The following is a 144,179-nucleotide window of genomic DNA, read 5'->3' as shown; positions in this document are numbered from 1 at the left end:
GTACTGTCTCTTTAAAAAAAACTTCGACCCCCTAGTTCGCCATCTAAAAGCTACCGAAGTCAATGTTAGCCTATGGGGAAGGTCCCCATAGGCTTGGCTAACTTTTTTTGATCTAAGGATATTCCTTCGATCATTGGATTAAAATCCTTCAAATCGTTCGATTCGAAGGATTTTATCGTTCGATCAAAGGAATTATCCTTCGATCGTTCGATCGAACTATCTGCGCTAAATCCTTCGACTTCGATATTCGAAGTCGAAGGATTTTAATTCCTAGTCGAATATCGAGGGTTAATTAAACCTCGATATTCGACCCATAGTGAATCGGCCCCTAAATCAAATGCTATTTATTATTTTAGAGTACCACAGAATCGGTTATTATGGCTTTGTTCTTAATACACTTTTTTTATCGTAGCTCATTGAAGTGCATTTAGAAAGCACCTAGTACTATGTATGTTGTTTAACCTTTGTGGTTTAACTGGTCATATATGCAATTTAACAAATTATTTCTTGTGCAGGCAATGGGTTATTTTGCTGAAGATAACGTTGGCGTGCTAGGATACTCAGATGCTTATCTTAAAATTCTGCAGGCAAACAGCTCTGTAGTTAGAGAGAGATTGGAAGCCATAAAAAGTAATATATTATAACACCATAAAAAGGCAGAATAACTGCCACATGGTCGTAAAGCCTAATGTAATTGACATAGAAGTCATTATCACTCCTTCAGCAATGGTAACATTCTATTTCAAACTATAGGACATGACAAACACAAATTTAAATTTAGCCCCAAGCAAAGTGCATTAGTGTGACTAGATTTAGTCTTTACTGGGTTTAGCAGTTTTGATGAACACAATGGAATATGGATTTATCATGAATAGCTTTCATATGAGCTTTACAATTAAAAAGGGCAGTTCTATTATCTAGAAATGTTTAAACCATAAGCAACTATTAAAAACTGAATATGCTAACATAGATTCAGGTGCCCATTTACTTAGCTTGAGTGGAGAAATAGAATAAAAAAAACTTTGAATTTCGAATGTTTTTTTTGGCTACTTCGACCATTGAGTTGGCTACTTCGACCTTCGACTTCGAATCGAACAATTCGAACTAAAAATCGTTCGACCATTCGATAGTCGAAGTACTGTCTCTTTAAAAAAAACTTCGACCCCCTAGTTCGCCACCTAAAACCTACTGAAGTCAATGTTAGCCTATGGGGAAGGTCCCCATAGGCTTTGCTATCTTTTTTTGGTCGAAGACCAATGTAGTGTTCTGTTACCTTTGTCATGTCAAAATTGTTAAGTCTTAATACAAATGTTGGTGTACAGACAAAAAATGAACATACCTTGTCATGGTGGTGTTGTTCAGGACCATTACTTGGCCCAATTTATAGCTCAAAGAATAAGAAAAAGAACTGTCTGTTTATATACATTTAATTTAATAATATTAGCAAGGCTAATGCGTGAAAGAAATGTTTGCTTATTTCCAATATACAGATAAACCTACAAAAGGTTTAAATCACACTAGCTATGTCCTTATTGCTTTAGGGAAGACATGATCTAAGGAAGATTTAAAGACTCAAAAAACAATGTGGATAAGACCTAGAAATTAGTGTTGTAGTTTGGTCACCATAACTGACACACTCAGTCTGCTTACAATTTAGGGGTAGGATGATTTTAAAAGAGCTTATTCTGCATGCCTTGATATTAAAAGGACACATTCTAACATGGCCTTAGCAGCATTTGAGCAGGGTTTAAAATGGTATTCAGAGACTGACAGTCAGAGACTGAATTGTAGGCTGTAGAGTTTCTACTCTATGTAAGGAAAATGCATCTGCCTATTTTGGTAGGGTTTAAAGGTTGGAAATAAAATGTTATGTGCCCTTTTTTTCTACAAATAGGTATTTTCCCTATAAACATAAGCTGAAAGCTCCACCTTTTAATCTAATGTCACATAGGTTGATGAGCACTGATGTTTTCTTCTTGATGGTACACCCCTCTCTACCAATATTCTGTATAGGAATATATGGGCAATGGGCTGCTCAAATACTCAAGAGAGTATTTCTGACACAAGGTCTGCCTGTCACTGTCACATGTGCTTCAGACACCAACTTTCCCATAAATTACTATGAGAAGGATTGAGTTTGACCACCAATGTTTACCACCTGTTGGTAGCCGTGGTTTTAAAGCTCTATGTCTCATTATCCTAAAGAACAAAATAAAAGTAAGTATTACATTTTTAACATTGTAAACATTCTTTTACATGTCTGTTATGTTTAGTACTTGAAATATTAGCGTTAACTTTTAATGCTAAAACTTCAATGATCTTTATAGTCTCCTTTTCCCATTTATTCTTCTTGAGCTTAAAAATGATAAGTGATTTCCCTTTGTTTAAATGTTGCCTTTATTTTAACTGCCTGTCATGAATATCTGTATGTCTAAGCTTCTGCATATCACAGTAGAATGTTGGCATGCTATAAATTAGAGATACTAAATAAGCCAGTAGGCTTTTAGTTACCAGCACAGTTCCTTTTTGTAAGATAGAACTAACAATGATAATATGCATATAAGCCAGACCACAGTTGTCCATGCAGACAAATGGAATATTTTTCGATTTTATTACATTAATCAAAGAAAACCTAACTCTTTGGTAAGCAGTTTTGCTGAAACAGTTCTGTAAATGAGAGTAATTCATAATCAGTAAACAAAAATGATTAGGAATTTTATATCTGACATCCAAAATCACAGTGAGGCAAATGAAAGACATGTTTGATTCATTTTTACTCTACAGTAAACTACAGTAAAATTACTTTCATATTAGGATTAAAATACACAATATTCAAAAGTATGAAACTGCTTGACTATTTCAAAATTCTTTGGAATCCACATTTTGTTCCTCAACTGAGGTTTTTTATTGAAGGATTTTAGGAAGCACAGACTTCTTGAGGATCTAGAGGCAGCTCATATGTGTAACTATCATCTCCCTGCTGGTTATAGGGAGGCACCAAAGGTGCTTCAATGATAAGAAGGCCTTCAGGAGACAGCGAGGCAAAAACAGTCAGTGCATCCACTTCTGGAGGCAACCTAAAAATAAGACGATAATACACATTAGAATATTTTTATTGGAACCCCAAAAAATGGCAATTATGTTTTTTTTAAATATCCTGCACAAAAAAATATTTGTTTAAAATGTTAGTTAAGTATGTGACCTCAATTTGCCCAAAAATGCTAAATCTAGATTCATAGTGTCTTTGTTTTCTGTTCAGTTGTGTGTAGCTGACTTACTAATCCTCCATGCAGCGTATCTTTATTTTAGGGATAAATACATGATGAAAACATCATAGTTTACAACACAAATATTGCATTTCTATACATTTTTAAATCGTGTAAATGCATTTTTGTAAGCACAGCATGCATATCTATTTTATTGTACAGTACTCTGAGTGTCTGTCAAAAGTATAAAAATGAAGTATGCTGCATTTAAAAAATGCAATTGATGATCAGTAGTAGACAGCCTGAAAAGAAATATAAGATATTTAAAATAAAAATAACAGTAACATGTAACCCTCACAGTTGATTTAGCATTTAGCAGCTGCAGGTTGGAAATAGGCAGAATAAGGATGGTAATAATTCATAGCAAATAAACGATAAAACATTAATTAAGAACACCAACCAAAATGTTGTTTACAATAAGTCAATAACAAACTAGTAGTAAACAGGCTCTTTAAGTAACTGCTAAATAGCCATTTAGCATGTGGAAAGTATGTGACCAGTTTTAAAGGAGTGGCAAAGTGGCAACTATATGGGCTTTAAAATATTTTCTTTAAAATCTATGACAAACAGACCATGTTATATCACATTTATGATAAACAATAATTACCATTTTTCTTTATTTATTTGGGTAAAAAAAGTAATTTGCTAAACAGACTAGGCCAACCCAGAAAAGAGACATTGGATGAAATGCAACTTCAGAAAAACAGTTTGCTACTGTGATCAGTTGCTGTACCTTTGGGTTGGTATACCAAGTCCAATGCATGCTTTCTTGTAACTTCTAACCTAAATTTTTCTTTAGCGTTTCTTTGCATTTAAATAATTTAGCTGAACTACCTTTGCTAAATAATGTAACTTTACTAAATTATATTTCGGTTAAATCATGTGTGAATATTATCATTCAAGGAGTGAGCTTGAGTCTTACAAGCAAACAAGACAGAGAGTAATCACAACAAACATTATGATGTGTCTTGTGTATCTTATACATGCTTCAAACAAAGCATTGGAGCAGAAAGTAAATATAATGGTACATGTCAAGGAAGAATTAATGGGGATATGTTTACTATTTTATATTTGATTGATTATTTGCATTATAGTGCACACTGGCTCAGTGCTATACATATGTTCTTTATCTAGAAAAATCACACTTTATTGATAGCTACAACACTCAGATGTTGGTATAATAACCCCAGTATTCAGCATAACATTATAGTTCAGTTGTCACATGCTACATGTTACAAGAACATTTAAATTGATATATTTTGACTCTGAAATATAACATACAATTTTCAGGTACAATCTTTGAGATATGATCCCATATTTGTCCCAGCAACATCTATATTGTCATCTGATTCATGGTATTTTTTTGAATTTTAATTTTCTGATGGATCTCTATTGTAAACTTTTATGACACCTACTTGGCATGCACATAAACTGTCAGTAACCTAGCAGATTTTGATAGTAATATATAGCAATGCAATGACATCTAATATCAACACAGCTATGTTGTAGTTAAGTTCACTGTAAAAATGATTTCTAGCAAAATCTAGCAAAGATCTATTCAAATAACGGCATGAGTAACCTAGCTTTCTCTAGAAATACTCGTTATTTTCCTATTTCATTGTATTTAATGGATTGGTTGGCAGTTGTTAAAGAGCAGATTTTGACTTCATTAAAATATATTCCTATTAATTTATTAATAACAATAATTTGTGCCAACATAATGAGCAACTCTTAAAACAGAAGGTTATACTGTATATATGAAGCATACATATTGCATACAAATACTGACATATACAGGAGACTTTAAAGAGCGGCCTGCTGAGCCTGCTCATTAACTCTTACAGTCAAAGGATTGTTAAGGACTAAATTTTGATCACGTATACCAGAATATTGTCTTGGTTTTGGGCCCTCCTTTCCCGAGTAGCAGAATGCTTTATGTTGTCACACAGGAATGAATGAAACTACTTTTATAATCTAGTTTGCCATTCGCTTATCCAATTAAATAGCTTGGATTTAGTTCATTCTCTGCTGTGGACTGTCATACGATTTCGTCTTTAATTACGTTACCATTCTTGGCTTTACCTGCTTGGGGATTTATTATGAATTCATAACCTGACCATATTTTTAACATATACATTTTGGTTAAAAAATTCTTCTCTACTGATTTTAGAAAAGCAAAACCAAACAAATGTAAAATATACCATACATGTGCAATATCTGCATTAACATTTGCCCATTGACTTTTTCTCATACAGTGCACACATACCCAAAAAACCTATATAACATATTTGTAGCATTTTTTCTAACCTTGTTTTCTTGCCCTGTAGAAGGCAAGTTCTATAGAGCTTAATACACTTTCTAGAATATGACAAGATACTTATTGTGTCATCTGCTTATGTGACTTAGTCATTTAAGTTGACAAAACTTGACAACATATTTACATTTAAAATTGTGAAATTTAAATTACAATGCAATTCACAAATATTAAAGTTCACATCTTTGTTTGCCCTTGTTCAAAACGTGAACCAGATTTTCTATATAGACAGTCTTGTTAAAAGGCTATCTGGAAGTCTGCCTAACAAGGCAGACAGTGTGCGAGCATATAATTTAATGGACTTAGCTTTTCCACCATTGTTCTCTTATATGCAATAGGTTAAGATAAACATGAGTGGTGGAAAGCAAGTTTTATGTCACTTAAATATAACCTTTTCATACTGCCCAATGCAAAATATTATTTTTGAGAATGTGATGTTTGCAGCAATACATTTCTTCCAGCACTTAATATGAAAAGATTTTTCTATAGCCAACACTGTTTGCATTTGCATCAGTTCAAGGTCCTTTAGAGGAGGGAAACAATTATTCTAATAAATATGTTGGTAGAAGCTGTTTTCCTGCTGTGTACTTGAGCTACGGAGCAGTTCTCTCCCTCTTCTAATTCCATCAAACATATTTCTTCCCACATGAAATTCCACCTTACTCATAAAGCATTTCAGTCTCCTGGAATAATGACTTCAACTCCCTTTATTGTAATGTCTATTCTGCAAATCTCCAAGTACATGTTTGGAAAGATTCAAAAGAAGTTATGTATACATTGATTCACAAAAGAATCCTTAGGAGGCCAAGGATATTTTAAATAAATAGACACAATTTCTTTAGAGTTCTGTGGTAGACAATTCAAAAGAGCTAGATAGTTACTTTAATACAATTTATGCAGAAAAGCTAGTAGGGACTATAGAAGAGGTTTAAACGAAGATCATTGGGTCATTTCATTAAAACACCCATAGAGAAAACAGCAAGTTTATATTATATTTAATGCCAAGAACAGATGTACGTATGAACATGGTTGTATTGTTGAATGTTCATGTTCACAAAAGAATATATTTTGTATTCATTAAGATAGTACTAGTTAAACTACAAAATTTTAAATTGTGTGCATACAATAGGCTTAACAATAATTTACTGTGTTTTTCTAGTTGAAGTACTTTTACTGGGATGTGAGCACCTACTAGATCTATATAGTAATTTAATAAAGAGGTCAAGGTAACCAATGGAAATCAAACTTTGTTCCTGTTATTACAAAGAGAAAAGAGACAATAGTTAGGGGGTTATTTACTAATCCTTGATTTTTTCTAGTCCAGATTTTTGGACAAAAACTAGAATATTTCATGGAAAAAAAGATTTAAGAATTTAGATTTATTATACCCCGAAGCTGCTAAAAGTCTAAATCCAAAAAGCTACCATCTCAAACCTGCCAAGGTCTTGTAGAAGTCAATGGTATATGTCCCTTTTACAATTTAATATATCGTTATCTGTGCTGGGTTTCATTAAATAATCGGAAAAATGTGGGGGTTTTCAGGTCATAACCCCCAAAAAAACTATCAAATCTGGAAAATTCATACAATTCAAGTTTTCCCGCTCTGACTTTTTCCTAGTTATTTTATTGATAAATAAGATAACATTGTGGATGGGAGTTTTATTGAGCTTAAACGGATGAGATAAATTTGAGTTTTAGTAAATAACCCCTTAGTCACAGTGAAATTTCAATATGTAGTTTGGAGAGGACATTGACAGTAAATGGTTTAGCATGTCTCATACAATTTATTAAGCACGTCTAACTTTCTAGCAAAAGCCTCCATCTATGGGAGCTTTGTAATATACAGTATCTGCGTTTCCCCAAAACCTGCTGTTTTCCTAAAACAGGCTGATTGTATTACATGTATGCTGCATGTGTTCAGCTTCCATGCAATTCTGCATGCCCTTCAAGAGCCTGACTGTTGTGCATGTGGGTTCAACATAATTAGCATTAAATGGCCTGGCCCTCTAAACTGATTTATACATAGCAGTGTACACAACAGATGCACCCTATGTTGCATAAAGGAACTTCTAAGGTATTTAAATCACTTTTATCTGTGTTTTTACAGCTGCTCTTGTGAGTGATGTCCTATTTGCTGTTGTAACTAGAAGTTTGAACAGATGGATTGAAATTGTGTAGTTAACTACTTCAGTGCTAATTCCAATGTCTATGTATTTTCATGTACAGGTCTGTCTTATATCCTTATATGGATTGATGACACATATTAACAGGATATGTGCAGGAATTATTCAATGATAATTGAGCATGTCTTAGGGTAGGACGTTTTCGTTGCGATCCGAGTCACATGCGACGGAAATAAGGTAAGAAATAGAAATGTCGGATGAAGTTGCAGCATTGATCAGACATGACTGTCAGATGCAGACGCTGCACACTGCATCTGCATCCGACAGTCGTGTCGCGACGGATCAATGGTGCAACTTCATCTGACATTTCTATCTCTTAGGGTAGGACTATATGAACATTTTCGTTGCGATGCGACAAAACGCCTACCAAAAGTCGCAGGCGATGGAAATAAGGTAACAGATAGAAATGTCGGATGAAGTCGCAGCATTGATCTGACGTGACATGACTCTTTTGTCGTAGCGCGTCGGATTGTGACAAAAACGTCCATGTAGTCCTACCCTTATAGTTTTTCTTGATTACATAAAATCAATGCAAGGAAATATGAACCTCATTGTTTAATCATTATTATGTAACCCTAACTATGACCTGAGTGATTTTAATAGATAGTTTTGTAGCCAAAGAGGTTCCATTGGCTTGGATACCTTGTAGAGACCTTCTAAGCCACTGAGGCTCATCAGCAGTAACTGGCAGAGAGTTTGAAATTGACAGTTATAGCCACATAAAAAAATAGAGGGTGACAGGAGACTTGCTGGTCCAAAATTGTTATAGAGGTAAGCCAACTAGAATCCAGCCATTTTAAATAAATACAAATGTCTTTATTCTGTGTAATATATTTGCAAAGGTTCTTCAGTTTTATCCTGAGGCCAATGTAAACCAGTGGAAACCAATAAATTCTGAGCATTACTGAGCATTTTTCTAATTATTTTCAACTAAAGAACAGATCAACAAGATATATCTATTAAAATGCCTTTGATATTCACATGGAGAAATTTGTAGCCCAAGGAGACATTTCTGTCACATTCTTTCAGATACAGAGATGCAACTGCACACTACTTTAATGGCATTGCCTACTTCTAGCACTTTCACCTTTTTTTGTATAAAATAGATCAAGCACCAATCAATAGCTTGCTCAAAATAAATTGTTGTCATTCCTCTTTTCACAAGAGCATTTTCTGTTTTCCTATTAACATGCTCAAATTGCTAATTTTGGTACATCTGTCTTACACTTTCCATTGTACAGTTCAGTTAACATTTGTTAGGTGTTGGCAACAAATGTGACTGGGGCATATCAGGCTGAAGAGTCTCAAGAGATGTAAATCCTGGAATATGTAGGGAATCCTTTGAACTGTCATCCATCAACATCACCTTGGTGACATTGTATGTGGCTATTTGCCAAATCATAAATGCAGTTGATAAAACCTCACTGTTACAAATACCAGTGATTTGTTAAATTATATATTTTTTGGAAATGTATGGCACATTGAAGATACTGTAGGAAATATAAAAATGCCTCTTTAATATTTACTGAAAAATAGTGTGAGTTCTTGGTCTTTCTCAGGACCATTTTCTTAAAATTTGCATTAGAATTTCATGCTACTAGACTGCAGTTTTTGGATATAAATCTACAAACAGAAATAATTCCCTTCAGGACACAAATTTTCACCACTCTGAACTCTTTAAAGGCTTACCTAAATCAGTTCACCAGGGTTAAGCACGTTCAGTTTTTACTTATTTTATACATATAGTAGAAAACATATACTTTTGGAATATAATATGGAAATTAACTAATTGCTATTAGATTGTCTGTCTCACCTCCTATGATGCTCTCCAAGAAAGAGAGTTCTGAGATGAGCTGGCTCCTTGTGCCGTAGCATTTCATACAGCTCCTAGCACTAATTCATAGGAACAACAGCACTGATCTAAGTGAGTTCTGCTTAAGCCAGTTTACTCAACGGAATGGTATCAGAACAGGATTTATTTTCTGTCTGGATCAAATGGTGCACTCTGCTCAGTCTGTGGTAATGGTCAAGTTAAAGGCCATGAGATGGTTTACTGTAAAAAAGTTTAGCATTCTATCCTTCCTGGGTGCCTTGGGCTAATGACACATGGGTCGTTTTGTTCATTTTGACTTCTGTTAGTATTCCAATACACAGGGCCAAAGTATCCAATATTACACTATGTTGTCTCTTATTAAAACTGCCTGAGCAAGTGGGAAAATTGTCCTGGATAGACCCATGTGCCGTTACCCATACAGAAAATGTTTTATTATTCGCATGAGCCTCTACCACAGAACTCGCCCAAGCATTTACTGTACATATACCTATACATTTTGCTTTGAAGACTATTTACCCAGGAATTGTGTTAATGAATTACCTCTCTACTATGAATCTGGCAGATAGCATATGTACATAGCAATATCATTATTATTATCATCATAGTTATAAAGCAATTTATTATTGCCTTGCTCTGAATTCATTTTCTGTTTTCCTTAAGACTAATGATTCTTCTAGCAATAAATACAATACATATTTGGCATATTTAACAGTAATCTGTATGGTTGCTGACCTCATCCCCCCAATAAATGATTAACGTGGATGCCTATTTATCAACAGTATCATTTTTGTGGTTTTAGTGGTTATTGTAACCACACAACTAAACTCACTTTCTCTAAAACCCGTGAATGGCATGGAATTTATTGAAATTATCTGAATAAAAAAGTACGAACAGAAAATTATGCTGAATGACCTGAAAAAAATAAGAATACCTCTAAAAATTAGAGTCCAATAGGATAGAGCATTTTAAAAAAAATAGGAAAACCACAAATTGTTAGAGATTCGTGAAATTTTTTTAAATTCGATTGCTAGTAAATGGGTCCCTTAGAGGAAGGAGCAATCACATAAAGTCACCAAAAGGGGAGACCCAATTTAAAAAAGTTAACTTCTTTAACATAGGACTGTACCATTATATGTTTTATTTTTCTGCATCTATTCTGGTTAAAGCATGCAGTAACACTAAAGTAATTAATGGATAATAGAAACTGTAATAATGTCTGGTTTTGAAAACAGTGCGATAGACGCCATCATTATCAGGAGAATTTGCAGTACATTGCAGGGGCGTTAAATTATAATGTAAATTATACTACTACAGTACTTCTGTGTTTAAAGAACTTGGCGATCTGTTTGGCTTTTATATCCTTCTAAACTTCATGTTTAATGCTGAATGTTTGGAATTGAGGCTGTCAGTGAGCTTTGAGATGAAACCAGAATATTGTGATGTCAGACAGGTTTCTTGGCGCAATGCCACATCTCCACCATGAAGACAGTTTTACAGCCATATAAGGACAAGAACTTTCTGAGAATCTTCTGAGAATCTTCCAAAGTGCATAACGAAGCACAATCACAAAGAACAGGCTGTATTCAGACATCTTTTGTACTACATTTCTTTATTTGCCTTTGAGGACAAAATGTTACATGCTGAAAGTGCATATATAAACTATTTTTTTCAAGTATTTTCTTGTTTTGAAAAGGTTTTTACTCTATGGTTCTGTGAAAAAAACTGTAAATGATACAGCTTATACCTGCAATTGTTGTTGACTGTCTGTTAAGTATTCCTATATTATAGGGGTCCCCAACCTTTTTTTATCCATGAGCCACATTCAAATATTCAAATGTAAAACAAAAAGTTAGAGAGCAACACAAGCATGCAAAAAGTTCCTTCAAAATATGGACTGTGATTGGCTATTGGTAGTTTTTATGTGGCTTGCAGCCTACAGGAGTCTCTATTTGGCAGTACACATGGGTTGTATGTCACTAAAGCTTGCCTTCAAGCCAGGAATTAAAAAACAAGAACCAAGAAGCACCTGCTTCGAGGCCACTGGGAGCAACATCCAGTGGGTTCGAGAGCAACATGTTGTCTAAATTGTAATTATCCAGAATTATGAAGTTAATCAAGTATTGTACCTGCCAAGGCAAATATCAAAGGGGCACATTTACCTGCATGCAAATTTTCAGTTCAAAAGTGTCCGCCAGACTTTGTTCAATTAAGTCAGCTGTTATTTCATGACAAATATGCATGTTCATTAAAATGTGCAATTATGTCTCGGCAAGAGAACGTTGGCGTACTTTTGTCAGCAATGATTCGTTTCATAACAAAATTTCATAACAAATTTTCTCTAGAGTTACTTCCTTTCTAGCAAAACTTCATTAAATTACTGTACTTACGCTTACGTCAATTAAAATTCAGTGGGTATATGAGGTCATATATATATGTTTTTGTTAGTGATGTTGGGGAAATTGCTGGAAGTGGCCACTTTTTATTAAAAATGTCCAAGGAAGCAAAATGAAGACAGAGATCCTCTATTGTCCTAGGCCATGAGCCCACCATGAGCCCACCCTACAAAAGTGTAAATAAGTTATGTGTAACAGTTACCACTTGTAAACATAATCCCACTTTAAATATGAAAAAAACGCCAGCAGTATGACTTTTGCTTATAACTTTTTTGAATACAGGATATGATGTCACTGACATGAATGTAGTGATGTGCGGGCTGGCCCGACCAGTGGGTTTGGGGCGGCTACAGAAAATAATCTTCAGGTGGGTTCAGGTTGAGCACTCCCTTGCTCTCTCCCGGAATGGGAGGCAATGCTATGGCGAATTGTCTTTTTAGAGCAAATTCATCAGAAAAACACAATTCACTCTTTAGTAAATGTGCCCCAAAGAGTCAACTGATTCATAAAGAAAAATATGGCTTTGTTTTTAAATTACTATACATGAACCAAAAGTTGAGAACTTGACCAAATACCAAATTCGGCCTAATTCAGAACTGAATCTGAACCCTAATTTGCATATGGAAATTAGAACAATCCCAAAAATAAAAAAAATTCAATATTCAAAAATAAAATTGGGATTCAGTGCATTAATATCAATCACAGGATTTAGGGAGGTGTGAGTTGGGCACTCAGAGTATCAGCTTTGAGCCCTGAGGGAATGTATCCTTATATTAAAGTGCTAACTACAAAGAGTTTATCTACACTTCTGGTTATAAATAAGCACCTTTCAAGCAAAATCCAAGTGATCTGTACATGTAAGACACCCTCCTTAATTTTTAAATGTACCTTCTATCCCCATTGGCCTATAAAGACATGAGTAGAGTCTTACTGGCCAGAGATAGGCTGTGCAAAATAAAAAATGTTTCTAATATAGTTAGTGTAATGTAATGGAGTGATTTGATGTATAACATGTCAGTCAGAACACTACTTCCTGCTTTTCAGCTCTCTTGGTTTACACTGACTGGTTACCCTGGCTACCAGGCAGTAACCAATCAGAGACTTGAGGGGGGGCCACATGGGTCATATCTGTTGCTTTTGAATCTGAGCTGAATGCTGAGGATCAATTACAAACTCACTGAACAGAAATGTACCATGTGGCCCCCCTTCAAGTCGCTGACTAACTCAGAGTTATAGAGCTGAAAAGCATGAAGTTGGATTCTGGCTGTTTTATTAGACATCTGTTCACTCCAGCCTTTATACATTACATTTTTGGCTAACTAACTATATTAGAAACATTTTTTATATTGCACAGCCTATCTATTTACACAGTTTTTAGTTTCACACTGAACTGTTCCTTTAAACCACAGGTTTAGTTGAGGGGGTGTTGCTAGAGATGGAAGTATTAACTACAAATAGAGATGCATGAGAGTACTTAGTGCACCAAGTAAAGTCACCCATATGATCCAATCAGAAACTAGTTCTATCAGATATAAAAGGTTGACAGTGAAAGTAAAGGTCTAAATATAATCTGTGGGTAAGTACACTGGTGCAGAAAAGCACATACTGTATGTTAGATAAGAGTTAATGGGTGTTAATTTGAAACACTATTGTGACAGCAATAGTAAAACATTGTTACAAACTAATGAGCATATAGGGACATTTCACATAAGGGACAAAGTAGGGATAAACGTGGCAGCAAGAGTACTGTATGAGGACAGAATTTACAAGGGTAAAATACAAAATTCTCCAACCTTTAGTGTCAAAGCTTGTATAGTAAGCTAAGTGAGGAGGTGTCTTTAAATAAACCAACTTTCAAACCCCTATGCCACACACACACAAAGGCTGGATGATTGGTATCTGGCATTGCTCATAACTCACATACTTTAGAAGTCCCTGGAACCAAGAGGTCAACAACCCCCCTTCCCACACACACATACTCACACACACACATACTCACACACACACCAGCTGTGATCACAGATACTCACTGAATTTTTTTGGTGAAGTTTTTAGAGACAATTCCTCCTTCCTTCTGTTGCTCTTCATGGTTACCTGCAATGACAGAGAAACATAGCTTACTGTAGCTACAGTATAACTTATACATGAGTAAGAATTTGTTTTTGACATTTTTAATGTTACTCAGACGTTGATTTACTTTAAGTTTTGTACATTTTCATTATCAAAAAAAGGTTCATGTTCTAATATTGTGGAACTTGCAAATTAGTAATGGCTTAAATTGACATAATGCCAAATGATTTTTCAAATAGAAGGACACATTTTTTTCCTCCCAGTAGCTATTCTGGATAGACACATACAAAGGTAGAAAACTAGCCAAATGAGACACTGATCTAATCTTTCAATAGTGGCTTGAATAGTTAGATCAGATGGGGGAGCATTTTCACTGTTTGGTCAATAATATTATACAATAAGAACCAATACAGCCGTACGCCAAATGATTGTTCATGCATATCCTATTTGGGTTTGATCACACAAGCAGATGATGGTCATCTCTGAATCTTTCTTCAAATCATCTATGTAGATTTCTTGATGTAAAACAGAGTGGGCTACACAGTCGACACTTTTTAGTGTTATTAGTTTGGCTGGGCAAATTGATCTTAAATAAGCAACTGACCTGTGAAATGATCAGTTACATTGCTACAAGGAAGTGTACCCTTAATATGTTTAGGATTGGCTGCGTACACACAATACACATGCTTATACAGAGAGGGGTTAACCTATTTTGACTGTTTTAGAGATCATCAAAACATTTCTTTAGCAGGCCTGCACACAGTCATATACATCATTATTGATCGGAAATGTGTAATGACAATACGATAGGCACCCCCTACAGTGTTGCTGTAGGGACACTAAGTGCTACAATGTCATATATACTCTTGTGCATTCTGCAGACCTGTGGATTAGTGCATATGTACAATAAGAAAGAATATACTGATTTTACTAAATGCACATACACATGTCTAGCTTTGTGCAAGAGAGCCTTAGGAAATGATGGCAACATGGCAAAAGTAGTTCAAAAGACCTCTAGATGGGGGGGGGGTCACCATAGTGGAACATTAACCTTTTCTTTATTTACTATGCAGAAGACTTTACAGAAGACAGAAATCTCTCTGCATTGTGTAAGTTGTCTGCCAAGGCCCTGCTGTGAAAATGCAGCTTCCCTTAGCATATCTTTCATATAGTTGTATAAAGTGATCTGACACTGAACCAGGTCGTTTACGCTGTGTGCATCATAATTTATTCAGATCATTAGATCAATGTTGGATCACCTAATACAGATTTACGGATTTACAGAAGGAAACACATGGATACCCTACACAATTAAAATAATTTTTAGGTTGTGTTTTCTACCTGAAAAGCTCTTATATATCATTATGAAAGCAGATTAAGCATTGAAGCTAATTTTGCCTTTTTGCATAATAATCGGTCTAATTTACTAGAGTACATTGTGCATAGTGCAATTTTTAATTCGCTTAATTCCAGCACCATTGCTGTTTGGCATAATTGTGTCTAATGCATTATATTTAAAATGCATGGAATTGTGATTGAACGCTAGCAGCATACAATTGCACCGAAAATATTTGGTGTCAATACTTCATCATAGGAAGTGCTTGACTTCTAAATGACGCCTGCACATGATGCTTTAGGAACAAATATTCTGCATCTATTGCCAGTCTGGTTTTGGAACCCATGGACCAACTGCCACCTTCGAAGTGTCGGTAGTTCCAGGGCTCTCAGCTCCAGAGTTCATCTGAACAGACTCGTGAGGTGCCTTGGAATTGATTCACACAAAGACAGTGCATATCCTAGTGAGACTGCAACTGAGGTTGCATTTCATAAATGAGGACTAGTGATAACTTAGCCATGTAGATGTGTACAGTCTTCGTGTTCTATAGATGATATTTAATTTCACTTCAACAACAGAAGCAGTATGGCAGATTTCACATCACTAGAGAAATATTCAGATAGGCTCTCTATAATAATAATGTCTACTTAAGAAGTGGATATATTTCTTTCTCCCAAGAATGTCTCAACATTATTGCTTAGAAGGTACAATAACCATGAACCATAAGCTAATGGAAGAGAGTGATATTCCTATCTGTGTATCTGTGACTTACTGACTATGAAGTACATTAGGAAACTCAGATATAATGTAAAAGCATAAACCTACAGATTGTATTATTTCTCTTTGCTCAATAAATTGAGGCCATTCGTTCCCAAACGCTCAAGAGTACATAGTAACTTGTATTTCCGCTGTATTAGATATGCTTTACAGATCTGATTAAAGCCGAGAGAGCTTGATCTAGGTTTCTTAATGAGTAAAAATCTGCCGATCATTCTATCAGTTTTTTTTTGGTAATTCATTTTGAAAGCAGCGTGACAGCATAACATACATCCTGTTTACTGTTTACATTCATTTACTTTTGTACAATCATTCATTAGCACATATTTATTCTGCACACTTAAATTACACTGTAGGGCAAAATGAGATATCCATAGTCTTCGGTGGTGCACTTGCAGGAAGTCTTGAAGTCTTGTATTAAAAGTCTACAACTGCTAATATTTCAGAAACCACTACAAACAGAAAATGTTATGCCCACAGGAAAGACCACCAAGATGGCTAGACAGCCGTCAGCTTGATATAAGGTTTGGTGCATCCTTTCCTCAGATTTCTTGCCGCAGAGAACTTTATTTGTAATGTTCTTCTTTTACCTTTTTGCTATCCTTTACCTTTACTGACATTAAACATAGACTTCACAGGTTTTCTCCAGCCACTTTGTGATATAATCTAGTTTATTAAAGTTCTCAGTTTTTTTACACCATGTCCTATTTTCGCCCCTTAACAGGTGTTCCTTCTTATACATGGAGCCCAATTGCAAAGCTGCCACTAAAAATCTCAAGTTGTCACTTTGGGCAGCTGGCACAAAGATATTCTTTAGCACTTTATTCACACCGAAATTAAGCTACACACTGTATGAAAGTACATTAGCAATGCATTTCAAAGTGCGAAAAGCAGATTAAGTAGTTGCAAAGCTTTCAGTGAAAACTGGTACGTTTGCTGTGAGATGTGAGATGATGAGAGCTACAGATGTGGGGTCAAATAAATTCCAGGAATTCGAGACCCCCAAACCAAGGGGGGGGGGCAGCATTACATAATTTAAGGATGTCTAACATGTAATGTGACGTGCATTCCATAGACTTCCGGGCAGTGGTAGATTTAAAAGAACAGCTTTATTTCACAAGCACATTTCCTGACGCGTTTCATGTGAGACCACATGTAATCATAGGCATAAATACAAAGCACAAATCAGTTTAAAAAGTGTTCAAGGACCACTGTCACTACTGATGTGTTTAATGTGAAAAGTGCTTGTGAAATAAAGCTGATCTACCGCTGCCTTGGAGTCCGTGGAGTGTGCATCACATTTTTGTGGATTGGCTCCCCTTGCTGTGGGTTTCAGGGTGTTGCATTCGGACCACCGAACTGAAGCAGTGAATGACCTGCAATAATTTGATGTACGGAATGTTAGTTTCAAGCGAGAGGTTCGGGGCATGAGCACCTGTTAATGGGGTGAATACATTAAAGTAATAGAGGTGCAAATTAATTAGTCGCATGAGAGTGAATATAACTGATTGAGAAACAGCATCTGGGTTTGAGAATCTCCGAATTTTTGTTTAGCATTGAATGTCTAACGTAACCTCCAGCCATTGTTTACAGATAAGCTAAACCAAAATAAATTAATTAATGTGAGTGCTTTTGTAATTTACATAATTTTCTATTTGTAGTGGTTTTAACAGTTTTAGACTTCTAATACCAGGTTTTCAGCTGTCTTTAAAGGTCTGTTTGTCACTGAGCGTAATTGTCTATGTCTTTGACACCCGAATCCCTCTTTTTTTTGGTTGTCGGAGGAAACCCAGCACAGATCACAATATCTTCAAATTGTAAAAGGGACAACTGCTATTGACTTCTACATGACCTCGGCAGGTTTGAGATGGCGGATTTTTCAGATTCAGACTTTTAGCAGCTTCAGGGTATAATAAGTTTTTTTCCTTAGATCTTTTGCCCAAAAAACCTTAACCAGAAAAAAATTAGGTTTAATAAATAACCCCCTATAAGAATGAAGTCAGGTGATGTGTGTGTTTTTTTTGGTCACTGTCCATTTTTTTCCACATCATGATAAATAGGTATTTTCCTGTATAGTCAGTTAACCCTAGGGTTGCTTCAGAGAGAGTTTCAAAAAAGCGTAGTTTTAGCAGTCTAAAATGTTTAATATCAGTACAATGTTAATATCAATTAAATTTGGGACTAGATCCCATTTAACTCTGTGACCCCCACCTTTGAAAGCTTTTAGCTATTGGTGGGATGCTGGACGTTTTACTTCAACCATTGATGTGCTGTGATGCTGGGACCCAGGTCAAATGCCATTGTATTAATCAGTGCAACATATCAATTAGTGTAACATATATTCCCAGGCCAACAATATTAAATAATATACAATAATATACACTAAGGGGCAAATTTATCGGTCGAATCAAGAGTTAATTAACCCTCGATATTCGACCTTAATAGTCAAAAGATTTTTAGTTTGAATCGTTCGATTCGAAGTCGTAAAAACTTGGTGCTGTGACTTAACTACTTAAGTAGCATAGCGAGTTGGAGTTGACAACTTTGTACACGCACCTGTTAATCGAGAGTCTAAGGTTTGGGTGAGTGCTGACCAACTGTTCTATATTGTTATGTCAGAAATAAATGATTAATGACCTGTGTGTACCATATGCACAGTGATTCCCATGGATTGTTCTTAGAAAATTCCTAGCATTTCGAAAGGTTGCAGTTTGGAAGGGTGCCACCATTCCAGAAATAAATTAGAGGCCATACTATCTATGTTTTCTAGCTTCCCTATTAATAGTACTGTCTAGGTGACAACCTTAGCTGTTCCCCTATAAAAAATAAATTCTGGCCTTCTATCCCAATATCTCAGAGCAGTTCCTGTAACTGCTGCCAACACTGTATTTGAGCTGCCATGTTTGAGCAATGACATTTGTTTTACCCCTGAAAAGTATGCAGTGGAATGTGACAAGCAGGAGATTAATGTTGTTCCCAGTGTTGGGCTGCAATCAAGGACATGTACATTTATTTAAAAATAATGAAAAGCACTACTGAAGGTTTTAAGCCAAAGATGATTTCATATACTCTAGGTTTCATACACAGGGGAAGACAAGGTGCAAAGTCCAAATGGATAGGCACTATGGCCATGTTTATTGCCCACAATGAATTATTTCCCTGTCTTTGTCAGGCTTTTGAATGTGCCTGTCTGGGAAATTTGTGTTATGGGTGCAAGTTGCACCAACCATGCAAGGAGCAGCATATGGATGGAATGTAGGAAATTTCTACCATTCTGTTGCCAATGGCAATTAACAGATAAGAAGGCTGTACAACTCACTGCTACAACAATTGTCTACAAGACTGGTTACAATTAATCTTCCAATTTCCAATTTTAAACACCACATTTCCCAACTAGAATTGCCTTACAAACAGTTTCACTAGCAGGCAAGTATACTGTATATACAGTATGTAAGTAACTTTGATCAGCCATGAGGAATGTGTCAGGACAAATATCACCATACTTGTGTCATTTATTCTTCACTTTTGTCCTTTCTTTGGATACTGGCTTCTCTCTCCAAAATTTATTTTCATGTTGTTTGGTTTTATTTCAGTTTCACTTTTATCTTTTACGTCTTTCTGTTTTTTTAAACTCATATCTACTATTCATTCCCTACCCCTCTTTCTGTTATTTTTATCTCTCCTTTTTTCCTTAATTTCTTCTGCTTTCTCTTTCTCTGTCCATCTCTCAAAGGTTCTTCTCCCATCTTCACCAGGAAGGTGACAGGATATTTCAGGATGTTTAAAACTTGACCGATCACCTTCTGACTCATCTGACATGATGATCTTAGCACTAAGCCCAAAGTGCAGGCACAGGGGAAAAGGTCACTGTTTTGCCCAATTTCTACTTATGCTGCTGGTTCTTTATACTTGTTCTCTTGCCCCACAAATTGGCAACATCTGCCTTTACTCAAAACAAGGTCAAAGAACACTTGACCAAAAGAGTCAGTCCCTTTACTGTAGATTGAGAGCTATACATAACAGGTACACTTACCCCAAACTTTATCCTAATTGATCTTCAACCAGCCCCCTTGTCCTCTGCCTACAAAGCAACTCCACAGTTTGAGAACTACTGCACTAGCATGCTCTATGAATACTGCTCCATGTATGCGTTGCTGCAACTCTCCTCCAACATGGGAGTTTAAGATGTCTGGGTGGATGACAAAGACTTCATGACGCCTATGTCACACAAAAGTTGGAACACAGAAATCCACTAGCCTGAAGCCATATTGACTTTAATCCCCAGTGTAACATTTTGCACTGTGCTAGGCTTGGGGGGAGGATTATGCAAAGCACAGCCAACAACATTAACTTTTGGCGCCCACGTGATAATTTCAAGATCTCTGTCAGAAAACTTTTCTTTCCCAATAAATTATGTCAGAGTCTGTAGATGAACTACAATTCCCAAAAAATTCCTAGCAACCTTGGACTGCTGAAGATCTACCTATTGCACATAAACCCTGATTTAGTTAGCAAAGATTGTCTGTATAGGAAGAGTAATATCTGTTTACTGTGGCCAGATTTTCTTACTAGTATTTACATTTTTTGATAATAGGTTATATTTATCAGTTCAGGAATATTTAAATAAACCTGAAGTCTTTTTGTCAGACAATTCTGCTGAAGGCACACAAAACCCTATAGTTGTGCTTGACATCAGTACATCAGCTTATCTGTCCCACCTCCTGTTCCAAATTGCTCTATTGCTGATAGGCTCAATTTCAGGGTCCCCACTGTGGGCTTCGTCAATAGGTAGGTGCAACAGACTTGCGCCTAAAGAATCACATGCACATTTTAACACCTAGTACCAATCCTTTTGTTTTGCAGTCACAATTATGCTGAATTGTAGGGGAAATGCTGCATTGTGGGTATAAATGCACCCTGTACTTGCATTTGTAATTCAACCATAAAGCATTTATAAAACGCTTCATGCTTAAGTAAAGGATCTGTGAAACAAAGGATATGACTATCACTGTTATATACTTAATATATTTTGGAGTAACTATATACTGTATATAATTACTAACCTGAAACTTCTACAAAGCCATCCTTCGTTTTAACTGTCAGTTCCTCTGGCATGAAAGTTTGCACATTTACGCAGACCTTCCACGGTTGGCTGACATTTGCTACAGTGTTACGAGGTTCCGGATTACCCGTGTAACTAAAATTATATACGGGAGGGGAGATGCCCGACGTTCTCACCAAGCCCGATCTCAAAGGGCCTGACCAGGAGGAAGTCAGTCTGGGCCTTACCCAGTCGGGCCAGTTCATGGTTAAATCATCTGAAAAAGGTGGAATGCCAAAATCATCATCAAGAAGACGAGATGACAGTCCTTGTTCCCGAAAAGGATCACGACTTCCCCTGTGTCTGTTAGATGGGTAATGGCAGGTGAAGGGCAACTGACTGTCAGACATTATTTGTATTTAGCTGTGACTGGAAAATGTCAACCAGATTATGATAACTGTAATTTCCGTACAGGCAGAACAATCTTCAGGCAGTGCAGTCTCTTGCTGTGTGCTTCAATAGATAAAAAAATGTAACCAAAAAAAAAAAGAGAAGCTGTGGAATAAAATCAGTTAAAAGGAATCTAAAATCTTCCTGGATCTGAGCAGACTCATTGAAAAGAGGAGAAGTGTCTTGATCCTTTGAGTCGTGTGGCTGGCAAAGGGTATATTAAACATCGGTGCCATCAGCCGAGAAAGTTCTGTAAACTTCTGTGCTGCGTTGAATGGCTCCTATTTATATCTGCCTGTTAATATTTGCTGTCTGTAGCTTGTCAGCTGGGTATTTGGAGCCTATGAAACACCCTTCAAGAATCTGCTTTTGTAACAGCTGATGACTCCCAGAAGAGACTGGACCTATTACTAAGGGTATCCAATTTTAGACTGCCTTCTCCTGCTGGCCCCTCCTTGATTCCACTGCCGTCTTCCATTCCTCCCCCTCTTCTCTTCTAGGCTAAGAAGCAGGGCTGTGTCTGGACATAGTATGAGTCGACATTTGTATTTAGAAAATAACAGGCTGTGTCATTTTATTCTTGTAAAGAAATTAAACTCTAATAAGACAAGGTCACCCCTTCCGTGGGTCAAATTTAATTATTCAGTTTCAGTATAATTATGGCTTTCATCTTTTTCATCAAGAATTAAATAGTTTTGTTACAAATTACAGTATATATATATATATATATATATATATATATATATATATATATATATATATATATATATATATATATATATATATATACACTCCACATAACCTGTATTTGTTTAATAAATTGCTAATTTAAGTGTACATTCACATTTGTAATGCCTAATTCATTGTGCATTTATTGTACAAGCTGTATTATATGTACTCAATTTTATGTTTTACTTGGACCTTTCTAGGTAAAATCAGCCTATACTTCACATTTCATTTTAAAGGGATTCACCATAAGTAAACTTTTAATATATTATAGATTGTCCTATTTCTAGAAAGTTTGCAGTTCATTATTTTTTTTAATTGTGTTTGAATTATTTGCCTTTCTCTTTTACTTATTTCCAGCTTTCAAATGGGGGTCGCTGACCCTGGCAGATAAAGAACTATTGCTCTGTGAGCTTACAGTTTTATAAGTATTGTTACTTTTTTATACAGTACTTACCAACAGTCCCATTTTTGACAGCTCAACCCGCAGTCCCGGGTTCGTTACTGAAATGGCCTGACTTTCACTTTGGTCTTCTGCAATGAACTGCCAGAAAAAGATACAACGATTCTCACTTAATTGGCTTTTGGCAGAGAGCCTAGAATAGATACTTATATAAGCAAAGAAGCAATTGTAACAATTTAAGATATGCAGGTGTCTTGGGGAAACTGTGATTTGCAGATTAAAGGGCAATTCACCTTCATTTGTGAAACTGTAATAACACATAAAAACCACATATGTTCAAACTTTCATAACCTGACAAATTTTGTAAAATGGACATGGTAATTAGAGGGTGTGGCCACAACAGGGGAGTCCCTCTTACTATTTCAAAAAATGTTGGGAGGTATGCTTTTTATTCCATATCAATTCAGCCCCCCACCCCATTCAAATTCTGGTCTCTCATTCAAACCACTGCCTGGTTGCTAAGATAAACAAGACCCTCATAACCAGAAATTCAAAACTGGATAGATGCTGGACAAAGCTAAATAACTGAAAACCACAGAAAATGGAAACCAATTGCAAATTGTCTCAGAATATCACTCTCTTCTTCATACTAAAAATTAAATTAAGTCAAACAACCCCTTTAAACACAAGCCTTGTTTTGATTCATGCTGGACAGGTATTTAGTTTGCCCCTTTAAAAGGGAAGTAAATCCTTAAAGGGGTTGTTCACCTTTGCGTTAACTTTTAGTATGTTGTAAAGAATAATATTCTGAGACAATTTGCAATTAATTTTCATTTTTTATTTTTTGTTATTATTTTTTAGTTATTTAGCTTTTTATTCAGCAACTCTCCATTTTGCAATGTCAGCAATCTAGTTGCTAGGATCCATATTACCTGATCAACTATGCATTGATTTGAAAAAGAGACTGGAATATGAATAGGAGAGGACCTTACTAGAAAAATGAGAAATACAAATTACCAATAACAATAAGGGGCAGATTTATCAAAGGTCGAGGTAAATTTCATGCTATTTTTTGTGAACTTCACTTTGAAAAAAAGTCGAAAATTCGAATATCGAAATTTATCATGTACTGTCTCTTTAAAAATTCGCCTTCAACCATTCGCCATCTAAAACCTGCCAAATTACAGTTCTAGCCTATGGGGGACCTCCTAGAACCTATTTGGAGTCAATTGGTGGACTTTTTTTGGGGGAAAACTTCTAATGAAATTTGGCCAAATACGGACCTATTCGACCAAAAAAAAAAACTTTGACTTAATTTTGGTTGGTCTTTATGAATTAGAATTTCCAAGTTTTTTCAATTTGAAATTTGACCCTTGATAAATATGCCCCTAAATGTGTAGCCTTACAGAGCATTTGCTTTTTAGATGGGGGTCAGCGACACCCGTTTGAAAGCTGGAAAGAGTCAGAAGAAAAAGGCAAATAATTATAAAACTATTAAAACAAAAATAATGAAAACCAATGGAAAAGTTGCTTAGAATTGGCCATTCTATTACATACTCAAAGTTTACTTAAAGGTGAACCACCCATTCAAGCAATCTTGGAAAATGAATATGGTAATAGCAAAGGTACAGCACTATAAAAGAGGCTTCATTGGTTGACCGCAGGTGCACATGCAATATTTTGTCACTTTAGATACAGTATGTGGCCAAAATTATGTAAGCACCTGCCTGACTAACATCTTATTCTAAATTATCTAAATTAAGTTCATCTTTTTTGCTGCTAGAAGTCTTTTTTTTAATTGTCTGATTTTTATTGAATTTTAACAAAAAGTTAAAGTGAGAGAAGGGGAAGGAAAGAGATAGATGGAGGAAGTTGGCTGGAAATAGTGTCCAGTAGTTGGTATAAGTAGCTGGTAATCCAGGCCATGGGGTGCATATGTTATTAAATTTAATTAGGCATCCTCTGGCTAGGTAGGTAAACTTGTACAATTCCAGTTGCAAGTTGACTAGAGCAATCTATCGGTTGAGAGTTGCTGGTGATGAGCCCATCCAATGTAGGGTGACGGTCTTTTTGCCATAGAACAGAAGTAATCTCGTTAGATGTCTGTATACACTCTGGGCACCAGGGAGTTGAGTAGGCCCAATTGGCAAGTAGCCGGGTTGAGTACTTGAGGAAGTGCCAACATGGTGACCATAAAATTTAAAATCTGTTTCCAGAATGTGTACAGCAGATCAGTAAATAGAATGAATCCAGCACAAAAAATCTGCTCAAGGGTTATTACCCGTGTTTAATGCCAAGCCAAACAGGTTACAGGTGACCTGACGAAGGGGTAAGCCCCCGAAACGTTGTAACCTGTTTGGCTTGGCATTAAACATGGATAATAACCCTTGAGCAGATTTCGTGTGCTGGATTAATTCTATTTACGTACCATTTATTGGAGGTGCCGTCCTCCTATGTTCCATGCACCGTGAACGTTGAAAGAGGGACCAGGTGTGCATCTGCATTTCGTTGGCTACAGCAGATCAGTCCCATATCAAGTGCAAGAAGTTAGCAGTCTTTACCTGGTAATTGTTTGGGCCATTTTTCAAGTAGAAACTATTTGGATACTTATTGGATGGGATATGCTTCCAGTCATGCGTAAGATGTTGGGGATCAGGCCTGGCTCTCAGTCAGTGTTCCAATTTATCCCACTAATTTTCACTTGGAGTGATGTCAGGGCCCTTTGCAGACCAGTAAAGTTCTTCCATTTCCCTTTTAGCAAACCAATTCTATATGGACCTCACTTTGTGCATAGGTAAATTATTGTGGTAAGATAGGAAAGGTATTCCCTACCGGTTGCCACAAAGTAAGAAACATTCATGAGTCACGAAACGGCATTGTATCATGGCACCTGTGTCATCATTCATAGTTGTGGCTTAAATAGCCGATTATGATAATCAGAAAAATAATTACATACCTTTGTCAGTGAAGTGTATATGTAGAGGCAATAGTAGCTGTATCATATATAGAGAGTCAAAATACATAGGGGCAAATTTACTAAAGGGTGAAGTGACTAACGCTGGCGAAAATGCGCCAGCGTGACGTCATTTCGGTACTTCGCCAATTTACGAAGGGCGCAGGTGTAACTTCGCTAGCGAAAGAGACTGACGTTGTCACTCATTCGCACTCAATTGCGCTCTGGCGAAGGGACGTAACTGCGCAAATTCACTAAGATGCGGATTTTACTGAACGTTACCTCTTGCGTCAGACTTGCCTTCGCCACCTCAGACCAGGCGAAGTGCAATAGAGTAGATAGGACTCTAAGTCCCAAAAAACGCTGGCGTCTTTTCCTTTTTTTCAGGGGGATAGGCTGCAAAAGAGTGTAATTTTTTTTTGAGGTAACCGGCTTCCCCCCTACATTTCCTAACATATGGCACATAAACTATACAGTGGGCTCATGTGTAGGGCATTATAACAACTCTATTTTCTTCAAGGTTTCCCAGGCCCAACAACAGGTTCCATACGAGGGGCTATGCATTGCATGGTTGCCGTTCTATTGTTCGAATTGTTTGGACAGAATACCCAGAACAGGAGGGAGTGGAGATCCTTTTCACTTTCTTAATCACTAAGGCACCATACACTAGCAGATATGGCGCATATACATATAATATTATATAACATGCCCAATAACTGAACTGCCATACATATAATGAAAATATATCATAGGTACATGAAAGGCCATCTTTAATCAGAGATATACACATAAGACAGACCTACAAGGTACAGCCTAAGCAAACCAATACTCTTTGGATAAGATCCCTATCTACTTTTAGCAAATAAACCACTCCCTTATCTAAGTAGTATCCTTTGAGCAGCTCATTATCAGAGGCTTATCAGTGGACTGGTAATTAGCTGGTAATGGGCTCCTCTGAAGTTCTGTTGGACCAGAAGTGACAGGAAGTAAAATTAAACTGACTTCATATGCTTGTTTAGAAATAGCAAAAACCATATATATTTCTTAAAACAAGGGGAGTATACTGTTCCTTTAATAAAGAGCCTATGTAGAGCCTATTGTAATCATTTCCCTCTTTGAACCACATTTCAAGAGAAAGGGAGCACCCAACATGTAAATTTTAGGGCTCCACACATGAATCAGTGGTCACCTTCTTTTGCCCACTGAAGGTCAATTACTGAGTATTAATACTCTTGTTAATGTTCCTACAAAGGCCTGTCAATTAGACATTTTGCAGTCTTGTTCTGATGCAATTCGGGCATTAGGGCTGGCATAAGTAGAATATATGGGGCAGATTTACTATATCGCCAGAAATACCATCTGCAGGGACATCGCCAATTTACTAAAAGACATAGAGGCCTATTCACTAATGAAAGAGCACATCGCTAACAAAGTTTTCTGCCTTTTCTCAAAGCGAATGTTTTCGCTCAGACGAACGTTCGTTACTCCTCAAATTCAAGTGCGAATTTTACATTACGTTACCCCTTTTGAAAGAGTTTCCTTCACCACCTTAGACCTGGTGAACTGATAAGATGAAGCTACATCCTCCTCTTATGTCACTGACATCATATCCTGTATGCCAAAAAGTCAAAAAATATATGTTTTTTCATATTTTAAAGTGGGATTGTTTTTTAAAGTTGTATCTCTTAAAAATTTTTGGTTTAACATTTTTCATACCATGTGAGGGGCAAGCCACATTTGTTTTAGGGCGGGCTTATGTCTAGGACATTAGAGGATCTCTTTTGTCTTTATTTAGCTTCCTCTGACATTTTAATAATAAGTGGCCACTTGCACCTACATCTATAATAAAGCCATCCATACGACCTGTATGGACCTGCCCTACTCAAATTGACCTAAGCATAAGAGTACTAACCAATATTCGCTAGGCAGAAACGAACATTAGTGAAAGTTTGCTATGAAATGGTTGTGTTGACGAATTAGCGCTAGCAAAACATTCACCAGCATTCGGCTGCCCAGACGCAACTTTGCATTTTAGTGAATTAGCATAATGGTTGCGAATTTGCACCTGGCGAAGTGTGGCAAAGCCTTCTCAGACAAACATTTGCCTTGGGTTGCCTTTACATCTATTCAGCACTGCAGTGTTTACTGGCAACATTTGGTGTGGCAAGATCAACAGCACCCAGCGCTGGAAGGGTTAAACTCTGCCAGAAGAAAGAAAAAGGATGGAAGATGTAACCATGAAAGGTTTCACTGATAAAGCAATTCTGAAGCTGCTACATAAAGTTGATCAATAATTTCAGGGTCAGACTGTTCCCTGTTAATTTGTTTACTTTTTTGCTAATGTACAATGCCTGTTTCTCTAGCGTGGAGATGGAGAGAGCATGAAATAGATTACCATGCTAAATGATGAGCTACCTTAAACTTCGATCCAACCTCGGTGTTGAGAATATAGTGGTGCAGGTATGGGAATTATTATCTAGAATGCTCGAGACCTGGGGATTTACATATAAGGGGTCTTTCTTTTATTTGGATCTCCATACCAAGTTTCATCAGAAGGTGGACAAATTATTTCTTGACTCCAAAATTACTAATGGTCAACCTATGATCAAAATAATTTTTATACGATATACAGTATATATTGTATTTTTTTACTAATATGTAAAATTGATTCAATAAAATTGTTTACTGCATAACTGTGGTCTGCAGGCCAAATTTTAGTAGAGGCATATAATCCAGAATGCTTGGAACCTGGGGTTCAGGATAAGGACTGGTCTTCCCCTAATTCAAAGCTTTCTGGATAACAGATAAGAGATCCTATATTGTATAATGCTAAAGGGGTTGTTCACCTTTGAGTTGACTTTTAGTATGATGTAAAGAGGGATATTCTGAAACAAATTGCAACTGGGTTTCATTTTTTATTACTTGTGTTGTTTTTGAGTTATTTAGTTTTTTATTCAGCACCTCTCCAGTTTGAAATTTTAGCAGACTGGTTTCTAGGGTCCAAATTGCCCTAACAACCATACATTGATTTGAATAAGAGGCTGGACTTTGAATAGGAGAGGCCTGAATAGAAAGATGAGTAATAAAAAGTAGCAATAACAATACATATGTAGCCTTTCAGAGAATTAGTTTTTTAGATGGAGTCAGAAGAAAAAGGCAAATAATTAAAAAACAATAAAAAATAGTAACCTATAGCATCCAATAAGTAAATAACATTTTCTGGCCAGATGTTAAAAAGTCTGGTTGCTTTGGGTTATTAGACCTGGACATTGCATTGTTGCTTTCATTACATAAACTAGTAAGTGCAATGAAGCAATTCAAAGCAAAGCAGTGGGACTGTTATTGGCACCAGTAATGGAGAACTACAACTTGTTTCATTTTCATGATTATACAGTCACTAGGCCCAAATCTATAGAAAATATTACATCTTCCCTTTAGCTAGTAACAGTAATTTTTCCTCTCAGCGCCATTATCTACTGCTCACATTGCTGCAGTATTTGCAGAAGTCCAGATGTTATTAGTATTAAATTATTGTTTTTAATATACTAGGCAAAGTACTGCAGGTGCACAGCTTCCAAGCAGGAGGATTATTAGAAAACATAATGTGCCTTTAATCAAACTACCAAGTGGCCTGTGGACCCTCAACCAGGGATTTCTTGTTTTTGAAGCTGACATCAGAAAATGGCCTTTATTTTCACCCCCCACACACAAAAATAAAATCTACTGTAATGAACAGTAATGTGTTTTCATTCTGATTCTTAATTGATGTTTGCATTGTGTGATCACACAGTAGTAACTGCAGCTGAGAGCTAATGAGCTTCTAGTTCTTTGTATAGCTGCCAAAACGATCATTCCATGCAGACTTCTGAAATAGACTGAATATTTCTGCTCTATTAGTCCCATTTTATCCCTTAGCATCTTGCCTATTTATTTTGATTCAATTCTTGTATTAATGCATTTAATGTCCTGTTATACATCATAAAGTACTTATCAGTTGCAGGCCTCTAATTGTGTTTTGTGAGTACTTGAAGTTCCGTATTCATTTAGCATCTGAATGACACAAATTCTGATTATCCATGTTAGCGAGAGTGTAGAAGACATGATTTCAATGCAGTTTTCAGACTACTAGCCTGAATTTATGTATTTATATTGCTGTAACAACTCTTCCCATAGAACTATGTTCCTTTTATATTACCTTTAAGGTAACTTTTAGTATGTTGTAAAATGGCAAATTCTAAACAACTTTAAAATTGGTTTTCATTATTTATTTTGTGTAGTTTTTTAATTATTTGCCTTTTCTTCTGACTTTTTGCAGCTTTCAAATGGGCGTCGCTAACCCCCTTCTAAAAAGTGAATTCTCTGTAAGGCAACAAATGTATTGTTATTGCTAATTTTTATTACTCATCTTTCATTTCAGGCCTCTCCTATTCATATTCCAGTCTCTTGTTCAAATCAGTGTATGGTGCAAGGGTAATTTGGACCCTAGCTACCAGATTGCTTAAAATGCAAATTGAAGAGCTGCTGAATAAAAAGCTAAATAACTCAAAAACCTTAAATAATAAAAAATGAAAACCAATTGCAAATTGTCTCAGAATATCATTCTTTACATCATACTAAAATTAGTCTTAAAGGTGAACAACCCATTTAATGTTTTTTTTCTTCCAGTTGTGTCAGCTCGTGTATAGGGTTACCACCCAACTGGTATTTGAGTGGTGTAGTCAGTATACCAACACTTAGGACCTGGGTCAGTATTACAAATTTACCGACAACTTCCTGGGCTGCTGAAAACATGGCCCTTGAACAAGCCTTGAACACGTCTTAAAGGAGAACTAAATCTTAACTAAAGAAGTAGCTACAAATGTTGGATATTATGTTTTGGGCTTCTGTGCCAGCCCAAGTACCATCCCCATCTCGGACAGTATACTGTTTACACTGTATATGTAATATAAATGACACAATATAAGGCTGATTAGTGTAACTCGGTACCTCAGAAGATGTAGTAGATCAGCTGAGCGACGGTGGAGAAAGTCACAAACTGATCCTGACTTCATCCACTTCAAATTCATGCTCTCCTGCTATAACCGAGCTCTATCATTAGCCAAAGAACAATACTTCTCTTATCTAATATCTACTATGTCCTCCAAACCACAGCAACTGTTTGCCACATTTAACTCACTCCTATGCCCCCCTCCACCCCCTCCACCTATTAATGTTACCGCCCAAGACCTTGCTCCACTCACATCTACTTTGCACTCCTTCACCCCTGCAACTCTAGATGAAGTTAGCAAACTTCTAGCCTGCTCAAAACCCACCACCTGCTCCCTTGACCCCATACCCTCTCGCCTTCTCCACCCAATCTCTGATACACTCTCTCCTGCACTTACCCACCTATTTAATCTTTCACTCTCTACTGGTACCTTTCCTTCATTATACAAACAAGCACTAATCACTCCTATGCTCAAAAAACCTTCCCTGTCTGACTGTACCTTTAAAGTTTCCTTCTCTAACTCTACTTCTACTACTTTCCCACTCTCTGTTGGAGTTCCTCAAGGCTCTGTTCTTGGCCCCCTGCTGTTCTCGCTCTATACAACTTCACTAGGAAAACTCATTCAGTCATTTGGACTTCAGTATCACCTTTATGTTGATGACACCCAACTCTACTTGTCTACTCCTGATCTTTCTAATTCTGTCCTTTCCCAAGTCACAGACTGTCTCTCTGCTGTCTCCTCCTGGATGTCACAGCGCCACCTGGAACTGAACCTTTCAAAAACAGAACTCATTACATTTCCTCCAAGATCTTCCCCTGTCCCTCAGATATCACTCACCGTAAACAACACCACCTTTCATTCCATCACACAGGCACGCTGCCTAGGAGTCATCTTAGACTCTCATCTGTCTTTTTCACCACACACTCAAACACTTGCAAAATCTTGCCGTATTCAACTGCGCAACATTGCTCGAATACGACCATATCGCAGTTCAGAATCAACTAAAACACTGATTCAGTCTCTCATCATCTCCCGCCTTGATTACTGCAACTTACTCCTCACAGGTATTCCAACAAGTCACCTTTCACAACTCCAATCTGTTCTAAACGCGGCCGCTAGACTCATTCATCTAGCTCGCCGCTCAACATCAGCTGCTCCCATATGTATGTCCCTTCACTGGCTCCCAATCTCTTCTAGAATCAAATTCAAATTACTTACACTCACATTCAAGGCCCTTAATAATGAAACCCCTCCCTATATTTCATCTCTAATCTCCAAATACACTCCTTCACGAAACCTACGCTCTGCTTCTGATCTTCGCCTCACTTCTCCTCTGGTCACTTCTGCCCATTCTCGTCTACAAGATTTCTCTCGGGCTTCTGCTTTTCTCTGGAACTCTCTGCCACAAGCTGTCAGACTTTCTCCTTCCTTCCAAACTTTCAAGCGCTCCTTAAAGACCCATCTGTTTAAAGAGGCTTATTCGATGTACCTTAATTAATCATTGCTGTATCAAAAATGACAAAGTGTTTATATAAACCTAATGTCTCAATTGTACTCTAACTTTTTAGTTTGTAAACTCTAATCTCTAGGTCCTTCTTACCCTATTGTACTCTGTAATCCTTGTTTGTTATCCACCATTTATTCCCTGTTTGCTATAACTGCAGTAAAGCACTGCGTATCTTGACAGCGCTATATAAATAAATGATGATGATGATGATAATTAATAGAGATAATTACTACATGACAATACAGAAAACAGTGCAACTTGCATCAGAATTTAATAGTCAGCCTTGCAGCATATGCTACTATTACAGGCCAACCTCATTTTCTGCTTGATAATTTGAAACAACCCTAAAATAAGCTTCTCAACAGAGTATGTGAGTGTAACAGACACTTTCCAAGATGGTGACCCCCTGTGACAAGTCCTGGATCATTGCTGCTATTGCTGAAACTTTGTTGTGGCATTTTTAGCCATATTTATTTTTAGGGTTTAGTTTTCCTTTGCTTGTGACAACCTTGTTTATTAGGTCTTTTGACCCTCCTATGCTTTAGTAAACCCCTTACAAGAAGCCAGAAAGCCCACAGTGGTCCAGGAGAGAGGCCCAATGCAAGTGTCTGTAGAATCAGGTATGTTACTATAAAAATACATTTGTATATATTTCTGGAAGTTCAAATAGTGTTTATAATGTACATCTTTTTTTTACATAAGCCCAGCTGAATGAGCTGATATTTTAGGAATATTATGCCCCTCTGCTACATAACCCTATCTTCATAAGCTCATTTCATAAATTGGGATATATTTTTCCTTTAACTTGAATTTTGACTAGTGATAGATGTTCTATAAACGTGAAGGGCAATTACATTGATCTCATTACAAAAGCAATTGGTCTATTTGTGGTGTTAATGGTTTTACAAATAATAGCCTTCGACCTATAAAATACTTTATATTAAAAATAAAACATGAATCACAATATTGTCTTAATGTTTTATTTCCAGTGTTTTTGGACATATTAACAACTGACTTACAAGAAAATTTAGGTATACACCATGTAATAATTTACTCAATGATATAAAAATATTAATTCCCCTAGCTCTGTGCATGAGGAGAGTTAATGGGTAGTGGGTACTGGGTAGGGATTTGTTTTTACAAGAGCATACAGAGGAGAATAAGGGCTGAACACGATGAGTCTTGTTCCGATGTGATGCGCTGAGATATAAGATAAGTAAGAGAAATGTCAGACGTTGTCGATGTGTTCATCCAACATTACACGACTGTCGGATGAAAACGAAACGTGCAGCGTTCGCACGCGACAGTCTTGTCGAATGCACGCAGCGACAAGGTCCGACATTTCTATTAATTACCATATATATTTGCCGCATCCGTCTTGTTGCATGCAATTCCTCTTAGCGCATCGCATCGGAACAAGCCGCACCGTGGAGTTCAGCCTCAAGTCTCCCTGTATCACACGTGTATTAACGAGTATATTAACCCACCGCTGCTATCCAAGTGATTTGCACTTGAGGGTATTTTTGAGCAGTAGTGATCAACTGCAAAGAACCACAGAAAACCTAGCCTATCTCTGAGTCTGGTACTAAAGTTAAAATTTAATCACATTCCAAGATATGTCTTTATTAACCTAATCTATTATCTGGTGAAATCTCTGTTAGTATACATTGTAGGCATCCTGAAGCTTCTTTGAAGAACTTTCCCTTGGTTCTGCATCTTTTAAATACACAATGCTTTAAACACAACTCAATAAATACATGAAATAAATATCAAATATGCTCTTTCATCTCTTATCTTATTTACAATGCATAGCAAAAAATGATATTGGTCCAGAAATTCATCACGAACAAACATTAACATCTTAAATAGTAAAACATTCATCACCAGAACAGAGAAGATGGAATGCAGCTTTCTCTAAGCAGTTGAAACAAGAATCTATCAAGTGCTCTGGAGAACAGTTGCTTTGATCATCATAAAAATGATTAAAAAAAAAAAAGCTTTATAGTTTATTGTCTACATTTAACAATGCCTGTTGACTATTTGTCATTGAAAGTTGAACCAGTTCTCTCAACTGAACAGGAACCAACTAAGATATATAATGCAAATGGATGGCTGTTGCAGTGTTTCTATGTGGTCATTAATTGATTTGTATAAAATCTTCTATATTTGACCTTTCTCCTAGTTTCTGTACTCCTCACATCAAGTAATGACAAGTAATGCATGTTTTTTACTCTCAGGTATATTTACACAAAAACACATGGAATTGTTTACCATTAGGTGCAAAGATTTAACTGAGCAATATCTGCAGAAGATCCACAGTCACACGGATAATTAGAGATCTGCTAATTACTTGAGAAATAACTCCATACTTTTTTGGTTTTGGCCCGAATATGGAATCCTCCAAAAAAGATTTTTAATTGAGATACATAACATAAATAAAAATAAAACTGTTGCATTCAGTTGCCCAGTGATTTAAAGTCACATCACTTGACAATGGTTCAGATTCAGTTCAGATTCCCAAACTGAATCCTGGATAAGGAGCATCCCTTATACAGGTATGTTCAAAACTTAAGAGCAGTAACTCACAGCAACTTTTACTGCTCTGTACAATGCAGATCAAAGCCAGATGCTGAATTATTCACTGCTGAAAAAGTAGCAGTAGAAGCCCCTTTGGCTTCTGTTTCCCTAGTTATTGGGAATTGCTTCTAAGCAGAGTCTGTGGCAAGAATATTATTTGACAAATAGTTCCCAAAACATTTGTTCCCAAAAATTGCTGTAACAAACCTCCTGATATGATATGATGTAAGCATTTGCCAAATGACCAGAGAAATCTGGGTCCATCTGCATAGAAGAATGACAGTGCAAGAAAGTCAAAAACGACATAAAATGGGTTGCACATATATAAAAACTCAATAATTTAAAAATGTCTTGATACAGTTTAGTCTTTACTACAAAAGGCAAGCAAAACTAAATGTCTAGGAAAATATTCATTGAAGTATCATATTTGTGTGAAAATTGCTTTTTTTAATTTGATGTACAATATGGCATCAAAGTAATAACCTAATGCAGATAAACTGGTGAATGCAAATGTTACTATTTAAACCCTGGGCTTTATCCAAAATCTAAGATTTGCATTATTAATAATTACATGGTTTAATTCCTAAATTGGTTGTCAGTATCCCTAATGGATTTCTAAAATTGCTGGCCTATGCAACTTTCCTAACAAACATCCAAGAATAGATATCCTCATACTGTGCAATTTATTGGCTTCTGTTTCAGACTCATATTCATATTGCTGACCTTTAATCAAAAATTTTGTTTTCCTCAAAATATACAACAAAACATACAACAACACTTACAATATAAATTGTTATAAATAAAAATAATTTAAATAAGAGACAAGTGAATTAAAATAAACCACAAAAACAGTCTTTGTAGCAGCCAGGAAACACCCTAATATGTTGTTCAGTTTTAACAACAAGAACACACAGTCAGTACACAGAAAATGAGATGTAGGTGCAGCGTGGAATACCACAGAAGATTTTGTTACTTTACATTTATGACAAGAAATTCATTTCACAAACAAAATCTTCTAAAAAGTCTACTGGTACGGGATCCGTTATCCAGCAAGCTCTGCATTACAGGAAGGCCGTCACCCATAGACATTTTATCCAAATAATAATAATATTTTTTAAATGATTTCTGTTTTCTTTGTAATAATAAAACAGTACCTTGTACTTGATCCCAACTAAGATATAATTAATTCTTATTGGAAGCTAAACCAGTCTATTGGGTTTTTATTAATATTAACATGATTTTCTAGTAGACTGAAGGCATGAGGATCCAAATTACAGAAAGACCCCTTATTTGGAAAACCCCAAGTCCCGAGCATCCTGAAAAACACATTCCAAACTTGTATATGTAAATTTAAAGTGAGAATAGTCCCCACTAAGTGGCATGAATGATATATAGTATAGAAGAGTATAGAAGGCAACACATCAAGAATTTTCTGGAATCGGCAAGAAATTGTTAAAGATGAACTGGCACTGGAATCTTTGATTCGGTAGAATAATAAGAATTTTTATCATCATATGTCAGAACTATCCAAGTTCCAGTTTTAAAACTTTATATAGGATTGTTATTCTCAGGGAATATGCATGACAAGGTTTAGCATAATGCATGTGAACAATATTGTGATCATTTTTATTATTATTATTATTATAATTATTTATTATTTTTGCATATAATTACTAATTTAGAATTTGGGCTCTTTAGGTAACACCAACCAGTCGTTTGAGGTTATATAAGATATCATTCATTTTTAATAGTTTATATATCAGTAGCTATTTAATCATTTAGGATCATGAGTAATTAGGTAAGAGAGACAACACTAGCTTTAATATTACAGTATGTAGCCCATTCACTTTGCTCTGTGTTATTCCGTAGGGAACAGGTACAAAAAGGTATTAGGGTATAGGCCTTCTGAGCTGCTTCAACATCCACCAGCTTTGTGCCTGTTAAGTTACAGCCCAATACTTGGTGATGTCCCACCATGAGTTGTGGGGTGCTTGACATATGTATAATGTTACCCTCCACCACACTTTACAGTACTGCTCAGCCTTCAAGTTCAGGAGTACGGGCAGCGTTGTGCCTCTTTCGTGTGTACTTTATATGTATCTTTCATTAAACTTGAATAACAAAGTATGGATGTTTTGAAGTCTCCCAAAAATGCGGTTCAAATGCAAGTTGCAGTAAGTAGCGAATTTCAAAATGGCTTTAATTTACATGTAAGCAGGAAAAAGTTTGCATTTGTTTTATATGCCAAGCAAGCCACGCACACAAGACAGTGGCCAAGCCACAATCACCTTAGTAGTTTGTATTCCATTTACTCGTTTTCTGTGTAGTGACACATGGGCATTTTTTTTTTAGTATAAAAATGTTTAAAAATTAAATAAAATCAAGCTAAAGCGCACATACTGCCATTTCCTTATTTTCCAGGATCTACAGTATATTTGTTACTTTGGAAATCAGTAGTGTTTCATTATTGTTTCCTATCAAGAAATAAACGAAATATGTACTAGAACATCACACAATATGTCTGTGCCACTTAATAAATTAAGTATTAAAATAATAAATAACAAAATAAATATGTAGATAAATAACAGCACAACCATCTGTTTGCCTATTGCAACTCATTTCAGTTCCCTTTATAAATTGTCTTCTGTTTACTTGCTAATGGTTCTTGGGCAGAATGAAGCAAATGAAGAGAGTGTCATAACACTGTACGTCTGCATTGTATTGTTCAGATCCCATCTCAATGATTTAGCACAGTCAGAAGAGTAATTACTATCTTTGAAACAGTGGGCTTAGCTCAGATGTTGAACCAACCAGCTGTTGGGCTGTCAATACACCCAGTTATTAAGAAGTTCCAGAAAAATAGGAGAACATATTTCTAGCTGCATCCAAGTGAGATATGCTTGGAAATGGAATTATTCTTAACCTCTTCAAGGACGCTATTGATTCTTCTGGCTCAGGAGATTTTATATAACACCCAAATTCCAAATGTCAGGTGACAGCTTTACTTTAAAATACTGCTTCATCATAAGCTATGAGTACCACAATGGAAACCTGCAAATTACTGAGGAAAATAAAGAGCTTTTCTGGTATCTAAAAATCTGAGGTGGGAGGCACAATTTTCATGCCATTCCGTATGGATTTCATTGAATCATTTAAATATTCACAACATACATATGAACTGGACAGGTAGGTGCATCAAACTCCAGAACAGGGATACTCAGACATGCACAGCTTTCCTGCAAGCCTTTTCCTCAGTGCAATGTAAAGGCCAAGTTTGAGTCTCCAACTCTTTTTTTACTGTGCAGAGGGAAAGTCCAATTATTTGCTTGACTCCAATCAAAATATATTGTTGGGGCTTGGATATCTGTTAGAAATCATGGAGTAGACCTGCTTTAAAACTTTTTCAATTATTAGTAGACATGTGGCAGTCACAGATACACCTAGCGTCTAGTGCTGTTGCAAGAGTCTGAGCTCCGGCTCCAACTCCGACTTCGGCTGTGCTCTCGAGAGCTTCTGCTCCAGTCCCTGCTTCTGCTCCTCCCACTGCTAGGACTTCGGCTTCTACTGCTCCTATGGCTGAAAAAGCTGCGGCTCCTCGATCGGCTGCAGGTTCTGTACCAAGAGGGTGTACTGCTTCCACTGCTAGAAGATGGGCTAGGCCGGTAGTATGGGATGGGCCGTTTACGAGCACTGTATGGAGAGAAATGACATAGGTGCATTAGCCCAGCCCAGAGATTAACAACAGAGAAAGCAAACAAAGCAGTCTTTGTAGAAGCACAGATGCAAACATGACACTAGAGTGATGTGCAGTTTCAGTGAAGTATGGGGAACAAATAATCTGCTCAAAAGGTTTGGGAAATGGTGACCCTTAAAAGAACTTGGTAAGCACTCAGTAGCTTTCTGTTATACCAATGAGTCAGCTTGTGATGGATTTCCATAGCTGAGATTCCAAGCCGTAACTTGCATGGGCTATTTAAGGACTCTTTATTTTTAGTGTGTATGTGTAGTGCTGCTTTTATGAATTAGGAGTTCTTAATTTTGAGCTCTACAGAAAGAAAGATATGTAACATACATAAAAAGCTACCCATGTATATGCAATGTGACTGGTTAACAAATGAAGACTTTTCATACAAATGTTTGTGTGATATATATATATATATATATATATATATATATATTCTCTAATCTCTAATAGGGATTAACTATTATAAAATGAAAATAGAAATTGATAATGTCAATAAAATCAAAGTAGATACAAATAATCCATTTCATCTCTGTTGGACACGTGCGGGACTTTTTAGTGTGATTCATACCTGGTGATCCTTCGAGCCTCCAGGTGGCTTGGGGAATCTCTTCTACGCTTTCTCAAAGGAGTGTAGGAGCTGCGTCTCCTCCGGCGAACTCCTTTACTTGACTTCTCAGTAGAACCATACTTGCTGCTTTTCTCACGGTCCCTTGTAAAAGAAAGTATTGGTTTTCTACATTAAAATTGAGCATTGTGAGTTTTAACCTTGAAAGCAAAAAAAGCTGCAGGTAAAACTTAGACCCTGTGTAAATTGTTTACTATAGCAGTAGTATGCTTAATGAATCAGATGAAAGTGAGTTTAGGACTGGCCAGAGGATGCCGACTTGAATACATTGCACTATAAGGACAAACAATCCATTGTTTTAGAGGAAGGGCATTTTTTAGTAGCTTAATGCACAACAAATGGCAATGTCCTATTGATAATGGGTTTAGTGCAGAGGACCTTCTGTCTTTGTCTTTTTTTAATTATCTATAAATGCACTCCAAGTCTGCAACCTTGATGCCAAGCGACAAACAGATAAAGACTGGTCACTCAGGGTTTGCAAAAAATGCAAAAAGGAGATTTGTATTATGAAACATTGAATAGAATTCTCCTTTTCCATATTATATGAACCCTGAGTGTACAGTTTTCAACTATATATAATTTTGATCAGCATACATTAAACCTGCTAAAATAATTTGAACATTACATAAACTCAATAGGATTGTTTTCCCACCTATATATATTCATGCAGCTTGGTTAGGATTATCCATTCACCTCCATTGTAAGTAACTAATGCTATTATATATACTCACAATTAGCCAGTCTATTCTTTATCCATTAAATTATAAACATACGTTTTACAAAAAAGATGCATACACTTTTTATTGCAAATAGCTTTTTTTTACCAATGATTGCGAGCGTTTCATTTGGTTATGACTTTAATACCTGCTTGAGCTGTAGCGAGAGTAGCTTGGACTCCTTCGAGCCCGTGAGCTTCTGCTTCCATTGCTTTTTCTGCCTGAAGCTGAAGAATAGCTGCGAGATCTTGAGTAGGACCTGGAAGAAGAAATAATGATTTTGTACAGGAGTTCAACAAAGGTCTAATGGTGTCGCGAGGCAGATGGTACAGAGAATTAGATTTATAGTTTATTTTCCTATGTACTGCAGTACAGCAAGGTACAATACATTGGCAATTATCTAACTGAAATGGCTTACTATCAAAGTTTGATGAGTGACTAGCAGAATTGCATACACAGCAGGTGGCTAAGTACTGAGCAGCACTGCACATATTTATTTTATTGCTTCTTTTTTGCAATTGGACCCTGCAGCAATGGTTTATGAAATGCAAAGAGTTGGTATATATATTGACTAATTGTCATATATTAATTTATTTTTGGCAACTGTATGGGGATTGTAAGTATCAAAGGAATGTATGATTTGTTTGTTGAAATTTTGTCATATTAATTTGTATTGTCTTAAAAATTCTTATTTTTTGAAGTCTTATTTCCAAGCTACCTTGCTTCTGATGAGCTAGATCTGCTTCTTGACTTTCTCCCTGACGAAGACCGATGGCGTGAGTAGTAGGAGCTTACTGAATGGCTAGGGCTGCGAGATTTAGACCTTCTGGTGCTGTATGATGAGCTCCGAGATCGACAACTTTGTGGGGAGCTTCTGTCTGGCAGCAGATTTGATATTTTCTGTTCCTCCAGGCAACCCTGACAAGAGGAGAGGATTCTGTAGAGTAATTAAAAAGATGATTAAGTCTAACTTATTCATTTTAATAATACAGGTATGGGACCTGTTATCCAGAATGCTCGGGACCTGGGGTTTTCCGGATAACGGATCTTTCCGTAATTTGGGTCTTCATACATTAAGTCTACTAGAAATTCAAATAAAATAAATAAATAAACCCAATAGGCTGGTTTTGCTTCCAATAAGGATTTATATCTTAGTTGGGATCAAGTACAAGCTACTGCTTTATTATTACAGAGAAAAAGGAAATCATTTTTAAAAATTTGGATTATTTGGATAAAATGGAGTCTATGGGAGACAGCCATTCCATAATTCGGAGCTTTCTGGATATCGGGTTTCCGGATAAGGGATCCTATACCTGTATTTATATACTAACGGTAAAATTCTGGAGACATTTCTTTAATGTCGGCCAAAAATGACAATGGCCTATACACTTTTTCCATGAGAGCTACAATATAATTTGTAGTTTTTTTTTTTTATGGTGATTTTGGAGACAGAGATCACTTTGTAAAATGCATCCAGTTTTAGCTGTTTGTCTTGCCAAGAAGTTAACTTTAAATGTAACAGCTTGTCTCGCCCCCTCACTCACCACATGAACTGTACAGTATTTATTGTCATCTGATATCACTAGATCATTTTTACCATGGAAATTTTTGTTTTGTCATATGGGGTTTCCTAACTGGTTGTATTTGTTATTGCATTGTCTTCACCTCTTTTTTTGTTTCTGACTGTCTCTCAAGAGAAGTGATGTATCCTTCATGAAAGAGAAACAACTGGCAGATGAATTGCCTGAATCAGAGATATTGTCGCTGTGGCCATTTGGGGTTTTTCCAGAGGTGGAGGCATGCTGAAACCCATGGTGGAGAAGACTTTCTTTATCTTGGTTGACCATCAACTGTGATGAGCTTATCTGTATTGAAGGAGGAGAGCATGTATCGTTCCCTGAGTCATACTCGTTTCCACCCTCCTTTAGACAAACATCTTTCTCTGATGTGACCAAAAGGCCGGAAACTGATTGGGAAATCTGAAAAAACAAGAGAACGATGACACAGGCTGAACCCTAATCTCAAATTAAGAACGTAACTTAATAACCACTTTGCTTCCAGGAATTAGATAATGTAATATTCAATGAATACTGTATATTTTTATTAACTTAAAATAAACCAAATAAAGGAATAAAATGAAAGGAGCGGGCAGTGAAAAGAAAAACAAAGGAGAACAAAACAAAAAGTCTGCAGGGGCTTCTGCAGACATGAGATATCTGCAATGAGATAGTTACCATGCACAGTATTGACATGCACCCATAGAAAAAGAATGGAACAGTGAATAAAGAAAAAATAAAGGTGCACAGTATCTTAAAATGTAACGGGCCTTTCACTTTGATTGCACTGGCATTGCAACTGAAATACACACTGTACAAAAGTACTGTTTTAACTGTTTGTGGTAATCTACAATAATTATGCTCTGAGGGAGTTTGAGGCTTAAGCATATAGGACAGAGAGTAAGCAATACATTTTTGGTGCAGACCTGACTTTGAGGTTTTTCTTTGACTTTAACACAGGTGATTGTATACAGCCTAGGCTTGGCTTTAAATTAAGCAACACACCTATTAAAACCATACATGGATCTTAACGTACATAATTAAAACAGTATCAAATGTGTCTGCTCATGGTCCTCCATAAGATAATCCTGTATTCCATACACATTTCACTTCTTGTTGAGTATAGCAGTAACATCAGTCACACACATTTTGGTTGCATTTATTTTTCCATTTGTTTGTATTACATAGAATACATACTAATTCAATATGTATGGGAGCCATACCCAACATATAATAATGTCTGAAAGAACAGAAATATTCTATGGTCATCCTACTGCTACCTCTCCATTGAACAGCAAGTCTTAGCACAGCCGGTGACACTTTCTAGCCACTTCAAGTTAATAAGCCTACCAACAAATCCACTTCTCAAATGATAAAAACTGATTTTAAACAGGATGAGATGGATGGTCTTCTGTGTCTCTTATGGAGTAATGTCTCTATAGGACCCTGCTTGGGCCACATACTGTATATACTGTATGAAGTATATCTTTCTTTAACAACTCTAATAATTCTTATAAAGCACAACTGACTTAAACGTTTTGTGAGATGCTGAGCCTTCACTGTGTGATATAAACTTATGTAAAATTATTAATGGATAATATCTTAGATATATGAATGTGTTATTATGGTTATGTGCTTTAAAAAGCAGGTATGTGAAGTAAAATACATGCTAAAGTATAACAATACTATTCACCATAGCAAAAAAAACAAATGACCAGAGTGGTATGTGGCTCACATGCTGGTGTGCCCTATCTGACATACTGCTACTATTTCTACCATTTATATCCTGAACTTCTAACATTGATTTTCCCAACAGACTATGCTTTGTTTACATTGGCTTGTATATCCTCTTGCAATCAGTGTTGATTTTTAATCACACGTTCAACTAATAAGTCTTGAGAAATTACTTGAATCAGCTATAATGATATGCCAATGCTGATGGTGATATTTTTAAATGTGCGGTATGATAAGTCATCTTTTAATGGCCCATGTTCAGTCTAAGCACCTCATATTGCAGACAAGGAAAAATACCAAACAGCATTTGATTTTCAAATACCTTGACTGCATTTTTGTAGCAGCCTCTAACTACATAACTACAGTGTTTACAAGTCAACAAGCATTGAAAGTGGGATTTAGCCAATTTGAAACATTATCACTTAATCCTAGTTTTTGTTTGGATAGCTACATTGTTTGGTGCAAAGTTTCTGGGGTAGGATTTCCCAAGGGGATGCAGATAATTTTGGTATGTAATATTTTTTTGGAAGAAGAATTAATCTTTTAATAAGAATCTGGAATGAAATTTACATGTTGGCTCTTAATGATGGATTTTTAATGGAATCTATGGGGAAACAACTGGATTCCTAAATGGGTTATATGATATATATCACATGGTATGTCACACTTATTAAATTTAGTTGCCCACACAACGAGGGTCAGCCAATGTGGTTAAAAACAATGCATTCATGATGTGTGTGTAGCTTATACTGTAGCACATTAGTCACCAAATTTCATGGTTCATGATCCTGCGGCCCATAGTCCATTGGTATTTCCAAGAATTCTATACATAGTGAATGGCATGAAGCCCTTTTTGACCCATAAAATAATTTGTGAGTTCAGCTGATGATTGCACTGCAACATGAGCTCAAATGCCTGTGACCCCAAATATTGATACAGTGTTTAAGTGTGTATGGTTTCATACTCAGCCACTAATGTTTGTATCCATTTAATCAAAATACTTATGAGTGAACATACAAAAAACCCAAAAGGGGGGATACATAAAAAGACATGGTATCATCTCATTATTTTAGCCAATTCCACTAATAAAACCATTGGCCTTGGAGAAGAGAGCTCTCTTGCTCACTACCACTCAGGGGCGTAACTATAGAGGAAGCAGACCCTGCGGTTGCAGGGGGGCCCAGGAGTGTAGGGGGCCCAGTGAGACCCTAATTAATGAGCAATTTTAATATATCTTGGTAAAAAAGGCCAACTTATAAATATTTTCGGGCCCTAAATTGAATTTGCTATGGGGCCCAGTAACAACTAGTTACGCCACTGCTACCACTATATAATTGAAACAACTAATATTTTTACTTGGGTCACATACATCATATGTCTAAATTCTTTCTCTAGAGGATCCCCTTCACATCAAGCATTTTAAAGGGAGCTGTCTGTAAATAAACATAAGTATATCACAATAACTAAGCCATTACTAGTCCTGATGTAGCCAAACTGGCTACAAATATACATAGAAAATATTATATTTTTAAATGATATGGCTGCCCTTGATGTGCAAACAAATGGACTGTGAAAGAGACAGAATGGTGGGAAATGTGCTTTCTCAGTGTGAAATTGACACATACAAACATTATGCCAATCTTTGCCTCAGGAAGGTACCACCTGCCTTTCCCACTTCTGGCCCAACGCTCTAATTACATGCTGGGTAGCAGACTATGAAAAACACCTTTCTATTGGCAGTAAAAACATCTTTAATAAATATCATCATTTTAGCATGTAGAAATCAAGGAAAAATCCAATGAAAGCCTGTGTTACAGTAAACTGTTGCCATTGTAGTGGGAAAAACATCAACCGAGACATTGCAAGACTATCCATACTCAAAAGTACTGAAATAGTTCAAGAAATGGAACTTCTTTGGGAAGAGTATGGTTTCCAACTGTAACATACAAATCCGTCAAGCTAACTATATACACAGACTAATGCATAGATATCTACATATGCTATTCAGCAGAATGCTATACATATTTATGTGTGTATTCAGAATACGTAGAACAGGAATGTCCAGCTGCCACCCTTATACTGCTGTTAAACTACAACTGTCACCATTAGTTCCAGCTGTCAGGAGATGCCAGGTCTTGTCCTCCTGTAATGCTTGATTGCTGTTGTTGGAAAAGGCCTGATCTAGAAAGCATTTCACAAAGCAACATCATATTTAACTGCTATAATAACATTGCAAGCTCCTTCTGTTATTGTGCTTACTACTGTTGGAGTCTGATAAAAAAATGGGCACCGAGATATCAGCTTGCAATGATGATAAGACTACAGGGCTTTATAAAGCAAAATCTTGCGAAGCCTTTAGGTCAGATTTTTATGGCCTGATTTCCTCAACCCATGGACAATTTTAAATTAAATAAAGCCAAAAACATTGCAAAGAACAAAAGAGGTAAGCAGAGTGTAAATCAGAGGAAAGAAAATTAAAGAGATAAAGCAAATCCCCATTAACTGGGGGTCAGGGAAGGACAGAAAGAAAACAAAAAGAGTAATATAAAGTATACAGATATTTTTCAGTTTTTTTCTTTACTTAAATTCTCTATTAGGCTTTTAATTCCCCTGTAAGTCCAGATTTATTAGGTGCCTCACTCTAAGAAAACCCCTAACATCTGTCAGGAATCAGCGACTTACCAAGCGGGAAATCCTCCTTTAGTAGGTAAGGTGTAAGAAAAAGGTAACACAATTCCATCATTACATATAACAGGTCAGATAAAACAAACATACACTCTCCCTGATAACTGAAGTGGGATAGGTACAAACAGTCCTCTTTGGCCTTAAGCCATCAACCAGCTGCTCTTGTGCATAGGGTTATGTAACAAAACGGGCAAAGCATGATACGGGTCTAATCATCTATAGCAACCAATAACCAGGTGGCATTTACAGGCCATTTGTTTAAAAGCAAATATTTTATTGGTTGCTATGGGTTTCTGCACCTGGGCAAAACGTAGTGCCTTTTATTGCATATGGGAGTACGTGAGTCAAGCAGAACTGGATCTCTTTCTTTAAAAGTTATTGATAAAGTATTGCTCCATGGTAACCAGATTACATTTGTGCTCTTGTCATGCACCGTCACAACTTTGGATTCCGGGCCACTGGGCCAAGCTATGAACTCATAAGTGATGTTGATTTGCCTAGTGCCATTTTGCTTATTTCCATGAATGGGATTGGATACATTCTTATGCTCTTTATAGGTATACCAATCCCCAGCTCTACACTGTACCATTAGACAGCTTGCTATCTAATCTGCAACTCACATTGCAAAAAAGGGTGCAACCATATATATACTGTATATGGTATTATTTAATAATAGTTTGGAAAAACTGCTTATGTAATTGAAATGCTGCCAATAATAACGTTTCGGAAAATAGGGTATCTTGCTTATTTAATCATTATTCAAAGTTACATTCCATTAATACTATAAAAAGTATGAAGGTGACAGTTATTCAACATCTTTCTTAAAATAATGTACAGTTTATAGGTAGGGGGATTGTGAAAGCTTTGTTGAATTGAAAGAGAAGAGAAATAATTAGTCCTCCAACCATAGGTAATTGGAAATGAATCAGACTTTAAAGGGATTCACCTTTAAGTTAACTTTTAGTATGTTATAGAATACTAAGCGACATTTCAGTTGGTTTTTATTATTTATTTTTTATCGTTTTTTTTAATTATTTCTTCTGGCTCTTTCCAACTTTCAAATGGGGGTCACTGACCCCATCTAAAAACAAATGCTCTCTAAAGCTACACATTTTTTGTTATTGGTACTTTTTATTACTCACCTTTCTATTCAGGTCCCCTCCTATTCCTATTCCAGTCTCTTATGCAAATCAGTGCATGGTTGCTAAGGTAATTTGGACCCTAGCAACCAGATTGCTGAAACTGCAAATGGAAGAGCTGCTGAATAGAAAGCTAAATAACTTAAAAAACACAAATAATAAAAAATGAAAACCAACTGCAAATTGTCTCAGAATATCACTCTCTACATCATACTAAAAATTAACTCAAAGGTGAACAACCCCTTTAAAGAGCCATCTGTTCAGATGAATTTCCTCTGAACAAACCAGCCCATGATAATATCCTGTGGGTTCCCAGCTTCAAAAAAAAAAGGAAGAAAAAAAAAAGAAAGAAATTTTCAAAACTAAATAAACTGGAAATCTATACAATGCAGTGTGGTCATCTATTTAAATAGCTGCACTTTTAATAGATGATCATTTATTAATTAACCAAAGCCTGGAAGGAAGCTGGGTTTAATATGAATCTATTTCCAAAAAGTGCAAAATACCCAGTGAGGCATCCTTATAGCATGTATTATAACACTCGATTTTTCAAAGAGAAATTGTTATGAGTATTCCAGAAAATCTTTTCATAGGAATCAGGGTATCCCAGAAACTAACTAGGACCCTTTTTAACTCTATACTGCCGGAAGGATCTGTAAAACATATCTTAAATGACTCAAGAAGATTTTAAAGGCAAAAAATCCTATTATGTTGGGCCAATTATAATTATGAAAATAAATCTTTATAGGACAAACAAGCTTCCAATACAGAGTGAAATATACTTGCCACACAGTGATATTAGACAGCGACACATTTATAGAGAATAATGTACCCCCTTATGTCAAGTGTAAGCATAGTATAATTTACTGAGGGGTTCTGTAACCTAAAAAAGGCAAATGGCCAAGTGCTTTTACAAAGTTCATGGAACTCTGAGTTGACTTCTAATATCTTCATATTTTAAATAGATAAACATAGAATGATCTTGCATACTAATCAAGCACAAACAGGCAGGTGGTACTGCAATTACAAAAAATTACTTTTCAAAGATTTATATGTAACAAACACTACAATGACATAATGACAATGTTCATCAAAGGAACTTGACAAAGGTGTTCTTGCCAAAACACAGAGGTAATTCTCTCATCTGCTTTCATACTTGTATGCTGTTTGTTACTGGGTGGTTTGTATCTGTATGGCTTTGATGAACATTGTCATTATGTAATGACATATATATTGTAATTTTTGTTACATATAAATCTTTGATAAAGGTTTTTTAATTGCAGTACTGCCTGCCGTTTTGTGCTTGATTAGTGTGCAAGATCATTCCATATTCAAATGTTATACTGTATGTGATTTGGATCCTGTAATTATTGGGGGGTTACTTGATCTTAGCACCTTAAATACAAATTTGTACAAATATATACAGTATATGGGCAAACTTTTATAGCCTGGAGTGCCCTCCTTTACCTTCGATCTTCATATTTTACAACAGGGGGTACATTATTGTTTTATAATACACAAAAGCCATGAATATCTTGTAAATTATATCCTTATAAACGGTGAGTTCTGATGTAATCAGTTATAAACGGTGAGTTTTGATGTCATTTCTGTCACATGACTCACTGAAACTTGTGTATTATAATAAATAAAGTACCCCCAGTTGCAAAAAATGAGGATATTAGAAGTTACCTCGGAGTTCCATGACCTGTATAAAAATGTATGGTCATGAAACTCCTCGGTAATTTATAATATCCTTATAATTTACAAGAGGGGGTACTTTATTCACTATATGATACACATCTGAGTCATGTCATACAAATTGCATCACTGAACACAATTCTTAAATAATGACATCACCAAGCAATGTTTATAAGGGTTTAATTCACAAAATATTCATGGCTTGTGTGTTTTATATATAATTTATAAAGATATTAAAGACACAGAGGCGTTACATGACCATATAAATGCACAGGGCCACAGGTCGAGTGCCTTTTGACTGGTCACGTAACCCTGAGGCGACTTCTTATATCTTTATAAATTACCATGAATATCTTGTGAATAATATCCTTATAAAAATTCTTAGTCATGTCATTAGTTGCGAATGGTGCTCAGCTGGAGGATTTTTTGGATTCGGAGCATCCCTAGTAGCTAGGCATTTATTTATTAAGTATTTCGCTTATTTTTTATAGTTATAAAATATGTATATAATAGATATTCTTAATACATGAAGCAAGAAGATTTTAGGGTGAGTTAGTATCTCATTCATTATTGGACTCTAATAGAGGGAAACTTATGCAAGATATTTTATCTACTAATGTCATACCAGCCACATTTAAATTTGGACAGATTAAAAACATTTTTTTTAATTACAATGAAGTCAAATCAGTTTGGAAAAAAATAAATAACTTTAGCTAACAATGTTTGTGGAGGCTTTGGCGTTTAGAACCGAGACAACGTCTGCAAAATGTCTAGCTCCAATCTATTCTTATTTAAAAACTTACTAATTACAGGCTTTGTACTCATTATATTTCTCATGATGTGAGAGATTTAAACAGAATAAGCAGGCCACATTTGAAGGATATGGTGTTGAGAGCTGAGTATTCTTGATTGACTGAGATTGACTGTTCCCTAAAGTTACAGACCATATCTACTTACTTTCCTGTAAAACTGTGACTGTATAAGAGAGATAAGAAAACAGTAGATATTCGACAGGAATCAATGTTTAAAGCTAGTTCTTCAAGTTCTAAAGCCCAGTAGGGAGGCTGCATACCCTGGAAAGTTCATAAAAGCTGCCTCCCTCTAAACATTCTGCATTAAACTGCCATAATGGGCACAGTGTAAGACATTGATGGTTACATAGTGTTTAATGAAATAGACCTAATGAAAGCCACTTGGTATTTCATCAGCTAAATTTACCCTCTGGGGAATTCTTTTATAGACACACACTGCAATTCATTTAATCAGGGAAAAGGAAACTGATAACTCATGCTGGCATTTAAAGTGTCATTTATTTTTATCTCTGAAATCACCCTAACAGCTTTCGAATCCTACTTAGCGTTGTAGGGGAGTAAGCAGGAAGAATGACTCTGCCTTCTGTTGGGCATATAACTATCATCCGGCTGATTACTATCAGTGTTAGAGGTTACAGCCTGTTATTCAGTATATCCGGGGAAAGGTAGATAATACGGCTGAAAAATTCCATTCTATAAATGATAATGAGAAGGTCTGCATTTATTGGGATGCTTCAGCATACAAATAACAAACTGACTGAAGACCTAATCAATTGTGAAAGGGCAAACTATAATTTTATATCTATTTTTTCTTTTTGTGTAAACCTATTCAACAGTATATATATATATATATATATATATATATATATATATATATATATATATATATATATATATATATATATATTGTAACACAGTTTTAAGTATGTATCTCTTAGCTATGCAGTTTACAATACATAATGGGGACAATGTAGAATGACAATTTAAAAAGCACTTATTGCATCACACGCTGTGAAGCCATGTACAAAAGCAACACTGTCCATACTGTGCCTCTAAAGGAACACCAGAAAGAATTAGCTGTCATATGCTGCAACAGTTTTTTCTGCAGGGTTTTTATTTCACAGCTGAGCTTCTATGCTCTTATTGCTACAGCCTTCCTTCATAATAATCTGCATTAGTCATTCTGTAACATTTGTAAACAGACTTTCGCTCCCCTAAATTAAGCAAGCAAGACACAGGAAAATATGGATGTTTTCAGCCAAATTTGTTAAACATTGTACAGTCTTGCTTTGATATCCTGATAAAAATCTGCTTACAATAATTAGGGAAGTCTATCTGCCTGTGTATTATTATGTATTGACTGCATGGGATGTGGCCAAAAGTACATTTGAAGGCATCTAACATCTATGGCCACCTTATTTAATGAGGTCACTGACCAATTTTAATATCTCTTATCTTAAAGTCACCAAATTAGCAGATCTTCATTTGATCCTTGGAACCCATGCAATAACCTGGGGGAGCTGGCAGACCTGTCTTGGACTATTTAGTACTTTTCTAAAGAGATTTCCAGCCTTAATATTATTATTAACATGTATTTATATAGCGCCAGCATATTGCGTAGCACTGTAAAGTAATACTCAATCTTTGACCAGGTCCCAATCCCATATTGAGCAGGGACACTGGAACTGAGATGGCAGTTTTGCAGAACATAGAACCCTGGATCTATAACCCCCCTTGAAATGAGCAAGTTCCAGTGTTCCTAGAGAGGCCTGCACAAACTGACATAGTGAACTTGTGCCTAAAGAATCCATTGCAGATGTAATTTTAAATGGCGAGTGCCATATATGACATCTGAACACCAAAAATTTTCACGCGCAATTGTGTCAAATGCATCAGACTGCACACGCAACTGAGCTTCTTTTAACGCGTCAGCTACACTTGCATAAGATACATCACCACCTCAATACAGCAATGATGTTGTAATTATGGGGGCGGAGAAATGCTGCATTTTGGGTAAAAATCATGGTGACTTGCACTTAAAATTGCACTTTGTACACTGTGATTACACTCATTTACACTCATTAAAGAACCTTATAAAGTTTTATTAGTTGTTCTGAGTTACTGGACTGGGCCAAATTTGCCAGTGTAACTAAATTACCCATGTTGCCTTATGGCAAACAATTTACTGAAGACGTATTAATACATACAAATAATGCATACGCAGCCTCCCCATTGTGCTGATTCAACAACTTCAAATAAAGAATATTAATAAAGCACTGAATGTTTCAGGAATTAATAACTTTAAGATATGATAAATATTTTCCAGACCCTTCCGGCACTACAATCACCCGGTTCCCTTTTTAGAAGGACAACTTCAGACTGAAGAGATCTACTTACTTCAGTATTGGTGGAGTGAATACACCTGTTTTTTGTTGACAGCAGGTTGTGCTGATTCTTGTCTTCCCTCTTTTTCTTGTTTACGGACCTAGAATTTCTACATCTGTGTCGCTTTCTTTTTGATCTGTGTTTTTCATCTTTTGACAGGTCATATAGTCTTTAAATGAAGAAAAGAAAGGTTTTAGAAGATCATGATCATCAGTTATTTATACATACTGGCAAAAAGTTACACAACACTTTACAATAACAACTTGAGCTCACAGGTTAAAATACTTAGATTAAAACCCAAAACATTAAAGAGTTAAAAGAAGGGGGGGCAGGCCATAGTGCTCAGATAAGTTTGTAGTACCACCGAAGTAAGTGCCCAAGTCAATGACAAAGTCAATCATGATATAAAAGATACAAATAAAAAATTCAAATATGGTTGTTTATTATGTTAATAAGAAAACTGATGGGATGATCTGGGTGAATAAAACACACCACCCAGAACGGTAAACTGAGAAGTTACTACAGCTAGGCGCAGACCTAAACCTAGGACTTTTCATAAGCCCCATGGGGGTAATTAACTTATTACCTGTTTTCACAGCTTGAAGATCTGTATTCTGAGCTTGATGAGCGTGAATGTCGATGGCGATGACGATGGGATTTCCGTGGCCTACCACGGGACCTTTATAGAATGCACAAAAACAACATTTCAACTTGCAGATACTGTAAATTCAAGTTGAATTTCTCATTAAAGGACCAGTAACATCAAAAAAAAATGTTCAAAAATTCGTTAGAGCACAACAAAAAATTAACACAGAGACAAATGAAACTTTTAAATAGCAAAGACTTTATTAAGAAATAACTTACAGAAAATCCACTTCCTGTCCTCTTCAGAAACGGCGAAAAGGCGACCATCCACACTGCAGCAATCGATTTCTTCTCCCTGGATATTCACTGACATCCTCCTCTCGTTGTGTCCAACAGCAGCTGGTTTGTTCCTGTGCTGGCGGCGATGAACTGACAGCAGCGAGTCCTCTCGCTTCCCTTCCACTGGCCTGGCCGTCTACAGTCTCCCAACGGCACACTTGTTCCTGCACTTTCACTGTGCATCGGCTTCCCTTCCTCTCTGGGAAGGGGACAGATTGTGCGTCTGGGATCTCTGCTCGTGCTCTGCCTTCACTTCCCCGGCGCTGGAATTGGAATCCGGGGCAGCATTTCCCACAGCGCGGCCACTGCCTCCTGAGCTTTCCTTCCCAAAAGCCGATCGTGGCGCTCGCTGGTGTGAGTGAGGGAGGAGGAAGAGAAGGGCAGCTAGTAACCAGACTCGATCCAGGTCGGAATGGAAGTACGCGGCTTGGCGCGCTGATTGTACATGAAGTTGCTTCCCTAGGGTCTGGGCAGGATCGGCTCTACTGCTGCTGAAAATATACACATGCATGCTGCACTGCCGGCTAGTCCAGACATTTTATATTCACAGTAACGCGTGATGTCTATAGCAGCCCATTGATAAGGCAGCAGCTTGGGGAGGAGGGGAGACGGAGAGGGAGGTGAGGAGAGCGGAGCAGGGAAGCCGATGCACAGTGAAAGTGCAGGAACAAGTGTGCCGTTGGGAGACTGTAGACGGCCAGGCCAGTGGAAGGGAAGCGAGAGGACTCGCTGCTGTCAGTTCATCGCCGCCAGCACAGGAACAAACCAGCTGCTGTTGGACACAACGAGAGGAGGATGTCAGTGAATATCCAGGGAGAAGAAATCGATTGCTGCAGTGTGGATGGTCGCCGTTTCTGAAGAGGACAGGAAGTGGATTTTCTGTAAGTTATTTCTTAATAAAGTCTTTGCTATTTAAAAGTTTCATTTGTCTCTGTGTTCATTTTTTGTTGTGCTCTAACGAATTTTTGAACATTTTTTTTTGATGTTACTGGTCCTTTAACATAAACATTGTAAAAGCATATTGAGGTTGGTCTCTTGGAATTAGCATTAATTTTAATAAGCACAGGTGTGGGATCGATTATTCGCAATCACGTTATTCAGAAAGCTCTAACTTATGGTCCATGTTAAGTCCAGTTTTAAGCAAATAATTTTAATTCTAAAAAATTGTTTCCATTTGCTCTGTAAACTTTATGTTACCTTGTGGATTTGGGCAGTAATAATTGAAGTAGAGAGAAGACATCTGTACCAGCTATTTTTTGATAAAGCAATTGTGCTATTAAAGGACAAAACCCCCCACAAAAATTTAATCAGTGAACAGTCCCTTTGAAATCTTTATATGCCTGACACTCTGTTAACAGTAAGGCTGCAGCATTCCCTTAAGCACTTAAAAATACTTCTACTCCTCTAACCCACGCGACCCCCTCCATCAGAAATTTACTTTGTCTGTTGGCTCATGAGCATGCTCAGTTCTTCTCGGCTCAGATTACTAAACACACCCTTCAGTCTAACAGCCAATGAAGAGATAGCATTGCTGGTTCCATTAGAAACTCTATCTGTCCGATTATATTTTTTCTCCTAACCACCTCTCCTGAGCTCAGCTTAACCATTACAGTGCTCAACTCCAGCAGAACTTTTTATCAAAGTATGTTGTGCCTGTGTAAACCTGCATTCTGCATTGCATGAACTTTACAGCATACATGTCCTGTTTGCAGATGTCAATGTTACTGATGATGTGTCAGAGGGAAAATGGCCGCTGTCTTAAAGCTGCTATTTGTTTTAGGAAAATGTGATGGTACAAATTAGGTGGCTTGGGTGGGGAAGATATGCCCAATTTATATACATGGTAGGATAATGTAGGCTTTACAGGTCCTTTAAAAGACGGCAACCCAAAAAAACATAATTCTAAGCAAGTTTCAGTATGAATTTGTATAAAATTGTTAGTGCTTTTATAGTTATTTGTAAATGTAATTGCTATTTAAGCATTTGCTTAACTCCTGGTTGTTTCCTTTTAAACAGTTTCAAAAGCCAGTCTCCTCCAGCAAGACAGGTCTGTCAAGTAACTTTATCAATGTCCAAATATTTATGGACCTCTCTCCATCCATATTAACATAGATGGGAAAGCAAGGATTTAGTCCATCCTTTACTGGAAAGAGTCAGAACTGCAGCACATCTATGGGCTTTAATGTGGCCTGCAATATGCTTGACAAAGTTAGACATTTTGACCTTTTCCTCTTTCTCATTGTCTTCTCTTCTTTTTTTTATTTTAGAAAAACAAAAAGATACAGAATTGTACCACCTACCATTTAACTGTTAGCTGATAATTTACTATTATAATTTAACATTTCAAAATGTAATGGAAAAAACAATATAAGTCCACGGTTTAATAGTTTTATGTGTATGTTGTGCTGCTAACAATTTCCATCCTCAGCCCCATCTTCTTCTTCTGAACAATATGTGATATTGCTTTGTGGTTCAATATATCTCTAGCTTGGTCTGGCATAGCTTGACAACTACAGTTTTCAGAGAGCAGAGCTCCTACTGCTAAGTCAGTGATTCTTATTGTTGTCCCTGACAGTAATGATAATCACGCTTGCTCTTCACAAGGTAGAGAGGAAGTCTCCTGTAGTTCTTCTCTTGCCAATATGCTTGGTAATCAGAGCAATATAGAGACACAGCATGAAAGCCCTTTCACATATCTGATCTACATGAAAAATATATGCTCAGATTTTAACAGGAAATTAGATTATTCGTTCTCACTGATGATATTGTGCTGAAAGTAGCAGTTTCTTTATTTAAACTTTCCTTTATACAAAAGGGCTATTTTGTTGTACATAGTAGCAGTCCGTCATGTACTATTGGGGTTCTGTGGTAAACAGAATTGACCTAATAAATATGCACAATGCAAATACGTTTTGCTTTGTGCCTATTTAAAGGGGACCGGTCGCCCCAAAAACGTATTCAAAATCCTGTTTTATCACATTAGTCAAAATGAACTTTAATTACACTATATAAATTATTTGAATCTTGTTTCCTTCAGTCTGGGAATTCATAATTATAGCAAGCAGGCAGGAGCCATTTTGTGGACACTGTTATTAAGGCAAGCTGTGCATCATCTCAAAATCTTGTTTGTACACCAGAATGGAGGACCTGATGTTCATCCCCAATCTGGGGCTACACAATTAAACATTGAAGAGAATGGAAGAGCAGTGACATCTAGGAAATGCTGAATGGAAAGTGAAAGTAATTGTATGCCCCGCCTCTAAGCTTAAGGCATCAAGGAGGGGCAGACAATATTTGATTGACAGCTGAGACTTTTAAATGAGTTTACAACAGCTTTGAATGCTTTAATAAAAAATAGAAATTGGATTTCATGTTTAATTTGAAAAGGACTTTTATTATACAGCTTGTGTCTGGGTGACAGGTCCACTTTAATACATGCTTTGTGAACACCTAGCAATTCATATGCCAACAGAGAAACTATTACACATTTTGACATTTGTGATAGTAAATAGTATATTTAATTTCATACTTAAAAGCAGTTAATTTGCACCAAAAAATTCTACCCTCTTCAAACTGATATTTAAAATGTACAATGTAATAAATGTGTAATGAACAGTATCATATTGCACTAGTCACATGAGGGTACTTGGGAAACTGACAATGTCTAGCCCCATGTCAGGTTTCAAAATTAAAAATAAAAAAAATCTGAATTCAGTGCAGAAGTCTGCTGGAGCAGCACTATTAACTGATGCATTTTGGGGAAAAAACATGTTTTCCAGTGACAATATCCCTTTAAAACGCCAGTAAAACAGATAAAAAACGAAGAAATTAAAATGAATGCATTGACAGGCCAATTATTCTTATTGTGCTTATAAAAAAATATTTTCGTTGGAGGCAAAATTCTTATTGTTACTTCCTAATAACAGATATGTATAAACCAAAGCCTGCTCAGGGTCACAGTCTGAGTGCTTCTGTATTTTAACTGGCCTTTTCATAAAGTATACTTATGTCCATGTGAAAATCATGCTGCTCTTATACAAAATATCATTATTTCTAGAAATTATGTAGAGTTTTCATAAGTGCAGATGAAATGTACATTAGACATTCTAATACATATGGATGTGAGAGCATCTTTTGGTGTTACTCTTCATTTATTATTATGGGGAAACTCAAACTCAGCTGCTTTATGTAGCAATTTTCAGGGTATGCAATATTCTGCAACACACTACCATGTTATCGAAAAAAGCATGGGCTCAAGGGACAAAATAAAAAATCTGGCCCTATAAATCACTGGTAAGACCACAACATAATTAAGCTTCATCTAAGATGGATGTTACTGAGATAAAAAAGGTGCAGCAATGAGCACTTCCTATAATTAATAGGTAAGGAAAAAAGCTCAAAACTGTTTTTTTGTTTCTCTGGAGAAGATGTGCTTATGGGTTAAAATGGAAAACATGACATAGAGGTTAGAGTTCAATGCAGCGAATTCTCAGGGAACCTATTTACTTAGAAATGTACATAGAATCATAGTATTAATGATATATATATATATATAAAATAAAGTATAAACCGACACTACTTACTGCTTTTTGTGCTTTTTGTCTTGCCTTCTTTTATTTTTTGGACTGGAGGAGCTAAAGAAAGAAATGCATATTCATTTAATGTTTTGTTTAATAAGGTATTAAAGTAATTAATCTTCAATATTTAACAGCTGCTAGATACATGATGAAGACCTAAAATGCAGGTAAGTCAAAATACAATAATCTTTATCTGTGGTATCAAATTAATGGGCAGATTCAATCTGATGAGAGAAATTTATCTCATGGTTTTCATGTCAAAACTCCACTGAAGTCTATGAGGAAACTCACATTTGAGTTTGGTAAATAATTTGTTGTTGTAGTTGAATTAAATCTAGCTGTATATGACCATTGTAATATAAATATAAACTACAAATCACACCTTGGGGGTTATTTATCAAACTTCGAATGCCAAAAACTCTTAAAATGTTATCCGAATTTTTAGTGGAAAAAAAATCAAATGTTACGAGATTTATTAAACCCCAGTTTAAGCTCCAGTATCTCAGACCTGTTTAAATACAGGTTTTTGGATTTGGATAAATAAGGACCTTCATGTTATATTCACACAATGCACAATGAGGCCATAGCTAATCTTGTATATATAATATTCCTTTTCTTCATATATTTTACACTTACCATATTGCCTATTTTTGCTGATGTCCTTTCTGTAGTTAAAGAGTTAACTTACATTTTTATTCATGGGGCTCTACTGAATGTAACTATGAAAATGCCTTCTCAAAGGCATAACTCCTAATGAGAAGGGATGGAATGATTTGAGAACATACTTAGCAATTCTTCTGTATAAAATTATTTACTTAACAGAAAATCAAGGGATCATAACCCCTAGTTAAATATGTAATATTTTCATTTTACAACACAACGGAAAGTGATTGCAGTGTGTGGCATGAATGGCTAGCATATTTATTAAAGGACCAGTAACATCAATTTTTTTATTAAAAGATTCGTTAGTGTAGAACGAAAAAAAACACAAATACATATTAAACAATAATTTACTGAAACGTCGATTGTGCTCCTCTTAAGAAAAGGCGATCCCGTGATCCATCGTGCAGCACTGGATTTCTCCTCCATGCTTTTCTCATAGGAGATAGCCAGGGAGGAGAAATCGAGCGTCGCATGATGGATTGTTGCCATGTCGCCTTTTCTGAAGAGGAGCGCAAGCGGAGTTTCAGTAAGTTATTTCTTAATAACGACTTAGAGATTTGAAAGTTTAATATGTCTTTGCATTTTTTTTTGTTCTACACTAACGTATTTTTTTAATAAAACATTTTTATGTTACTGATCCTTTAACTTTCTCTCACTGTTGCACATAAAGCTATGATACAATGATGCCACCATTGGTATTCTGTACTGTGCACAGTTCATAAGGAATTTATTTATATACATAATCACTTTTTAGTAGAAAAGGCACCTACAGTGCAGTAATGAATACGGCGATCCTCTGGTAATACATAAAAAATGTTATTTCAGAAAAACATCTGATAAATTAAGTAAGCGTTTCAGAAATTCTTTTGGTGTTTTGGTGGCAAATCTTTTTGTGCTTGTAATAAAACACATATGCCACATTAAGTTGTAGTTTACATTTATATTTTATTGCTGTTTCTGTTCTCTGGCTCATAACATTTCTGTGTTAACATTCCAATGTTTCTAATAACTTAAAAAAACACAAAAAAAAATGAAAACCAATTGCAATTTGACTTAGAACATCACTCTCTACATCATACTGAAAGTTAATTTAAAGGTGAACAACCCCTTTAAAATCGCTGCTATTGGTTGTATTTGATCTTTAATTTTTAGCACAGTACACTGTACAAGAGTTTTCTTTTTCTTAAAGAACCATGGAATGAAGTAACAAAACTGAAATACCAAAATATATATATGTATTAGAATCTTGACTTACCTGTGCCTTCTTTTTTTTGAGGAAGACCTAAAGAAATGATAAAACATCTAGTTAAATTTTCAATAAAAAAACTGCCAAATGCATTTGATGATACAATAAAAACCTTGACGGCAGAATTCAATATGTACATTAAGGTTTGATACCTAATTCTCAAAGGATTTTCCTCATAAAGAATATAATTAAATGCTTTTAATGTTATTAAATGTTTTAATAAATGTTCCTGTTATGCAGTACAATATTTTTGTTTTCATTTTAAGTCACCCTTTGACAATCACCGTAATGTCAAAATCTCTCACTGTTTAGGTGACTGTTATTAATTGAGTTTGTTCCCAGAACTAGGTTCTTAGATGCACAGAGGATTTGGGCTGCATTACTGCTTGATAAAGTTTCTATTTCACGAACTCATTTAAAGTTCATACCTGTTTCTCTTCCGTTTCTTAGAGCTTTTCTTCTTCTTCTTTTTCACAGGAGAAGGGCTGTATGAGCGAGACCTAGAAAAGATAGTAATACATGGGATTTCTAAGATTGAAATGATTCTGTAAGGTAACTCAAACCTTTCACAAAGCCAATAAGTACATGATTCTTTCCATTCAGAATGCAGTTAAGTCTGAATTGAAATTGAGAAAAAAAATTTTTCAGGATTTATACAGTAAAAAGGAATGAAGGCTGAATGTTTTATTGGTAAATATTGGCATTTACTTGTTCTAGGCATTCATAGAACAGGTCTATGCCTATGTTTGGCATTTGCCAGTGAAACACAAACACAGTGGACATTTTGCCACAGTCCGTCTCCATGGATGAGATGAAAGCCTTCTCTCTTGCATGAGATATACATCAGGGGGAAGGGGCATTAGATGCAGTCTGAAGCTGAGTCATCAGAGACATGTTCGAGAAAATACACCAGAGAAGGGTCTGAATATAAGAGTTTGGAAGCTGTATATATGAAATGTAAATTATGAGATGGACACAGAGCTGCCACAATGAGAAGCCAATATAGGTATTAAGCAATACGGCATATACTGTACTTCATTTTAGTTTGTATTTCTCCTTTACCTGTTGATAGATGATTGATTGCAAAATGCCATTTAGCTTACATATTGATATATGGCCATCTTATAATGTTCACTGATTAGGGAAATGCATTTCACAAAGAAAATTAAGGCAAAATTATATATTGCTCAAGGGACAGTGAAAGAAGATTGCGTGACCTGCAGTCTCCTTTTTTTCTTTTAACATTGACCCAATAATTCACTTGCCTATGTCCATCTGCAATTTGGTATTTACTATCTATAAGTCACTGACATTAAAACTTAATTTGCCAAGCACACGTGTGTACTCACCTTTTCCTCTTCTTGCGCTCAGATTTCTTCTTCTTTTTCTTTGCTTTAGGAGGAGGGGAAATGCTAACATCTTCTTCGGAGTGGCTGGTAATAGAATGCCAAGATTAGTCAGTTCAGTCAGTGTTCATGTATCTTCTTCAGCTATAACAATACACTTGTTTGCTCCCTACACATTATGGTCAATTTTTGTCAGAGGCCTATTAACCTGTCTGAAGAAACTCATGCAAGTACAGGGAGAACAAACTCTTTATAGAAAGTGGAATTGAACCTAGAACCCCAGCACTGGAAGGTATCACTTCTAATCATTGTCCCATTTTGCTGTTCTAGACAGATAATGACATTAGTAGTATACAGAGTCACTGGGATTACATGGGAACAATAAGCATTTTATATAAACAGGAAAGTAAGCTTTCAGATTTACCATGGGCTGTATCAATGGGTGTACCAGTAATATTAGAAAGAAGGAAGCCACACTAGATATTAGGCAAGACATTTAAGCAGTCCATTTTACAGCTTCCTTCTTTCTACTGAGTAAGGGGTTGGTCTATGGTTAAGCAAGCATTCTGGCATATGGGAGCACAACTTCAAAATTCATCCCAGTTTTGTAAATGTGCTAAAATTCAAACTGCTTTGGATTGTTTTGAATTCCAATTTTAAATATAAGTAAATCCATTATGTATCTGCTTTCAATAAATAAAGTTTCTGTTCTGTTGGGAACTGCTTTGAACAAAACTATAATTTTGCACCTAAAACGCTGGATTCTGTTATGATTCAGATTGTTACTGATTGTCGTAGGCATCTTATTTCTGTAAATCTGATTTATGACTATTGCGTTCTTTCCTACACTGGTAGTTTCTTCAGTGCAGTGCATCTCTTTGTGCCCTGTGAACTATTTGAGTTGTAGTACAGATATTTCCTTTGCTAAATACGTGTAATTAACTGCTAAAATCCTGCCGTGTTACATCCAGAAGGACCCCTTAAATCCTTGTTTGCTCGGCATATTCTTTGGTGATCAGTATTATCGTTTGAAGGCTTCTGCTGCCACATACCAAATCATTGAACAAATATTCTTTCCAGCATAAATACAGCTATTCGTTATTGATAAAAGCTCTCAGCTCACCTGTATGTGAAATAAGGACACTGACAGCCAAGTCTGGAATATTTACAATTTCCATGGAACATCAGTATAAGGCAGATTATAACACACAGAAAAGACAGTAAATAGGGATGGGTGAATTTGACCTGTTTAGTTTTGGCAAAAATTCGCCGCCGGCGAAATGTCGCTGACGCCTAAAAATCTTTGGGTGTTAAAAAAAATTTGTTGTGCGGCGAAATTTTTTGACGTACGTAGCCATACAAGTCTATGGGTGTCATTTTTGCGCGAAACAAGGCGAAAAAATTCACCCATCCCTAGCAGTAAATGATTAGTGATGTGCAAATTTAAATTTGCGAAACTGCTGCGAAAATTCACCGGCGTCGGCACGGTTTCGCTAAGTTCTTGCCGTTTTGCGAATTTCGCTGGAAATTCGCGAATTTTCAGGCGAAGCGAAACGCCCCAAATTCGCCCATCACTATAAATGATATGTCTTCTACTTTAGTTTGTCACACACAGGCCACTGTAATGACTAGAACAGATCTTTGCAATTGTGTCTAGTGAGCACACAGATTGCTCATCTCTAATCTTAAATGACTGTTGGCAGTATGCTGTGTGCATTCTCCTGTGAATCATGCTCAGAAGTCAGTCTTTTCATAGAAAATGTCTGCATGCTGTGTTATAGCAATAGTAAAAAGCCTAATACAGTTATATAGTCTGTGTGTATATGTATATCTTATTCGCAGCATATTGGTGCATTGCTGCCTTGCAGTTCTGGGGTCCTGCAATAACCATAATCTGGTTCCATTGCTTTGCATCCAATAGCTGTAAAGATTACTGTTACAATCAGGAAAATGTTACAAAAAAATCATTATTTATTTCCAAGGAGAAACAAGTTTTATATCTGGATACCGCATAGATTTATGAATCATTTCAAACATTCATTTGTATTAATCATTAATCAAAAAAATTGTCTCCCTATAGACTTGCATTGCTTTAAAGGCAGTCCATGTTCTTTATTAATCATTCCCAAAATTCTCTGCATTCTTGCAAGATTTCTGCCCATAAAATTGCAGTTCAACTACTTGCACCTGACATGCACTTTATAAGGGATATGCCACTGTGGGAAGAGGGGATAAGTCATAGAAATGGATGACTGCAGCAAAAAGTCACAGAAATGTGATATAATTTGACTTAATAGGAAAATGCCAGGAAGATGCTAGGAATACAAGTTTAACCTTTGAGAAATCTCCACCTTAAATTATTTCCCTTAAATAGTAAAGTACAGTCATTTAACTTCCCACATTAACAGAACATTTTACTTGCAATGACCAAGGTCAGCATGACAACTCTCCATAGACAACTGCATTACACTTCTGGTGCTTCACAATGGAAAATTCCTTTTAAGATGACATTTTCTTTGAGTAAAACAAAAATGTAAGTGCACTTATACTAACATCAAAAGATGTTCCAGAAATGTTTTGGATTTTAGTGTCTAGCATTTTGTTTTGATTTTGTAGGGACCACCATTGTATTTTGCTTTCAAAATATGATTTTAGATGAATAAAGCAATCGAGCCATAGATTACAGCTACAGCTAGGGTTACAAGGTCTCTACTACGGCTGTACTCAATGCCTGTTCTCAACATCCACTAGGAGTACTGCTGTCTTTAAACAGATCAATGTGCAAAAATCTTTTATGTACAGTACAAACACTGTTATCTGTTTCAAGTAAACAGAAGACCCAAACAGCATGTCCCCTGCAGCAACACAAGAACAGCATATTGTTCAAAAGACAGACAGTAGCGTTTAGTGGCACCAGCAAGTTGCAATAACAGCTAATCTAAACGAACTATTCTTATCTAAACAGGTCAATATTCACAGTATCCCTGATACTACATACCTATGCCCACGGTGTGGTGAGTGCTGTCTTCCAAACCTCTCTTTTCCACCATAGTTGGCCAAATTTCCATTCTGCTGTTCATATTTGTTCTCTTTCTCTGGACAGGGTATACAGCTGGAAGTGTCATTGCTATAAAAAATGGATACAGAGAATTAGTGCCAGTGCCTCTTCAAAGTTGATGATATATACAGTATGTACAGGTATGGGACCTGTTATCCAGAATGCTTTGGACCTGGGATTTTCCAGATAAGGAGTCTTTCCATATTTTGGATCTCCATATCTTAAGTCTACTAAAAAAAATCAGTTTAACATTAATGAAACCCAATAGGTTTGTTTTGCCTCCGGTAAGGATTAATTATATCTTAGATCAAGTACAAGCTACTGTTTTATTATTACAGAGGAAAAAGAAATCATTTTAAAAATTAGATTTATTTGCTTAAAATGGAGTCTATGTGAGAGGGCCGTCCCGTAATTTGCCATGCTGAAAATATGAAATGATGCAACAGAATACCATGCCTGATGGATCAGCACTAAGCAATACTTTGTGTATCATTGTAAGAGGCAGCCTCTAATATATTCTCTTCAATCCTCTTCTATATTAACTGTGATAAATATTTTTATGATCTCTCTCTTATTATGCCCTTTTTGTAAAGTATTTTATGCTTTAAAATAATGCAAAGAATAAAAATAGTTTTAATACAAACTTTACCTAAAGATAATCACAGTTGTAATGCCAGTGTCTGAGGCTTATTAGAAAAGGTGAGTTTGTCCTACAGGAGGTATAAATATGAGGCAGAGCTGACTCTGGGGGTTCAGTGTACATAAAGCCCATTTTATTGCTGCATTTGTACAAATTACAAGTCATGAATTAGTGCAATAAATAAGTGAAATGTTTGATTGAGGTCTATGAAGGCATGGCAAAAACCATAAGGTAGCAGTCAATAGTTTCAAAGAAACGTGGCATTTGCTTGGTACCCAAAAAAGTATGGTTTGCCCCCGAATAAGTCACTGTAGTAGCAGAGGGATAATTGTTTAACAAGTAAGTGCAAGACCCTAACGAGCTCTATATAATGAGTTTCATGCTGGCACGAAGCTTGAGCATAACAGGGGGTATACATTATACACTAGCATTGACTGAGAGCAGGAGTAGTAGGGCCTATTTATCATGCTGTGTAAAATGATTTACTCTAGAAAAAATGGTGTAAAACAGGATGTACAATAAATGGCATATTTATATAGCTGTGTATCGCTCTTCAAGTGTAATTGAATGCCATTGCAGGGATGAAATCATCCATTAAGGAAACCTAGTCATAGATTGTATTTATACGTATGTGTATTTTCTTTTACGCCACTCAAACGCCATAGCAGCATCGCACACTGATTTTCAGATCTGTGGACATCACCTATCACCACCTTTATATTAACCAACTTGATATATAAGCCTATCCTCCCTGTAAATTGCCCTATAAAGTCTGGGAGACATATTGGCAGTCCTGTATGACCGAATGTCAGAAAGTTGACTGGCAAATTTGTCAAAATAGTTTGGTAACCAAACTGGTCACTACAGGTTCAACCAATGATCATATATGCCCACCCTTGTGTAACCAGAATAGCATGATATCTTTCTTCATATGTGTTTTAATACACATAAAGTATCTTCATAAAACCATAGGCAGAACATGTGTTCAATATTTAATACACATTCTCTCATGGAGTCTCTTTCTAGCATACACTATCTTGGATTCTCCTTGCATGCAAAGACGTCCACCTAATGCCAGGGTCAGTAGTAGGGGTTGCACAGAGAGGCAGTTTTAAAATCACTTTAGTAGATGTATATTTCAGCCGTAAGTAAGCCAGTGAACATATAATTACTTTGCAGGGATCCTTCACTGGGTAATTGACATTGAAGTGGTCACAATACAGTTGGCTAATATCAGATCTGCAGTATATTGAAGTGGCAATTACAAACCGTGCTACTGAGCCAGCGACTTAACAAAAAAAAAAAAGGTCCAGCTATTTAATACTTTTCTAGGAATATGGTATGGTTACCAAAGAAAAGATTGAGTTAAACTTTGAGGTGCTATGCAGAAATCAGGATTTATCAGGAAGCCTAGAGAAATGTCATTATGTGCCTGGAATTTTAGCAGCTGCCACGGAGGAGATTTGTTTCCCTCTGTCTTTATTATGGGCAGCTTTCTGTCTGACACCCTTTGATGTTGCTTTCCTATACACCAACACAATGATAAACAGCGTCTGCTTCTTTTTATGCACCAGCCAAAAGACCAGAAGAAAGCACATTCTATTTTTTTCTAATCATTTTGTCTCACACTTGTTACACATGCAAATCTGACTTAGATGTACCAAGGCTTCTCCTGTCACTGCAACTCCCATGCTGCCTGCTGCATTCTTCAACTGCTTCCAGTGTTCCACTGTTCTTGTACTATAGTAAAGGCAATGGCTACTAAAATAGGAAAAGGACTAAAGCAAAGACTGCATTGCCAGTGAACACAGGAACATTTAAAGCTGCTATATTTTCCCCTGTGTCCCTTCACATTTTGCAGAGGTAGCATACAGTACATTCTGTAAAGTGCTTTTTTTTGTTTTTACAATTGTGCAACCAAAGCTGGAAAACAACACAGAACATCTAAATTTATTTTATATAGGTTTTTAAATAAAACAGATATGTTTAAACCGTTAATATTTGCCTTAACGCTTTGATAAATGCAATGGTTGGGTGTCACCTCTAATGATTTACTGGCAGTAGCTTTGCACTTCTATAGGATGTCTAATTTAAGCAGAACATGTCAGTGCAAGAGGTTAAGGGAAATTGTATTGTCCAAGGTCAGAAGGAGGTGATATATAAATCAGTACAACCTTTCCTCAGTCACAGCACAGGATCTGACTCAGTGAGTCAATTTTTATCCCCATGTGGGAAAGGGATATGATAAACTGGGAAACATTGCCCCCTAAAAAATCTCTTCATTTGGTGCAATATCAACTACAGCTCCCAGAATATTTTTTTTAAAGTTGTTTTAAAGTTGGCAGCGGTTGTTCAGCTGGAAACCCTCAAGCTGACAATCAGTGCTTTCCTCTATTCCCTTATGCAAGAATACCCATTTATATAGGTCAGCAGCATGTATATGAATAATACATCCCTAGGTTCTAAATCAGGTCTCTTGATTGCTTTTATGAGTCATGCCTGTTTTAGAGTGGTGAGGGTAATTACACAACTGGGAGAACCACAGCGTTAATTATGTCTGTTTCCCACTGCACTTTAATAAATAATAATGAACATTTCTTTATTTGTAGATAGGTTACGTTTTTCTCCTATACAGTAATTGTACAAGTGTCCCTGAGTGTGATATTACTTTGAAATCTCTTATTGTGATGAATCGTGTAGGGATATCCCATGAAGCTACCACTGTTTTAATGACAAAGCATTGTTTGTGTTACTGCCTATAGTAATTATCATTCTTTTATTTGAAACCGTCTTCTGTTATCAGTGAAGCATATATGATTTATGCACAAAGTAACTAGAACTACAATTAGTACATGACAACAAAAAGCTCATTAAAGTAGAGCAGAATTGTGATCCGGGTCATTTCAAAATATCAATGGCGTGCATTCATTTTGGCCACTGACAGCAATGTATTTAGTGACATTTGTGAGATACAACTTCAAAGGTTCCTATTTCACTTTCATACATGTGATGTGCTGATTGTAATTGCCTCTACCTCCACAGTTCATACCAAGCTCATTGTATCAACCAATATGAATGCTGTCTCCATGGAGTATAATTCTCTCCTGCCATGTCTACTCATGTTCTCGTCAGGCGCCATCAGACCTCCTTTTTACAAAACACTAATCCATATCTAATACATGGTGACTATACAATTATAATGTTATAAAATGTATAGCGTCATAAAAGTATAAATGACACTAAAATTAGATTTTATATCTAATTCTAGAAACCATATTGTTCATTCTTACAGATATGGTATCAATCATATATTATTAGTAATAATAAAGTCCAAACACAATCAGGACTCACGTACAATGAGGGGCCTTGACGTGGCACGTGAGCTTGCATATATTGGCCAAAGTGTAGTACTAACACCTCTTTTTTTTTTTAAAGGCAAACCGAGCACTGGCAAATTTTCTCTTTGTTTTCAACTGGTCTTATAGTTTTTTAATTATTTGACTTTATGGCTAATTCTTTGCAGCTTTCAAATGAGAGACACTGACCCCCCTTCTAAATAAAACGAATGCTCTGCGAGGCTACAAATGTATTGTTATTGCTACATTTTATTACTCATATTTCTATTCCAGTCAATTCTTCCATATCAATATTGTAGTCTCCCATTCAAATCAATGCATGGTTGCTAGGGTCATTTGGAGCTGAATAACTCAAGACCCACAAATAATAAAAAACGAAAAGCAATTGCAAATTGTCTCAGAATGTCACTCTCTATGACTTACTAAATGTTAATTTAAAGGTGAACAACCACTTTAAGAAGAGACATTGAAAACTACGTCCTGTATGAAAGTACAGTGTGACATCACAGAACAAGGGCCTTACAAATCATGTGTGAACAACCATAATTAGAAAACAAATTCTCATCTTGCTGCCCAACCATCTGGACACATATAGCATGTCGGGAGGTTGGCAGTTTTGATGGGCCAAGTCTGTCCAATTGCAATATTTGTCTGTTGATGCCTATCTTAGCGACATGGAAGGATGCAGCTGCCACTGGCCCAGAAAATCATAGCAACTCTATGTAACCTGCAGTGTGAACATATTGACAAGGCAGCATTTGTATGGCCAGTAGAATACACCATCACAACTAATGTTTCTGTCATTTTTCATAATGGAAAACTAAAGGCAAACAAAGTTACTTTGATTACTTTTTTCTATTCAATAATACATTTAAGGGTTATTTATCAAAAGTCGAGTTTGTGAGTTTATGAAAAAAATTTAATGTAAAAAAACTCTATTGAATGCAATCAGGGAAAAGGCCTGAATACCTTGAATGTATCGGGTTTATAGGCTACAAAAACCTCAAATAACTCTAGTTTTCAATTGCAAACCAGCATAAAAAAACTGAAAATCATGAAGGCAAAAAACATATACAGATTGGACCTCTGCCATTGACTTCTACATGACCTTGACAGGTTTTAGCTGGAGTATTTTTGGATTTGGGGCATAATAAATCTCGAAAAATTTTAGTTTTTTTTGTGAAAAACTCATATTTTTTGAGAAAACACAACTTGACCTTGTATATAAATATAAATTAAGAAAATATTGCATGAGCTCTGACTGAATTACGATTCCAAAGGGGGTGACCTTTCAATTCCTCACCCTTTAACCCAACAAATATGTATACGGCACTTCATGAATCAGTCCTTACGACGTTTTGTTCCTTTTCCTGAATGTGCCCACAAACAGAGTGCCGCTTTCAACTGTGCTTGACTTTTGAATTATTTAATATAATGATTTTCTGCATGATTTGCCAGGAAAGACTTCATTATATCTACAGATTGGCTTGTGCATGAAAGATCTGACCATTAAATAAACATAACACTTAGCATTTTCATTTGCACAGTTGCTTCCTTTTTTTAATCTCATAACTTTTTTATTCAACAAACTCTTTGAGAATTTATTAGTTTTAAATACCTAAGGTTATGTAAAAATGCATCACATGTAAGGAAATGCTTTGTACAGATGCCACTAACAGCCATGAATAAAAAATTAAACTGACATTTGCTTTCTGTAGGTTCTACATTCTTTTTAACTGTATATAAGGAATAGCCAGCTCTTAAACCCACACTCCACAACAATAAGAAGAGTCTGTTTTTGGGGCAGATGGTTGTGTTTTAAAATCTGTTTGCAGTTGGTTTATGTCACTTTAGGCTTTTATTTGAAGAATTTGAAACTAAATTATTTAACAACAGGAGTGTGATGGTGGCTAGAACAAAAGAGATAAAACAGAATGATAATGTAATGCAGGGATGTCACTGTAGTCTTGTGAACTATAACTACCAGCATTCCCAAGTACCTATAAAGTTGTGGAATACTGAGACTTGTGATTCCATACAGCTACAAATGCACAAACCTGAATTGACGGCTATGTACTTTAAAGATCAGCTCAGTTTCATCTTGAAATCCCCTAATATCCAGGTTCGTTTTTCCAGACTAAACATCTCAATCTAACAATGCCTTATCTTCAACGTAGGTGCACAACGGGGCATCAGCAGATAGAGATGTGAGATTAGTTGTAACTCCTTCTAACTTCTGTTCAGATCCACAAATTTGGGCCAGTGGCTTAACAAACAGATCAGTTTTCTTTGGCCATCTGCATGAACAGCAATTAGTACAGTTAAAACTATGAAGGAGCTTTAGATATCAGGTTGGAAGGAGGTGTAATAGTAACACACATACATAGATAAAATCAGCAGCCTGAGAATATTGTACTTTATAATTAAACTGATAATGGTAATTTAAAAGAAATCTAACCATTCACCATCCATTCATATGTTGAACTTTCAACACGTTGAACACCAACAGGAGAGCTGCAGGTCGCCTTATCCTTAAGCCTTACGATACCTCCATCCTAAACACCTTTCCTTCTGATTAGCTAAGACAGGAAAATTATTACAGTTTCACTTCTCTCTGAAGATTTGTTATCACTGTTTAACGTACACCCCCAAGGAGTTAATAACTTGGTCCCTGCTTCCCCAACGCCTGATAACTCTAAATTTAGCCAGAGGAACAAGGGGGAGGAAAGCAAGATGTTTTGATTGCATTTGCTTAGAATAATTCCCCGAGACATGGCAATTTGAAATTGCAGATTATAAGAAAAAAGGAAAGAAGAAGCCCCCTCCATGCTGCAGTGATTATATTAATCATGTGGATTCCTGTAGTTTGTTATGGAAAATTATAATAGCAAATCAGGGAGAGGTTTTCTCTGTGATTACTCCGATTCACAAGTGGCAATGATTATGTGAGGCGTTTCGCGCTCTGTTATTAGGATGCGGAATTCCAGCTGCAAGCCTTTGGTAACAAAAGTTAAAGGTGCAGCTTTCTTGGCCCTGTCTATTATTTTATGATTATTATTATTATCATTAACATTATTATTAAGTTGTACTGCTGGAGTCAATGCTTTTTTAGTGCCAAAATAATACAAACAAATGAAACAATCTTCCAATATAAAAATACTCAATTTATATAGACATGGATTCCATTTGTTTAATTTTGGGGGGGGGGGTGAGTCCAGTGAAACACAGGGACATAGAACATTCTGTCTAGGAAGTTTCCATTATATGCATGTGTTCAAATCCAAGTATTTAAAGCTGCCATAATAAACCATCCTGGATAACCCAAGTTAAATTTCATCCTCAGACTGCAATGAAACAGTGGCCTCTGGTGGCCTTGCTCCAGATTAAGGATGTGGCACAAGGTGTAGAGTGTGGTGCTATCAGGTTCAAGGCTTGTACTTAAAGGGACAGTACACACCCCTTTTCAACATGAGCTTAATGCATAGGACTTGTGCTGGACTTACTTTTTGGCTATTTTTGTATTTATGGTTCTGTTATTTCTGGCACTTAAGAATAGAAGCCAGTTTCACTTTAGTGCTTCTTGAACCTAAAGAAAGGAGCTGATAAAACTAATACATGTCCACTGAGAAGTCAATAATAATTAGCGGCTTAAAGGCTTATAAAATATGAGAGGAGTTTGTTTAAAGGTACAAATTTATAAAAAAAAATGAGGTAGGTAAGTAAGTAAAAATAGCCTGTTTATAAAAAAAATGAGAGTAGGTAAGTCAGTAAAAATAGCACAACTTTTAAGTAAGTGTTTTATAAAGCAAAGTAGGCAGAATTTCATTTCAACACAAGCAGTTTTTATTGTGTTAATTTTTAGCAAAGTTTTTTTTAGGCATATACTGTTCTTTAAATATGTGCCATAGCCTGGTGCTCCCTAATCTGTCTGTCTGAAAGACATGCAAGTTAGAAAGCCGGATAGGGGATGCCCATGTGCCACACTCAGCCTGCCCCTCATGAATGCTGCATTGCCAAATGAAGAAAGCTCTGTATTCATGAAAAAAATCACAGGTCTTTGTGCTGCATTGCAGCGGTCAAAGACATCAACCTGGAGTGCCAAGTGCCTAGCAGTGGCAAAACATTTCAATTCACACCTGTTTTTTTGCATCCTGCCCTGCACTAATAAATGAGCCCTAATTTGGTTTAAATGCAGCATTTTTCAAGCATAGGAGTGCCCTTGTTTTAACTGGTGAAAAAAGCTATGTTAGATCTTTATGGTTTTTACAATCAATAACCAAGCAATAGAATGTCCATTTTAGCATGACAGAAGTAGTGAACCCACTTACAATCAATAACCAAGAAGTATAATGTCCGTTTTAGTATAATGGGAATAGTCAATCTGTATAGTGTGCATTAGAGAGAATCAAAACTAGGAATCCTATGATTTTGCATATAGATACTCACAACTTACTAGTTAGCTTTAGAAAATGCAGGTGCCACTCTGTTCTATATTGGGTATACCTGGGTATTGCACCCTATGGACAGTTAGTAGTTACAGAAGAACAAAGCAGCAATGAGAATATGAGCCAATTTGCTTTACAATTGTACAACCTATTTCAGAATGAGATTGAATGGCTTGCTGACAATTGATGTTGTTTGTTTCTAATAGCCCAGGCTCACAAATGTGAAGTCCTTTTGCTGTAATGAGAAACAATTGGATCAAAGGTAAAAATCTGCTGGTAAAGCAAATTGAAATTGTATTTTCCACGCAATGCCTTATTACACTATAAAAGGCCAAGATTGGATTTAACCAATATCGCCAGATGTAAAGCTAGGGGCAAAGCACACACAAAGCTGCACAGTCCCATTCTGCATCCCTCTCAAGTTCTATAGGAAATAGTCAGGCTGTCCCAGGTGAAGGGAAGAAGGAAAACACAATAAACATAATAGGATGGCATGTTCATTTTAGAAAAGGAATGGAGATTGTTCTGGGCCTTTCAGTTTAATTTGGAAACTATTTTGTCAGATAAATCTCAGATCACGTTTGGATTTCTTATGTTTCTTTCAATTTGCTTGACTGAGATTGAAAATAAATCCCCTTTATACCTTATTTATTCTCCATTATATATATATATATATATATATATATATATATATATATATATATATATATATATATATATATATATATATATATATATAATATGTACCAGGGAATAGTATTGTTTGCACAGAACATTCCTCGTCACCGTATTAATACACGAGATTGGGAATTGCAGCATGATTGGGCTTGACTGAGGTAATCTCCAGAGGCAGCAATAAATCAATCAGTACAAATGAGCAATTTGTTTATGGACGGTTGCTCTTGCCGTCCAAAGAGATTTCTCAAGATTACTTTTGCCAACGCAAGCAAGCTGGCAGCTCCTAGTCTTGTGTAAATGCAAATGCAAAGAAGGGAAAGGTATGACTTGCAGGACATAAAGGTAAAATGAACCCTAAGCAACATTTGTTTTCTGTACTGTATTTATCATTGTGGATGTACCATTAATATTTATACACCCCAACCTCAACTTCTGATATCAGTACTTGATACAACTCCAACTGTAAGTATACGGACACAATTCAGCAGTGGGTTATATATACTTAGACATGCAGTATACCTGTAGTGATACTAAGACTTCCTTTCCCTACTCTTTCTCTACCCGCAGTCTCACTGATTGCTCTATTTTTGCTGTATGTTGTCTGTGACAACACCTACAGATACACAGTAGTCACAAATATACTTCAGTTGGTGGCTATATGCATTATAAGCACCAGGTAAGTGATAACACTGCTGATACACAGTAGTCACAAATCCACTCTAGCTGCTGGCTATGTCTTATACGAACCAGGTAAGTGATAACACTGCTGTTATACAGTCATAAATTCACTTAAGCATCCAGCTTATAAGTATCAGAGTTTAGTTCTACAAGCACGTCATTTGGTTCAATTATTTAACTGACATAGATTGTAGTCGGTGGATTGCCTCATATATATATATATATATATATATATATATTTTTTTTTTTTATTTCAACTGTTTTCCATTACCTAACCTGTACATTATTCCCAAGTCTTCATTCTCAAAGGGCTGAAGGACTAAGATGATTTTCTTTTTTTACAGTATATTAAGTGATAGCTAAATAATGTTCAGCAGCTCTGCGCCATTCAGCTATAAATATCATTGAGAACCATCATAAGAGGTTTTGCTAAAGCACCAGATGAATTTATTATAAAGCACCATGGCGTTTCTACCTTTCCAAAGCAAAGCAGCAATTATCATGCCCAGCGTTATTCTGTTCAAAAACTTGTAAATAATATAAAAACCAGTCTTATCAGTTAAATATAATCCAAGCATGGTATCCTAGCTACTGCAACAGTTACATTGTAGAACTGTCAATTTAAACATTTTCCTTAAACAAATTTCAAAGCAAGTGATGGAATGCAAAGGTTTCTATTACAATAAACTACAGTAGGCTGTTAGTGGGAATATTTACCTTTTAATAGTAAACTAGGATTATCAAATCATTTGAAACGTTAAGACATGACTATGCAGATTCTTCTGCAGAATTTAGCTAGAAGAGTCAGAGCCTAAGGTGATGCATGGCAAGCAGATTTTGTTAAGGGACATTTGTGCAAAAACGTCCTTATTTGTTTGATGCTGACACCATACTATAATTATAGGAATGTTTCTGGATTGCATATATATATATATATCACATCCATGCTCCTCAATCCCAACACCTCTACTGGCTTTCCAGCTTCAGTGGACACACGGCCCTGTTATTCTGCGCCATTGTTCTATCTCATAGAGCATTCTGGGAAAGCTATACCTTCTCTTTAGATTGCTTCCAGCTACTATGGAACAATATTTATATATGTAAACGCAAGGTGACTTCTAACAGTGGATTAGTCATATTATATATATATATATATATATATATATATATATATATATACAGTGGTGTGAAAAACTATTTGCCCCCTTCCTGATTTCTTATTCTTTTGCATGTTTGTCACACTTAAATGTTTCTGCTCATCAAAAACCGTTAACTATTAGTCAAAGATAACATAATTGAACACAAAATGCAGTTTTTAAATGAAGGTTTACGTTATTAAGGGAGAAAAAAAACTCCAAATCTACATGGGCCTGTGTGAAAAAGTGATTGCCCCCCTTGTTAAAAAATAACTTAACTGTGGTTTATCACACCTGAGTTCAATTTCAAAGGTTATAAAGCCATTTCTAAAGCTTTGGGACTCCAGCGAACCACAGTGAGAGCCATTATCCACAAATGGCAAAAACATGGAACAGTGGTGAACCTTCCCAGGAGTGGCCAGCCGACCAAAATTACCCCAAGAGAGCAGAGACAACTCATCCGAGAGGCCACAAAAGACCCCAGCACAACATCTAAAGAACTGCAGGCCTCACTTGCCTCAATTAAGGTCAGTGTTCACGACTCCACCATAAGAAAGAGACTGGGCAAAAACGGCCTGCATGGCAGATTTCCAAGGCGCAAACCACTTTTAAGCAAAAAGAACATTAAGGCTCGCCTCAATTTTGCTAAAAAAACATCTCAATGATTGCCAAGACTTTTGGGAAAATTCCTTGTGGACCGACGAGACAAAAGTTGAACATTTTGGAAGGTGCGCGTCCCGTTACATCTGGCGTAAAAGTAACACAGCATTTCAGAAAAAGAACATCATACCAACAGTAAAATATGGTGGTGGTAGTGTGATGGTCTGGGGTTGTTTTGCTGCTTCAGGACCTGGAAGACTTGCTGTGATAGATGGAACCATGAATTCTACTGTCTACCAAAAAATCCTGAAGGAGAATGTCCGGCCATCTGTTCGTCAACTCAAGCCGAAGCGATCTTGGGTGCTGCAGCAGGACAATGACCCAAAACACACCAGCAAATCCACCTCTGAATGGCTGAAGAAAAACAAAATGAAGACTTTGGAGTGGCCTAGTCAAAGTCCTGACCTAAATCCTATTGAGATGTTGTGGCATGACTTTAAAAAGGCGGTTCATGCTAGAAAACCCTCAAATAAAGCTGAATTACAACAATTCTGCAAAGATGAGTGGGCCAAAATTCCTCCAGAGCGCTGTAAAAGACTCGTTGCAAGTTATCGCAAATGCTTGATTGCAGTTATTGCTGCTAAGGGTGGCCCAACCAGTTATTAGGTTCAGGGGGCAATTACTTTTTCACACAGGTTTGGATTTCTTTTCTCCCTAAATAATAAAAACCCTCATTTAAAAACTGCATTTTGTGTTTACTTGTGTTATCTTTGACTAATAGTTAAATGTGTTTGATGATCAGAAACATTTTGTGTGACAAACATGCAAAAGAATAAGAAATCAGGAAGGGGGCAAATAGTTTTTCACACCACTGTATATATATATATGTATGAGATTTTCTGTAATAGGGATATGCTGTTATGAAGAAGAATTGGGACGAGTTTAAGAGGGTTATAATAAGTTTGCCAGTGTGCTTGACATATATATTTTCATAGTAATGTCAACCTTTATATAGCCATCCAGTTATATTGTGTTATAAATAAATACCTGCACCTACAGAACATGCACTTTTCCTGAGAGCAGTATAACAAATGATGCTTTGGGCATGATTTAGCCCAGAAAGTAGAACAGAGACACTAGAGTTGCCGTGTTCAAGGTAAGAAACCGCCAGATTTATAAAGCCACATATTTTTCCAAAAGCTTTCTGTTTCATACTATCAACTTTCATACTATGTTCCATAACAATCTTCTTCTGGGAACAAGGCAAGGATATTTTATTTATGTAGGCCATTCCTTATAAAGGACTTTACAATTAACAGCAGAAAAGCTCTTTAGCTCTTGTTTTCCTGGCAAAGATATTATTGAAAATCAGGCTGCTAGCACTTTTATATAGAATGGTTACTTTTTCAATATACTGTAGGTGTTAACTTCCACAAGTGCTTTCATTCTCTTCTAACTTGCAGTAGACTGTTCAAAGGTAATTTCTGATTGGTTGCAACTTCACTTGTACATGTTAGTCCCTATGTTCATAAACCAGTGAATCGCCCACATGGCATAGCCCATGATTATAATGGTTATACTTTATTTTTATTATTATACTTTATTTATAAATCACCTTTGTATTTTACAGTGTTTGCTGGAGATTACACATCACTCACATCAGTCCCTGCCCCAGTGGATCATACAGTCTAATGCTAGATTTTGAAAGTTGTAATTGCAAGTCAATGTACTCCTACTTCGCAAGTTCACTAACGTGTAAATTTTACAGAACGTTAACTCATTTCGCCAGAATTTCCTTCGCCACTTTAGACCTAATGAACTGATAAAATTAAGATACTCCTCCTTAATCTCATGTCAGTGACATCATATCCTGTATGCCGGAAAATCATAAAAGTTCTACAAAACTCTTTTTTTCATATTTTAAGGAGGGATTGCCTTCAAAATTTGTAACTATTAAAGATTTTTTTATTTTGCTTCCTTGGACATTTGTAATAATAAGTGGCCACTTCAGGCATTTGCACCAACTTCTCTAATAAAGACGTCTATATGACCTAAATGAACCCACCCTATTCAAATTGACCTAAGCGTAAGAGCACTAACGAAGTTTCGCTACGCAGAATTGTACTCCAGCGACTGATCAATATAAAATGCTTGCACTGACAAATTAACACTAGCGAAACTTCGCCATCGTTTGGCTGCTGAGACACAACTTTGCATTTTAGTGAATTAGCGTAGTGGTAACAAATTTGCGCCTGACGAAGTTGAGCGAAGTGTGGCGGATAGTTCACTGGGAAAATTCGCCCTTTAGTGAATACCCTGCATTCCTAACATAAATCCTGGCCTTCTGAAGATGAAAGAACTAACCTGTTCCATAGCGCATTTCATATTTTACATTTAATAAATGTAAATTATATTGGTGCTCATAAAATGTCTTTAGCTCAGTGCAGAACTTTGATAATCCCTTAACCACCAAATTGCATTACTCTGCACAGTAAAACCGATTTGATTGATACTTCCTTTGCCTCTCAAGCAAATTGCTACAATTTAGTGGGTAAAATGAGAATATTTGTAGTGTTCTTACAGTCACTAGGAAGGATATTATTTTCCATTATATAGGGAGCTAGAGTATATCATAGAAACTATGTAGACACTAAACACAATTGCATAACACAACAGGTCTCATTACTTATAGTATGCAAAGTGCAATTTTCCACCTCAATCGACCATGTTTTTTTTACCCACAGCGCTTCACTTTTTCCCACAATTCCAGCATCATCAAACGGAAGCTGCTATTGCCTCTGATGCGGGCAGAATTCTTACAAATTGGATGCAATTGTGCTGAATACTTGGCATAATTTACACAATTTGATGTGCAAGTGACGTACAATTATATGGAGATGTAGTTTAACTCAAGTGAATGGAATATTTGCATAACTGACTGTCATAATTGAGCCCTAATATGTTTTATCAAGACACAAGGCAGTGGACAATTATTTCAGGACTTTTTCTGCCTACACAGTTCCAATACACATGCAATGGACCGATCCAAATATTACAGAGAGCTGATACCAACGTCTGTAGGGTAAATGAGCCATAAGATGAAAAGAGAAGTAAATAACGTAAGAAGGAGAAGCTGGATATTGTTACCTAAGCTATGTTATAAAATGTTTGTGCTTTATCTTCCTTATACAGAAGCAGTTCCATTGTCACTACACTTTGCCATAGTGCACATATTAATCTTGTGTCCCAAAGCATCCTGTTTAAACACAACTATCTCTTACTTGTACATCATTTGCTCCCCCTACAGATGGCTCATGCCGCTTGTGCTATTCTTCAGCCCAGTTATTCAGCTTTCAGTTTCCTTGGGTTCTTGCAGTGAAAGCCAGGAAAGGATTAGCTTCCATTTATTTTCACTTACAAAGACAAGCATCGGGTTACAGTATGCAGGCTTACAAAATTAAGCTTTAATAACATTTTCATTATATTTCAATCTACTGTAAGGTGTGCACATTTATTTGTAAGCAACAGCCCAAGTACCTGTACAGGACGGGTTCAGATTTCACTGGCAACCAATTTTGGACACTCAAAGAACATGTTTCAGCTTCCCAGTGTCTCCGAAAGTAGTTCAGCATTATATTTGGGGTATAACACTGTTCATTCTAGGCTTCATACACAGAGATGCTTCTACATCTACCCAGAGTGCATTGTGGCACAGACCACTAAAATGTATGCTGAGCACAGCTTGTAGAAATATGATTGCAGGTGGTATTTGGATCCTGGTGGACACAAATCAAGCATGGAATCTGAGAAAAAAATTGTATATGCACTACTTTTCCATATCTCTCAGGGCTACTGCACCTGTTTCTAAATTTCGCTCGTAGGCATTTTTGCCCTCTATGCATGTTTAAAGGCTAGTGAAAAACAAAACAGTGCAACTCACAACAGGGAGTGACTATTTGCATACGCCCTAAGGGACATATAAACAAAGCAAGCCAAATCTGCATCTCAGCACCCAGAATTCAAACGTTTTGCACCTTAATAGACATTTACACAATAGACCTTTGAGAACGCAAAGGATTGGAATATCAATTCAAAAAAGATCTGAAAGAAAGGCCCATGAGGCCTATGACATTCTGCCAGATCACAGTGATGGTCACAATGCCCCATATGCATAAGCCATATTTGCCATATGTGCCTAATTTCAAGAGACAGGTCCAGGTTTTGACTTTCAACCCATAAATGTTGTTGTTCCTATAAATGTCGCTGGTTTCTAAAGCTAAAGAAATTCAGCTATTTAATGGCTTCACTTTATTATCTGGTCCATTATAAAAGGACTATTGATAACACAGTTGCATAGTTATACCTCTAGCCATTCAGCATGCCATACATTGAACAAATGGCACATTATACCTATTTTAGCAGACAATCCTGCTAAAAAGCATCCCTTCAAAGATACAGTATATTAAAATGTTGGAAACTGATCTCTGGGTAGTATGGAAAGTCCGGGGCCCCAAAGTTAAAGAAAAACTACATAACTCTTGCACAACTAGTGTATTTACTGCTGTTATTGAAATACAACTCCCAACATCTCTCTAAAACTATCTGAGTTTCCAGCAGCAAAACTTCTTTTCTTCACTACAGCCTGGCTTTACAATATTATCGTATATGCTCTGACACCACTAAAAACAATCACCCTTTAACCTATTAACAGGGGCTACAGCCCAAGGATTGTCAATCAATACATTCATAGAGCCACCAGAATTCCCAGGAGTCAACTTCTATGGTATAAAGAAAACCCTGAAATAAATTGTGTGCCTCTACTGATCACATACAATTCACAACTAAAGACCCTTAGAAAAATAGCCATGGAACTACAGGGTACATGTCACAATTATGAGAGACTCAAAAGCACATTTCCAGACCCACCACTTCTAGCATTTAGACAGCCTCCAAACGTAAAAAAACTAACAACACACCAAAAATGGAACAAAACCCTTGGCAAAAAACAATGCAAAACCTGCCCACACATCGTGATCTCAGACAGAATACAGATTCTGGAACATAGGAGGAATACAGTATCCATGGCCAGTACAACTGTTCTTTTTCCAATGTGGTGTACCTAATAAAATGCACCAGATGCCCAACAGGAGGAGTGTACTGTATATAGGAGAGACTGGTCAAAGTCTGAGAAAGAGAACTACACACCACCGCTTCACCATAACTAATTAAAAAGTGAACACACCAGTAGGAAACCATTTCAACAGCCCTCACCACTCCATAAATAATTTAAGAATCTAGATTCTTAAGGGATTTCAAAATAGAAAACAAAAGGAAAGTATGAGAATGCAAATTAAGATAAACATTTCAAATCTTTGGAGAAGGGACTGAATCTGGGTCTCGGATTTATGGCTAATTATGTGGATTATGAACTGCCTGAGCCAAGTGTGAAACACAAATAGTTGTTGGGACGCTAGACTGACTGCTCATATGAATTCCATTTATTTCACACTCCATTAATTTAGCCTTAATTTATATTCAGCCACTTTAATTCACATTATCTTGTATATATATATATATATATATATATATATATATATATATATATATATATATATATACATACGTATATATAAGAGAACAACACAGCTTCATTATATTAAGCTGAAAAAGGAACTAAAATGTCCTGAAAGCTTGCTTTGATTATGTTAGTTAGCCAATAAAGGCATCACCTTTATACCACCTTTTTGCTATTTTTTTGGTCTGTGACTGGCTAACACGTTACAACATCTTTACCTATAAATATATCCATAGTCCTATGGGGCTAAAATATATCTCTTTTGTCTCAATGTTCTCTTTCTGCCATTAACTGCAAAAAACAGAGTGAATTAATCTGAAATCAATAGCACAAAAAAGTTTAATTAATTCTCTCCTTGTGACCTCTTTAAGCACAGGAAGCAGATGGTCAAGGACTTTTGAGAAATCATCCTTTATTTGTCCTCATCTAATATACTGCTTTTGTATGACATCCAATAAGGTTATTAAGTTACACAAGCAGTACTGTATATGTGGGTAACCACTGAACCTGCAGTCTAGGGCACAACATAGGGTGATGGATTTATACCTGGGGTCTAAAACCCTGAACATAAAATGGAACAGAAATCATTGAAATACAAAGGGAGTGGTAATGGCACAGACCTAGAGCCTCTATATTCCACTGGTTTTGTTTGTCTGGGATGGGAGATAGACATGCCTCAGCCTGAGAAGGGCAGAGATGGAAAATATATTTTGCATCACAAATGCATGTAAGAAAATGTATGTTTCCAGAAGAAATATTAATCTCAATATTCTATCCTCAGCTGCAGATGTGTTTTACACTTTCCACCACCCTCCAACAGTTACTGGCTGAAAAATGATGTTGGGATATGTAGCTCAGTTTGGGAGTCCAATTTGCAGGTGCCTGAATAATCACATGGGTAACATATGAAAATATAGGAAAATATATATCTATCTGTGCACGGCATTCATTCACTTTAGTTTTCCATGAATGTCCATTGAGAGATATGTGTATAGGATACACTGCATGGACAGTTTTATTTTCTCAGTATTTACATTTAAATATATAAATGGAAACTGCATTAATGCTTACTCTGCCAGGGTAAAATCAAATGTAACCCATAGACTATAATTTAATACCATGCCCAATTAGCAGAGGAATAACTTTTCATTAGCTTACTTATACAGGTATGGGATCTATTATGCAGAATGCTCGGGACCTGGGTTTTCCAGACAAGGGATGTTTCTGTAATTTGGATCTCCATACTTTAAGCCTACTAAAAATAATTTAAGCATAAAATAAACCCGATAGGATTGTTTTACTTCTGATAAGGATTAATTATATTTTAGTTAGGATCAAGTACAAGGTACCGTTTTATTATTACAGAGAAAAATTTTGAATTATTTCATTAAAATGGAGTCATTGGGAGATGGCCTTTCCACTTCCTGAGCATTCTGGATAATGGGTTTCCGCATAACGGATCCAATACCTCTACTGCATAACAGCCCATTGATGCACAAAGCATCTACTGTATATTTTGCATAGTATATATATGACCAAGCAGAGTCAATTCTATGGCTGATATCGTCCTCCCGCATTTGACCTGACAGCTTATTTATGAGTTTTTAAACATGTTTTCATCTAGTTATATGGAGTCTCTTGTTTGATGCGCTCAATGGTTTATTTATTTATTACATTCCAATAGTTCTAGGATTTTATACCCTATAAGCCTAATGAATATCCTCCCCGCTGGGTTATAAATCCTTGCTTTGTAATCTTTGCTGTACATAAAGACAAATATGAGATGAGTGATTTATAACCTTCATTACATCAACCATACTGTGGCGGCAATCACTCGATGGAAGTTATTTATCCAAAAACCCAACCTGCATACTGCTAAGGCTGCAAACTGATTCCAGGCTGTAGCAAAGGGTTACAGCCCTTTACTATGACAGTGTCCAATCTAGATATTTTGCATTTAAAACCCCATGTTAAAGGAATGGTTCACCTTTACATTAGCTTTTTAGTCTAGTTATAGAATGGCTAAGCAACTTTTCAATTGGTCTTTATTATTTCTTTTTTATAGTTTTTAAATTATTTGCCTTCTTCTTTTGACTCTTCCTAGCTTTCAAATGGGGGACACTGACCCCCTCTAAAAAGAAAAGGTTTGTAAGGCCATTTTTTTTATTACTATCTTTCTATTCAGGCCTCTCCTATTCATATTCCAGTCTCTCATTCAAATCAATGCACAATTGCTAGGGTAAATTGTACTCTACCAACCAGAATGCTGAAATTGAAAACTGGAGAGCTGCTGAATAAAAAGATAAAAATAGCAAAAACCACAAATACTACAAAATGAAAATCAATTGCAGATTGTCTCAGAATATCACTCTCTACATCATAATAAAAGTTAATTTAAAGGTGAACACAATAACCATAGCAAAGAAGAACATAGAGAAATTCAATAAGTTAGCTTTAAATAGGAACACAGAACATTTTGTTGTTTATTTTTCTTTGGAAGAATGTGGGATTCACGAAATCCTTGCTCTATTTCATGTATTTGTACACGCATGACATTGTTGTTCTGGGCACCACTCGTGATTTTTTTGCAAAATGCAAAAATTGCATCTTTTGTCGGGACTGCTTGTAACAATTTAAAATCGGTTTACTTTTTAGCATTATTAATGACAGTTACTGTAGCTTGGGTGGTGTGAAAATTGTAAAATCTACGTTTTTTGTGAACTTGGGGTAATATGATTTTCTGGCATAAACAAACATTTTATTATACTTTAACGGCAATTTCAGACTAATTTACTGTGTGAAAGCGAGGTCAGTTAAAAGGGTAACAGGGGGAGACTTCAGATTAAACGTAACCAATCAGCTCAAGTTATTTTTAACAGAATCATTTGATTAGGAAGTTTGTGTAATGAACTAATGACAATGGGTGGTTTGTTCAGCTGCACTTTGCTTTGAGTTCTTGAAGTTGACTGGGAAAGGGTAGAAAAGCAGGGAGTTGCACACAGTTTGTGATACCTGTCAGGTTTCCAGTTTCCTATTTAACTGGGTAATACAAAGACTTATTAGCCAGCTGTCCGTGCTTGAATGACAGTGGGCCATTGAATAGATAGCCTGGGGCATGCGGATAATATACTTCACTTTATACTGGGAGTGGATATGCTGCTAATGACATTTGCCTTGAATCCCTCCCCCTGTCCATCTGTCTGTGTATAATTCAACTTGTATAGCAGCAGACCCGCAGTGAACTGCACTGACACTTACTGGGAAACTGTCATGGTGCTTCATTTTTATTTTAAAATGAAACTGTGTTGACTTTAGAGCAAGACTTTTTTTTATTCTGACTGTAGATATAATGTATGCCTGACTGTGACTGCAGCATGCACCTGGGTAATACACATACAGGGAAAACAAGTAATCTTCTTATGACACCCATTCCATTCACCATTATAAGAATAGTGCCTGCTGTCCTTGACCCATATACTTAAAGGCAGGTCAGACAGCAAAATTGCAAGCAGGTTTTTAGGGTGGTTTGCACTTCTTTGAAAGGTTGTTCTCATTGTAGAAAACCCTCATTGTATGCACAGAGCATTTCTATTCTATATAGACACACACACACACACATATATATATATATTATACAGTGTATATGTTAGTACCTGTACCTTTAAAGGTAAATTTTACATAACCGCATACCTCCCAACATTTGACAATCAGAAGGAGGGACAATGTTTTTGACCAAGCCCATTTTTTTGGCTGCACCCACTTAATACCATGTCCATTTTACAAAATTTGGCAGGTTTTGGAAGGTTTCAACATATTCAGGGGTATTAGAGCCATGTGTTATGTGTTATTACAGTTTTCCTAATAACTGTGAGTTGCCCTATAAGCTATAAGTCTCAGTTCTCCCAAGAGACTTTCTTATGTTAAATAGTTACAAATGTATCTAAGTGTAGGTGCTGAGTATTCTGGGTACTCTGCCGAAAAGCTTCTTGTTTAATTAAATTTAGAAACTTTTTTGAAACTTTTTCTGGCATCAGTGCAGGAGATCAAACAGAAATTCAACATTTTAGTAACAATCTGAGACTGCAGGCTCAGCTGTTAAAATCGGGACTGTCCCAAGAAAAATGGGACAGTTGGGAGGTATGCATAAGACATCAAAGCTGATGCTTTCATTCACTGCAACATCGCCAATAGCACAAAATAAGATAAAAATCATTTATTCTATACTTAAAATGAGAAATAAGTCATCTTGGGATAACAAAGGTACATTTATACCCATTAATTGGAGAGGAACCCCAAACTGGCTGTCAGTTCTTGTAGCCTTTATTGTAGCTGTCAGAGGCCAGTGCAAGGAACTAAGCTGTTTCTGCTTTATAATCCCAAAGCTGTCTCTGGACATGGAAATTTCATAGCCAAGCCTTAGGTGACATCCGAAACCTCTGCCCTCACTACCAATTTATTTTTATTCTTCCAGAGTGTTTTTCAGACATGGAAATCAATATTACTAATATGTTGAGATGCAGACAGATGTAGTCCTTCCCTGTAAAGTGCCAAAGTGCTGCATTGTGATAAACAAAGGTTTGCCAAGAGAACCACCTGGAGGATTTAATTAGGGTATCTTGCCAGCCAAATTACCTGGCAAGTTGAATCCCCCCCTCTGCCAGGCCACCTGAATGCTGATCCTGGGCTGTTCTTTGGCTCATATCATCAGCCAGCTTGTGAGAACTGGTGCAGGACAGATGTATTGTAAAGGTGGTAGATATCATAAAATCACTGAAGAAAAGCTGGCATCACAAAACACATTATGGGGGAATTTATTAAAGAGTGAGTTGTGTTTTTCCAGAAATATTTGAGTTTTTCAAGGGTACTTTTAGTAAAAACTTGAATTTTTCAGGATAAAAAATACTTAAATTTTTCGATATTTATTATGACCTGAACCTGCAAAAAGATTGAATCTGAAAATACTTCAGCTAAAACCTGTCGAGGTCATGTAGAAGTCAGTGGCAGAGGTCCCTTGAACCATTTGAAGATGTTTGTAGCCTTCATGATTTTCAGGGTTTTTACAGTGGTTTGCGCTCGAAAACTGGAACAATTCAAGCTATTAAAGTTCTTTTTGCCGATAACTCAATCGATTTGAGTATTCAAGAACCCCCTCCCCCGATTGCATTCACTAGAGTTTTTACATTCAGGTGTTTTCATAAATAAGCAAACACTCGAGTTGTGAGTTTATTCAAGGTAGAAAAAACCTCACAAACTCAACCTTTGATAAATAACCCCCTATATGTACTACATTTCCGGCTGCTATATGTCCTACATTACGCTACTTGTTTTACACCAAGCTTTAACTTTTTATTTGACGTAGGTCAGAAAATGTCTCTATGTGTGCTGTTTTGCTTTTGTCATTATTTAACTGTGGGTTATAAAAGCCCAATGACCTTCAGAGACAATGGGTTTTGCATCTTGCTAATTAAAGAATCTCTATCCCTACAATGCTGAAGCATGCAAAAGCCTTGCTAGATTTAATTAGCTAAGTAAAGAAGAAAGGAAAAGTTGGCAAAATCAAGTGAAGTCAGATACCAGGAGTCACATATATGATTTGTGTAAATATATATATATACAGTAAACTGGTAAATGTAATTTATTTGTTAGACAATATAAAAATATTTCAAAGTATATTGTATGTAATATACAAAAAAATGGTTTTGTATACAAGAACACTCCCCACATCCAGGCAACTGCCAGAAAAAAAATATTAGTTTTCTTCATAATAATGTACAGCCACAAAAAACTCCTTATATTACTGGCCCCTGAGGGAGAAGTTGGATTCTGAAGGAAGCACTCCCCTTACTATAAAATTGTTTTGTACAATATAAATAAGCCATTTGTAATTGTGCAATAGCACAAACAGCCCCTTAGGCCATACAATGGTATAATGCCCAAACCACATACTGTATTTCCATCTCAATTACATACAAACATCTGTCATCCTAGTTAGGGTGATCCTAAAAGTCATGTGGTATTTTATATTCTTATTATTACTGCCAGCAAGGAGCAGCAAATCCCCCTAAATCTTGTGAATCAAGTGTCCCATGTCTACATTGGGCTGAAAGTATTTTCAATTGATTAGCAGCAAGGGGTTAATGACAAGCCAGCAAAGCTTTATCCTAGCCATCTGTTACTTAGTGCCTCAATGAAAGGTTATTAAAGGGACAGCAATAATGTATAATGAGTGGTAATAGCGATGAGGGTGCCTGAGAAGGGTGGAGGAGGGGTATGGAGAGTGATGCAGCAGAATTAAATAGACCAGAAATTCTCAGCTGGGTTTGCAGAATCAGTAGGATTAAAGGGGTTTAGTGGTCTCGTGTACACAAAACATGGCTACATGTGGCCACTGTCCTACAGTAGTTACAAGTTGTAGGCTTTGTTCCTCCTCTTCTGCTTCATGTTCCCTTTACTGTAGAATTCCCTGAATAATATATAATGAATGGATGTTTGTGGTAAGGCCAAACATGACCATTTGTCCAAAATGTTCTTTGGAGACTTAACACAAAATTTGGAAAATTGCTCTAGATTAAAGGGGTTGTTCACCTTCGATGTTATTTTTAGTATGCTGTGAAATTTGCAATTGGTTTTTGTTTTATTGCATTATTTCTTCAGCAGCTCTCCAAGAAGCAATTTCAGTAATCTGGTTGCTAGGCTTCAAATGACCCTAGCAACCATTAATTCATTTCCGTAAGAGACTGGAATATAAATAGGAGAGGGCTTGAATAGAAAAATGAGTACAAAAAAGTAACAATAATAAAACATTTGTAGTCTTTACAGAGCATTTGTTTTGAGATGGGGTCGGTGACCCCCATTTGAAAGCTGGAAAGAGTCAGAAGAAGAAGTTAAAAAAAAGTTGTTTAGAATGGTAGTCCCTGTATGTAGGACATACTCATATAATAACAGATAAAAACAGTACCACCACCACCACCACCAACGCCCTTACATCCAAATTCACCCCTAATCTTCCCACCATCCCCTATATCTCTATAACAAATAATTTCTCTCCCTCCACCCCTAGTTTATTAGAAAATACCTGTGTTCCTATAATGCAGATTTGTATTAATGAAACTCAGTGCCATTGCAGAACTACTAGCCAGCAATATGCTTTATTTCAGTGTAAATGCTATTAATTTCTAGCTTTGTAAACTGATTCTATTAAGTGTAGGCTCCATACTTTTATAAAAAAGTTGTTCAGAAAAGAAGTTTGTTCAAGGTTTTTGCCAAGACAATTGTTTAAGACTTTTGGAAAGTGCTCTTGGTCATGTCAGAAGAGAATGGCTGGTTTCCAGCTTATTGTGCAGCCTCTTATCCAAGCAGCAGATGTACTGTAAGAAGCTCATAAAGCAAGCTTGATACACACAGACATAGCTGTTAGGAGAGAGGTCATGCTTTGAAATCACCCCACATTAATAGCAGCTGCTGTGGCTTCTGGCCTGTTACTTAACTTGTGTTTGGAAGTACTGGGAGAAATTAGTATTAGAGAACCATGGCGATTATTTCTAAAGCAATGCGCCTGAGGCAGAGACCTACTTATCTCGATCGCTTGCAAAATGATCTTGCGCAGTCAATAAATGTATCACAAAAAGCTGAAGCTTTTTCCTATTATTATTTCGATAGAGAAGGGCAAATGAACGTTCAACTCTGAACATTCTCACAAGTGTCGATCATTTGCAAGAGATTAGGGATGTAGCGAACGTCGGAAAAAAAGTTCGCGAACATATTCGCGAACTTGCGCAAAAATGCGAGCGGTTCGCGAACGGTTCGCGAACCCCATAGACTTCAATGGGAAGGCGAACTTTAACATCTAGAAAAGACATTTCTGGCCAGAAAAATGATTTTAAAGTTGTTTAAAGGGTGCAACGACCTGGACAGTGGCATGCCAGAGGGGGATCAAGGGCAAAAATGTATCTGAAAAATCTGCCTGTGTGTGCTTGGAAGAGATAGTGTAGGGGGAGAGCTGTTAGTGATTTCAGGGACAGATGATAGTAAGCTTGCTGGCTAGTAATCTGCTTGATACTGCTCTGTATTGGAGGGACAGAAGTCTGCAGGGATTTGAGGGACATTTTAGCTTAGGTAGCTTTGCTGGCTAGTAATCTACTGTTCTCTTTAAACAACTGCCATACGTTGACCTTGTAGGCATTGTTTGCCCAGTTTTTTTGGACGCAGCCACTGAAGCACAGTTGCCAGAAAAAATATGCCATATAAATGCTGAAAATAGTAATTTTTCGCCATACGTTGACCTTGTAGACATTGTTTGCCCAGTTTTTTTGGACGCAGCCACTGAAGCACAGTTGCCAGAAAAATTATGCCATATAAATGCTGAAAATATAAATTTTTTTGGTTGCAGCCACTGAAGCACAGAGGCCAGAAAAATTATGCCATATAAATGCAGAAAATATGCATTTTTTTGGTCGCAGCCACTGAAGCACAGTTGCCAGAATAATTATGCCATATAAATGCTGAAAATATAAATTTTTTTGGTTGCAGCCACTGAAGCACAGAGGCCAGAAAAATTATGCCATATAAATGCAGAAAATATGCATTTTTTTGGTCGCAGCCACTGAAGCACAGTTGCCAGAAAAAATATGCCATATAAATGCTGAAAATAGTCATTTTTTGCCATATACGTTGAGTCAACGTATGGCAAAAAATTACTATTTTCAGCATTTATATGGCATATTTTTTCTGGCCTCTGTGCTTCAGTGGCTGCGGCCAAAAAAACTGGGCAAACAATGCCTACAAGGTCAACGTATACACTACTACAGCGGTGGATACGGATTACGTAAAATATATGAATGCTGCTTGAAAAAAAGTAACTCAAGTGGTTTTTCTAGAGACGATAATATTATCAATATTTAGACAAAATGTGAACAAGCTCACACAGCTCGATGGCGGGTTGAAGAAAACAGTGTGCAAATAATGCCTACAAGGTCAACGTATACACTACTACAGCGGTGGATACGGATTACGTAAAATATATGAATGCTGCTTGAAAAAAAGTAACTCAAGTGGTTTTTCTAGAGACGATAATATTATCAATATTTAGACAAAATGTGAACAAGCTCACACAGCTCGATGGCGGGTTGAAGAAAACAGTGTGCAAATAATGCCTACAAGGTCAACGTATACACTACTACAGCGGTGGATACGGATTACGTAAAATATATGAATGCTGCTTGAAAAAAAGTAACTCAAGTGGTTTTTCTAGAGACGATAATATTATCAATATTTAGACAAAATGTGAACAAGCTCACACAGCTCGATGGCGGGTTGAAGAAAACACTGTGCAAATAATGCCTACAAGGCCAACGTATACACTACTACAGCGGTGGATACGGATTACGTAAAATATATGAATGCTGCTTGAAAAAAGTGACTCCGGTGTTTTTTCTGGAGACGGTAATATTATGGATATTTAGACAGAATGGGAACAAGGTCACACAGCTCGATGGCGGGTTGAAGAAAACAGTGTGCAAATAATGCCTACAAGGCCAACGTATACACTACTACAGCGGTGGATACGGATTACGTAAAATATATGAATGCTGCTTGAAAAAGTGACTCCGGTGTTTTTTCTGGAGACGGTAATATTATGGATATTTAGACAGAATGGGAACAAGGTCACACAGCTCGATGGCGGGTTGAAGAAAACAGTGTGCAAATAATGCCTACAAGGCCAACGTATACACTACTACAGCGGTGGATACGGATTACGTAAAATATATGAATGCTGCTTGAAAAAAGTGACTCCGGTGTTTTTTCTGGAGACGGTAATATTATGGATATTTAGACAGAATGGGAACAAGGTCACACAGCTCGATGGCGGGTTGAAGAAAACAGTGTGCAAATAATGCCTACAAGGCCAACGTATACACTACTACAGCGGTGGATACGGATTACGTAAAATATATTATGGCTGCTTGAAAAAAGTGACTCCGGTGTTTTTTCTGGAGACGGTAATATTATGGATATTTAGACAGAATGTGAACAAGGTCACACAGCTCGATGGCGGGTTGAAGAAAACAGTGTGCAAATAATGCCTACAGGGCAAATAATGCCTAAAAGGTCAACTTATACACTACTACAGCGGTAGTAAAATAAAAAAAAGTAAAATAAAAAAAAAATGAATATTAAAAAAAAAAATTAAAGTTGGTGCTGCTGAACTACTAGGAGCAGCAGATTAGCACACCAGTCCCACTCCCCAACACTGCTAGACTAATAGCACTGGGCTCTTATAGTAGTAGTAGTAGTAGTAGTAGTAAAACAACAAAAAATAAATAAAAGCAGTCCTTACAAGGACTACTGTTATTGCAGCAGTCAGCAGATGAGATCAGAAGCAGGACAGCTGCCCACTGCAGCTACATACAGAGCACTGCAGTAGAAGGTAGATTACTAGCCAGCAAAGCTACCTAAGCTTAAATGTCCCTCAAACCCCTGCAGACTTCTGTCCCTCCAATAACAGAGCAGTATCAAAACGATTACTAGCCAGCAAACTTTCAACTGTCCCTGAAATCACTAACAGGCAGCAGCTCTCTCCCTACACTATCTCTTCAGCACACACAGGCAGAGTGAAAAAACGCTGCAGGGCTTCGGTTTTTATAGGGAAGGGGAGTGGTCCAGGGGAGAGCTTCCTGATTGGCTGCCATGTACCTGCTGGTCTGGGGTGAGAGGGCAAAAAAAAGCGCCAACAATGGCGAACCCAAAATGGCGAACGTCGCGCGACGTTCGCGAACTTCCGGCGAGCGCGAACACCCGATGTTCGCGCGAACAAGTTCGCCGGCGAACAGTTCGCGACATCTCTACAAGAGATGATAAGAACCTTCACATTCATAGGGAACTATGAGAATTAATGAAAGATATCATCTTTAGTAATAGAATTTCTAATCTTGGCCTACTTTGATGGGCTATCTAAATCTGTATAACGTAACATATACAAAATTTGCTTAAATAATCTCTCATTAACGAAACATGCTAGACTTTCTTCATTGTTTAAATGTTATCTCTGATAAAGTATTTTTTCAGGATTGGGCTGACTACTCTATGATACTCTTGAAGACATGAGATTAGAAAGTGGCAAATATATAGTGAATAAAGTACCCCCTCTTGTAAATTATAAGGAGGAGTTTCATGACCATATAAAACAAAGGCTGAGTGTTTTTATACAGGTCATGGAACTCCGAGGTAACATCTATTATACTTGGGGGTACTTATTTATTATAATACACAAGTTTTAGGAGTCGTGTCAAAAATGACATCACTACTCACCGTTTATAACTGATGACATCAGTACTCACCGTTTATAACTGATGACATCAGTACTCACCGTTTATAACTGATGACATCAGTACTCACCGTTTATAACTGATGACATCAGTACTCACCGTTTATAAGGATATCATTTGCAAGATATTCATGGCTTTTGTGTATTATAAGGATATATTTCGCTGTGTACTGAAGCCCATATGTATGATATTTATAAAGGAAGTGAAAAACAAATGTGTTGGTTCTACAAATGATGGTTTAGCCTACATTAGCTCTGCTGTTCTCGATCAAAAAAATAGTTGACAGAGGTGCTGGTATATGGGCCACTGGTATGTTTTATTATTTGTCAGATTAAAATAATTAAAACTCAAAAGACTCAAATCTTATCCAAACACAGTGGCAAAAACTGCCCCTTCCATTATATGTACATATAGTGGTGTAGAGCCACAAAAATGAAGGAGCACTATGAAAGAGATTGTTGAATGGCATTCACCACAAAATTATTTTATATTTACAAGCAAGTCATTGCTACATTATTTTATTTGTAATGGGCTGCTTTTCCTCCTGCCCATAAATCACACATTAAGTGCTCTTTGCATTGATAATTCTAGTGCTGACCACTGCCAAGGAATATTATTGATTACCTAACCGCAAAACACATTGCTGTCTTACCATATCCCATATATTCAGGCTTAGGCATCACACTAGCTATTGATTGAAGGTATAGGAGAAGACTGTTATAAAGAATAACATCACTGAAAACAAGACACGCTTGACACATTTATGATGCCTTTCACGCCATAGCTCAGAGTTGCAAGAGAAGCTAATAAGATGCCCGTATCATTTAAAGCAATGCTTACACTAAAATGTTAAAAGGTGTTTTTTTTTAATACGCATTATGCTACTCTCTTTTATTTCATCCAAATACAGTTACGAAATACTTTTAAAATGATCAATAAGCTTTCTATTATCCTTCCTTTGTGGCAGCACTGAGCTGGGCATAGATTTATCATGAACTCGTTTTGTCGGTGATAAAATTTTTCTTATTGTACAGATCTCCCACGCTCTCGGATGGAAACGTTAGGAGTATTTATAAAGACAAACAAACATTTGTTGGCTTTTCTGCTTTTCTGCTAGAATTCTGTGTGCTCCAATTTGCCATCAAATGTTTATGTATGAAACATTATTGTGAACAGCAGAAAAAGTATGGTGAATATCGGTAATTTTGCCCTGGTGGCATTTGCTTTACTACCAGAGGGTGATTGTAGTATGTGCTCAGATGTAACATTTAACCGTAACCATATATGGTCCCTGAGTAATGTCATTTTTGGATTAGATTTGATTTGATGTCTGATCTTGGCCCAATAGTATGCATTTTGCATCTGCTCCATGTGTGCCTTGAAAGGTAGACGCCTGTCAGTGCATACAGAACATAGAACACAAGACAGATGATTTCCCTTTTCTCCATTGGCAATGGTTGGCTCTGCTAGACCAGAATGCTAAAAATCATAGTTCCCCCATTGCTAAAAAGTCTGTCTATTTCTCTGCACACATTCATGTATTTAATGTGTAATCGTGTCTATTATGGCTATAATAACTGTGCTGAGGTTACTTTTAGAAAAAAATGAATGAAGGATCATCTTGGGTAAATGGCTACGTGAGGCCCAGATACTGCTCATTATTTCTATTTACACATCCTGTCTGGAGCTTTGGTCCTGTGCCCAGTCTCTTTGTTTGCACTTGTATTCTTGTTCTACAGATATTTATCCTGTGTATTGTTTTATGCTTGAATGGGGTAATCCTTAAACTAATAGGCTGTTACATTAGATATATTGGCTGTGGAAAGAAAATGGCAAAGACGAGAATTTTGTGGAAACCCATTAAAACATATTCCAGGATAATTTTATCCAGCTAATGTAATCAGGGAAGCTATATAAAGAGAGACCAGGGGGATTTCAATTTAGACGCTGGTTGCTACAGACTGGGATTCTTCATCTACATGTATGTAACGTCAAAAGTTCTTCTGAATGATCTCTTAGTAATATTTGGCATGGCATGACTGTGGCTGTTTATATCATAATCATCAACAGCAACAATTTCACTTCAAAAGCCTATTTTGACTGCGGCTTCTTCAGTGACTAGCCTGGCACTCTGGGTTAAGCCTTCCATTTTATTCATTGACAATACTGCCGGTTATTGGCATTTGTCAACTGAAAGATTGTGTAATGGGTCAAGCAGCATGTTACTGGAATTAACCTCAGTTTGAAGCTTGCCCATGGGCTACATTGTCATATATCGTATGGTATTGTATTGTAAGCAGTTCAATATTACTATTAATTACAAATTAGTAATTAGAAACTTCATAGGATGCAAGAGTAACAGAAATGGGATCTGGAAATCCTTTATCCAGAAAGCTCTGAATTACAGAAAGGCTACCTACCCTAGACAGGTGGGAGGTGATAAAGCTATTTGCTTTTTTCTGCATTAATAAAACAGTACTTTGTACAAATGAAACATATTTTAACTTAATCAATACTGGAGTGTAACATTTTCTAATACCTAATATTTAACAAGGTACTTGATCCCGACTAAGGTATAATTAATCTTTACTGGAGTCAAAACAACCCCACTGGGTTTATTTAATGTTTAAATATTGTTTTTTTAGTAGACTTAACTATGGAGATCCAAATTATGTAAACCCCAAGTATTATGGATAACAGTTTCCATACCTGGTTCTGGTTACATGGGTTCTTCTGTCTACATTAGGGGGCAGTTCATCTATATTTTATTAGTTTACTAACATTTCTTGAAGAACAAGATGTGAACCCATTGGAAGGTGCCAATTTGATGGGTATTGAACCAAATCTTCTGTTCAGGGCTGCTGTCCTTCTTGCATACAATTGGTCTCAGGTACTTTATTGCATAACACAATTTTTTTTCTTCCCAGGTTTTTCTTGCAACAATTAAAGTAGGGTGCACAGTACAATAAACTTACACAAAGTATCACACTGCATATGTGCCCTGCAAGAGATGCCTGGGAAGAAGAGTAAAAGTGGAGGGGGGAAGCCAGCAAATTTGCATTCCTTGTGTTTTATATATGTACTCTGATTTATGTCGTTTATAAAGATTGTAAGAAATATTCCATGAGAATCCAACTAATTGTATCCTTCTATTGTACTGTCTTGGCTAAATCAGCAAAATCAAAATGATATGGAAACTATATTCCCTGTGTTACTAGTAAATTCTCTCTCAATTTCTTGTTTTTTTCAATATCTTTGTGATGTTGCATTCCTTTATTTGCCTCCTACTTGTTGATCTCTTCATTGCCTCTAAGCAGGAAACAGTGTGCAGCTGGACACTGAACTAGGGATAGGGGGATGGAACTGCTATAAACTCTGTCTTTGTTTTTTGGATTGTTGTAGCCTCTTACATTTAGTAAGAGGCCAGAGACAGGCCAGATGGCAAGCAAAGGACCTGCAGAGAGTAGAGAGGGTTGTGCCAAAGGGATTAGCAAATCTAGCTCTGACAGATGCTCAACTAATTTAACAGGAACTCTGTTGTGCTGTTTTTAAGATAAAACTTGTCCAAAGAAAGAGATAATTTGTGGGAGGAGACTTGGAAACAAAAGAAGCAGAAGCAACAATAGATGACTAAGTCTCAAGACATAAGAGAGAGGTGAAAAACTTTAAGAAACAATGCTTGAGTGAAGGGATGGGAAAATTGAGCCATTGCATTCAAGAAGTGCATGAGAAGAAAGATAAAAGATGCCACAGAGAGGTATTGGAAAAGGCAAGACCTCTCTTCCTTCATTCAGTACTGTAGAGATGGTGTAATGTTAATGACGTCTTTAAAAATATCACTACAAAGGATATACAACGATATTTTTTTTAACAGCCCATGGCTAGATTATATGAAGTAGTTTGTAGTATGTGAGCTGTTTTATCACCAGTCAATAGTTATGGTGAGGTTCCATATTTACATCCAAAATGTCTTCAGGTCCTATTGTGGCATATTCACTAACCGTTGAAAAGGTAGCTTTATGTAAGGCAAAATAAATATAGAAGGTTTTCTAGAACACAATGTAATTGGACTTACCAGCTATGATCTATTGTATGATAAATGGCATTCCAAGTAATAATTGTTATCAGGTTCCAGCCCTATTAAAATCTGCTGAACCCAAGAGAGAGAGCAAGGTAAATCTATGTTTCGCAGAAAACACCTTGTATTCCAATGACCCATCATCAACATTTATCAAAATGAATTCATCAATAGGCTTGCTGTTCCGCAACTAGTGCAAAGCTGAATCAGTTCCAGCATGGGGGATAACAGGTTTATATTAAGACAGCTTAAATATTTGTGTGTTGACCCATTTAGACCTCCATCTGCTGCGGGGCTATGTCTCTGGAAACCTGAGAAACATGGATGTTACAAACACGCTTATTGTATGCTGGGAAAAACTAGTGAACACATTAGGGCTCAAGTCACACAAGCAAGTCACTTCTAGTGATCCAATCAAAGTATTTCCCCCCAGAAACAAGGAAACTACACAGCTGCAGGTGGGTAGGGAGCAGACCATCAGATAAATAACTGAGTTATGTATACCTCACAACTTCACACACACATGTAACATATGTTGCTATGAGAAACAAATATAGTTATGCCTATATACAGTATATTAGTCTCCCAAATAAATCAATTTACTATCTGGACAGTAAACCACAAGACTACCCATTAAGTTGTGTGTCCTTTTCTTATATTACCATTACATATATTAAAAAATGATATGTATAGACACACACCAACAGACACACACAGACAAACAGGTGGACAGTTTGGCTAGATTCCACAATCTGTGTGAATAAAATTGAAACCATGGCACAGACTAGATTTTTAGGCTTATTTAAGCAATTATATACAGGTATATGCATTTTAGAGGCCCTGGTACATGTATCAGACTCAATCAGCTGTTCAACGATTGACAGCTTCTGTGTTTCCCCATCACTGCCCCAAGCCATTCTGTCTACCGGGTGCCTGCAAGTCTAATAGCTGATCATTAATGCACTGCTATTTCTCTCTGCATTGAGACCTCTTTATCTGGCGAAGGGGAAAGAAAAAACTGTTACTAGACAGCAGTGTATATATTTATATTACACTAATGGAATAGCAGTTCTTAGTTTGTTCAATTACATTTCAACTGAACCGGTAAGAGCCTTGGCGCGTGCTGACTGTGCAGATTGTGTAATCGGATAATTCAAAGTTTCTTTGTAGCACAGACATTGCGCTGTCATTTCTATCTAAAGAGACCAAGACCAAAAGTGAGAGAATGGACACAACTACACAATGGACTGTCCAGATGTTTAATTAATATTAATATATAACAGCCAAAAGTGTGCACCCCATTAAATAAGGTTACATGCCTGGTTGAAGGAGTCTGTAGATTATATAACATCATATTACACCGCACTCACAGGTCTTTGGTGATGAATAAAGAAATATAAGTTTATTGAACCGACGTTTCGGGTCTCAACAGAGACCTTTATCAAGGTTGATCACCAAAGACCTGTGAGTGCGGTGTAATATGAAGGTACTTTACTATATTGTATATTAACCATGAAATTAAAAACAAATACATATATAGATGATATGTTACAGCTGTGTTCAGTGGCATGACACAGCAAATTCCATTTAGGGCCCCAAAATATTGATAAGTTGGCCTGTGCTGCTGAAATATATTCCCTGGCTGTTTTTGTACTTCATATAGTTACAGTACACATATTTAAACAATGCTCCAGTATTGACATTGATATGTAAGGAATGATGGATGTGCATGGCTGAGAAGAAACACAGTCTGTCAGGCGCCTACTGTGTTTATATATGTACAAAAGGCTGAATGAAGAAGTGCTGACGTATTTATTATTCATTTTGTTGCAAAACTGACAAAAATAATAAAACCGTCCATAATAGTTGATACCTTCATGCCTAGCAGATGGTTTATGCTCATTGTTCTTGAATCGTACGAGCCATATGGAGTAAGGTGAGCAGGTCTGAAAGGCCATATGTCACTTGTGTAATTCTATTACTGAGTTACCTAGTGGGTAGGCATTAAGACAAAATAACCACAGGCTTCATAATGTTGTCCAATCAGAAATACAATGAGTCATTCATGTGCAGGCCTTCAGGAAAATGCCTTTTCCAGCTGGTTTCAGTCCTGACTATGTACAGTAGCTAATGCACTGACAGACCTATACATGGAATACATTGTGATAATCCAAAGACTTAATGAGCTAATCAAGCATATGTAATTATTCATAGCGGAAGAATATGATAAACTGAACTATCAAAAGTTATCAAAATGAGTAAATACATACATTTACACGTCAAATACCAGCTATTCAGCATAGTAACTATTTTCCCTGTCTTCATTCTGAGTCCAGTAAACATATATTTGTCCCTCCAGCATGCTATGCTGGGGAGAGCTTTGAACAGCACCCATTCCTATCCATGTTTCTCTTCTGCCCATCTTAATGAAGGGAAGGGCAGTTTCAGCAACATTGAATAAATGATGTCAGGCCACAAACATAAAATAATCGCTGAACTGGAGGATGAGGTTTAAAAAAAAAAATCATGCTTTGTTTTTTTGTACACTGGCAGTATCCATATCACAACCTCACTCTCTGATCTAACTCAATACCCAAGATGGATTATCTTTTAAAGTAATGTCATAGCTCTTGGTCCAGACAGTCTGGTGGCGCTACAGAAGTTACTAGTCTATCTGGCAATGTGAAGGCAAATAAGTTATAAATATTACATACTCAGTAATGTCTGTTGTTTTGACTTTTGCAGCAAAGCATTGTAAAACTATTAAATTATGCAACAGCCGCTAAAATGGTAGAGAGAAGCATGCAAGGCTGATCATATTCCTGCCGTACTTGCTAATGCTGCATAGGCAATGTGTGGCTTTAGCAGGAGACATACGTAGGGAGAGGCTTTTAGTAGTGTAGCAAACAGCAATTGTCCCAACGCTTTTCCTGAAATGGAACAACAGGAACAATAAGAGCCCACAGCTTGTAGCAAAAGACTGCAGTCCAGATGGTCTTGCCTTGGGGAATACACACAGGGGAATCTGCTTGTCTCTCTCTGTCTTTGAGACTGTTTGTCGGTGTGAGCCGTGCTATTAGTCAGCGCATATTTCTCCAACTGGGGGCTGGCAACATCTTTTTTAGTTAAAAGGAAAATGATCTCTTAATTTGCAGAAACATTAGTATTCAGAAGGAAACATCTTCAGCATATCTAAGACCAACATGTTTCACAACTCTGTACAGAGAGTAAAGCAAAAGGCACAGCAAATAGAAAAGAGAGATGAGAGCTCGGGATTGTTACTGTAGGGATCTACACACAGGTCCCTGGGGTTTAATGGGAATCATAGATAGGAAGGCTGTCAAGAGAACTGGGTTACAGATTGATAAAAATAACTGGAGGACCTAGGACCCAGTCCTACTGTATATGATTGGGAGCAGCCATATCTTTCCTTTAGTGACATAGTAGCCGTTATTGCCTACATAAACACCAAATGAAGATATCATGAGCAATACCTTCTGAAAAGCTGCATCTCTTGCAAACATAGGGGTGTCAAGAAAAGCTATATTAACCTTTAAAATAAACCAGTACACTGTTCATTTAACCCCCCCCCTCTCTTTCACTCTGAAACTGCAGTGCTGCTTTTCAACAGGTTTATTCTAAAGTTTCTAGTTGAATGTGAATCGTTCTAAGACATATCCTACTGTAACAAAGAACTGTAGTTTCTTGATGTCATTGCCTGACATCTATTTCCAGGGTATAATTGAAGAACAATGCTTAAAATAAGTGTGTTTGATTGGATTCTTGCCATCATATGCCCAAACTGTATGCATAATTTATGTATTTGATTGGATGACCCTAATTTATTTAAATATTTTGTAGCTGTTTTTCTTATGCTATGGCAAACAACAGGGTTGAGCTGAAGACATTTCTTTAACTTTCATTTCTTTTCTGTGGATAGTTATATGTCAACTTGCAGTTTTAATTTTTTTTTATTTAATTTATTTGGCTGTTACATCAGGAAAATAAGTGGTTTGTCGCAAACTAAGGTGAATGTACTATTTCTATAGCTTGGAATTGGACAATTCTTGGGTTAGCTCAGCTTTTGCTCAGGTCCACTTTGACTTAGAAAACGATTACAGATGTATGACAGCATAATCTCAACATCCACCCTGCTATTGTTTTAGAAATACCCAAACCTACATATAAGCAACATACACTGACTGGCCTGCAGGCTGCCCCCATCTACTACAATGGTTCCTTCTAAAACATAGACAATAAATTGAGAACCTCAAATTTAAGGGGAAAGGGGCTACATTTATTTATATGCCACTGATAAGCTCATGCTATATTGAATCCCTTTTACTTTTATAAGATTATGGGGCAGATTTACATAGGGTCGAATATCGAGGGTTAATTAACCCTCGATATTCGTCTGTCGAATATTCGACTTCGAATATCGAAGTCGAAGGATTTAGCACTATTCGTTCGATCGAACGAAAGATCCATTGATCGAACGATTTTTCTTCAACCAAAAGAACATTAGAAAGCCTTTGTACTTCTTTGTACTGTATTGTACTTCGGTAGGTTTTAGGTGGCGAACTAGGGGGTCGAAGTTTTTTTAAAAGAGACAGTTCTTCAACTATCGAATGGTCGAATAGTCGAACGATTTTTAGTTCGAATCGTTCGATTCAAAGTTGTAGTCGAAGGTCGAAGTAGCCAATTCGATGGTCGAAGTAGCCAAAAAAACATTGGAAATTCAAAGTTTTTTTTATTCTATTCCTTCACTCGAGCTAAGTAAATGGGCCCCTAAGTTTCTCTTATAAGTTTACTACTATACGTTTCTCTTATAAGTTCTCTATAAGAGATTAACAAAATGACTTTATTTAACAGGGGCTAAGAAAAGGCACACTGGCATACAAGCTGTGAATGCAGGTGAACACCTTGCAAAGTTTTATTACCGGAAGCGCAACGTTTCGGGGAAAGCCCCTTTGCTTGACAAAGGGGCTTGCCCCGAAACGTTGCACTTCCGGTGTGCCAGTGTGCCTTTTCTTAGTATCAGATTTGAGGTTGCCGGTTACCTCTATCACTGTGCACCAAGGGAATTTGGAATTATCTACACAGACAGGTGTGCGTGAGCAATTACTAATTTATTTAACAGGGGACCTACAGGAGTACAGGTATGGGATCTCTTATCTGGAAACCTGATATCTAGAAAGCTCTGATTAAGGAGAAGGCCATCGCCCATGACTCAATTTTAAGCACATAAATCTACTTTTTTAAAAATGACTTTGTTTTCTCTGTAATAATAAAACAGTACCTTGTAAGGGACCTGTTATCCAGAATTCTCAGGACCTGGGTTTTTCTAGATAATGGATCTTTCTGTAATTTGGATCTTCATACCTTAAGTCTACTAGAAAATTATGTAAATATTAAATAATTCCAATAGGCTGGTTTGCTTTTAATTGATTAATTATATCTTAGTTTGGATCAAGTACAAGGTATTGTTTTATTATTACAGAGAACAAGGAAATCATTTTTAAGAATTTGAATTCTTTGGATAAAATGGAGTCTATGGGAGACAGCCTTTACATAATTTGGCGCTTTCTGGATAACGGGTTTCCAGATAACGAATCCCATACCTGTACTTGATGGTAACTAAGCTGCTTAAATTCATATTGGTGGCAGGTCCTAAGTGTTATGGATAATATATCCAATACCTGTACAAACCAATAGTCTAAAATACAGATATATTACATAACTTACAGACTGCTGATTGTAATTATGCCAAGGAAAAGCCATTGAAAAGTCACCGCATTGTCACTTTATTTGCTGCATCTGTTGGTAGGTATTTGGGCACTGGTGTACTTAGACATACCCTGATTACCCTGAGTCTAAAAGTCCCAGTTTAGTCCCAGAAGATTCCAGAGTTTAATATTTTGGGGAGAACAACAATAGCTTGCAAGGAAGTGTCTTCTGCTTCTGATGTTTCTTAGAACTACATTTGATTTAATTTTGCAAAATGTTATGTTTAATTTTACTCCCCTTCAGAAGTTCCCCTTGAGATGTTATTCTATGCAAGGGTCAAAGTAATGTACTTTTTGTCACATTTTGAATACATTTTATGCCATAAGCCTGAGGGATCCAGAATTCAATGGAAGACAACAGTAGCATTGCAGCACATCATTAAATTACAGAACTCATATATTTACTCATTGTTATTTGTTGACTATGTTTCTGTCTATGGTGCCATAGAAATGCCCCCCTTCAGCATGTTGCCTGTCTTCATTATCCCTTGCCTTTTTTTAATATATATATTACTGCTTTCCCATGTCTTTGCACATTATCTGTTTATTTATAGCATCCGCCTGTGTATTTCATTTCTCTCCCTCTTCCTCCTAATTTCAGTCTTTCAGCAGCAAGCTGATCCTGCTTTATCTTCCTTTTACATCTTTATCTTACATTACCTCACCCACACACTTATTCTACCTGTCAGTCTGTTTCTTTTTGTTTTTATATATTTTGACTCTGTTCTGTGATGGAAAGATGGCGTATATGGTTTATTGTGTGGTTTAACTCATACCTAGGTTGAATAATGCTCTCTTGATTTTGTTAGGATCATATCAGTTATTATCAGACGTTTGTGGTTACCTATCCTCCTCCTGTCACATGCTGAGCATTATTGTAAGGTGCAACAAAGCAACCTTTGACAGTATACTTTTCCTGCAAAGTTATTTATCCAAGACAGAATGAAAGGGGTTAAATGATCATATCTGGTTAGTTACCATGACTAAATATAGCCTATACATTAATCTGCATTACTTCCTTGATATAACCATAGTAAGGCAATGTACACTCATACCTACACCATACTAGCATTTAACATGTGGGATGTGAAGTTCAAGTCCCGCAAACTCTTTACACTCATAGCCAGATGAATTCTGACCTAGGATACGTTTATAACTGATTTATGCCATTAAAATCTCTGCATGGTATATCTTATTTTAGTTATTGGTAGCAACAAATCATGAATGTAAAAATAAGAGTGGTTTAAAATAAATCATTTGTGGGTGTTTGTACAGAATGGAAATTTAGCAGGTCTTTTCAGGACATTTGGGGGGTTATTTACTAAACTCCAGTCTGGCTTTTTTGGGTAAAACACAAAATTTTTCAGATTAATTAATGCCCAATTTAGCAAAAAGACAGAATCTGAGAATCCACCAGCTCAGACCTGCCGAGGTTGTGTATAAGTCAGTGGCAGAGGTCCCTATCCTATTTGGAAGTTCCTGGGGTCTGCGTTGGAGTTAGCCAGAAAAGTCGACTGAACTCTGAAATTAATTTACAATTCAAGCCCCCCCCCTGGTTTTTTTTTCTTTTTGAGTTTTTACCCAAACCGATTGAATTGATCTTTTCTAATAATAAATAAGGTATGAGAGTTTGGTTATGGTTTTTTTATTTAAACAATAAGATAAATTTGGATTTTAGTAAATAACCCTATTAATGTAATGTGATATTTGTGCTATTTCTGGCTATCCCATGAATCTTATATTTAAATGAAATCCGCGCAACCTTTATTTAGTGTAATCCATTTATGCTTAGGTCCAACCATTTGACCAGATTGTTAAAGGACTTGTTTTAAAGAGTCAGTAAAGATCAGATCTGGCCTTCCAAAATAAATTAAAGTCAAGCAGGATTGGACAGCTAATATCAACTGATTCTATTCTTGAAAAAATTGTGTGTGCATGTAAGTGTACTCGTAAAACTAAAATGTGTTCACTGAGCACTAATTAAAAAATGCATCATATAGTAAATATAGAAATAGTTCTCTGAATTTGCTTCAGTTCTATCTTCTATATCAAGCACCAACTTGTTTCATTGGGTAGTAAAACTGAAAAGACAAATGCACATTAAACTAGGGACATCACTCACATGTGAGCTGTAAAATCATATTTAACTAATTATCGCACAATCATTAATAGCAGGAAACTGTTACAGAAGTTAAATGAATGGTTTATGTGGGCAGTATTGCTGGATGCGGCGGCTGCTGTGCCAGGTCTGTCTTATGGTACAGTTTAAAAAAAATGTGAGGACATTATCATTGGCTTCTTTTTCTCTGCATAGAGATCCTGTCGCTTGTGGCTTTTTCTGTGGAAACGCTGACATTTCTGTCTCTTTTGCAATTGATGGTAAGAACTTCCAATCTCTTTAGTACCTGTTAATGAGAGCAGTTTTCTTTTCTTCAGCAGCTGAAGTAAAGTCCCACTGATATCTGTCAATTTGTCACCTTATGGCTGAGAGCTTGCTATCTTTCTTGTAACTGTTAGTAGCTGTGATCTTTCGGTTCTTCTGGCGGTTGATTGCAACTGAAATCTATCTTGCATGCTGTTAGTTTATTTAAGCTTATAGTAAATGTGTCCATTGTTTCATGATAGTCCAGTACAATCATTGGAATTCTTAATATAGGCACAGTTATATTTGCATTGAGTCCCATGATTACTACTAGTCGGTGAAACCCCACACAGCTAGTCTGGCTACCATTCAGTCATCTGTCTCAGGGAACTATCGATTTGTTGATTGAGATACTGTGAAAATTCTCTTTGCCTACGGTTGGTACATCAAGCACTGAAACTAGAAGACTATGAAATTAATTATTCCTACATAGAAACTATGCATTGTAAAAGTGGGCATGACAGTAGAACAAGCGCATTTTATAGCAGTGCACATGGAAAGGAATATAATTTCTTGTTTATTCACTTTGAATAGGCTGTTTAGATATCTATTTGTTCAGGCCACAAGCCACAGACTTGGATTAATGCGTATGTAGACACACAAAGACTGGCTTAAGACCCCAAATGTGCCCATAGGGGTATTAACTCAAGGGAACTCTCATGATAAACTCAAATTAATATAGATCAAGTTCCTTAGGAGTCAATTTAGCAAATGTAAGGATCCACTCTGACCACTGTATTCTGGGCACATTATATTCTCCCTGGATTCTCCAATGCATGCCTTACATTTAGAGGGTTATTTATCAAAGGTCGAGTTTGTGAGGACCTCGAATGAATTCACAACTCGAATGTTTTGTAACTTATGAAAAAACTTGAATCGGTGAATTCGGGGTGAAAAACTTGAATACCTGGATTAATCGTGTTTCCGCCGGAAAAAAACTTTGAATTGCTTAAATCAATAGAGTTTTCGAGCAAAAAAAAAAGCCGAACATCATGAAGGCTACAATCATCTTCAGAGGTTCAAGGGACCTCTGCCATTGACTTCCACATGACTGACCTCAACAGGTTTTAGCTGTAGTATTCTCAGATTCAATCTATTTCCAGCTTCGGGGTATAATACATCTCAAAAAAATGTGAGTTTTTTTTACCCAGAAAATTCAAGTTTTGACTGAAAAATACCATAGGAAACTCAAATTTTTCAGGTAAAATACAACTCTACCTTTTATAATTAACCCTTAGTCTATTCTTCATGGAATCCAGATCTATCTGGAGCAGGATTATAGAGAGGGGACATTTATTTATTTTTTATAAATTTGCTGTGAAGATTTTCTGTTCTCCCAGAGCCCACCGAGTGCACATTCTAGAGAATTCAATTACTGCATTTTCTCAAATGTTAATTCTAGTGTTAACAGCATTTGTGTTTTATAGAATGCAACCAGGAGATATGAGGATTTAATTCACAGCTTATAGACCTCCTGCCTGTATGTCTGCCTGTATTTCTCCTAGTCAGTATAAGTCACGGGGCTATAACACCGATAGATTAAGCATGGTAAAATTAATAAAACAGGATACACTGAGGCTCAAAAAGATTTCCTGCTAAGCTTAATGTATCTCTAGAATCCTGTAGAACCTTCAGAAAACAGCAGGAACTTTTTAAAATATGTTTTATGTTGTATTTATTTATACAGTAAGGTAGGCTAGCTGGCAGTGGTGAATAAGAGAGATGTCTTTGGCTTGGCTGAGAGAAGGCATCTAGAATGTCCTCTAGACACCGTGGACACCCCTTCATTTATGTTGTATTCAGCTTGTCATTTGGGTGTCAGCCAGCTACAAGGTCTTCAGTGCTATCTGATCAGCAGTGTGATCACATAAAAGAATGTGCAGGACTTACTGGAAGTGAAGTATATAATTACATTTTCCAATGTTAAGGGGAAAAAAAAGGTCATGAAAAAAATCAATGCACAGTCACAGCTCTTGGGTACCAAATGTGCAGCACAGAGCAGTGATCTGTAATTGCCCATCTATGTTTGTAAGACTGGAAGTGTTTGTCCTTTCCACCTCACTCAGCAGGTACAATGTATACTGGCTATTTGCTGCCACGCTTTTCACTCCACTCAAATTACCCATACAATTAGATGTGCCCGCTGCCAAATTATGCTTTACATTACTTCATGCTAAAGACAGGAAGGGGTTATTGTGTTTGCAATGGGGAGGCAAATATTCCAAGAACAAGGAATAAAATATATATTTTGCTAACACGTGTATTAGGAATTGAGACATAAGGAATATGCAGTATTCCAAGGTTAATATGTAATAACTATACAGGTATGGGACCTGTTACCTGTGGTTTTCTGGATAACGGATTTTACAGTAATTTGGGTCTTCGTACCTTTAGTCTATCAGAATATCATGTAAACATGAACTGCACCCAATAGCCTGGTTTTGCTTCCAATTAACGATTAATAACGCATATTTTTGTTAGAATCAAGTACAAGACACTGTTTTATTATTAAAGAGAAAAAAGAAATCATTTTTAAAAATTTGGATTATTTGGGTAAAATGTAGTCTATGGGAGCCTTTCCATAATTCTGAGCTTTCTGGATAACGGGTTTCGGGATAACAGATACCATACCTGTATAGCAATAAACATCAAAACTGAAATATATAAAAGTTTTAGGCTAGGGCTTACTACCTTTGTATATGCCATAGAATTCCTTTCCTTTATAAACGTGACATTAAAATTGTGACAGTGGTGGCGCAAAACAAACCTAAATTCAACAGAAATCCAGTTTCCAGGCAGGGATAGAGGAGTAGGCATATCAGTGGCAGAGTTTCCTATGCACAGTCACAAGGCTAATTTCAAGGGCACTGGGAATTCTTCTGCTATACCATTGCTTGCAAATGTTGTGACTTGTCATTTTCCTCTGTGTTTTAGCCCTTATTTATTTTAGCATAATAGTTCACTGTGACATATGCAAATGATTTCAAACCAACTGCACTTTGTGTTAGCTACTTCATATGTAGAACTAAGACAGATAGGAACTTGCTAAGAAACGAGCTTAGATGCAAAAGCTGTGCAGAACAACTCTTTCCACAAAGCAGGTAAAATAAACCAACTCTAGATATATACATACAGTAGCTAGCTCTTATACTATAAGCTTCCTTAGCACTTACCAGCCCCTTAAAGATTCAAGTCCCTTGGCACTTTCTACTGCCATCAATACACAGGTCACATCATTTTCTGTCTTCTGTCATGCTCATTTCACTTGGTACTTATTACTTCTTATAATAATTTGGTCCCCAGCACTTACAACACTCTATAAATCAGAAATCTCCTAGATTATTGTATATAAAGTGTTTAATGTACTTAATGTATATGAAACAACTAATGGCTAAATAAGTGGCATTCCCTTGAATTTCTTAATATGTAGAATTGCCAGTGCTCTAGGTGACCTCTCATGATGAACTTGACTCTCCCATATTCAGGTTTTCGGGCACTGATTTGTTATTCTCACTTCATTCACTTGTGAGTTCACCCTAATAATCAGCTCTCCTGTCACTGACTTTTTCTTATGCATGGTCCTTGGCACTGACACTCTTCCCAAATATGCAGGCTCTACTGACACTGATGACCCTATGATCCACTATCAACCAAGTTCAAAAGCTTTAATAGTTAGTCATTTCTATTCCAGCTTCTGACTGGCTGATCTTTAGCACTAACCACCCTAACATTCACAGTCTCTAATATACCAACCCCACGTGGCCCTGTTAGACCTCCTAATGACAATTACCCTCTTGGAACTAACTGGCTGTTCTCTAAAACTGACTAAAGTGTTCCATAGACAAAGACTTCCCTAAAGTGCAGTCACAACCTGCTTCTGTACTACGCAGATTTCCCAGCACCAACTAATATCTATGGCTTAATGTCTATGACTTCTACATTACATAAAAATGCAACCAATCTGTATACACGTGATAACACATTTCACTTATTCCAATGGCTTAAACATGCACCAAAATAGGAGTTTCAGTCGGAGAGCATATGGCATGTGAAATCTCTTACTTCATTTTACTGCAAACGCAAAAGAATAGTAATGACTGTTGAGCAATGAAATAGACTACCCTTCCCTTTAAATAATTAATTTCTTTCCAACGTGCTAACTCACTGGAAGACTCTGTGTACAGAAGCGTGATTACTTGGGAATCAAGGTCTTCATAAGGAGACAAAAAGGACTGTCAGGCAGGACAAAGGGAAGCGGGAGTATGAATGCAGAAGGTGTGGTTAAACAATGTAAAGAGCCATGGTCTGTAAAACATACAGCTGATTTCATTCCCTCTTGATTAAATCCACTCGGATTTTATACATTTTCTTTTTTTTACTCGTAATTAACATCCCTTTAGTCATAACCTTAACAAAGTGTTCCTATGACAAGATAAATATATTATTCCAGACAGAACAGGGCCAACTCTGAAGATACTGCTCTCTCAGTCTCTCTTTATAGATATATATATATATATATCTCAAAATAAAATAATCATTTGTTGTTAGATACACACTGTATAGTTAACTGTGACGTTTCCCTTTGAGAATTTGAGACCCCAAAAACATAACAAAATGTGCACTTTCTGTATACGCGTTAGCTTTCCTAGCACATAGATACACTTATTAAAACACATAAGAACCTGTCTCTCAGTTCATCACTTTTCATTGCAATGTATACTAAACCAAAGTCACACGAGTATAAGGAAGGGGCAGATGGAAAACTACTGATTATTGGTTGAATATGTATAATATCCGGGCTGGACATTTCTAAAAACCACACTACATTGAAAAAAGGAGTACTAAAAATCTGTATGGGTTTTGCACAGGATCTTCACAATGTTATATAATTTTTCTTATGTGACTCCAGTTATTTGATATGAAATCTACACTGGATTTTGTAGACATTATTGGATGCTTCCAGGTCTCTTGTAGTATAAGCCTCTGGGGAGATCTGTGTGATGGACTGAAGTCAGTTACTAATCCTAAGATACACTGGGATAAGGCTAGCTGCGTAGAAGACATGAGTATCTTTCTGCACCTGTAACATAGAGATCAGATGTACAGAATCCAGAAAGCAATGTATAGGAGGGACTGTATGTTTCCTATACATGTAGTTTGTTTTCAGACACACTTGCATTGTACACACTAATAAAGTCAGATATTTACATCAGTACCCAGAGCAGCAGTCTACACACAGGATGGATTTGCTTTGTGATAAGCAATCAGTAGGACAAAGAGGCAGGAACACACCGCGATCAGGAACAGATGCAGCTGTACAAATCAGCTGGGCTGTGTTTTATCGCAGTTGTTTTTTTTTTATTATTATTATTTCTATTCAGTGCTGGAAATCACATAAGACAAAACTTGATATACAGGTTTGGAAGATATAAAAATTGCAAATTAACAGTCTATGACAGTAGCAATAAATACCATCTAGACCATAGCCTTAATATATATGAAGAATATGCAGTTCTAACATTTTTAACATATGGGTCTGAGCATATACCCACATAATTTGGCTTTTAAGGGATGCTGGGAGTTGTAGTTGAGCTGGACTGCTTATTAACATTACAGAAGTATATCCAGGTTACAAGACACTTGCATATTCATAAACGTATCATATTGATGGTTTCCTACCTTGTAAGCGGCTTCCGAGCTGTAATACTGGCAAAAATAACGCTCTCTCTTCTTGGAGTGGCGACAGCTTTAAAAGTCCCTTTCCAAAACTTCTCAAAGAGCTGCTTTTCCCCTTGTTGGATGCTGGCCATAGTCAGGGGGGAGAGATGTGCAGCTGCTCCTTTCTCAAGCCACAGCTTGGTGCAAATACTTCAGCCGCTGTCCAAATGCTGAAGCTGGCAATGCGCTTAGCTGGGCAGCCTGAGGATTGTGCAGGGGAGGAGGATTGCTATTATGTTGTACCTCCTCCCCTTGCTTAGACAGCAGGGCCAGCTTGTGTCTGTGAGCTGTGTTAAATGAGTTTGTACGGGAGGACCCAGAGCCTCAGTTCATCAGAGCTTCCAATTGCAAAAGCTGCTGTAAGGATGAGGGGAAAAATATAAAAGCAGGATGGCTTAGGCTCTTCAATCCATCCCCCCACCCTTGGATTGGGTGGCAAACATTTAGACACAAAGTGATGGGAGGGCACTCAGTGTGCATGCAAGTGTGGAAAAGTCTAGGCTCTTGTTTTGTCTCCTTTGCACCGTGACATTGGAACAGAGGCTGGTGTCTTTTATGCACTTCTCCCTTCCTTAAATACTGTCCCCTCCTCCATCCCTTTCTTTTGTGTCACTTAAAAAAAGGGAAAGAGCTTGCTTCCCAGGCATGGCCCATCTGCATAACAAAGGCCCACAGGCCAAGCGTGTGCCTGACATAATAGTCTAGGTTCAGTACCCGCTGACCCACAATGAATGTCAGTGCTGGAAGGAGCTCTTCTATTCAACCGCTCTGCTTCCATCCCCCACAAGCAGACTGCTCAGTCTTTTAGCAGCATCCGCAATTCTGCATTCTCATATCATATTAAACATTTAACCCAGGCTGATATATAAGACAAAAGTGTTTCTTTTTCTCATATCTACCCTCTGCGGAGCTCTTTGAATTTTATTAGTTCATCAGTCTGTCAGGAGTAGTTTCATATGTAACACTTTGCCTTGTCCCGGGCTATTCTTAACCCCCAACAGTTCATTGAATCTTTGTGCAAGCTTCTGCATACCTGGAGCTAAGAATTTTTTTTATCAAAGCCCTGTGTTGTGTCAGCACTGTATATGACTTCTGCCTAATGACCAGGCCAATATTGTATTCATTTTATCTGCCAAACTGTGCTAAGCGGAAGTCTTTTAATACAAATACAAATTAAGTACAGTTAATCCCACAGTTGGGGGCTTAAGCTTTAACCTTTTTTTCTGAAATAATATACATACAGAATGAATAGTTATAGCAGCTTCAAAGAGCATATCTCTTATTCTCACCTGTACGCGCACAAATGCAAGTGCACACATAAACAAGTATAAACAAGTAACTTGATTTTCTATAAGACCAATATGAGTATAACAAACAGTACACTGCTGCATGGACGCATTAATGGATGCCATTAAATAAACTAAGAGAAATAATAATGATTTATCTGTTCACGTACTGAGTTTCTTTTAGGGTTCTTTTATGTTTATGATAGCTCTATCTACCCCCTTGTAGGAGCTCTTCACTGAATACACATTTGTATTATACTAATATTATCCATAAAAATGACTATTATATTTGTATCTATTGCGCTGTAACTGTAAATTCAATCCTTTATCAAGACTTTCATACAGTTCTAGATATAGCTAAATGAATCATGCCAGACTTTTTAACATGCCCATTCACACTCTTTAGCTGACATGTCATTTCACTGATTCCAGAATCAATTCCAGAGTCCATTTTTTATTCATTGCTTATTGTATTTCTGTCCCATTATATTATAATGTCATCCAATCATATTCTTTAAATGTACTTTTATTCCTGCTATCTCTTTTTATCTCAACCTATCCTTAATGCCATATTTCTCTCCATTTGTACACTTTTACCCCCCCCCTCCTTCTCCAGGACCTCACCTTTTCCTTTGGTATGATAGATCACTTGTGTTTGCCTTATCTACTCCTGAAACAGAAAAAATACACATTACTAAGGCTATCCTCTTAGTCGCACAACCTGTGCTCTACAGTAACTTTACTTATTTCTGTCTGACTTTCTCTCAACACAACACAAGGCACACACAGGCATATGGGCAGATTTACTAAAGGGCGATTGGCGCCAGCAACCACTTCGCACCATTTCGCCAGGCATAAATTCGTTACCACTATGACAATTCACTAAAATGCGAAGTTGCGTCCTGGGTGCTGAACGCTGGCGACTTTTCACTAGCAATAGTTCTTCAGCATTTCATAGCGAAGATTCGCAAGTGTTCAATTATGCCTAGCAAAAAGTTGGTAGTGATCTAATGCTTGGATCAATATGAATAGGGCAGGTACATACACAAGTTTATTAGAGATGTTGGTGCAAATGCTGGAAGTGGCCACTTTTTATTACAAATGTCCAAGGAACCTTAATAAAGACAAAACAGATCATATAATGCCCTAGACACGAGCCCACTGTAAAATGAATGTTCCATGGCCCTCAAATGTCTGGTGAAAAATGTTAACCCAAAAAGTTTGTTTGGACTTTTGCAGACAATCCCGCATAAAAAAAGGAAAAGCCGCCAGCGTTTTTTCAGCTTTAATGCGTTTTCGGCAGACAGGATATGATGTAAGTGATGTAAGATTGAGGAAGAGCTAGCTTCATTTTAGCAGTCTGCCTGATCTGAGGTGGTGAAGTCAACTCTGTTGAAAGAGGTAACGTTCAGTAAAATCCACACTTTAGTGAATTTGCGGAGCAACAACCATTAGCCTGAGCGATAGAGTGCGAACGAATGCTAGGGACGGTCTCCTTCACTAGTGAATTGTCATCTGCACCTGTTAGTTAATTGGCGATGTCCCTGCGGATGTGATTTCTTGCGAAAAGTCGCTTGCGTTAGCCACTTTACCCTTTAGTAAATCTGCCCCATAGTGCCTGCATTCAGTACTATGGATATTGCACTTTGGGCTTTGTATGTTTTCTTTACACACCTTCCATTGACACAAATTTTATATTGTGAACCCAAAATGCATTTCTAACAGTAGAGCCCATTTGTGTACTGTGGTGCTTACTATTGAGTAATGGCTTCATGAGCCTGATAATAAAGCACTGCTATACTCTACTCATCCTCGGCTACCAAAACATAACAAATTGGCGACAAGATGTCTTTTCTACCTCTGCAGCAGCCTGCACCTTTTCTCCCAAACCCTGGTGAGCCTACCATACCTTTTGCTGCTTGGATCCATATGTTTGAAAATTAGATTATTGCTGCTGACCAAGGGGAGATTTCTGCTGCTAGAAGCGTGCTTTACTTATTCACTGCCTGGGAGCAGAGGGGCAGTGTTCAGTTGAATCACTTCCGGATTCAGCGCGAACAGCGACGCAAGGAGAAGGAATGCCGGCTACCTGATCTCTAATGGACTGAACATCAAAACCACTTAAATGTTGGGAATGAGAAGTGATTGTTTTAAAGAACTAAGTAAGATGTCTATACCATGTATGCCCCCTCCTATGCAATGCTTCCTGATTGAATGTGTAGCCTCTTTAAAAGGAGAGCTTTGGGAGATGACCAGAATGTTTATGTGTCAGGGTCAGAAAATGTTTGTTTAGTATTAAATAAACTTAATTAAATAGACTTGTTGGGTCTCATGGGCATGGACACAAAAAAAAAACCGTGGTGCAAAAAGACCAAGTTCCCATTTCTAATGTTGGGATTAAGAAAATATTGATTTGGGAATGGTTGTTTGTGTAGCCTCAGGCTAAAGTACTGCATATCATTATACATTGAAATATTTACCATAGAGAAATGCAAACGTTTTTTTTTTCCAAAATAGTTAGCATGCCGTTACATACTAATTTAATGGTACCCTTTGGGTTACATTTAATTAAGAAATTATAAATTCACATATGCTATATTATCAGCTGCTTTTAATATGCATATCACAATGACTATGCATGAATTGACATTTCATACCTCTTTAGATCTGAATAACCAACTAGGGATCCATAATGCGGGAGATTTGGCAGAGTAAAATACCTGGTGGATATATATTTCCCCAGAAATGTCTGCTGCCCGGGGTGCCATACAGTCAGCAAATTTTGATCCTATAATCCACCACAAATTAAGATTCACAATCCTTTCAATTAATATGCAAAGTCAGGCACAGTATGTCTCTGGCAGCACAGGAAATTCCAAATAAATAAATTAAAATCACAAACACATATGGCAAGTGTTAATCCAGGAACTCTATTTCTGAGCATGTGAAGGATGTGCAGCATCTTGACTCTTTAAATCAACCTCTGATTGGCTCCTGATTTGCATTTTGTTCCCTCTGCATTTGCAAGTAATCATTGACTCTATGAGATTGATTTTCCTGATCGCTGTATAACCCAGGAAAATGTAAGAAAATATCACCATCTTTTTTTCAAAGAAGAATAGGCTGCACTCACCCTGCACAGAAATAAAGACTAGATACCCTAGGGACCAGTCTATTGATTGTATTATCTCCCCAAGGCAAAAGGGAGCTGTGTACTGTTTATTAGGTCTGCACCCCACAGGAATAGAGCTAGCCTCTAGGTCTGTAAACATGGGCATTTGGCATTTAAATGGTGTATTTTATTGTATAATTAATAACAGGATGTACACATAGACCAGATGTAGTGGAATTGAAATTTGGTGCCTTGTGAAGAAACCTAAAAGTGGACCTGTCACCCAGACATAAAAATCTGTATAATAAAAGTCCTTTTCAAATTAAACATGAAATCCAAACTCTTTTTTTTTATTAAAGTGTTCATAGCTGTTGTAAACTTATTTAAAAATTTGAGCTGTCAATCAAATATTGCCTGCCCCTCCTCTATGCCTTAGAGGTGGGGCAAGCAACCACTTTCCATTCAGCACTTCCTAGGTGTCACTGCTCTCTCCACATTCCCCCGTTCTCTTAACCATTTAATTGTGTAACCAGTGAATGGGGATGGACATCAGGTCCCCCATTCTGGTGCACAAACAAGATTGTGAGATGATGCAAGGCTTGAATTAATAACAGTGTCCTCAAAATTGCTCCTGCCTGCTTGCTATAATTATGAATTCCCAGACTGATGGAAACAAGATTCAAATAATTTATACAGTGTAATTAAAGTTCATTTTGCTTGACTAATGTGATAAAATAGGATTTGGAATAATTGTTTTGGGTGACGGGTCCCCTTTAAAGTAGTATGAAAGCTAAAATCACCTATGGGTGCCAAGTCGTTAAAACACCCCCAGTGATTCTAGTCTCTTACTGCCTGCATTTTTTTTAAAGAAAAGAGACTTTTTGCTGAGGGCCACGTTAAAAATGTTTCTAGGCTCTCATATATCCTCTGGGCAAGCCCATGCACAGCACAGATATTTTTCCAATTTCTATACTTCACAAACGCCTAAGTAGAAAAAGGGCAGGGAATACCTGAGCAATATAAAAAAATATGGTCACACTCAGCTGAAATACCCCAGGACTAGGTAGCAAGTAAGAAGAGGAACACTGCCCTGAGCCAGAAATAAACCACTTGAATTACTGTACCCAACAACCTGACAACCCCTCTTATATAAACCTTACAATTTCTTGTTGTACATAAAAACTGATTGGTGCGCACTATCTTAGTTAAACTCAAGAATTACTTGCACAATATTTAAAAGGCGGTGTTCACACAATAGCATTACATCCATTCATATATGTACAGTTGTATGCGTTGGAATTGTATTTTGGTCTATGTATTATATAGTGTGTTTTAGAAATGATACAAGAGTGTAACACAAGATTTACTGGTTTAACATTTCATCTAAATACTACACTCATGTTTCAGAAATTCCTTTCCCAGGTTAGAACTACTCTGAATATTGACAGGAAATGCTGCTCCATATTTCAATCTATCGAAGCACAAGGACAACTTTGAATAGGATTGTACAGTAGAAAACACAATTTATTGCTATTTGACTCCGCAATCAGTGATTTTCTTCTTAATTCTCTGGACTAAGTTTTTATTTATCACATAGACTACAAAGGAGAATTTATGTACCAATTTTTTTTATAAAATCAGATTTTTTAATAATCATGACTTTTTCTGAATTTATAAAACCATGAGGATGGAAAAGTCAGAAACTGAAACTTTGGCATCTCAGACCTGTCGAGGTTTCGTATAAGTCAATGGGAGAATCCCAATGATTTTTTTGATGTGCGCTGGGTTCAGTGCAATACCCCGAAGTTTTCAGAGTTTTCAGGCAAAAAGCAAAAGAAATGGGAGTTTTCGGGTGAAAAATCATGAAAATCTGCAGATAATTCCAAATAAAATAATGAAAATCAGATTTTTTTCCCGCAAAGCTTATTTTATCGGGGAAATTTAATAATAAATAAGCGTAAAAACCCAAGCAGATTTGATCTGAGTTTGTAGCAGAAAATATTGAGATCAATTCGGACTTTGGAAAATAACCCCCTTAGGGTTTGGGTTCCAAGAAAAGGAAGAAAAAAAGTTGCTGTGTATACATTGCTACAAATCACTTCATAACTGACTACAAGTACCATATTTAGTGTTCGGGTAATATTCTGAGACCATTTGCAATAGGTTTTTAAGTTTTTTGTGGCCTTTGAGTTATTTAACTTTTATGTAGCAGCTCTCCAGTTTGTAGTTTTAGCAGTCTAGTTGCTATTGCCCGAATTACCCTAGCAACCAGACATTAATTTGAATGAGAGTCTAGAATATGAATAAGAGATTGCCTGAATAGACAGATTAGTCATAAAAAGTAGCAATAACAATAGATTTGCAGTCTTACATACAAGTATTTGTTTTTTTAGATGGGGTCAGTGACCCCCATTTGAAAGCTGGAAGGAAAGCAAATGATTCAAATAATATAAAAAGAAGAAATTTGAAAAGTTGCTTAAAATTAGGCATTCTACAACGTAGTAAATGTTAACTTAAAGGTGAACCACCGCTTTATTATTAGGCCTTTTTCAGTACACCTTTCTACCTGCTTAGTTGGATGGTTTCTTCCAAAGATGGCTGCTAGCAGGTGGAAGTCTGTGCCCTCCTCCCAGGGTTGATAGCTTGCTGTGTCCTCTTCTTATCACCACCCTCGTTATCAATTGAATCCATAGTTGGCAGCATTGTGCAGTGTTATCACCACTGAGCCGGTGAAGAAAGAAAGGAAGAATAGAATCAACCTTTTACTGACTACAGAAGTTCAATTATCCAGGGGGGCAGGAATAAAACAGATTATCATTCTTAGGAAGATGTTTTTTATATCTACAAATGAAATAATAACACAGTGGTGGCTCTGACATTTCAGCCCGTACCACACCTCCTTGTCTTATTATGGGTTACAAATTAAGAAAGTTTCACTAATTTCCATTTAAAGAAAGTGATACGCTGTACTGCAACTGAAACATTTCTGACACTTCCTAATTATTTTAGAAAAGGATAATTTTCTCAAGTGATTCAAGGCTGGCAGTTTTCTCTTCTCTTCATAGTTACTTGCACAGCCAATCCTTCTCTTTAATCAGGCAAATGTCATAGGCAATGCTTATTTCAGAGTGTAAGTATGAATAGCCTTAATACACAAAAAGCAAAAATTTCTGTGGCTCTGAGCGCTGCCACCATGTTAAAAGTAACAGGAACATTTCAAATTAACTCACGGTTCTGGCACAGAATTTTTAAAGGAGAAGGAAAGCTTCTAAAGCAGCTTATTGCCAATATATTAGCCACAATAGTGCAAGCTATAACACTATATTTATTCTGTAGAATGCTTTATCATGACCGAGTAAAAAGCTCTAGAAGCTATCTCTTTTGCTTAGGATAGCAGATGCCATATTAGTTTGGTGTGACATCACTTCCTGAGTCTCTCCCTGCTCACCCATAGCTCTGGGTTCAGATTACAGCAGGGAGGGGAGGGGGAGACGGTGAGAGGAGCAAACTGAGCATGCTCAAGCCCTAGCCCTGGAGGTTTAAGCTGAAAACAGGAAGTCTGATACAGAAACCCATGTGTACACAATAGAAGGAAATAAATGCAGTGTTTCTTTTGACAGAGGAATAAGGGTAGCATTACTTTGAGGGTTTACTGGTATATTTATATAGATCTTTCTGATAAAGCTTACTTAGTTTTAGCCTTTCAGTTTAAGTCCGCTTTTAGTAATTTTTACCACCAGCCACATACTCTGTTACTGTGAACTAGTTTAGTATTCATGGATTCCATCACCTTTTTAAGTGTTAAAACACATTATTTCATACAAGGTGCTGCAAAATTAATAAGAGAATATTTGTAAATTTTTGAATTGCAGCCAATAACCATTGTGTTGCAGCTGTAACTATTGCATATTTATGAAGCAGAGAACAGCGAAGAGGATACATAAGTGTAATACTTATCTTACATTTATAGAGATTTTAGCCTATTTTCAGAATTAAAACAGACACTTAGGGGCAGATTTATACAGGGTCGAATATCGAGTGTTAATTAACCCTCGATATTCGACTGCCGAATGTAAATCCTTCGACTTCGAATATCGAAGTCGAAGGATTTACCGCAAATAGTTAGATCGAGCGATCGAACGAAAAAACGCTCGATCGAACGATTAAATCCTTCGAATCGTTCGATTCGAAGTATTTTAATCCATCGATTGAACAATTTTTCTTCGACCAAAGAAAGCTTGCAAAGCCTATGGGGACCTTCCCCATAGGCTAACATTGAGGTTCGGTAGGTTTTAGGTGGCGAAGTAGGGGGTCAAGGTTTTTTTAAAGAGACAGTACTTCGACTATCGAATGGTCGAATAGTCGAACAATTTTTAATTCGAATTGTTCTATTCGAAGTCGAAGTCATAGTCGAAGGTCGAAGTAGCAAATTCGATGGTTGAAGTAGCCAAAAAAATCAATCGAAATTCGAAGTTTTTTTTATTCTATTCCTTCACTCGAACTAAGTAAATGGGCCCCTTATAGTGATACATTTTCAAGAAATTGTTAGATATTTAATAGAGTTTAAATATAAAAAAAACAGACGTGTGAGTCAATACAAAGGAGGTCATAGGTGGCCGAGTAAAATCATGGGTTAGGTAAATATTCCATAGTATCCAATCAAACGTGTGCATTCATTATTCTTAGTGAGCTATTTTAGGAGAATCTAACTGCTGGCTGGTTATTATTGTTTGCTGGACAAAGACATATGTTGGCTATGCTACTGCATACTCTTCAAATACACTAAAGTTACTAACGGGCAGGTGACACTTCCACTGCAATAGGTGCCGCATGATAATACATTTGAAAGCACTTTATTCTGCAGCTAGACCCCTACTTTTTCCTCACTTATTAGACCACAGGAGTGTAAGGCAGCAACAAGAAATTCCACTTTTGTCTGTCTTTGCCCACATTTGTGACTGTGTCCCATGTTTGTTGCAAGTTCTTAAAGGGATACTGGTCATGGAAAAAAAGTTTTTTTCAAAATGCATCAGTTAATAGTGCTGCTCCAGCAGGATTCTGCAGAAAAAGTGTTGTTTTTTCCTGCACATGACAGAGATCGTAGGACTCATCTGCAAAGTCGAGTATTGTAAGGATACCTGATACTTTTGGGTACATCATAAATTAACCATAACCTGGTTGATTAGGAGATTAAAAAGTACTGCAGAAAGGTCTAGTTGCAGTGCTAGACCCAAACGCCAACAACTAAATGACCCTGCCTGGTGGAACTTACTCCAGTAAATAGAAAGCTGCATTTGGCAGCGTCCAAGCAGCAAGAGGCCCCAAGATATAGTTGTTAATATTATACTAAGTCTCATCAGAATAGACTTCTGCCAATCAAGTCTGTTTGCAACTTTTGAGCCATACATGTACTGACCAGTATGGCTGAATACAGAATTTACCTAGAGGCAAGCTACTGTGACTAAAGCTAGTATCAGAAATTCTTCTTGCAGCTGCTACTTGTGAGACCCTTTCCCTCATGGGTAGAACTGAACACATTTCCTGTCATTTCTTTCAGACTCTCTGTATATATATATATATATATATATATATATATATATATATATATATATATATATATATACAGTATATATATATATATATATATATATATATATATATATATATATATATATATATATAGCATGTATGAGGAGGATTCTTAAAGTATTGATATTGAAAATAATGTGTAAATATTAATAATTAAAAAATATATAATTTCAACAAAATAAAATAACACATTTTGTATATAATATGCAGACAGTAACATGTACATCTTAATATATACGTAATTATATTGTAATAGAGTCATTGAAGGGCAAGCTGCCACTCTGTACTGCCAGATGACTTCATGTTGAGGTTAATTAAATCATGTCTCTTAATAGTTATAGATCATTCACATCTAAAATCGCTTTGAGGTTGCTGTCAGTGTTAACCGACTCTAGCAATCCCATTTAATGCTGTTTGAATAATAGTTAAAAGAATAATTTAGGAAGGCAAGTGCAGTGTTCAAAGTATTTCTAATTTAAATAGTTTTTTACCCATGATGCAGCATATGTCCATAAATCCAGCAAAATCCCATCAGCACTTGGAGTTGTGTCCTCTGCAATTACTCTTGTGTTTTGATGCCAATCGGTTGCAAAACAAGCATTTTCCGAGTGGGGGACGTGTCACTTCTGGAGCATGCGTTCAAAATGTAATTTGCATCAAATTCACTAGGTGCAAATCTGGTGTGCCTGTTGATGGAACCTGCTGTGAGAACCCAGGAGCTACTGACAAAATCCATGGTGGAACCCCCAGTGTTCCCCATGGTCAATAGGCGCAACTGCAGACCATTTATCATCTGAGGCATAATGGACACATTGGCAAGTGTTTGGATGCAAGTGAATTGCACCAGAATCCGCTCTCCGTTGTGTCCACTTCAGAGCACCTGCATTTGTGAATTTGGAAATGACTTAAATCTTTAATCAAGCTGCCTTTTCTGTAAAAAAAAAAAAAAGAATAACAGAGGAGTGGAGAGCATTTTGTTGATTTTCTGTTGGTCTTAGCCAGTTTGTGCTCTTTATCACTTAGGGGCAGATTCACTAAGGGTCGAATTTCGAAGTTAAAAATACTTCGAAATTCGACCCTCGAATTGAAATCCTTCGACTTCGAATATCGAAGTCGAAGGATTTAGCGCTAATCCTGCGATCGATCAATCGAAGGATTTTTCGTTCGATCGAACGATTTTAATCCAACGATCGAAGGAAAATCCTTCGATCAAAAAAAGGTTAGCAAGCCTATGGGGACCTTCCCCATAGGCTAACATTGACTTCGGTAGGTTTTATCTGCCGAAGTAGGGGGTCGAAGTTTTTTTTAAAGGGAAAGTACTTCGACTATCGAATGGTCGAATAGTCAAACGATTTTTACTTCGAATCGTTCGATTTCGTTCGAATTCGAACGAATTTAACCAATTCGATGGTCGAAGTACCCAAAAAATACTTCGAAATTCGAATTTTTTTCATTCGAATCCTTCACTCGAAGTTAGTGAATCTGCCCCTTACAGTTCTGAATCATGATACAATGAGCAGTATAAAGTGCAGGGGGCAAAACGATGTCCCCCTTTCTGTATGTTTTGATCATTTCCTTTGTGTGGATGGTTGCATGTTGGAAATTTTGAGAGGCAGAAAGTTTTGCTATGTGAACACAGCAGTGACTGCTACTGGACAGGTTAGGGTACTGGTATCAATCAATGATGAAAGGAGATGCAGGGGTGTTGTTTGTACAGGTATTAATCAAATTACTAGCACTTGGGCTTTGATTTTTAAAATAGACATATACCGTTGAAGCCTATTTATTAACATTCTCATTTTAGTGGTTTTAGAGATTTTTGAAACCCATAAATAAGCTAATTTTCTCTAAAACCACGAATACCATGTCATTTTTCAGAGATCCAAATAAAAACTACAAATGAAAAAAAAAACTCTGAACAATCCGAATAAAAATATGAAGACCTTTAAAGGTCTGACCTCAACTACTTTTTCTTGGCCGATTTTTGTATTCGAATTTTTTCTTGGTTTGATAGACTTGAGAATTTTTTTTTAAAAAAAACAACTTTTTGGAGAAGAAATACAATTCGGGAAAAAAATAGAAATTGAAATATAAATTATCGGTCCCTTAAAGCTGAATTATATGTAAACTATTATTGTATTTCAAAATCTCATTTATAGTTATGGGATAATACAGATATGAGATCTGGAAACCTGTTTTACAGTTTGCTCCTAATCATTTCCCATAGAGTTCTACTTAAACAAACCCTTAATTAATAACTTGTATCATTTTTCCTCATTATTATGAGACAGGCCTTTTCATTTACTCACTGTTTGAGTATTCCTAAGGAATGGTGCTCACTGCATGATTTGTTATCTGGAAGATCCCATGTTTAAAGCATTCCACGATACCTGTATCATGGTTTTGTTTTCCGTCACATAACTGTTCTTAAACCACATTAAATGGGCAGAAGACTTAAGGTTTAATGTGCACTATGAGAAAGACATGTTAAATGATATATCACATTAAAAAATACTCTAGGGAAAATGTCTATTCCCATGACAGAACTATTTAATTTCTAGCAAATGTCTGTTATCTCACAGATTGGCTGTACAATCTGACTACTAACATTGGCTAAGTGGATCTAATCAGAACCAGGGGGAACTGTGGCTCCTATCAATTCTGCATCTGTTGATAGCCCATTCTCCTTTGTGGAGCTGGTAGGCTGCAGATTGCACATCCCTGATGCATATACTGATCATATTTAATAACAGTTAAACAAAATAATATGTTCCTTGTACTTTAATGTACATGTCCCTCCCAATGGTCTCCTCTGGTGCTAGGGACCTTGGACAAATTTTACGGCTATGTCCACATACACAATACTTCACAGCAAAAACCACTGAATATGTCTGTCCCTGTGGGGCTCTGTGGGGCTGTACAAAAAGGTTGAAATATGCAGCAGGTCATCGCTTTATTTCCTACAGACTATGGGGTAAATTTATCAAAGAGGGAAGTTCCGCCACTAGAGTGAAATTCCGCAGCTATCCATTCATTTCTATGGGATTTTGAAAGGCGTATTTATCAATGGGTGAAAGTGAAATTTCACCCTTTGATAAATACACCTTCAAAAACCCCATAGAAATGAATGGCAAGTGGCAGAATTTCACTCTAGTGGCAGTACTTCACTATTAACATCACTGTTTGATAAATATACCCCATCGGGTAAGGGCACATGGGGAGATTCGGGAAGATTTAGTTGCCTTTTTTTTCCGGGCGACAATCTCACCGATCTGCCCTCCCCTACCTTCCCGCTGGTTACAATGAAAAATCACCAGCGGTATAGCACTCGCGGTACTTCGTTTTCCAAAGTCAGCTGAAGTTTCCCCATGAGTCAACTTCGGGTGACTTCGGAAAACGAAGCATCGCGTGTGCCATACCGCTGGCGATTTTTCATTATAGCTGACGGGAAGGTAGGGGAAGGCAATTCGGGAGCTTGTTGCCCCGAAGAAGAGGCGGTTTGTCACTGGGGCGACTAATCTCCCCGCGTGCCCTTACCCTAAAAAATTAAAAGAACGAATGTGACTCCCCAAACTGCTCCCAAGAAACCTCTTTATTATGTTGCTCTGCTTTATGTGGGGATAATGAGTAACACTAAAAATCCTCACTCTTAATTGAAATTTTATTGTGCACTGCCACAAAAAGAACAGTTTCTCAAAGGAGTATTAAACTAGAAGTATTTTACACTTCCCTTTATATGGTGTATAAAAGGCAATCTATTATGTAGATATGTGGTGACATTAATTCTAAATTAATTCTAAATTAAAGCTACTGATGGATTTATAATGCATTAGCCTTGTAATGTGCGGCTGATGGCTCCTGAAAAGACGTCACTATTATGTTTGAGTTCTAAAACCATTGTGCTCCAATTTGTACCGGCAAAACATGTAGTGTGAAGGAAGTATAATGTAGGTTTCCAAACAAAATTGGAAATATGAATAATATGAATTATCAAGGTGATGATTACACTTGTACCTGGAATATTTTCATGTACTGTATATTGTCTGAAATTGTAATTAAACATTTATTCTTGAGTCTCTCAAAAAATACTTTACTAGATTTTGAGATGAAGACCATATATTCTGCTGGATCACAGACCCATGTAAATGATAACTTACTTACCCATATACTAACACTTGCCTATATGGATATATGTCAGATCAGCTATACTGCTACCTACACATGGGTCCCAATGGCCTATGGGAGCTACCTATTCAAATTTCACTTTGTTCTTACTATTCTGCCCCTTTTGTTTCTAAATCTTCTTTTGTTTCATCTTTTTTCTTCCTTGTTTTTACCCCACTGTCTTTTCTGGTTTGTTACTTCACATACTAAGGGGGTTATTTATCAAAATTTCACACACCGCTTCATTAATAGGGCTCGAACTGGCATTGATTTAATTTTAGATTGCATGGTTTTCATGAATACATTGCAAATTGCAATTGACATGCTGTAAGACCGCAGTAACTAACTGCATGCAAACTGCACAGAATGACTTATTCCACATCCCCATCTTTCTACTGATTTCTACTTAATCACTTTGCATTCATCAAGCAATGTCCGCTTATTTATCAGATTCTTACGACTAATATAATTCCTGCTCCTTTGTTAACTCCTCTAGAAGAAAAACACATATCTACTTCTTCCTTATCTCATCTATATTATCTTATATTATCAAGCAGTTAGACAATATGATGTACAATTTATGCAGTGATCTACTAAACAACCCAGTCCTTCCACCTGCCCCAGATTTTCTCATGCTTGGGGGAACTACCTCTGGTTTTGTAGATATTCAACTAACGCACAGGGGTTTTAACTTCACCAACCCACTGTGTATCAGAGGGAGGTAGGGAGTCTTTCTACTTCCTCATGATAATTTTTTTGGCCACAAAAAAGCATTTATTAACAAATAAGCTTTGATGAAACGTAAGTAGATCTTTCAGTCCCACTCCAAACAAACTGATCTTAATGGTTCTAGGGAGTTGTATTACTAAGATTACGTCCAGCATTTTAAATATCCAGAATGGCGATAGGGCTGTACATTCCCATAGCATATTTATCAGAGAAGCTTGTTCTATGTGACATTTAGAACATTCAGAAGAGTCCAAGGGAAATATGCAATGCAGTCTATCTAGCCGGATAATAAATAAGCCCTGTGTACAAAGTACAGTTGAATAAGTCTATCCCTGTAACTCAGAGAGACTGAGAGGGGAGAGGATAACAGTTCATACCATTCCTCATCTTCCAATTGACCCATTTCTCCTTCTCACGTGGTTTCAAGAGTGGTCAGTGGTGTCTCAAACATCTTAGTGTGAACATACATGTATATTCTAGAGATAAGACCTTTTGAGGTACCTTGGGAGTCTTGGTCAATCAGACTAATCTGGACAAGTTGAATAGGTTGTTTACTATTTTGTATACATAAGCATCTTTTAACTTGCGCATATTGTACCTATTGGTAGACAGGAAATTGGAATGAGCACCTTAGTTCTTCAAAGGGAATCAGTCCATCCTCCCTCCGGACATCACCTTTCTCAGCTATGCCACACCTCTCCCACACCAAGTTTGGGTCCAACTTGGACACCCCTGGAAAGCTATGATTCTGCCATAATGGGGCTTGCTGAGGGATATCCGTTCAATGAATGAGTTGCATGGCTTTCCGCCAAATACCCCTCATACAGGACAAAACAGGGTTTTGATAAGTCATTGCCTGTGGTTTTTTTTTACTAAGTAACCATTGGAGAGAGGAGTGACCCCCACCCAACAGAATCCTATGTAATATGTAGAAAGTTTGGTGGAATGCAGCCTCCACCCAGGATGCTAGATAACTAAGTTTTGAACAGGAAAGTACAGAAATATATTGGGGAAGGCCACCCCACCCATCAATTTCCCCCTGGTCAAAGTCGCTAAACTGAATCGGGCACAGGAGTAAGTCCAAATCAATTGCCTAAATTGCAATTGCAAATTTCGGGGAAAATGCTTTTTTAATCATAATAGGAGCTTGCTGCAGGATATATGTTATTGTTGGTAATAAAATCATCTTTATTAACTGCACTCTGCCCATGGGACTTTGCAACAATGACTCCCAGGCCTTCACTTTGTGAATTGTAGTTGTTAATAATGGAGATACATTCAGGTCGTAAAAATCAGAGATGGGCATTTTAACTACTATTTCTAGGTAGGTAAATCGAGCTGATTGGGCACTGCTTGAGGAGGTGGGTTATCTACCAGTAAAATACATTTAAAATACACTTAAAGGACCAGTAACATAATATATATATTTTTTTTAATTAGTTTTTACTTAACGGAAAAAAAACACCAAGGCAGTTTTAACTTTTAATGCGCAAAGTCTTTATTAAGAAATTACTTACCGATTCTCTGCTTGCGCTCCTCTTCAGAAACGGCAACAGGGCGATGATCCATCGTGAAATGCTCGATTTCTACTCCCTGGCTATCTCCTGGCTGGGAGGAGAAATCGAGTGCCGCATAATGGATTGTCGCCCTTTCGCTGTTTCCGAAGAGGAGTGCAAGCGGTACTTCACTCCCTAACGCCTGGCTAATTTGCACTCTGACGTATAGATGTAACTACGCAAATTCACTAAGATGCGGATTTTACTGAACTTTACCTCTTGCGCCAGACTTGCCTTCACCACCACAGACCAGGCAAAATGCAATAGAGTAGATAGGAGTTCCTAAAAAAAAAGTTGAGATTTTTTCCCAAAAGTCCCAAAAAACGCTAGCATCTTTTCCTTTTTTCAGGGTCATAGGCTTCAAAAGAGAGTAATTTTTTGGGGGGGTAACCGGCTTCCCCCTACATTTCCTAACATATGGCACATAAACTATACACTGGGTTCATGTGTATTGGAATATAATAACTCTATTTTATTTTATTAAAGGGATACTGTCATGGGAAAGCAGTTAATAGTGCTGCTCCAGCAGAATTCTACACTGAAATCCATTTTTCAAAAGAGCAAACAGATTTTTTTATCTTCAATTTTTTAATCTGAGATGGGGCTAGACATATTGTCAGTTTCCCAACTGCCCCAGTCATGTGCTCTGATAAACTTCAGTCACTCTCTACTGCTGTACTGCAAGTTGGAGTGATATCATCCCCCTCCCCCCTCCTCCACCAGCAGAACAATGGGAATGTAACCAGATAACACAGGATAACATCTCCCTGGTACATCTAAGAACAACACTCAATAGTAAAAGCCAAGTCCCACTGAGACTGATTCAGTTACATTAAGTAGGAGAAATAACAGCCTGCCAGAAAGTAGTTCCATCCTAAAGTGCAGGCACAAGTCACATGACTGGGGCAGCTGGGGAACTAACAATATGTCTAGCCCCATGTCAGATTTCAAAATTGAATATAAAAAAAAAAATCTGTTTGCTCTTTTGAGAAATGGATTTCAGTGCAGAAGTCTGCTGGAGCAGCACTATTAACTGATATGTTTTGAATAAAACATGTTTTCCCATGACAGTATCCCTTAAAGGTTTCCCGGGCTTGTGTTGTGTAATGTATTTGCTGCAACATATACGTCCATTGAACTTTAACTTCCCGCCATACACAAATTAGGCAACTCTAGCGCAACTTCACTTCGCTTGGCGCAGTAACGCTAGCGCAACTTCGCTACCCTGGACGCAACTTTGGATTTTAGTGAATTAGCGTTGTCCTTGCGATTCTACATCTGTCAAAGTGTGCGAAGCCGTCACTAGCGAATTTTCGGAGGTTAGTGAATTTGCCCCTATGTATCTTTATGCATTCCTTTATTACTCTCTGTTTAGACTGCCTGTGTAACTTGGTTTCGGCCCAACTATAAACAAACCCAGGCCCAGATGGTTGCTGCTGTTGAAGTTCACTCTTGTGAATGCGCTGTTGAGTGTTGTGCCCATCTGTCCTTTCCCACCCATTCTGCTTGAAAACAAACAGCTATAAAGCAGAATGTACCCGAACTACCTCCTCCAACATGAGGGGAACAATATGAACCAGTTCCATGAACATCATTCCAGTGATGCATGGGGATGCAGATGTTGATGTTAACTAGCTTGGCCGCCTTGGCAAATACCACGGGTAAGCCATAGAGGGAAGACGCCACTCCGGTGGCTCCTGAGGTGCGTAGTCTTAGCTGTTAGGTATCACAGATTGAGACCACCAGAGCGGAGCTAAGCTTGCATGTGTCCTCTCACATTGAGCTGGTGGCCACACCTCTTCAATCACACTTTCTAGTTACACATTTTTTATCCAATATGGTGTGCGCCAGTTATACTGCATAATCATTTCATCATGCACCTAAGTACTAAGACCACATTAGCTTTTTCACTGAAAATTCACCAAATTTTGCCACCAATATGGATTGATGAAACTTAGTTAAGATCAAGTACAGGTATGGGCTCCGTTATCTGTAAACCTATTATCCAGAAAGCTCCAAATTACAGCAAGGCCATCTCCCATAGACTCCATTTTAATCAAAATAATCCAACTTTGTAAAAATGATTTCTTTTTTCTCTGTAATAATAAAACAGTAACTTTTACTTGATCCAAACTAAGATATAATTCATCTTTATTGAAAGCAAAACCAGCCTATTTGTTGTATTCGGTGTTTACATGATTTTCTAGTAGATTTAAGGTATGAAGATCCAAATTAGGGAAAGATCCTTTATCCAGAAAACCCCAAGTCCCAAGCATTCAGGATAACAGGTCCCATTACTATACAAGCTACTGTTTTATTATTACAGAGAAAAGGTAAATAATTTTTTAAATTAGAATTATTTGCTTAAAATGGGCCCTATGGGAGCGGCCTTCCCATAATTTGGAGCTTTCTGGATAACAGGTTTCCAGATAAGGAATTCTATAAGCTCTTAGAAAATTGTTTTTAGTAGTCTGTGATTCATTTCTTCTAAAAAATGGAATCCTTCTATAAACTGGATCATATGGCAAGATAAATAGTACAATTGCAAGTGCATGCTGTAGATTTATTTCTGAAACAACCCTCTACAGACAGTGTTGCTGTTTTCTCTAAGAATATATAAGATTAAAATGTCCTGCAGAGTTTTAAACAGGATATCTAAATCAAATACACTTTATTGGAAACATCCTGTACAACACAGATATACGTTAATATTATATTTGTAGGCTACAGCAGTATGACACTATGATGATGTCGTGCCTCTATAATCACATACTGTGGGTTCTATTATTAATCTTGGGGAAACATTTTCATTTTGGTTATTTATAATGTTAGCATATGAATCCTCTGTTCATCATATACAGTATTGGATAGGAACATATCCGTAGCACTTTAAATTACTGGTTTAGAAACTTTAGGGAAATGGATGGGGGACCCAACTGAAGACCAATTAGGGTGAGATTCAGGGCGAATGTTTATTTGCTTTTACTTACTCCAGCATGTCTAACTTAAAGTGGTGGTTCACCTTTAAGTTAACTTTTAGTATGTTATAGCATGGTTAATTCTAAGCAACGTTTCAAATGTTCTTTATTTTTCTTTTTTATAATTTTTGAATTATTTGCCTTCTTATTATGACTCTTTCAAGCTTTCAAATGGGGGTCACTGACCCCACCTAAAAAACAAAGGCTCTGTCAGGCTATAAAATTATTGTTATTGCTACTTTTTAGTACTCATCTTTCTATTCAGACCCTCTCCTATGCATATTCCAGTTTCTTATTCAAATGAATGCATGGTTGTTATGGCAATTTGGACTCGAGCAACCAGATTACTGAAATTGCAAACTGAAGAGCTGCTGAATAAAAAGCTAAGTAACTCAAAAACCACAAAGAACAAAATGAAAAGCAATTGCAAATTGTCTCAGAATATTACTTTCTACATCATACTAAAAATTAAAGGTGAAGAACCCGTTTAAATGCTTATTATGGTAAGATCTCTACAGAACTTATTTTCCTGTGTAAAATGCATTTTTTAGTAGCTTAAGGCACAAAATATCTCAATGTCCTTAATAAATTGATAATGGGTTGAGTGCAGAGGACTTCTTTGTCTAAATGAATTTTATGGTCGCATCCTCATTGCACCCCTACTTAATGCTTTAAAAATTAGTGGTAAGCACAATTTTCCCTTGTTTGTTATACTACACTATAAGAATGAGACCTGTTATGGGACCTGGGGTTTTCCGGATAATGGATATTTCCACAGTTTGGATCTTCATACCTTAAGTCTACTAGAAAATCATGTAAACATTAAATAAACCCAATAGGCTGGTTTTGCTTCTAATAAGGGTTAATTATATCTTAGTTTGGATCAAGTACAAGCTACTGTTTTATTATTACAGAGAAAAGGGAAGTTATTTTTAAAAAGTTTAATTATTTGGATAAAATTGAGATTTCTTGATAACAGATTTCCATACTTACTACCATACTAGCAGGTATTCATGGAGTATATAAACAAATAATCATTATCTCCAAGCCCCAAAGTTTGGGGATCACTGCCTTTTATATAAGCCAAGGAAGCCCCTAACCAAACAAATAAACCTCAATGAGGGGTCCAAAATAAAAAAAAGTCCAGTAAGCACTGCTCTTAATGGAACACTATTTCCATTTGTTTCTGTTTGAGTTATTAAGGAAAAATTAATTAAAATGTGAACGTTATCTGTATTTTCTAGACAACTATGCACTTATCATGTTGGTTAATTGCATAAAGGTTTTTCTAATGCTTTTTCTAGTGAATCTATTTATTAGTTCCTTGTTGTAGTATATAATTTAGTATGTCATATTTAATTCCAATTATATGTATGGATATGGGCATCATGAGCTGTAAATAAAACCTACAACAAACATAACGTGAGGTTGGGCAAACAGCTTGCTATAAGGCACATTTATGAGACAATAATTACTTCTATGGCTAAATGTTTACATATTTAAAGTATGACTGTGAAGATACAGGGCTCCTAGATATTCACAACAGGAGGCTTACTGATAACCTGCAATTTCCATGGTTGAATAAGAGTTCAAGAATGGAAAACAGAGATGAGCTAGGAAAATTACAGAGGAAAAGGATATTATTTTTAAAAATTTAGATTATTTGGATAAAATGGAGTCTTTGGGAGACAGCCTTTCCGTAATTCAGAACTTTTTGGATAACAGGTTTCTGACAATGTATCACATACATGTATAAAGTGCCAAACAATCTGCCTAGTACTTATCCATAAAAGGGAAATCCAACGGCCTATCAATACAAATGGAAGATATATCCCTTCTTCTACAGCCAACACAATAATGTGGTTTGAGGGGAATGGAATACATTTTTGTGACATCATAGTTAATCATACAGTACCTTGTATAATTATTAATCCTTCTTGAACTTTTCCACATCCTGTGTTAAAATTTGGATTTTTCCATTTGATGTACACAACATACTTAACACCTTGAAGATTAAAAATATTTTAATTGTGACACCAAAATTAAAGGGGAACTCCAGCTTCCAAACCAAAATATGATAAAGAGGGCCACGTAACACAGAAACCCCTAATATACCCATCACAGTTACCTGTTTCTTCAAAAAGTATGAATAAATGCCATTTCTATGCTGAAATCCAGATGTTTAACAGTTCTTCCTTTTTCTGCATCATTTGAAATCCTTGCAGGGAAGGAGGGACTAAACACTGATGTTACAAATCGTTGCAACTTCTCCACAGCTTACAGACAGCGTTCAGGAACTACATAACCCACAATGCATTGCACTGTGATGTTCCTTTCCTTATTGAAATCATGTGCAGGGAATTGGGGGGTTTGGAGGATGCAGGCTAAGGACAGATGGCTGTTGATACAAAGTAACAGTAGTCAGACAGCTCAGCAAAGTAGTCAGACAGATCAGCAGGAGAGCAGGGGGCTAGGCTTAAGGAACTGTCAGAAACCAATAAAAACAATTAAAAGTCTGCATATTTTTTAAATGATATATATTGCAAAGTTGCTTGAAATTATGTTTACTTTTCAAAAAGCTTAAGTTATGTTTGTGTGGAGTTCCCCTTTAATTAACAACAATACAGGAATCTTAAGTGTTTGTCCTCAAGAGTCAGTTGCAATGGCAGATGTGAGTCTTTGGGGTGTTTGGGCCCTTTTGTCCAGTTATAGCTCCTAGCTTTGTTAAAAGCTGATGTTAAAATCAGAGTATGATCTCCTCCAGTGAATAAAAGGGATTACAAACCCTTCCCTTTGCACTTGAGCATTTACCTGAGATAAAGATAGTGGTTAATTTAGCCCCACTGTTTTGTTTATTACTACTGGGGGATGCTTGAAAATACCTGGGGTAACCCCAAGTACAGGTATGAGGCCTATTATCCAGAATGCTCGGAATCTGGGGTTTTCCAGATAATGGATGTTTCTGTAATTTGTATCTTACCTTACGTCTACTAGAAAATCACTTAAACATTAAATAAGCCCAATAGGCTGGTTTTGCCTCCAATAAGTATTAATTATGTTTTACCTGGGATCAAGTACAAGGTCTTTGAGAGACAGCATTTCCACAATTCAGAGCTTTCTGCATAACAGGTTTCCAGATAATGGATCATATACCAGTATACAGTCTATAATGCCGGGGTAGAGTGTAGGTCTGTTCTAAACAGTTATAAAAGAGAATGGGTGTGTGTGTGAAGATTTTGGGGTGCACATACCCATTAGAAAAGGGTTTGGGAGTTTTACTTTGAAAGCAGCAAGTAAGTTGCAGGTAAAACTTAGTCCCTTTGTAAAATGTATAATGAAGCAATAGAATTCTTAATGAATCAGATCAGATCTGGCCAGATATGGGATGACTTTGACGTAGTTGGCCAGCTTAAATATATTGCAATATATGGACAAACAATCCCTGTTTTGTTTAAAGGGTAAGGCATTTTTCAGTAGCAGTATGCACAAAATGTCTCTGTCTTAAATATATTGATAATGAGTTGAGTGCAGAGGACTCTTGTATTTGTCTATACAGGTATAGGACCTGTTATCCAGAATGCTCGGGACCTGGGGTTTTCCGGATAACGGATCTTTCCGTAATTTGGATCTTCATGCCTCCAATAAGGATTAATTATATTTTTGGGATCAAGTACAAGCTACTGTTTTATTATTACAGAGAAAAAGGAAATCATTTTTAAAAATTTGGATTATTTGGATAAAATGGAGTCTATGGGAGACAGCCATTCCGTAATTCTGAGCTTTCTGGATATCGGGTTTCCAGATAAGGGATCCTATACCTGTATATGTAATTTTTTAGTCACAGCCTCATTGCACCCCCGCCTAATGGTTTAAAAATTAGTGGTGAGCATAACTTTCCCTTGTTTGTTATACCCATTAGAAAAGAGAATAATTGGGGGGGGATGAGAAATAAATCTATATTGGACAAATTACAAGAAAGATTATAAAAGTGGAAACATTCGGGGATAGAGGCGTGTGCCAGCAAACGGTCCCTTTCAGATGTATTGTAAAGTATTGTAAGTACTGAAACTGACAGGATCAATTTCATATGTAACAATGCATGGGGACTGACTGAGTGGCAGATATACACAGAATGAAGATAATTCCTAGACTCCCAGTAGTTTTACTATGGCATTATGGGAGGTACTACATTTTGTAAGGGACACTAATCTCATACAGGCAGTGGCCGTTCATCAATAACAATATCAATATCAATAACATGGAATTTCAGCACATTGTACAGATTTTAAACCTTCATTTCGAAGCTGACATTTTTAATATTATAAACAATGCCCGAGTCTGAAAAAGCATGGCTCATTTATTATTGACAAGTAGCTGCATGGATGCTGCAATATATTATATTTACACAGATACTGCTAGCACTTCTTAAACAGTTCAAATGCCTGATGCATATTTTAAAAGGGGAACCATCGCTAATTTGACAATCTTATTAATTGTAGTGCACAAAGTAGTGTCTAAATCTTTGTTAACCATTTCCCACGCAATTGTTTCCCAGAGCTCTAATCAGGCAACCAAATACTGAATTGTGAATTGATGCAGCATTATTGGATCAGTAGCTAGAATCTTTCACTCCCATTTTATTTCAATGATAACTGCTCTTAGAAGAAATGACAATGGAAATGTGTATTACATATAGACAGTACAATATATGAGGGCACTTCACATGTGACTCAGAGTATGTAATATACATGCTCAAATGTCCGTGCGGATTGGCATATATATAGGAGAGACAATACAGCCAATTAGAGACAGAGTGAGTCAACACAAATCCACAATTAGAAAGGAAGTTCTGAAATTACCTGTTCTGGCACACTTTAAATTGGCTAGACATACTGCAGCATCCCTCCGGTTCTTGGTGCTGGAGTCTGTTGCCCCCCCCACGACGGGGGGGCAACAGACTCCTGCAACTCCAAAAGAGGGAGAAATTTTGGATCCATACTTTACAAACACTATATCCTAAAGGACTCAATAGGGAATATGACCTTTATGCTTTTTTGTAATTATTATCTGGAAATTGGCTAGGAGTAGATTGATACATTTGTTTTGATAAATTCTCTGATATGACACACTGTGACTGATTCTAACAGATTGTCTATAGATACTAGTTAAGACAGAAAATTGACTATGTAACCAGAATAGTCTTAGAACTATATATTTGATTGGTACGATGAACCCAATGGGTGTGTCTAGAGTACTGAGCATGTTAAATAGGATATGATGTCAATGTGATGAATGATGCTTGATAAAGGGGCGGGAGCTCTGAAACGTTGAATGTTTGCATGTTCATCTTATTTTTGGTAAAAATTTACCTTATTTCACTTGGAATTTGTCTGGACTTTTTTGTTGAGATATATATATATATATATATATATATATATATATATATATACAGTATACAGTATATATATATATATATATATATATATATATATATATATATATATATATATATATATATATTGTATTGAAGTAAAAAAATGCACAAGTCTGAGACACTGCACAAACAAAATAGCATATAGAATACATTTTCAGGTGAATCTTAACTGGATTTTATGTAACATTTACAGACATTGTGTTGTGTAATTTTATGACATAAAATTGTAAGAAAATTTTTAAGCCACAATCCATTGTTTTCACCAGTATTCCAGCATGAAAGTTGGTATCTGCTAAGTAGCAGCCACTACAAGGCCGGTCCCCTGCCCTTTTTAACCATGAGCCACATCCAGTTGTAAAAAGAGTTTTGGACTGGAGCAACACAAGCATAAAATATTTCCTTTGTGCCAAATATGGGCTGTGATTGACTATTGGTAGCACCTATGTGGACTGGTGGCCGGCAGGAGGCTCTGTTTGGCACTACACATGTTTTTTATGCAACTAAAACTTGCCTCCAAACTAGGAATTCATAAATAAGCACCTGCTTTGAGACCACAGGGAGTAACATTCAAGGGGTTGGAGAGCAACATGTTGTCACTAGTTGGGGATCACTGCACTTGAATACAGGGAAGCATATTACCATAAAATAGCATTTTCCCCCTAAAATTCCACTATAACTTTAATAAATTATGTCCACTGTAGCTTGCACACAATGCACCAATATGGATACAAATGAAGGTCCATTTTGTTACAGCGTGCACAAATTGCAGCACATTTTACCAACCTTTGTGCTTGAATGAAGTCACTTCTGGAAAGTGGCATTAATTACAGCATTAAGCTAGTGGCATAACTACCAGGGCTGCGGGGGGGGTTGCTGGAGCCATGAATAATCCACAGATGGGGGGCCCAGGTGCATGTTAGTTACACCACTGCATTAAGCCTGGATTCCCTTGGTCCAAGTCAGACGCAGCCATTGGCCCAACCCAGGAACTCTGGAATTACTGCTAAATGCAAACTAACTGTAATTCCAGGTTCCCTTGCATCACAATGTGCACAGTTTTGTTCAATTAAGCAGAGCAAATAAAGAGGTTAAGTTCCCACTTAGGTTACACTAGCTTAGAGTTGTTAGTAGGTATTGGCCTGTAAACTGGCATTTTTTCCTAATGCATTCAAAACTGTTCTGGAAAATGCCAACTTTGCTGCCCATTTTATTAAACAGCATTCTTCTTGCAATTTTCTTAGCTAATTGTTGCCAAAGTGGCTTTATGAGAAAATAATCGCTCTACCATGTTACCAATGAAGCCCCAGTGATGTTAAACCTGTTCCTGAACTCCCAGCCATCTCCAACAGTCTGCACAACTAAACAACAATTTCAATAAGTCAGTAAATTTGTCCCCATCACAAATCCTGTACAGTCCCCTTAATCAAGAATAAGATTATGGCATAATGTTCAGTGCTTCTGAATCCATTCTAGTGATTAAAATGTTTGTTTTCAGCCAATATAAGTGCACAGCAGCTCTGTTAGGGTTTTATCTCTTGCCATATTAAGACTTTAATCTAAGCTTTTGCCATCTGTTTTGTTTCATGACTGTGAATTTTCTAAGAAGGATCTCATTTACACCCACAATAAGGCCCAGTAGTTAGCAACAACACTCCGTCGTCTCTGCACCTTGACATGGATTGCTGCCGGTGAGCACCTTAGGCAAGTTTCCAACTTTAATGGTTCTGGAGTTTCAGTTATTGCATTCCCTAACAGACTGCATTTAACAGCTGAACTCTGCTGGGCATTCATCCATCTGCGCAGAGAAAACTTTACCACCATAGAACTGGCAAAAAGTGTAGCTTCTACAGGGATCTGACTAAATCTTGCAAGATGCCAGGTTTGAATACTGGATCTCTAGCAAGCCGCTCAGCTGGTGCAAATAAAATTTCAATAGGAGTGATTTATATATATTCACATAATGTGCAGCAATATTCATAGTTTGTCTCTGTGTGTCTCAGATGCAGTCATCAGAACAAAATATATACATATATATAGCCATGGAAATCAGCAAATTGTTTTGGTGCAATTTTAATTTCAATTAAACCCTTTGTTCGTTTTCAAGAGACAGACACAGCATTTGCCAATGACTGGCACAGAAACAGTCATTCACAGACAGTTTTCATCATCTTCATTGAATTCAATTCATTCACAATTCAAAGAACCACTGATTTTCACATCTAAAACAATATAAGTTCAGGCCGTGAAACTAGTGGTGATTATACTATTTATTATTGGTAATATAATGCATAATAATAATACATATATAATGGTATTTGTTTTACAATTGGGTTTCATAACCTCATCAGTATACCCCAGATTACTTATGTATGGAATCCATAATAGCAGAAGATTTCTGTTTTAGTGCAGCTATTGATTTAAATAAAAAGGTTTGGGTCAGGACAACTGTCTGTGTGAAGCTGGGATTCTAAAGAGCCAAGCTGCTGAAATATGGTATAATACTTATTTTCGTTCCAGCAGGATCAAAGATCTATTGCTATGAAAGAAGAAGATTCCGGTTTGCATGCAAACAGTTCAAAAGAATTGAAATAAAAAGGAAATATACAAGGTCTTACGTTCTGTTTATGCTGTGCTCTCTTCAAATGTTTCTTTTATTTGTGCACAGAATTGAGCCCAAAAATAGCTTACAGCATGCTGGAGGTAGTTATGTAGTAAATAACTGCTTTTGAGCAAAGTTTCAGTCCATTACAGTCCATTAGCGCATTCATATGAGCCACGGGTGTTGCCGCAAACAAACACACATTCGTTTTCTCTTGAATTTTCATTGGTCACCCTCTGGGACAACTTTTTATGAAATCATGTTTATCTGGAAAACCAAACTACTGGCTGAATAACGGGGTTACAAAGAAACATACCTTAATCAGATTAAACAGGATTTTTAGAAAATAGAACATAAGGATTTTTTGAGCAGAAAGTAAAACAAAGAAAACTAGATTGGGCAGTGCAGCGTTTGTTTCTACATTTGGTACCCTAACTCCGTTTATAAAAATGATTATATTGAAACACTGGAGTCCTACAATCGGATAGAGAAATGGGTATGATTTTTAGGGATACCTCACTATTTTCCTACAGGAGTGGGAGATCAATAGGTCAGATGTTATCTAAAAAAGGTTTACAGGAAGAGAAGGAAAGAGGTTTACTAGCCCCATTAAGAATGGGTACCTTCAGTTGTGGTCAATGTGCACATTGTATGGGTATTATACGTGGTGCACCTATATCTTATCTCTCTAAAGTAGTGATGGGCAAATTTATTCGCCAGGCGCAAATTTGCGGCGTATTTGCGTGATTCGCCGCCGACTAATAAATCGGTAAACAGCCTGTAAAAATGGGAAAGGGTTAATCTATCACATGTTTGTATCAAGTGATGTGTAGGGTACTTAAAGGAGAAGAAAACCCTTTTGCAAAAAAACCCGTACCCCCCCCACCCCAGGTAGACCCCCTCCCTCTTCCCCAGGCTAACTACTCTCCCCCCCCCCGGGAGATGCCCCATACTCCATATTTACCCCTCGGCGCAGATTCTTCCAGCTAAGTTCTACGCATCCATCTTCAGCGTCCTTGGTAAGCTGACTGGGAGATCGGCAATTTCCATGTAATTCCGTGCATGCTCAGTTGTCGCAAACCGGCAAACTGCTCCAACTGCGCATGTGCAGAAATATATTATATAGATATTTTTTATGTTCCCTGTCCTTTTTTATACTAATGTTTTTTGCCTTATAAAGGCAATATAAGGGGAAAATACCTACTTCTGCATTGTTGGGGCCCTAATTAAAGCCCCCATAGGTGTTTTCCTATGTAAATGAAAAAATAGAATTGCATACAGGTATGGGACCTTTTATCCAGAATGCTTGAGACCTGAAGTTTACCAGATAAGGGGTCTTTCCATACCTTAAGTCTACTAAAAAATCATGTAAATATTAATTAAGCTCAGGATTGTTTTGCTTCTAATAAGGTTTGATTATATCCTACAATAGCTCTGTTCAACCTTCAGCCCTTCTGGAATGTCAAAGCTCCATCCAAGTACCTAGATACCCATCCTTCATACCTACAAATGAAGACCTACATTTTTTATATACTTCTTCCTCCTTGGGCTGAGCCCCCAGCTGCCTTATATTGGGGTCTCTACCACTATACTGCACTCTACTTGTAAACTTAACAGTATTTATGTTTGCAAGACTCTTTTCCCCTTCCTATCTCATTTAGCCAAGCACACAGCACCTGTTTTTCTTATAATCACTAGCATGATTAAATATGTCACAATAAACGGTGCTGGCAGAAAACTTACTTGGTATTTTAAATTATCCTAAAATTGGGTGCCTTTTAATTGAAGGGATAAATATTAATTAACTGATTACTTTGGGCGAATATTATATTTGGGTTGATAGCTCCCTGGCTGACTTTCAGATATTCAAGTAAAAATGATTAAGAAAAATGACACCCATTAGAAATGTAAATTGTTGCCTAATTGTGTCAGTTTTGGCCCTTTTCAGATGCCTGTCACCTTCAATAGAGAGCCCAACCATCATGACACACATAGGACTACTTTGCCTTGTGACAGACTTTGGTCGCATTAGACACTGTATTGCCATGGCGCTAAAAGAGTTAAGATCTTTGTCTCGCACCCATGAAATTGTCTATTTTCCCTGTGAAATTTCTCATCTCTCCTCTTTGATTTGAAGCGAGATGTGTATCACAGTGTTTCTCAGAACAGATTTTACACACTGCGGATTGGGACATGATAACACTTCTACAGGAACATGTTTAACATTTTCTTTTCCATGTGAACAACAAGAAATGTAAATCGCTCTATTACATACAGGTGTCTGGATATCCAACATGTGTCAGACAGCCATATTAGGCTTCTTTTTTTAAATTTCCTTATTGTATTATTTTTCCTTCACAACATGCGGGGCAGATTTATTTTAGGTCGAAGTGAAAATTCGAATTTGAATTTTCGAATTTTTTTTTGTTGGTTAAAGCTTTCAAATTTGTATGGTGAATTATCCAAACTCAATTCGAGTTTTAATTTGAATTTTGAGATTTATCATACTCTAGCCCTTTCAGAACTCGAATTCGACTATTTGCCACCTTAAACCTGCCGAATTACTGTATAAGTCAATGGGAGATGTCCAGGGATCAATTTGTTGATGTTTGCAGCCTTCCTGACATTCGAGCCTATTGACTCCAAATAGTTTCTAGGAGGTCCCCCAAAGGCTAAAACAGCAATTGGGCAGGTTTTAGATGGTGAATGGTCGAGGTTGAATTTTTAAAGAGATAGTACATAATAAATTTCGATATTCGAATTTTTAAATTTTTTTCAAATTAGAATCGAATTTGGACTATTCCCTAGTCGAAGCACACAAAAAATAGCTCAAAATTAGAATTTGTTTTCATTCGAAAATTCACCTCGTCCTATGCAACCTTCCTGACATTCAAGATTTTTTCTGAGTTTTTTAAATTCGAATCAAGTTTTTCTAATTCGAATCAAATTTGATTTGAGTTGTTGGGTCTATTTTATTAATACATTTAGATTTTTCACATTTTTTTTGTTGGTTAAAACTCTCAAATTTAATTTGTGAATTTTACAAACTTGATTCAAGTTTTAATTCGAATTTCAAGATTTATCATACTCTGGCCCTTTGAGAACTCGAATTTGACTGTGTAAGGAACATTATTACATTGCAAAATGAGAATTTTGATTCTGTTTATGTCTTTTATTTCAATAGACCTTTATCTAATGAGACGTTAAAGGGCAATCAGAATGTTGTAGACTTGCTGTATTATAAATTCACATATACACTGTTATTGTAAGTTTATTAGTACAGGTATGAGACCTGTTATCCAGAATGCTCGGGACCTGGGGTTTCCCAGATAATGGATCTTTCTGTAATTTGAATCTTTATACCTTAATTCTCTATAAAATCATGTAAGCATCAAAAAACCTAATAGGCTAGTTCTCCTTCCAATAAGGATTAAATATATTTTAGTTTGGATCATGTACAATGTACTGAATACTTTATAAAAAATTGGTTTATGTGGATAAAATGGAGTCTATGAGAGACAGCCTGTCCGTAATTCTGAGCTTTCTGGATTATGGGTTTCTGGATAATGGATCCCATACCTGTAGAAATTGATTGCTTAGGATAGACTAGACTAGAGGCCTTTATTATTTCCCAAGCTGTATACCCAAGAACTGGAACTTGATGATTTTAATGACATAGCATGTTGATAGCTTCTCCTACTCCTGTTTTTTTTGGGAACAAGAGTACCAGTCAGATCACTTATTCTTGGTGTGAAATATGTCTTGTTCTTTACAAATAATACAGTGCATGATGTTTGACCAATGTTACTAGCCAATAACTAGATCATCTAGAGCAGGGATCCCCGACCTTTTTTACCCATGAGCAACATTAAGATGTAAAAAGAGTTGGGGAGCAACACAAGAGCAAAAAAGTCTCTGGAGTGCCAAATAAGGGCTGTGATTGGCCATTTGGTAGCCCTATGTGCACTGGCAGCCTATAGGAGACTCTGTTTGGCCAGTATACCTGGTTTTTATGCAACTAAAACTTTCCTCCAAACCAGTAATTCAAAAATAAGGTACTGGTTGGGGACCACTGCTCAATATGTACTGGTAGCCTACAGAAGGCTCTGCTTGGATGTACACCTGGTTTTTATGCAACTAAAACTTGCCTACAAGCCTGGAATTCAAAAATAACCCCATGCTTTGAGGCCACTGGGAGCAACATCCAATGGGTAACATGTTGCTCGCGAGCTACTGGCTGGGGATCACTGATCTAGAGATGTAGCTGTGTCTATTCAATCTTCAGTAAAAAGAGCCCCCAATTTTCAGGTTTTTGAAAGAGATAATTGATAGGGGGGAATTCACAGAAGTGGTGAGACAAAAGTGGAGATAAAAATGTCAGATTTCCAACCAAATTCACAAACCTCTATCTAAACTTTTGTGAATGTGTCTTTTAAACAGACATTTTTCAGATTTTGTCTTTTGCACAACATTTTAAAGACATTTTCTGAATTTGTCTTTAGTGCTTACTACACATGTCAGTCAGCCATCAAATTTGAATTTTTGGGGGAGGGGTTTATTTTACCTAGGAAAATTATACATCATTTTTTTCAGGATAACCTGGGCTTTCTAAATCTGCCTACATGTTTGTGATATTCCAATTCTGTAACAAGATATAAGGGCCTAAATACAAGAAATGCTATATTGCATAATATAGGGATTTATATCAGAAATAGTTTTTATTACCTTAGGTCAAGTGTCTAATTGCTGCCAAAACTAAAAAAAATGCCTGGAAGGCTTTACTTTTCCTTTAGATAATATATTCACTCACATTGCTAATATTGCCTCATTCATTAAGCTAAAATTAGTAAAATAACGCAAGTGTGAGTTAACTTTTTATCTGCATAGGGCCTTCCTCACCCTTTTTACCGGTATTGATTGTGATGTATGTAACTCCATATGTTCCATGTATATAATTTCTTGTGATCTAGTTGTATAATCACATTTACTTTACAGCGCTACGCAATATGTTGGCGCTATATAAATACATGTTAATAATAATAATAATACATGCTAATCCCTATTAATATGATAATAATTCCCCAATGGGCACCTACAAGAGGTGTGAAATGAAGATTGGGTGAACCAAAGCAGAACAGTTTATCTTAGAATTGATCTGACACATTAGTTATACTGAGCTTTACTCCATTTTTAAAATGTCAGGAGAAAATGTTGTTTAAAATGTTGTGTCTGCGCCATTTTTATTTTGTTTGAAAGACAAATTCTTAAAAGTGTCTGTAAACTGTCTTTCTTTCACTAAAAAATGAAATGTGTCGGTTGAGTCGGAATTTAGGCGGATTTCTATTTGTGAATATGGAGAAAGTATTTTACACCAGTTTACCACCACTTTTACTCCAAAAATGGGCTCTCTCCACTTTTGTGAATTCCACCCACCGTGAAACTCGTCAGGCGGAAGTGACGTCACAGGTAGGCCACGGAGAGAACACCACGAGTGAGAGAGACGCCGGCACAACCTCCTCCTTTGTATTACAGCTGGTGATACTACCAAAAGACTTGCCTATATGTGACAAAACCTTACAAACAAATGTGAGTGTAATTTTAAATGTTTTTAAAAAAACATTTTTAATAAAATGTTATAGTACTATGCAATTTTTGTATCTTTACCTAAAACCCCAGGCTGGTGCTGCTATCAGCAGAAAACTGCACCGGCCCGGGGTTATTCCTCTTCTTTCGTCTCGCGGCTGCGCATTAGAGTGAAAAGCCGAACTTTAACTAAAAAGTTGGCTTTTTCATTTTATTGCGCATGCGTCTGCCCTGGAAATTTGAAGAAAGAAGAAGTCGGAAGTGAAGCACTCCATGGTGCTCGCTGGAATAACCCCCAGGCTGGTGCAGTTTTCTGCTGATATGAGCATCGGCCTGGGGTTTCAGGTAAGTAATTACATTCACTTGGGGGTGACTAACATTTGGCACCCCCAAGTGCCTTTAAAACTGTCTGCTTTAAAACTGTACAAAGTTGTAATCATTATTATGATTACCTTTATAGAGTGGCCCGAGTATTTGCAACATACGTGTTGCCTGGAAGCTCCCTTACACTGCATTTCTTTCATATGTTTCTGCTTTTCACCCTGGAGGTACAATTTCTGAACCGTACTCTAAATGTCACTGTGTTGCATTTAAGTATAGAAAATTGGTTTGAGGAGGGAATTGCTTAGCAACTATTACAATTCCCTCCATTTGTTGTACAATTTCAACTGCTGCCAGTATTTTTTTTTTATTAACCAGAGCTCCAGTTCTGTTTCTTACCTTTTTTCTTTCAGGAGAAACCTAGTCTGTATTTTTCAAAGAGAATTGGCTCTTGGTATTGCTTTATGTGTGTCTGGTTGGGCAAATGATTTACTAACACCTGTCTGTCAATCATTTGGTGTTATGAGTCATGTAACATGCACATTTTCTATAATCCTCTCTTTCCAAGAGATCAGAAATAGTGTGCAAGCAGTGTCTTGCATACTGCTTATATTATCTAGAATGATTAAGTAGTCATATTACTACCAAAGAGAATATATTCATTC

General features: G+C 36.8%; 2 protein-coding genes across 2 annotated transcripts; both read right to left on the bottom strand.

The window, feature by feature from the left end:
* Nucleotides 1-2,379: 2,379 nt before the first annotated feature.
* On the bottom strand, nucleotides 2,380-21,923 carry hspb8.L (heat shock protein family B (small) member 8 L homeolog). Its single transcript, NM_001086313.1, is given in 3 exon segments — nucleotides 2,380-3,077; nucleotides 14,021-14,084; nucleotides 21,237-21,923. Coding segments are annotated over 3 exon segments (612 nt in total). The 5' UTR covers nucleotides 21,625-21,923; the 3' UTR covers nucleotides 2,380-2,917.
* A 14,086-nt stretch (nucleotides 21,924-36,009) lies between these two features.
* Nucleotides 36,010-110,949, bottom strand: LOC108717058 (serine/arginine repetitive matrix protein 4). The gene is made up of 13 exons (XM_018263803.2): nucleotides 110,125-110,949; nucleotides 63,668-63,796; nucleotides 60,673-60,756; nucleotides 59,752-59,823; nucleotides 59,333-59,359; nucleotides 57,421-57,471; nucleotides 52,500-52,592; nucleotides 51,926-52,082; nucleotides 41,570-41,883; nucleotides 40,623-40,841; nucleotides 40,053-40,163; nucleotides 39,132-39,272; nucleotides 36,010-38,508 (listed from the first exon to the last, which is right to left on the bottom strand). The coding sequence occupies exons 1-13, from the start codon at nucleotides 110,253-110,255 to the stop codon at nucleotides 38,259-38,261; spliced, it is 1,779 nt and encodes a 592-aa protein (XP_018119292.2). The 5' UTR covers nucleotides 110,256-110,949; the 3' UTR covers nucleotides 36,010-38,258.
* Nucleotides 110,950-144,179: the final 33,230 nt, after the last annotated feature.

This window comes from Xenopus laevis, chromosome 1L (assembly GCF_017654675.1).
Source record: "Xenopus laevis strain J_2021 chromosome 1L, Xenopus_laevis_v10.1, whole genome shotgun sequence".
NCBI lineage: Eukaryota > Metazoa > Chordata > Amphibia > Anura > Pipidae > Xenopus > Xenopus laevis.
Note: the sequence above shows the minus strand (reverse complement) of the source record. Positions and strands in the feature narration are given on the sequence as shown.

Bases quoted from the DNA above. Each gene is read 5' to 3' on its own strand.
- LOC108717058 (XM_018263803.2), bottom strand. From the start codon at position 110,255: ATGGCCAGCATCCAACAAGGGGAAAAGCAGCTCTTTGAGAAGTTTTGG. The intron at 59,824-60,672 runs GTGAGTACACAC...TATCTTTTCTAG, and splicing joins GAGCGCAAGAAGAGGAAAAG to GTCTCGCTCATACAGCCCTT. The intron at 39,273-40,052 runs GTATTAAAGTCA...TTCTTTTACAAG, and splicing joins TCTCGCTACAGCTCAAGCAG to GGACCGTGAGAAAAGCAGCA.